The sequence below is a fragment of the Mya arenaria genome, chromosome 12, assembly GCF_026914265.1.
Source record: "Mya arenaria isolate MELC-2E11 chromosome 12, ASM2691426v1".
In the NCBI taxonomy this organism is placed as follows: Eukaryota; Metazoa; Mollusca; class Bivalvia; order Myida; family Myidae; genus Mya; species Mya arenaria.
In genome coordinates this window covers 5,190,581-5,334,759 of record NC_069133.1, presented here as the reverse complement: position 1 = coordinate 5,334,759, position 144,179 = coordinate 5,190,581, and the positions used below count along the sequence as shown (strand labels likewise).

Sequence of the window (144,179 nt, the reverse complement as noted above, 5' to 3'; positions counted from 1 at the left end):
TCCAATAGATTGGCTGAAAATTCGAACATTTACTTTCATACCTTAAGATCTATATTAACATTTAATGTCTAATTTAAACATTTAAAGGTGTTTCATCGCTGTTACAAGCGATTTTGTCACATTTTACACGAACATTTCTTTTAAAATTCTAATCTTACCAAGTTATTTTTTTACAATGAACAACGTAGAAAACTATTAATCTTAAATAACATAGTTACGTTATCTTTGGATAATAAATTTTGTATCAAAACTATATCCATTTCATTCGGCTGAATTTATATATACCACTGTCATGTTTTTCTTTCGAGCACAATATTATTATCTAAATTCACACAGTCTATCTAACAATATTTTGTCATTTAATGATTGCAGTGTTTTCGACGTGGTATAGCCTCAAGGAAATAAATCAAGATGTTTCCAGGTGCTTTCAAATGATTAATTAATCAAATTAAAAAAGGTGTACTGCCGTCATTCTATTTGATTCCAAAATCTAGTAAGCGAGGTCTTATCTTTACTACATATTGAAAGTCTTCATTAAGAAATTTCATGTGATACAGCATGCTTCATGTGTCGTCCACAGTACAGTTATTCATTATCTGGTCATATTGCGTACACCGACATTTGAGGTTTTGATAAACAATTTCCAGGCTTAGATACACCCATTAAAATACATATAAAAAGTAGCTTTTCTTGGTGATATAGTTTCTATATTTTTCCTGAAATCATTGTGTTTAATAGGAACTGGTTACATGCACGTTACCCTCCAGTCGTATGTAGTGTTGTTTGTGATTGATCCTTACATTTTTAAAATTCATGACATCACGGCGTTTGCGAACTCATACTAGAAACGTATTTGTTTTTTTCTCTTTTTTTTATTCCGTTCCTTACAATTATCCAATAACTATCAGATTCAATTAGATAATAGTTATATACTTTGAGTTAGGCGGCCTGTTCCTTAAAATTTTGTTGACTTGAAAAGTTTCAAAAATGTTGCTTCGACTGGCTGCATTCATTTCCATGTATCTTGTACTAAAATATCTGAACTAAATATATGCGTTGATTTTCTCTTTGTACGTGTAATTGCAATACTAAAGTTTAACTGGGTAAACCAAGTAGTCACAAATTCAACGGTCCAAGATGACACCGACTCCATAACAGATTCTAATAATTACATTGCTTTCAATGATGCATGTTTAATATTTATGCGAAAAACTACAAGCTCAGTAGCAAAAAGTTTAAAGATAAACCCTGTTTAATGGCACTAGGCAAACGCCAAAGACATAGAACATAAAAAACAAAAAATCAAAAACAAGAAACATGGAAGAACAGCACAAAACTCCACAAAGAGCACAGTGCATACATACTATATATATATAAAAAATAGGTATGTTTATCAAGGATTGTTAGGTACCGCCTTGGAACGGTCAGTAAAATGTAAAACCTTGGTGTGAGGTTGATGGCTCTTTAATCGATTGAACTGAAATGAATTGGGCAGCCATCTACTCTGTTGTGGCCTTTAAAATACAATACCAACATGTTTTTTCAACAAAGACGGGTAAACTGAATTGAATTATTTTGGTATTAGTTTGTAAGACGGAGCATTAAATCTGCAAGAAATACCATGCTCAACGTCTTAATGAACTGTTTTGAAAGTGTACATCTCAGTAAATGTTTAACACAACTTTCCTTTTATATTCCCACCTATGTTTCAATCAAAAACAAGAGAAGGTAAAATAGGCTAATCGATCTGTCCAATCAAGTCACATATAAACATGAAAATGCCCTTCGGATGTATTGATGAGTTTGGATTGGCCTTCTTCTTTGACAAACAAATCATTGTTATTGTAAAGAAAGCCATTTCTTTAATAAACCTAATGAGTATATGTTTGTGATTATAGTTCTCTCCCTACTTCTTGAAGACCTTTTCTCGTCGTATACGAGGGCTGAAAATATTAGCAAGGAACTATATTGGTTTCCTTATGAGGATAAGTTTGCTTTTTGTATATGGTTGGAGTAATCGTCAAATGACTGTCGTTTTAATGGTATTGAATCATGAAAAAATCTACCACATATTAAGATCTACAGTAAAACAATCACCATTTATTGATTTATCAGTTTTAAGAATGTGCTTCACAGATGCTTAAATAAGAATGCTTTCCCTCAAAATGCTATCATTAAAATAATGAAAACTTAATTGACTTATCATAATGGAATTCTCTCTGAAATTGAGACATAAGGCAGTCTAAGCTTGCGTGACAAGAACGCCGAATGAATGTCGAACACCCGAAATGTAATTTATACAGCCGATATGCAGTTAGGTAACAACCAATTATGTGATTTATCCACGTATATTGCGACTTATGTTTATGTTTCGGAAGTAGGAAAATCACAAGCAACACCACATCCAGGCAGTAGTAAGCTAGTTTCATTACCAGTTTTTAAAGAGTAGACTGACAATATTAAACCAAATATGTTGTAATTCAACACTCGTAAACATTTTTTTTAATATTACTGGTAGCAGACAATCAAAATAATATTATTCACATTTTTCCTTGCACTGTTTAGACAATGTCAGCATTATTGTCCATGCTGCAAACATATTTAGTAGTCTTAAAACTAACAGTTTAAGTTATAACTTACACAAATGCATATACCTAAAATAAATTATTACACTGTCAACGAATCCACTGTAAACGAATCGTTAACTAGTGTCAACTAGTGGAACATTGTCAACGAGTTAAACGCCGTTAACGAGTGAAACACAGCCAAAGAGTGAACATCTGTCAATGATCTAGCAACAGTAAGAAAGTGATCCAATGCAAACGATTTAAACACAGTCAACGATTGAAACTAGGAAAGGCTTTCACGATGTTCAATTTCTAAGAATGAATTACCAGAACCAGAGCATGAAATATTATATCAACGCATTGCTCATGAACTTAAAAGTTATCAACTTGAAACTACATAAGATTTGCATATAATAACCCTTTTACATTATATGTAAACACAAATATTATTCTAAGATGTACTTGAGTTATGAATCGGTAATACTCTTTCTAAACTCAAGGACATGTTTTTCTCTAGAGTTATAATTCTGTAAAATCTTCACAAAATATTTCTATCCACATAATCTACGTGATAATGCTATAAAGGTTTAGATGTACACAATTTTACTAAAATGATTATCTTGCCAGTTGCTGTTTGGTATGTGTTAATAACAAGAAGAAGCACACTTAATTGTATGAAAGTCAAAAAAGAAGAACATCGTAAATAACATATGATATGGTTATTTCAATACGGTATTTAGTAATACCGTGCAATAAACAGCGTGGGGATACATAACAACGCTATTCCAATATACGCACGTTACCTATTGCACGGTAAGGTAATCAATATGGTACAACAAGTACACCCATTCAATTCGTAATTGAAAAAATACATACAAGTATAGTGTTAAACCTTAGGAATTGGTTGCAGTAACGGTAACAAGTTACGGTATAACAATTTCCAAAATGTGTTTATATACCATACCTGTTGCAGTGAATGCGAAAACTTGTAGACATTACTTTTTTCTTAATACAGATCTTCTTAACTTTATCAATATGTATGTATCTTCTTAAGCAAAAGTCCTCGTGAAGGTAAACATTCAAAAACTTGTTTTAACCGATTTATTTCGTTCCGTGTCTAATATTGATTGATATCAGATGATGTATTAAATGTTCCAATTGTTGTAACACTCCTAGCCTCAAAAAGTTTCAGGCAATCTCTGAAATCAGCATAATTTTCTGATATCGACGTAAGTGAAAACCAGCAACTCTTTTAAACAGCAAAGTTTGGTCAAGTTTCCGTTTAACATTCCCAACAGAAGAAAACATTGGCTTATTGTGTCCATGTTCCAGGCAATTAAGAAAAGTCAATCTGGACATATTGTTATGTTTGGATTGGGAATGTTCAGCGAGAAAAAATTATATATATGAGAGAAATTTATTTGTCCGATGTTGCCATAACCAAAGTTTCTAATAACAGTTACTCGCATTATACACTTGTTTTCGCAATACATATATTTTGAAAACCTGTTCAAGACAGTAAAGTCTTTTTGAATTAAGGCTCAATGACAATTTATTGGTCTAAATTTATTTTCGTTTGTCGAACGGAAATTATCCAAATTATAATAGATCACATAGAAAAAAGCACACAAGCACGTTATGTGTTTTTAAAAGACTATATATTGAAACATGTCGGCGTTATGCCTTCATCAGTCGATAATTTACCAATCGTATAAAGGATGTGAAATCAAAGTCATACACTGTTTAATGAGTGCACGTCGTCAGACGGCAAGATTAATGACCTTGTTAGAAACAGAACTACAAAACTCACACATAATATAAACAAACACGTAGTATTGATCTCAAGTGATAAAATAGCTTTTTATGGATGATGTAATATACTTTAGTCATTTGTTTTATTTTTCTTTTTTAAAATAATTATCTACTTGCATGTAGATATATGGTGTCTATAAAGCATTTCGGTGTGTGACAATACTTCAATTGAATGAGCATGGTTTCATAACGTACAAATATAAAGGTGTGCTTATAAGGTCAAATGGTTTAACTTAACCGTACAACAAACTTCATAACAGCCAAAGTCGTATAAGTTGTGGAAATGATTGACATTTCCTAATGGAGTTCTCTAACACATTGAAAGGCATCCGCCCGATTTTGTGACATTTATCAATAATGAAGAACTTTCGATCTGCAGTTCCTACAGTCAATATTCGAATATTGTTAGTTTTGAAGACATAGTATCCAAAACAAAACGATATGCACAACTTGTTCAGGTTAGCGTATATCATTATATTTATCGGACTGTATTTGATTGTATACAATGATGTTTTTTGCATATCAGTTATCTGATGTGAGACAAGGCGATGTGTAAATATGATAGCAACTCTACAAAAGTAGAGCAAAACAAACCCGAATATGTTATAACTTTGAGTTGTACTAGCTATATTGATAATTAAGATGAACATTCTGAGTCCGAACGAAAAATGCTCACCACCGTTGGTTTATGGTGTCAGCTTGACTAGTGATCCCTCCTTAAAACACCTATGAGTGTCCATTGGATTTTCTTGATATGTCAGTCTATATAGATTAATTTTATTACTATTTAAAGAATACTACATGTGACATTTCTATGATTTTACTGTAGTCAAGCCCCAAAGGCCAAATCTCGAACACAGGATAAGCAATACCTTCGAAGAGTTTAAATAGATCCGAATGTGAAAAATAACCAAATAGTTTTTTGGTATTGTTTAAAGGAGAAAGCAGCTTTTCGATACTGTGCTGCTACTTAAGTGATAGCTGCGGTCAAGCGTAGCGGATATTTTCGGCGAACCTGTATATAAGTTTACAGTTTTATACATAACTGTATCTTTCAAGAATTTGAAAGTATTTTGAAATGTGCGTATAAAATGACTCAATATTTCGACTAACATAGCGATCGCAGATCAGTTTTGTTTGCGCATCATTTTGAGGCACTTATTATTTTGTTAATGATTAACAAATTTAAGCTGCGCGCAAACATTAGTGAGTGGTCAGAGACATTAAAATATGAAAAAAACACTTCAGTTGAAACAATGGAAGTCAAAAACACTTTAACCTTCAATTATAACATATGACAATTACCATTATCATCGAACAATATACTATTGAGCATATGCATTTCATGTGAGCATGCACAAGCTTATGTAACGCTACACCCGGCAGCATTGGAAATGTGGGCTTTTTCTCATCTCTCTCTATAAATGTATCTACATATATTTTCATGCACATGATTATTATTATACATTATGGATTTGGAATATGCAAAACAATAGCCCTAAAACGTGCAATAAAACTCCTTAAAACTGGGCTTACGAACGAACTACTGGGCACTTGTGCTTATCAAATGATATTCATTTCCTGTGTCGATGTTATTTTGATAGCATCGTTATTATCCAGATAAGCTAATTTAATGTCTGTTAAATGGATACCGGGGTCATTAAACACGTTCGAGTATCTAGCAAACAGTAAAACAAATTTCTGACATTTATTCGCAGTATATAATAGTGATCTTGATAGATAATGTCATTGTAATTTTTCATAACGATAACCTTATTTCTATGAATTCCTAATATTAGTGAAAAAGATGAGTACCATTATATTATACCTATATAATTTGGTGGAAAAAGACTTCGAGATGATTGCCGCCATCTGCTTTTGTTTACGATAATACTCAACTTCGAATCAAACCATCAATATAGTGTTGTTATGATTGTTAACGTTTTGATTTTGAAACACATGCCATGATATTTGTTTACGCATAAGACATTTCATTTCTTAACAAATGCCTTGTTTTTCAATTACTTACCGCTAGACCCATTAATCAGTCGCAGACTCAGAGATTATCGCATGTTATCGCATCAATTGCATTTCCGTGATTTATCATATACTGGGAAACTGAAATTGATAAATGTGAATTGAACAAGCTATCGTTTCGTTTGTAAATCATCAAATGACTATAATCCAGTTGCTATATGGTTTAAAAAAAAAAAAAAAAAAACTAAATTTGAGCACAATTAAAAACTTTTGATGACAACATAGAGATATGAGTGAGGTTCTTTAAAAATGAACTACTATCTCATGGGGAATTCGATATTTGACAAAAATGTTGTATTAGCAGAGGAATATCTGCATAAGATATCCACTCAATAATCGCGCAAAACATCCGTATACCATCAATCGGAATACAATCTTTTTTGGTTCTGCTATTTATATTTTTTGTATAAATGAGGAACGTTATGGTCTTTCCGACCCTTTCCGTTCGATTTTAAATTCAAGCATCAAACAACATTTTTTTCACAAACGCACTTTAATATAGTATTTTCAAAGTGATCTTTCCGTCGGTTATAAAGGATCAAGACTCAAACATTGTCTGTATGCATATATAATCGGATTACCAAAACTTCAATAGTTTAATCGATACAACTGAAGTTTACATATACATAATAGTAAATACACAAGACTTTATTCGATACGACTCAATTCTCGCGTCTAACGCCAGGCTATGATTATGATTATGTTTATTCTGTCTTTAATAGAAATCGTTTGAGTTAATAAATCGACTTCATCTTAGATTCTGTTTTAATCATTTTAAATCGTAATACCAAAGTGTATTGAATGGGCTTAGATGATTACATATCGATGCCAAAGGTGAAGGCTGTCAAAACTATATTGAGATAATAGTAGAGAATCTTAATGAAGCGGAAAGTTCAAACAAGATATTTTCTGACAAACATTGATGCATCGATTAAAATAGCTTTTACCGTTAAAAACTTCAAATGCTGTATTTTTCAAATGTAAAACATTTCAATAGCTATAACAAATTTCATGGTGAGGAGTTCAGACATAAACTTAGTTTCATAAACTAAAATAATAAAGAAGTCATTTATGAAAAAAGAATAATAAACAGGATTCAAACCCAGGTTTTCTTTTCAGCAGTTGGTGATCATATCGATGGCACTGCTCTTCACATAAAATATTATCAAAACACAATTTAAAAACACCAATATTGAAGCCAAAGTCGTTATTACCAAACGGTATCATAATTGAAGGTAATAACTTTTATCTGCATTTTTACTACTAGATAGTAAAGGCGCAAACTATAGGTTGATGCATTGTTTATTAATACGCATTTTGCGTTGTTTAAATTATTTGACTCAAATAATTTAAACCAAAAAGGCATATCATATGTATTTTTGTTTTGTTCATTTAACTCAGTCAACATGATAATGCATTAAAAATGCTCCAAACTGACAAACAAAAACACACAAGAAATTAAACAATTTAAATTATGTTTAATTTTAGTTTAATTTTATGTTTTATGTCACGGTGCTTTTTTACGTTGGTTGAAGGGTCAGTTCTCTTACGCCGAAAGGCTTCTATTACTTACAACTAGGTCAGCGGGAAAGTTGATACAAGGCTTGATGCTGCTGCTACAATCCATTAAGATTTATAGCCGTGTTTCAATAAGAATAAAAATATTGATGATATGACTTTAAATATGAAGCAAACTTTTTAACTCTATGTTAATTACAAAAGGCATCCTCTAAGCCCACCTTAATATATGTTCAGTAGTTTTGTATGACGAATGGACTTATGATGAATACCTGCCCCGAGAGTTTAATGCTTTTCGCTTATGATATATTCCCCCTACCGGAGAGAATGTTGGCGTATCAATGAGCCGTTAAATGGCGAAAGCCTATCAGCCCTGCTGTTTTATTTCACTGTCAATGTGTCAATCATTCCTGAGAGAGAATGGTTTGGAGTCGTCTTAGATAGTTTTGCGTCCGATGCGATGTTTTTATTTGCAAAACGAAATCACAAACAATGAAGTTTCGCATAAGATCGAAATGTATGTCTTTCAGAAAGGAAGAAAAAAAACAATTACAATAGAGATAGCATATTCTTGAAAAAAAACAAAATTGCACACTTTTTCTTGTATAATAAAAAAATCTCAAATTTTCGTTTTCTACTTTTTTTCAGTGATTGGAATAGTTGCTTATCTAAAATTGAAATGTTCGCATTGACTGTAGGTTTGACTTAGGCTGGACATTATACTGTATGAAGGCAAAATGTAATACCTTAGGGCTGACTAAGGTTGGAGCTGATAAAGGCGAAGTGTTTGACCGTACGTTTGACAAAGGCGAGAGAAGTAAATGTCTGATGGCAAAGTGTTATACCTCAGGGCTGCCTAGGCGGGATATAATACTGTTTAAGTTCATAATGTTATATCTTAGGGTTGCCTAAGGCGAGATATGGTACTGTATTAATGTATAGTGTTATACCATAGGGTTGACTAAGGCGTGCGATGATACTGTTTTAAGGCATAGCGATATACCTTAAGGTTGAGTAAGGCGAGGGATTATAAACTATAAAGGCATAGTATTATACCATACTCTCATTATGATACACAATAAAGGTATCATCCCCAAACAAACAGTAACTTAACACAGCAATAGACCTTCGCGGATACTGATCGAATGTAAAAAGTAAGCCTAGTATAACATCACACTTTTGAAATGGTTTTCCTATTTTTTGTTCAATTATCAAACATTCCTGCATTTTTTAATGAATTCACATGAAATATAATAATTATCTGTCCAATATCTACGAATCAGTATTTTCAATTTGAAAGAAGCTTACAAAACAGGTCACCATGTCTGCCTAATTTTCATACATATATTTTGTATAGCAAATACAATATGCGTGTTTCTATAGGATCGAATGCAAACAAGGCCCTTTACTTTAGAATCTATCTCAATGTTTACCCGGTAATGACCACCATGCCGGCCTATTTATGTATTGATAAACGTTTATAAGAAACTTTTTGCTGACAGTTTTGATAACATTTAGCGTAAATAATAGAAAACAGCTAAATGCTTCATAAATCGATATAATATCTTAATTACACTATTCAAATATCCTGATTTACTTCCGCTGGGTCGGAATTCCCGCCGTGTGATATTAATTGTTACAATACGAATGTAAGCGCTGATGACCTTCATGGAAAATGAGTGAATAGAAGCAAAAGTGCTGTTTCAATTCGAAGTATTGGCATAATAAATTTATCAGATCATTTTATAAAGCCAACATTATTTTCTATTCTTGTTTTTTCTAAATAAAAAAATAGTTTATCGCGATAATCATTAGCTCTCCGGAAATAATATCGGTCCGAGATCGTCTTTCTCTAATCATTTCTGACCTTTGGGTGTTTGGGCGTTGAAGGCAAATAAGAAAATTGTATGCACGCGCTTCTCAGACATTGTTAATATGCTTGTGTCGTTCCTCTCAGTTGTATTTCCGCGAACAAACAAATCACATTTCTCCGACGCTTGATACAATTTGTATCATCGATAAAAATAAACCCTGTCAACATCAGCTGACAGGACTCATGAAGTTTAATTGCAAATTCTGTTCAAGATGATATGCTTAACCGGCGTATAGCAAACTCTGTCGGACACTTTATTGTCCTAGATCAGATATCATACAATGACGATGTGGTGAAAAGGTCAAGTGCCGTCACTTTGCCTGCTGTAATCTCTTATCCCCCCTCTTGTTATTTATTGTTTATTTTATTGCCATGAACTGCGAAGTCTATTGCAATGCTCCTTTACAGCTATCTTAATTGAGAAGCGTCTATTTCGATAAGGACTGTTCTTCCGTCTGTCAACGCCGCTACAGTGCATAAAACACTGTTTTCAATGGATTAGAACGACGAAGAAACCATAGATGTACTAATGTAGAATTATGTAATTCAGTCCGACGTTACACTTACACCATATCCGGCAATATTTCTTGTAAGCAATACGAATTTTATGGCGCTCGTGTTGCCTAAATGTGATGTTAATGTTCAATTATCATGTTAATCGTTTATAAATTGCATACTAAATACGTAAACCAGTCTGTATCATTGGCAGTACTAATGTTCAGTTAATTTCTAGACACGTCGTTGACTAAACGAAATAGGGCCGGTCAAGTATCGCCATATAACCTAAGTTTAAAACCACCGCTGGGTTCACTGTTCTTTGATAATAAACATTTTCAATATGTGAGATGTTTTATTTGCACGCAATAAAATGTAATTAAACCCAGCCATAAATCAATTTAAAGGGAATATTATAAGGAAAAAAATATTAAAATTAAAAAACTGAACGACATTTTCAAAATAATGGTAGCAAGATTTAAGAAAATGCAATGGAAATTAGATGAATCTTAATCTTTGCATATATTTAAACAAAAAATAATTTGTTCTCATAATTTAAAAGGTCACTACATTGATAAACCAAGATAAATACATGTTATGAAAATAATCATTGTGCAAACATTTGCAATTTTTGCAATAAACTGCTATCGTAATATTTACACTATAATTCTCATGTTCATCATGTTGTTAATACATTTACAAACCTTGTGCTATTATGAAACGTTGCGGGTGTGGTAAGGGAAGTGACTCGTGATATTTATAATGTATACAGTAAAAGAGTCAATCCAAACATGATAATGGACGAAACGTAAAATTTCACTCAATAATAGTCCCTTAATATAATTATATGTATAATCACACATTACATATAATAATATGATATGTATATATAATCAATTAATTGAGAGAGATAGAGAGAGAGACAGACAGACAGAGATAGAGACAGAGAGAGAGAGAGACAGAGAGAGAGAGAGAGAGGGGGGAGAATAACTATGTTTTAAGGCAATATGCTGGTGGTTTCAAAGCAAATGTTTTTCTTTGTCATAGTTACATATCAAGAGAATAACAATAAGAAAGTAATACCGAAATCATGAATCATTTAGTCACTTCATGATGCTTTTGGCCAAAATGATTTCATTAATTTTGGTAAGATACTTTTATATGACGTAGAGTGTCATTCCCAATGAACATAAATTTTGCTAACTGAGAAGAAACTCACCCACCATCACTGGAAATGCTTAAGACTAAACTCAACTAAAATCGAACATGCCTTATTGGTTGTAACTATGCATACGGTGATCGAAATGACTGTTTTGTTGGTAAATAAAATGGAATTATAAAGACGGGTAATAAGAAATATCTCATATTAACAAACTTTTCCCGTTCAAAACAACAAATGTACACAACATGTACCCTTAACGAGGACCCCAAAGGGCCAATCAACTTAAGTTGGAATAACGAAAAATAATGTGGTGAAGAAATCGTTTTAGAACAAATAAGCACGTCTTCTCCGTATAACGATAATAACAAATCCAATCTACCTGAAAAATACGATGTTTAAAATAACAAACTCTAACATAAAGGACTCATGCGTTCATACATTGTTAAAAGAAACGGAATTTAACAAGAGCTGTTTATCTTGTGTTTCGTGTGATATTTTCAGATTATATATATGATGTTCATGTCCTGAATCGGAATCATATGCCATTATACAAATTCCATCATTTGATTCCATAAGCGAATTAAAGGAAATGAACATCAACACATCATACAGAAATTGCTTAGTGGTTATGACTGCAGAAAAGAAATACAGTTTAATAGTGACAGCTGCATCTTAGAAGTAAAAGTATAAGAAGTATAAAGAGGTATATAGAGGTAAATGTGAAGAAGTACAAAGTTAATATTTTTTCTCCTCACCAATTCAATGTTCACCATTTTACTATTTCAATAAACTAACATACTGGAATCTATCTCGAACAATCAATACATAACAATACAACGAGTTCATGTCTCATGTTTTATGTTAAGTGCACGTCGACAGTGTTCTTATATGTGCTATGAACTCGGTGGACAATTTTAACAATGTGGTATGATATAACAACAAGTAGAAATCCGAGAGTGATCAAGACTACTAAAACATTAAATGCTTATTGTCCGTACTTGTTTTTGTAGTTTTTCATGTAAATAGTGTGTGTTGGATTCAAAACAAATAACATGCCGCTTGTAATTCAAAGTCAGGTTAAATTTAGTTTCATCCGTAAAAAACATGCCTTTCGTATAAAATTATATTGCTAATATTCAAATTCCAGGACATTTTAGTTCCTGAGAGAAATAGGTTTCTGAAAGAGCATGCATTCAGATGTATAACATAAGACATAAATAAAAAAAGTAGGTACTTATTGTTGTCACTGAAATGTCCATCCAACACACAATCAATTTCCTGCTTGATTGAAATGATCAGGGTTGAATATCATCTTATAAAGAAGCATTCGGCTTTAGCGTCACAAATATTATTCTTAAGGCAAATATGACCTCTTAAGCATGTCTTAATATGTCTTTTATTTCATTTCCTATAAAGAAGAAATTCATCTTCCTTAAACTTAAGTATAATGATATAATATACATTGATTTGACACTGCGTTTCCAATCAAATTAAATGAGACTTTGCAAAGCTTTATTGTACATGAGAAGGGGGTCAATTATACAAATTACAAATATGACCTCTTGACCATGTCATAATATGTCTTTTATTTTATTTCCTATGAAAACGACATTAATCTTCCTTAAACTCAAGTATGATGATATAATATACATTGACTTGACACTCAATTTCCAATCAAATTAAATGAGGCTTAGCAAAGCTTTATTGTACATCAAAGAGGGCGTCAATCTCCTTAAAATAGACGGAATACTGAAATGAATATGTATATAAACGGAGAGATAAAGCAAAAAAGAGGATCTTTAATATAACTACGCCTTAAAACAGTCGATTCTGCAACACCTATTGAACTACATTTTGATATAAATTGATGTACTTGATGCACTGATGTGTTTGTGTTCAACTAAATGAAAGACTAGGTTAAGTTCTCTGAACAAGATAAAGTAAACGAAAGTATTTGTTTTATTGTTAGGTAGTCTTTGACAAAAAACATCAGTGCTGCAAATGTAATTGCATGTATATTAAGTTTCGTCAAGTATTCCGGATGTTCTGGTAAAATCATTACGTTTATGATCAGATGGATCATGAATACTTAATGTGTAAACAAGGTACAAGGACAACAGTCTCGCCCATGCATGATGGTAGTGAAATTTCTCGTGTTCTAAACACAAGACGATTCGATTAAAAATAATCGTCCAGATGAATGGAAGCAATTTCATGTTTGCAGAAAGATCTATCTAAATAAATGCAGAATTCTGCAACACTGATCGAAAGAGTCTATCACTTTAAATTAGATTGCAATGTTATGCATTGTACACTGGCGGACTTGAAATAACGCTTTCGTATAAAATCCGAGTGTTCACGTACAAGAATATCCTAAAAATCCGAGTGTTCACGTACAAGAATATCCTCTATTTATAACATAATCAACATAACAGGGAAAGGCTCAGTATCCAAATATGCAACGTCAACCTTTATCTTCAGGCCCAAGAGCCAAAGTGGCCCACATTGTGACACTCACATCATCATACGAGAATAAACATATTTACATGCACTTTCAGTGGACTCGCTCATGTTTGGCAGTATTTTCCTGGTTTTGCATATCAAAACATTTATAGCATAACCATTTTACTCTTTTTTACAGAAATTGCAAAAGAAAATCACCGAAAATATTTTTAAAACTTTTCTTGATTTAGTTGGTCGAGAACCCGTGTAGGTACATTCAAGGTAAGTTAGAAAACTAAAAACAAAACCGCACACCCACAAGGACTCATACGCAAACTGATGGATATCTTATCTATTTAGCCTTTTGGTGAATCGCGTTACTAACGTTATTCAAAATTGTTGACTTCAAAGTCAATATTTGAGAATAAATAAACAATGCTTGGAGGGATTCAGCCGTCAGTATATTAGTCATAAGACGCCTTTAATTTGCCCCACTATTTTGTCAACCAAAAATGTGCACTGGACCAACACAAAAGCGAGTCCCTTTAAAATTGTTGTTATAGATGTTGGGGTAAACGATTAAGTATAAGTAATAATCCACATACTTGTATCGACGTGTATCGACATCAACGTTAAATGTCTCCTATTGGTAGTGTCCCTGTGGTTCGCATTGTATCTTTAATTATAAGTATCTGTAGGATCACTATTAAAATGACTCCATCCTCTTCGTTTCCATTTGTAGTTTAAACAGATCCAGACTTTGAGCGACTGTGTATATATATGAGTTATATTGAAAAGAAAACACTCAACATGTAGTGCTACGTCTTTGTTGTTTATACAGTGTGTGTCGCTCGTTCAGTGGCCATCATAACTCATCATCATGCCCTTAAATATGGTCGTTTTGGAATGTTGACTACTAGGTTTTTCACTGTAATTACATTTTATTTAAAAAAAAAAGATAATTACATGAGACAAATTGCCCCCAGCCACGCTATATTTAACTGCCAACATGATTTTAGAAGACAGTTAATATCGTGCGTTTGTTATATCTCCGGAATCATATACCACCAAGTTAAATCAAGTTCTAATTATAAATAGTTTTAAGAGACCTCTTGATACTGGAAGTGGTGATTGTTCAGCCTATGCAGGTATGTCGACTAAACGTAATGCAAACAATGGAAATCTCTATGGGAGTGTCGTATCTTGTACGATAAAGTTGAGAACCTGGAATAACAATTCAAGTTTAATGAACTGAAAAAGCTTTAACGTATGATTAATAACCGTTACTTGCATTGGAATGTTTGAAGTAATAACACTGAACAACATGCACATTGTCTTGTAAAGTAAATTAACATTTAGTTTTGGTGAGCACATGTTATACTGATTCTTATAGTTATAATACAACTAGTTATAAACAAATTCATTGTAGTGCATTTTGTTCGGATGATTTCAAATACAGAGTAACAATTGCAGGATAAGGCATGCAGAGACAATTGTGGCTGAAACGTTAAAGTAGACCTTTCTATAAATAAATTTCCTCACAATATCGACGGTAAATAGTACTGCCTTGACGAACTTGTTTAATACAGAAGCGAAATATAACTGAGTATTCAAGGATTATAATTGATTAAACCAAAAACGTACATTTAGTCCAGTGATATTATATTGTAACATACGTTTGAAAGTAGTTTAGTATACGCGCTTTGAAGCCATTAACGACTTCGGCGTCATTGAAGTCGCGAATGGTGTTAACTTGGAACGTAAACAATGTATCCGCCGTACATATCTTTTTTAAAGAAAAAACATATATGTAAAAAGAAGTGGTGAAAAATTACCTGTTTAAAATGTAGTACATTAAAAATATTATATGGTATATACATCGTTTTCAGGAGTCTACACATTTTTATATACATCGCTCTAAATCACTCAGATTCGCGTAAGCGAATAAAATTTATGATATTGATAATGGGCGATATTGCAAACAATTCCTTAAAAAAAATTCAATATATAGATAATTAGAAATTTCAATAGGATTACGTAATCTTAGAGGATGTATGTTCAGCGAGAACATTGAATAACAATCAGAGTTTACAAAACTGCAATTGCTTCAATGTATTATCAATATCCGTTCCTTACCAAAAGCCCTTGAATTTTTCAAGAATGGGAATCGGACAACACGCATACTTTAAACGTTTCTTTCTGTTTTATGTTGCTATGATCAATTGCTGTAATAACAAAACTGCCAATAAACTATATCAATCCAATCGAGATTGCTGATCTTCATCAGTTGAATAACTATTGTCTTTCCGTGTTATTTCAGTGTTAAAATAACACGATGGAATCAATAAGGGTAGGCCAAGTAGACAAAACATAAACGAATTCACTGTTTAGAAGCGCAATGTAAAGGCCCAACAGGCACCTAGAAAAATCACAACAGGTCTCAAAACAATAGGAAAAGTATTTACAGGTCTAAATGTTGGGGTCCCGATTTCGGACTGACAGCGAAACAGAAGTTCACTGGGCCAAGTTTAACGTGATACGAGTATCATACGACACGGGTATGAGCACTGCTTAACGCATCTATACATTACATCGCAACGATGGGAGTGAGCATTTTCTCCCAAAATCACGAAGCACTCTTTTTGCATTGACAGTGATGACATCCAAACATAACTGGAAATCATATTGATTTGAAAAGAAAATAGCAAGTTTGTTCATCAAATGTCCAATGAAACAGTAGCTTGATATCTTGAAACCGTGATAGATACCGTTATACATTGGTGTCAATGTGTTAATACATACATATGCATGTTTTGCTGACGTCCAAACGAACGAAGTTTGACGTCAGTATCTTTTTCAATGTATCTCCGTCTCTCTGTCTCTCATTCTCTCTCTCTCTCTCCCTCTCTCTCCCCCTCTCTCTATCTCTTGATCCTCCCTCTCTCCTTCTTTCGATTCTTCTCTCTCCAGCACCATTACTCTCTCTTGTTTGCGTTTTGAATGTCAACAGTTTTATTCCGTGAATGAGCCCCAAAAGCTAGTTCACGACTGGCGTAGCATTGTAGAATATACATGTCTTTGAATACTCAAATAGAGAAATATCAAAGCATTTGTTTTGGATTGATCCCAAAATCTTTCATGTTTATCTGCAATAATAGTTTGAATAATTATCTCAGCTTCACTAGTAATGTGTTGACAGATTCATGAGTTATTTATAGCAGACACTTCGTATGAAATGAGACTGATTCAATCATCGTAACGCATTCGAAACTACCTTGAAAACTGCAAGGACAAGCCCAGCAGTCAAATCAATAATCAAAACCCCTATTTAGAAAATCAAGGACAGGGCCGAAAAACACTGCTTTGTGAGATAACCAGGTGAAAATGGTTAACTACCACAACATAAATATTCCATTACCGTCATTTCAACAAGCGTGGATAAATTCCTTTTTACTTCAATAACCTTTGTCGGAACCTACCAGTTAGTTAAGTGCATTTTCATTTCTGCATTATTCAATGTACTTGTCATTTTCGATTTCTATGATTGATCAATAAGATATTTGAAATGAAAGATTAAACATTAAACATTGGGTATGAACATGATTATAATAGCGAAAATTAGATTTTCAATGTCAGGATTTTTATCGTGGAAAGCCGAAATCATCACAATATGTTTCATATATGATAACGTCGAAAATTGCCTTTGAAGTGTTGTCTGACAGCACGCGAAATACAACAATGAAAGCTGACTTGGATAAACATCAATTTTTTTTTGCTCCAAGCATTTCTGCATCGTTTAAGGATGGAAAAGAGATAATAAGGTTCGATAAAAAAAACTTGCACCAGACTCTATAATATATAACGTTCAGGGCGAAATAATTGGTCAATTATTAAATATTTGCTATCATTTAGAAAAGGCTCTGGCGGTAACTTGCTTGGGTTGTTTACTAACGTTAAAAGCTCCCTGTATATTTTTGTTTCTTTAATTAACAGTTTTATCGCAATACTTTAATGCTACAACAACTTCATATAACGTGTTCTCTGTCAAATTGCGGTCTGATTATTACTCTGAAAATATATCCGGAGTAATTCTTAGAGAATGTATCATGCCCTTGGGCAGTGTTGCTTGTTGTTCTGGGTATTATCACATCTTAAGAATGAGGTCAACGGATTTGCGTTTGACAACACTTGTCACTTATTCTAAAAGCGTAAGGTTATTAATTTCAAAACATTTATAGTGCTTCAGTTTTTTTTTACTATTGAATCAAACCGTCATCATGTTTAAAGTAATCCGTTTAAAAACAAAGCAGATACTAATGTGTGTTACAATGTCATGCTGACATTTTACACTTATAGAGATGTGAAATAAAACATTTATTTAATCAATCACCATGAAAAATTTGGTTTACCTCAAATATGTATGAGGATGATTTGCAGTGAACATGATTTTTGCTCCTATGAGGCTAGTATTTCCAATTTTGTATTTTTTTTGAAATTTGGGACAAGGATGAGGTTCCGTGCATATTGCCGAATGAATACGAGTTCCATTCCGTTTCACTGTCCGTTTAAAGACGGTTATTACATCAGTTATCAAATACATATTGATGCATGTGGTCAGTTTTAGGTGTATGAACGTTGTTTTTTATATCTCGTTCAGTGCATCTTGGGCTTTGGTGGCTTGTCTTCTAGTTTTCATTATATTATTTATTTAGATTTCCAATTGGGGGCATATTCAAAATTAAAAGAAAAGGGCAAACAAAAGCGAACCAATAATAACATGGGCTATTCTACCGGCATGACATAAATTATGAGACCATTCTCAATATTTGTTCCATTCCGAGAGATAATTTTCCGAAATATAAAGAAATCTTAGTTATAACAAACGAAGTAAGCTCTTAGGCCAAACACTATGGCTAATTTTGGATAATTTGAGAGAAATCACGCGTCTCACGAGAATGAATCAATGCTGCGACAAGCCGGAAGAAAGACACGTTCTAGTCAGGCAGAATTGATCTTATCTCTGAGGTCTTAACAGACCTTTTGAATAAATTGGGCATTCTAGACCACATCCGGGCTCTTAACATTTAGTTATAGCCTTCCACAATCAATGCACCTCTATTGAAGGGTATTATTTTATCATCTCACCTGAACACCTTTGATTTGCGTTGAACACTCACATGGCATCATACAAATATCAACAAATCCTTTAGTAATGGCGTAGATTTTGTCGCCTATGATGGCACAGCGAGACAATGAGAACAATTCCGTAATGGTTAAAGCGGCCAAACATCATTCAAGTTGTGAATCCATTCAAGGTTGTTGTTTTTAATGAATCTAGATTGAAGAAAAACAAACCAGGAACAATTGACCAAATACTAGCCCATTCTTAAGTTGGAAATGGTGCAAGCAGTTCAGCGAAGTTTGACAAGACGTTTTTGTGTGACAATGATAATTAGGTAGCTTATGAAAAATTGGAATCAGAAGTAAAAAATCCGAAATGTAAATATAACAATATCGTCAGCTGCAGTGAAACATGTTTATCTTTTTACTTCTTGCCATGTAACTGTAGTCATCAATATATTAATGTTAATACACAATGAAGAACGTTTGCAGTTATGACAAATATACAGACCAATAAGGCGACGCTGAACAAAGAGTAGAAGAGAAACATACTTTGATTTACATGACGTAGGGTGACCATTAACATACCAATTTAAAGCTGACGTCTCCAACATAAGATTGATAAAATGTATTTCTGTTAAAGAAGACAGCTTGAGCATGTCTTGATGTATTTTATCTTCTGTTAACATTTCGTTCGTCTTCTTTATATCACGGTTTTTGATATACATGGACTTAATCTGGGTATTCAATCAATTTACTCGAGGCTTAACAAAGCTTTATTTTCACTTAGACAAGGGGCTTGTCAGCCGGAAAATTAGAAGGACAATTACAATTGATATATTTGCAAACTGATAGAAATGCCAATTTCTCAATAACAGTTCTCCAATGGCAGATTCTAGCACATGTTGTATTATAACAATCAAACTTGGCGTCATTAAAGAAAGTAATGAAGTTCCTCACAACATTTACGTTAAAGGCTTCTGGCATTAAAAAATGAAGATCCACAATGCAGCAAAACAACAACAAAATTGACGATTGAAAACATAAAGACATTATTATCCTGATGTTTTGGAAGCTCTAAACATTTATACATTACGTTGAACATGTTTGAAGTCACTCACGAGTATTGATACAATAATGATAAACAAGGTTACCAAGACAAACAATACACGACAATGAAAACAACAAGTTAAGCTATTCATCCACACTCAAAGGCACCGGTAAGGTTTACATACTTCCCGCCAGCCTGGATTTCATCATCACTCTGCCGTGAAAAATTGAATAATACTATTTCCAAAAAAATGAATAAAACTTTTTCTGCTGACAGTTCTCATACAATTCTTTCAAAATAAAGCAGCGCATATTTTAATTAATGGTGATATAATTGACTTTCGTTGCAATATCCCTGTTGTTCCGCGCTATTGCGAGGATCCCACTGTTTCACTCTAATTGATTGGATATTTGTGAGGGCAAAAATGCATTCATTATTGAGCATTGGACTTAAAAGAACTACTGTAATGAATAAAAAGTATATATATATTCACATAACTCATTTAAGATGCTTCTGTAAAATTGTTAGTAGATAAAATCAGTTGTTTAAATTTGTCGTCCGTTTCTCTTTCTCTGTCGTATTTGATGGCTGATCACAATGAATGTCACGAATTGTTGTTTAGTGTGTGGTTGTTATGACAACGGTATTTAAAAGAACAAGTATCTGATATTCATTATTCCGGGAAATATAACAATTACCGGAAAATGCCAAAAGTCAGATGTAGTACGCGTTAATTACAGAGGTTTTAAGTAAACCAGCTAATACCAAATTACAATAATTGTTAAATAATTGCCTATTTCATGCGAACGTTGGGCAACGTTTCCTAGTACGGCGGTTGTATATTGCGATATCGTGCATTCTTTCATGTTGCAGAAATAAACTTATCTGTTTTAATATTTATAAAAGGCATGAACAACACTGAAATACCAGACATGTATCGAAACAAGTTGGCAAGTTATAAACAACTTGCCTGAATTATTTGCAAATAAGCACACATATCTTATTGCTTTGCATGATAAACAAAAAAATAATATTCCCATAGGAAATCCATTACCGCCATTACAACAGACGTGGATAGATTCTCTGCTATTCCAAAAAAAGATTGTCAGAAACTATCTATTAGTTCCGTGCATACAAGTGTCTTGTATACGCAATTTCTCCGTTATACACTGTAATTGTCTAATTTTATTTTTGAAGGTTGTCAATGTTCAATAGTTTTATTATGTCACAACGATATTTGAAAAAAAGCACTAACACATTAACCAATTATTATCAACAGAATTAAAATACAGGAAAGAAGGGGCAATTTCAGAATTTGAAAGTCAAATTGATCGTGAAAAGCCGAAATCGTCTCGATATGTCTCATATATGATAACGTCGAATATTGTCTTTGACGTGTTTTCTGATAGCACGGGAAATACAATAATAAAAGCTAATTTGAATGAGTATCAACTGTAGTCCGTTCCAAGCATTTCAGCCTTATTTAAGATTAGAAAAGAGATAATCCAGTTGAATTAAAAGGAACTTATCTTAGCAGACTCTATAACATATTAGGTTCAGGTAAAAATAATTTGTCCATTATCTTCACATCTTTGCTATCATTTAAAAAAGGCTATGGCGGTAACTTTCTTGAGTTGTTAACTTACTTTAATAGCTCCCTGTATAGTTATACATTTGTACTTTTATAAACAGCTTTATCACAATCAAGTAATGCTATAACTTCTTCATATTAAGCCTTCTCTGTCAAAATGTGGTCTGATTATTTCTAAATAAATAAATCAGGAGTAATTCTTACGTGTGTATTATGCCCTTGGTCAGTGCTGCGCGTTCCTTTCTGGTTATTAGCACATTTTAAGAATGAGGTCAACGGATTTGCGTATAACAACGCTTGTTACTTATTCTAAAAGCATACGGTTATTGATTAAAAAACACATTTATAGTCCTTCAGATTTATTTCTTTTAAGTATTCATTGAATATAATTGTCATCATGCTTGAAGTAATCAGTTAAAAAAACAACGCAGATGCGTGTGGTCTGTTTGTTGTGTGTGGACGTTTTGTGTGTCTAGGTCCGTGCCTTTGAGTCCCTTACATTGTGTCTCTAAACTGGGTTTATTTAAAGGTATTTTTAATTTAAATTTTCCAATGGGGAATATTAAAAATTAAAAGGCCAAGGCCACATGAAAGCGCACAATACTATCACCATTCCATACATGAATCGACGATTCTCAATATATAAATACGTTCTTTTCCGATCGATGTTCATCCTAAATAGGGAATAATCGGTGTTTTAAGCAACGCCGTAAGCCCTCAGGCCAAACACTATGTTTAAATTAGGAAAAATTTAAGATATTGGTATGTTTAATTATGTTGTTAATAACATTATCATTTTACAAACGATATTAAACATGTATACATATGTATATAAAAAAAATATATATATCGCTAAACACGCTAACCTAACAATTCATAATGTAATTGTAAACTAATGCTTGATGAATCTCAACTTCAACTTTTTACGTCGAAATATGTTCGTCTTTTTTACTACTCGGCATGTAACTGTCATCAATGTTTTAATAACTTCTAGACCTGTTAACAATGGAGAACATATACAGCTATGCCAAATATACAGTCCGATAATCATGTAACGCTTGACAAAGAGTACAAGAAAAAGAAAATTGGATTTTCATGACGTAGGTTGAAACATACAAATTACAAGCTTACGTCACCAAAATAAGATGAATATAAAATATATCAGACATGAATGACAGCTTAAACATGTCTTGATGTGTCTTTTTATAAACTCCTGTTGGGATTTCGTTCATTCTTTATATATATCGGTCATTAATATACATGGACCTAATCTGCGTTATCAATCAACTTACGAGAGGCTTTTCAAAGCCTTATTGTCCGTAAGACAGGGGGTCAATCAGCCGGGAAATTAGAAAGATAATTGGAATAGATATATTTCAAGCTGATAGAAATACCAATATCTGATCCAATGACAGATGCTAGTTAAATTTGTCTTAAAGCTGCACTCCCACATATTTACCGTTTTTACAACCTTTTTACTTTTTGTCCTGGAAAGACCAAATTTTTTGCGTAAATATCTGCAAACCAATGATAAAAGATTGCTGACAAGAGATCAGACCGCAGATTTGCATATTTCCGTTCGAAAATTAATGTTTAATAGCATGTTTAACAAAACTGCATAAAACATTAATTTTTGAACTGCAATATAAAAATCTGTGATTTAATTTTTGTCAGCAGTCGTATATAACTCGTGTCCATGGATGTTTGCAAAAAATGACTCGTTTCAAGATAAAAAAAGTCAAAACGTTCAATCTGTGAGAGTGCTGCTTTAATTAGTCAAAATAAAAAAAGAAAGCTGTGGAAGTCCTTACAATACTAACGTTACAGCTTTCTTGCATTCCTAAATGATTATCAACAATACAGCAAATCAACAACACAATTTCAAACATAAACAATTTATTTTCTTACGTTTCCGAACTTTTATAAACGTCTGTGTCTTTGATATATAACATGAATGAATTGTGTAGTCGCTATCGAGTTTTATTACAATCCTGACAATTTATGTAACCAAGACAATCAATACATGATAAAAGATACGAGTTTGACTATTCACTCGCACCCCGCCAGCCTGTTTTCACCATCAATTTCGCGACACAGTGGAAAGAAAACTATTTCAAGGAAATTTAAAAATTAACTATGCTGACACTTTTTATTTAATTGAGGATTAATATTTTTTTTAAAAGAAAGAAGCGCAATGTAATGAATAAATGATTATATCATTCATCTTAATTGCAATATCCCTGATGCTTCCCGCTATTGCGGGGATCATACTGTTTCACTCTAATTGATACGATATTGTTGAGTTCATAACATTCGCCATGCACATTGGATTCAATTGAACTACTGCAGTGACTAAAAAGTATTCAAATAGTCACATTTCTTATTTCAAATTACTTTCGTTCAACACTTTGTAAATGTTTTTTGCTTTTGCGAGTTTCTATTTCACTGTCGAATTTATATACTAAATGTGACGAATTGCTATTGATTTGCTTCCGTTATGATTTATTATTTGAAAGAACAAATACTATGTTGTCTTTATTCCGAGAAATATAACAAAACAGGGAAATGGCAAAAGTCAGATTGTAAGCATATGCTGATATTTTAAGTAAACCTAAAACCAAATAACAACAGTTTTTAAATAATTTACTATTGAATTCCAAACGTTGGACAACTTTTTCTAGTTCGTTGGTTGTATGTTGCGCTATAGTGCTGCTTTAATATTGCAGAACTAAATTTAGACTGTTGTAATATTTGTTTTAAAAGGTTGAAAGACAAATTTTGTAGAGAAATAAAACCAACGTGTAAGATGTTAATTATTGTTATACGTTTATTTAATTGTAACCATTATTATACTTGTGTTTAAATCAACCTTTCGATCGGGAAAATACGCATGACTTATATTGTCCAGACATTTGTTAACAAACGGATGACATTAACGTTTTGTTTTTTCTAATGCCAATGAGGTTTAAACTACTATATTTAAATATCCAATAGATTGGCTGAAAATTCGAACATTTACTTTCATACCTTAAGATCTATATTAACATTTAAAGTCTAATATAAACATTTAAAGGTGTTTCATCGTTGTTGCAAGCGATTTTGTCAAATTTTACACGAACATTTCTTTTAAATTTTAATCTTACCAAGTTATTGTTTTACAAGGAACAACGAAGAAAACTTTTAATCTTAAATAACATAGCTACGTTATCTTGTGATAATAATTTTTATATCAAAACTCTATCCATTTCATTCGGCTGAATTTATATATACCACTGTCATGTTTTTCTTTCGAGCACAATATTAATATCTAAATTCAACAATATTTTGTCATTTAAGGATTGCAGTGTTTTCGACGTGGTATAGCCTCAAGGAAATAAATCAAGATGTTTCCAGGTGCTTTCAAATGATTAACTAATCAAATTAAAAAAGGTGTACTGCCGTCATTCTATTTGATTCCGAGGAAAATCTAGCAAGCAAGGTCTTATCTTTATTACATATTGAAAGTCTTCATTACTTCAAAGAAATTTCATGTGATACAGCATGCTTCATGTGTCGTCCACAGTACAGTTATTCATTATCTGGTCATATTGCTTACACCGACATTTGAGGTTTTGATAAACTCCCATCAGGATTTTAAAAGGTTACAATTTCCAGACTTAGATACACCCATTAAAATACATACAAAAAGGAGCGTTTCTTGGTGATATGGTTTCTATATTTTCCTGAAATCATTGTGTTTAACAGGAACTGGTAACATGCACGTTACCCTCAAGTCGTATGTAGTGTTGTTTGTGATTGATACATTTTTAGAATTCATGACATCACGGCGTTTGCGAACTCATACTAGAAACGTATTTGTTTTTTCTCCTGTTTCATTCCGTTCCTTAATTATCCAATAACTATCAGATTCAATTAGATAATAGTTATATACTTTGAGTTAGGCGGCCTGTTCCTTAAAATTTTGTTGACTTGAAAAGTTTCAAAAATGTTGCTTCGACTGGCTGCATTCATTTCTATGTATCTTGTACTAAAATATTTGAAGTAAATATATGCGTTGATTTGCTCTTTGGTCGTGTAATTGCAATACTAAAGTTTAACTGGGAACACCCAGTAGTCACAAATGTAACTGTCCAAGTTGACACCAACTCCATAACAGATTCTAATAATTACATCGCTTTCAATGATTCATGTTTAATATTTATGCGAAAAACTGCAGAAACAAGCTCAGTAGCAAAAAGTTTAAACATAAACCCGGTTAAATGGTACTTGGCAAACGCCAAAGACATAGAACATAAAAACAAAAAAATCAAAAACAAGAAATATGAAAGAACAGCACAAAACTCCACAAACAGCACAGTGCATACATACTTTATATAAACAAATTAGGTATGTTTATCAAGGATTGTTAGGTATCGCCTTGGAACAGTCAGTAAAATGTAAAACCTTGGTGTGAGGTTGATGGATCTTTAATCGATTGAACTAAAATGAATTGGGCAGCCATCATCTCTGTTGTCGCCTTTTAAATACAATACCAACATATTTTTGTAACAAAGACGGGTAAACTGAATTTAATTATATTGGTATTAGTTTTTAAGACGGAGCATTTAAACTGCAAGAAATACCATGATCAAAGTCTTAATGAACTGTTTTGAAAGTGTACATCTCAGTAAATGTTTGACACAACTTTCCTTTTCCGTCAAAGGATTGTCGTTTTAATGGTATTGAATCATGAAAAATCTACCACATATTTAGATCTACAGTGAAACAATCACCATTTATTGATTTGTCAGTTTTAAGAATGTCCATCACAGATGCTTTAAGAAGAATGCTTTCCATCAAAATGCTATCATCAAAGTTATAATGAAAACTTATTGACTTCTCATAATGGAATTCTCTCTGAAATTGAGACATTAGGCAGTCTAAGCTTGCGTGACAAGAACGACGAATGAATGTCGAACACCCGAAATTCAATTTATACAGCCGATATGCAGTTAGGTAACAACCAGTTATGTGATTTATCCACGTATATTGCGACTTATATTTATGTTTCGGAAGTAGAAAAATCACAAGCAACATCACATCCAAGCAGTAATAATCTAGTTTCATTACCAGTTTTTCAAGAGTAGACTGACAATATTAAACCCAATATGTCATAATTCAACAATCTTAAACATTTTTTAATACTACTGGTAGCAATCAAAATAATATTATTCACATTTTTCTTAGCACTGTTTTAGATAATGTCAGCATTATTGTCCATGCTGCAAACATATTTATTCCTAAAACTAACAGTTTATAAAGTCAAAACTTACACAAATGCATATACCTAAAATCAATTATTACACTGTCAGCGAATCCACTGTAAACGAATCGTTAACTAGTATCAACTAGTGGAACATTGTCAACGACTTAAACGCCGTTAACGAGTGAAACACAGCCAAAGAATGAAAATCTGTCAATGATCTAGCAACAGTAAGAAAGTGATCCAATGCAAACGAGTTAAACACAGTCAGCGATTGAAACTAGGAAAGGCTTTCGCGATGTTCAATTACTAAGTATGAATTTCCAGAACAGAGCATGAAATATTATATCTACGCAGTGCTCATGAACTTAAAAGTTTACCTAGCTTGAAACTACATACGTTTTGCATTTAATAACCCTTTTACATTATATGATAACACAAATATTATTATAAGATGAACTTGAGTTATGACTCGGTAATACTCTTTCTAAACTCAAGGACATGTTTTTTCTCTAGAATTATAATTCTATAAAATCTTCACAAAATATTTCTGTCCACATAATCTACGTGATAATGCTATAAAGGTTTAGATTTACAAAATTTTACTTAAATGATTATCTTGCCAGTTGCTGTTTGCTATGTGTTAATAACAGGAAGAAGCACACTTAATTGTATGAAAGTCAAAATAGAAGAACATCGTTAATAACATATGATATGGTTATTTCAATACGGTACTTAGTAATACCGTGCAATAAACAGCATGGGGATACATAACAACGCTATTCCAATATACGCACGTTACCTATTGCACGGTAAGGTTACCAACATGGTATAACAAGTACACCCATTCAATTCGTAATTGAAAAAATACATACAAGTATAGTGTTAAACCTTAGGAATTGGTTGCAGTAACTGTAACAAGTTACGGAATAACAACTTCCAAAAATGTGTTTATATACCAGACCTGCTGCAGTGAATGCAAAAAACAGGTAGAAATTACTTTTTTTCTTAATACAGATCTTCTTAACTTTATCAATATGTATGTATCTTCTTAAGCAAAAGCCCTCGTGAAGGTAAGCATTCGAAAACTTGTTTTACCCGATTTTTTCGTTCCGTGTCTAATATTGATTGATATCAGATGATGTATTAAATGTTCCAATTGTTGTAACACTCCTAGCCTCAAAAAGTATCAGGCAATCTCTGAAATAAGCATATGTTTCTGATATCGATGTAAGTGAAAACCAGCAACTTCCAAACAGCAAAGTTTATGTTTGGCCAAGTTTCCGTTTAGCTTTCCCAACAGAAGAGAACATTGGCTCATTGTGTCCATGTTCTAAGCAAACAAGAAAAGTCAATTTGGACATATTGGTATATTTGGATTGGGAATGTTCAGAGAGGAAAACTGATATATATGAGAGAAATTTATGAGCATCCTCCAATGCGTTTATACGGTCATTTATTATTTCAGAGAAAATATTAACCTTGCGTTATTTAATAAAATAACTCTATAATACCTGACATTATCCACGTTCCACCGCGTATACTTTTAGCGGACATGCATATAAGTTTACAGTTTGATCGGCAGCATTGTTAATATTCTTCTCTATTGTATACATAACTGTATCTTTCAAGAATTTGAAATTATTTCGAAATGTGCGTATAAAATTCTTAGACTTAATATTTCGACAAACATAGCGATCGCAGTTCAGTTTAGTTTACGCATCATTTTGAGACACTTATTACTTTGTGAAAAATTAGCAAATTTATGCTGCGCACAAACATTGGGAATTGGTCAGAGACATCGCAGATTTCAACATTAAGGTATGAAAAACATTTCTGTTAAAGAATATTGAAGTCTAAAACGCTATAACCATCGTTTATAACACATAACAATTACTATTACAATCATCGAACAATATACCATTGATCAGATGTATTTGATTTAAACATGCACAAGCTTATGAAACGCTACACCCGGCAGCATTGCAAATGTGTTTTTTTTTCTCATCTCTCTCTGTAAATATATGTACATATATTTACATGCATATGATTATTTGTTTTACATTAGGGATTCGGAAGATGCAAAACAATATCGTGCAATAAACCTCCATTAGCTTTCGAACGAACTGAGCATTTGTGCTTATCAAATGATGTTCATTTCCTGTGTCGATGTTATTTGGATTATATCTTTATTTTCCAGATAAGCTAATTTAATGTCTGTTAAATAGATAATGGGGTCATTAAACACCTTCGAGTATCTAGCAGACAATAAAGCATATTTTCTGACATTTCTTCGCAGTATAAAATGGTGATCTTGATAGATAATGTCATTGTTATTTTTCATAACGATAACCTGATTTCTATTTTTAAAAAGATGAGTACCTTTATATTATTCCTATATAATTTAGTGGAAATAGACTTCGAGGTGATCACTGCTATCAGCTTTTGTTAACGCAAATACTCAACTTTGAATCAAATCATCAATATATTTGTTGTTTTGATTATTAACGTTTTTATTTTTGATAAACACGTGCCAGAACATTTCTTTACGCATAAGACATTTCATCAATCGTAGCAAATGGCTTGTTTTGCAATTACTTACCGGGGGAACGTTTTGCTCTTTTAGACATTTTGCATTCGATATTAAATTTAATCATCACACATCTTTTTAACAAACGCATTTTTAATAATCATACAATTTTTCGCACTTTACATAATATTTTCGAAGGGGTCATCATTCCATCGTCCATTAAGGATCAAGAATCTACCATTCGCATATATAAAAGGGTTACCAACTTCAATACTTGAATCGATACGACTGAAGCATACATATACATAATAGTTAATACACAAGACTGAAATCAATACGACTCAATTTTCGGGTCAAACGCCAGGTTACGATAATGTTTATTCTTGTTTTAATAGAGATCGCTTTTGTACATAAATCGACTTCGTCTTCGTATCTGTTATATTCATTTCAAATCGTTATACCAAGGTGTATTGAATGGGCTCCGATGATAACGTATCGATGCCAAAGGTGAAGGCTGTCAAAACTATGTTATGTTGAGATGATAGTGAATATTAGAGAATAGAGAATAGTAGAGAATCTAAATGAAGCGTAAGTTCAAACACAATCACTTCTAACAAACATTAATGCATTGATTAAATGGGTCTTTACTGTTTAAAACTCCAAATGCTGTATTCAAATGTAAATCTTTCAAGAATTTAAACACATTTCAGGGTGAGAAGTTCAGACATAAGCTAAGTTTCATAAACTAAAAATATAAAAACATCAATTATGAAAAAAGAAAGATAAACAGGATTTAAACTGGGGTATTCTTTTTAGCAGTTGGTGATCATATCAATAGCACTGCTCTTCACATAGACTTTGAGATGACTACATATACTTTGATACGGTTCAATGAAATATATAAACACAATTTAAAAACATCAATATTGAAAAGAAGTCGTTATTACCTAAACGGTAAATTGTTTTATAAACTGCGCAGTCTTTTTGAAAGATTCTTTTAAAGTAATTACTTATATATGCATTTTTTTATACAAGATAGTAAAACGCGCACAATATATGTTGATGTTTTTTTATTTATACGCATTATCGTGTTTAAAATATTTGACTCAAATAATTTAAACCAAAAACGAATATGATTTACGTGTATTTTTGTTTTGTTCATTAAGTTCAAATCACTTTCTCACGATAATTCATTAAAATGCTCCAACCTGACAAACAAAAGAAATTAAGCAATTCATATTACGTTTGATTTTAGTTGAATTTTATGTTTTATGTCACGGTGCTTCTGTACGTTGATTGAAGGGTCAGCTCTTTTACACAGTAAGGCTTTCGTTACTTGCAACTAGGTCGGCGGGGAAGTTAATTCAATGCTTGGTGCAATAGTTACAATCCATAAAGATTTGTAGCCGTGTTTCAACAGAATAAAAATATTTATGATATGAACTCAAATAAGAAGCAAACTTTTGAACTCTATGTTAATTACAAAAGTCTTTCTCTAAGCCCACCTTAATATATTTTCAGTACTTTGGTATGATGAATGGACTTATGATGAATACCTGCCCCGAGATATTAATGCTTTTCGCTTATGATGTATTCCCTGTTGTAGGGGAGAATGTTGGCGTATCATTGAGCCGTAAAATGGCGAGAGCTTATCAGCCCTGCAGAGTTATTCCACTGTTAATGTGTCAATCATTCCTGAGAGAGAATGGTTTTGAGTCGTCTTAGATAGTTCTGCGTCCGTTATGATGTTTTTTATTTGCAAAATAAAACCACAATAAAACAAACGAACAAAAAGATAAAGTTTCGCATAAAATTGCTGTGAATGTCTTTCAGACGGAAAGCAAAAAGCAATTAATTATTCCAATAGAAAAAGCACATTCTTGAAAATAAACAAAACCAAAATTACACACGTTTCTTGTATAATAAGCATTTCTCAAATTTCCGTTTTCTACTCTAATTCGTTGATTAAAATAGGTGCTTATCTAAAATGGAATTGTTTGCTCAATAACAAATCCGATTGTCTAGATACAGTCGTTTTCATCACTAGTCAATGATGATAAAGGAAACTGCCTTGATTGCTATGGTCAAGTCAGGATATCTCTCGTTGCTATACACTATAGTGTTAAACTTTGGAATTGACCGTAGGTCTGACTTATGCTAGACATACTACTGAAGGCATAGTGTTATACCTTAGGGCTGACTAAGGCGGTAGCTGATTCTATAAGAAGGCAAAGTGTTTAACCGTAGGTTTGACTAGGCGAAACATAATGCTGTATGAAGTGTTATACCTCAGGGCTGGCTATGGCGAGATAAAATACGGTATAAGAGCATAACGTCATATCTGAGGGTTGACTAAGGCGAGAGATGGTACTGTATTAAGGCATATGGTTGAGTAAGGCGAGGGAGGATAAACCATAAAGGCATACCATGGAAAGTTACTTAACTGAGATACTCTAATTATGATAAACTATAAAGGTGTTATTCCCCAACTGTGTTCATGTAAACTATATCAACAGTAACATTACACAGCAATATACCTGATCAAATGTAAAGTAAGCCTAGTATAACTTTTGAAATGGTTTTCCTATTTTTCATTCGTTAATCATACATTTCTGCATTTCTTAATAAATCCACATGAACTATAATATATATTTAATATCGACAGGATCAGTAATTTGCAATATAAAAAAACCTTACAAAACAGGGTACAATGTCTGCCTAATTTCATACATATATTTTGTATAGCAATTCCAATATGCGTGTTTCTATTGGATCGAGTGCAAACAAGACCCTTTACTTTAGAATCTATCTCAATATATTCCCGTTAATGGTGATACTTAAAGACCACCATGCTGGTCCATTCATGTACTGAAAAACGTTTATAAGAATCGTTTTGCTGACAGTTTTGATAACATTGAGCGTAAAGAAAACAGCAAAATGCTTCATAAATCGTTATGATATCTTAATTACTTTATTCATATTATCCTGATTTACTTCCGCTGGGTCGGAATTCCCGTTGTGTCATTTTAGTTGTTACACTACGGAAGAAAACTCAATGACATAAATGAAAAAGGGAGTGAATAGAAGCGAAAATGCTGCATCAATTCGAAGTATTGGGCGTTATAAATTCAAAATCTTTTTTTTCAACATTCTTTCTTATCTTGATTTTACTAAAAAATCGCGATACCCATATATATAATGTAAGTTATGTTGAACGGGAACCTAAATTGTTTCAGAAAGTATAGTATACGCCCAGTTTACAAGCATTACAGCAACGAATGTATCGATGACAACAAAAAACAACAATTAAAAGTCTTTATAGGTGTAAAGATAATAATATTAATTATTTGTATAGATCACGTTTATCAGAAAATGAGTATAATCTACAAAAAAAACAATATCGTTAAAAAGGAGTTATTACCGTTTTTTGTCTGTTTTTGTTACATGTTTTGAAACCCTGAACTACTTCCTTTTTGTGTTGCTTTCTTAAATTTACTTCCATTACCTATCCTGGTTATATTATTGAACATGTATATTGTTGATTGTCTAGTATGTGAAAAGAATTTGAGTAAATCTGTCAAACCAAATGAATGACACAAACACTACTGCTTACCTTCCTGACAACAGTATTGCAATTTAACATAATACAACTTAAATAAAACGTTTTACCAAGGTAAATTCATAGAACAAAAAATAGCAAAAACATATATAACTCTATTTAATTCATTATCTCGTGTGCAAATCAAACACGACAGGATCTAAAGGGGCGATAAGATTCCCAGAAAATAATAATTGTTTGTGATCATCCTCTTATTATTGGTTACCCTTGGGTGGTTGGGAAATGAAGGCAAATCAACAAATTATTTGCCTGCGCTTCTCAGTCACTTTAGATATGCGTTTTCAAGTGCCGTTCCCCTCAATTTCATTTCCGCGAACAAACAAATCACATTTTTCTGCGACTTTTGTTTCATAGATAACAATAATCCTTATATATTAGCTGACAGGACTAATCAAATATAATTGCAAAATATGTTTAAATTGATATGTTTAACCGCTTGTATAGCAAAGGCTGTCGGACACTTTATTGTCCTAGTTTAGGTATCATAGAATAAAAATGTTGTAAAAGGGTCAAGTGCCGTCACCTCACCTGATGTAATCTACTCTCCTCCCTCTTGTCATCCATTGTTTATGTTATTTGCCGCGAGCTTCGAAGTCAGTAGCAATGCCCCATTAAAACTTATTTCTTAATGAAGCGCCTCTTTTGATAAAGACTAGTGTTCATAATAATAACGTTGTATTCAATGGATTTAACGACAAAGCATGAACATATGTACTGGTTTAGCATCTACGGATTCAGTCCATCGGTACACTTTCACCATATCCAACAAAAAAATTTTTACAACTACGAATTCTATGGCGGAAATGTTGCCTAATATGCGATGTTAATGCTTAATCAACATATTAAGCGTTGTTAAAACACATTTGGAATATATTATTCTGTAGTTTTGGCAGTATCTATGTCCAGAGGATGCCGCAACACCTCGCACGATACTTCCAGTATCAGTGACAGATGTTGAATAAACGAAAAAGTGTCGCTCAAGTACCGGCAAAATAGCCCAAGGTCAAAACCACTGCTGGGTAAATTGCTCTTAGATGATTAGCATTTATAATAAGTTATAATATCGTTTGATTTTCACACAAAACATTGGAATCGAACCATATTAAGTCAATTCAAAGGGGATATAATACGAAAAAAGGTACAAAATTTGACAATCAAATCGACCGTATAACAAATTAACGCACACTGCGTTTTTCATATTTAATTTACATACTGACTGATAAGCATTAGAAACAGAATTTAATAATGGTAGGAAGTTATTCAAAATAATAAAATATGAAATTCAATAGCATTGAGATGAATCTTTTTTCAGAGAGAGAGACAGAAAGAGAGAGACAGAGAGACAGAGACAGAGAGGGGTACTGTGATAATATGTACAATGCAACATGCCAGTGGTTTAACTGGAAAAAAAACGGTTTTCTTAGTCAAACTTACATGGCAAGAAAAACAATACTGATTTCTTAAAATACACTATAAACTTACAGCGCATATCTCAGTTTGATAATGTGTATATTCCCGAGAAAACAGGAATCATCAATATAATGAATGAGTCCTTCAATCACTTTATGATGTTTTTGGCCAAAACTATTTCTTAACTTTTGTTGAGAGCCTTTCAGAGAGTTATTCCGTCTGATTATTGATGTTTAAGCTAAGAAGAAACTACCCATAAACACTTAGGTAATGCTGAAGACTTAACACTACTTAGCAACTTAGATCCATCATAACTATGTCTGTTGCGATAGCATTTAAAGTTTTGAATGTAAATACCACTAATTTATACGGACGAAGAATATGGAATACTTCATATCACCAAATTTTACCGTTCACTATAAGACATGTATACAAGCTGTACACATGAAACAGACCCAAAAAGGCCAATCAGCTTAAGGAAAATTGTGTTAGTGAAGTAATCGTTTTAGAACAAATATACACGTATATACATGTGTTCATACATTATTAAATGGAATATTACGGGTCTGCTAAGCTTGTGTTACGGTTAATGTTTTCAGATGATAGAGCTACATGATGTTGTTCATCTTCTGAAATGGACTATACTGACTATAAAACAATCCATCATTTGATTCAATAAGTGAATTAAAAGTAAAGATCAAACAAATAAAAATATCACACAACATTTTCGTATTGCTTTAGACTCAAGAAAAGAAATAACATTTCAATAGTGACAGTCATACAAAAAAGCTAGAGCTTGGACGTATACTCGGTAAATGTGAAGTAGTTCAAAGTTAATATTTATTTCTTCGCACCATTTCCATGTTCACCATTTCCATCTTTCCATTAATTGATATTCTGAAATCTATCTCGAACAATCAATATATGTTGTTGTGCGTTAAGTGCAGGTCGGCAGTGTCCATATATATATATATATATATATATGGTTATCGCGATGAAATATTTTTTATTTAGTAAAACCAAGAATAAGAAATAATGTTTGCTTAATAAAATAAGCTGATAAATTTCTAATGCCCATTACGTCGAATTGAAGCAGCACTTTTGCTTCCATTCACTCACATTTTTATGCAGGCCATTAACGTTTTCATTCATATTGTAACACTTAAAGTGGCACAGCGGGTATTCCGACCAAGCGGAAGTTAATCAGGATATATGAATAAAGTAATTAAGATATAACGATTTATTAAACATTTAGCTGTTTTCTTTAGAAACAATTATTCACGCTAAATGTTATCAAAACCGTCAGCAGCAATATTTCTATGCACGTCTATCGATACAGGAATATGCCGACAGGATGTTATTTGAATATAAACCTGTATCCGTAATATATTGAAATAGATGCTGAGAATAGGTCTTGTTTGCACTCGGTCTCATTGAAACACGCATATAGGAATGGCTATATAAAATGTATGTATGAAAAACAGGTAGAAAGTGTGCCCTGTTTTGTATGCGTCTTTAAAATGCAAACAACTGATCCTGTCGATTTTCGAAAGAGATAATAATTTATGTGGATTTATAAATTCATACAGAAATGTGTGATAAATTAGTTAAAAATAGGACAATTATATCAAAAGTATTTGTAATTGTTTTCAGAAATCATCGTTAGTGAAATTCAAAAACTTTGTTTTAATTGTTTTTGTTTTTTTTTTGTAACGGCGGTCGTTGCGCATTATAAAATCAAAGGCAATATAATAAACTTGGATGCTATAATTTCAACAAACGTAACAAGATCAGTTTCATCTTATATTTAAAAAGGTTGTTCCGCTGACCGATACAATGTTAATCGCTTCATAATAGTAGTTTCTGTCTTGCGTTACTCTTGTTTGCTTTTTGATCATACTCCGGATTTTATTCTCTTTAATGAAAACAGGACGATAAGTGTAGCTCCAGTTAATACTAAAACGATGTATACTATTTATTTTATTACCTCTGTACGAAGATGGCATTGAATAACAAAATATGCCGAACAATAAGGGCAATAGTGAATATATTAAACATCCCTAACTTTATGAAAATAGTTGAAAAGAGATGAGGGAAATGATGAAAATTCGCTTTTACGAAAGAACATTCGTTTTTATAATGGTTACATATATTCATAATAATATTATTTCCCCAAAGTCTATTTGCCGAGTTGTTTCTATCAACAAAGTTATATGTGTTCATTTGATTGTGTATGCCGTAAATTGACATTTCGAAATATTGCGTTATATCTAAGGAAAACAGATACATGAATACTATTGTTTTGGATGTGTAGAGATGTGAAGCTATCTTAAAGGGTTGAGCTATGATTTTTAGTTTAAATGTTCTTATATTTACATTTTTATTGAGCCAAATAAATTATGTTATAATGTAATTGAGTATGTTATTTCATATTGGCCCAGTTTTTTTCCGAGGGAAGTCAATTAATGAGTATTTTATTATATTACTACAACGTATGCTACGGCATTTTTATTATAAACATTCTGATACCTCACCTTATGTAATTGGAGCCCATTTCCCTTTTTCATCGGATTCTGATGTTCTAGACTAGTCTTTGCTGAATTTGACATGCATCCCTTGTAGTGACATAGCAAAGACTTATAAATAAACCCGATTGCACTGTACAGGAAGCATTTTTTCGTGAGAATTTCATAAACCGTTTGCCATAGATCAAAATTGGTTTGCGATTTTTTTCTCCTTTGTCGTCCTTTTTGTTGGTTTTCAAAATTATAATTGGTTAAACAGGTTAAATAAAGTGTTTGAAGTATTTTAAAGGCTAGTAATGCAAAACGTGTTTTAAACTAGGCAGATAATATTTTCAAAACAGTCGGTAACACTTGAAACAAATTGACTGCCTTTTAAAATAACCTAAAGCATATTTCTGATATTAGGTCGAGTTTCGACAGCCAATGAAAATGGTCTTTTTTTTCTAATCCTGTATTTGGCTAGTTTTGTAGCCAATCAAAACGGCAGATACTCATATTTGCCGACTTTGCTCGATATTGGGCAAGATGTGGTATATATATATAACGTCAGTTGTCCGGCATTAGAACCGCCATTGCCTCATAAACGCGTCAAATACGTAATAGTTGATTAATAATATTATATACATTCCAATAATATAATTGACAAGCAGTGCACTGTGCACTGATGTTTAAAGTTAGGATAAGGGGATACATCCAATTATTTGTTATTTATTGCGTACGAAAGCGCCAGTATACGTCAATAAGATTCCTATCCAAGACTACCCAATTAGCAGAAAATACTGTGTTGCAACTCCAACCAGTATAAACTTGTTTTCTGTTCTGGCTTGACATCATGCTGACACAACTGGCTGAGAAAGAACGGATGTTGCATATAATAAAGATAAAACAAGCCGATGAAGACAGTACAGTTGCGATGTGTGACTTGTTTCTATGGAAGTTATGAATATATGTATAGCTTTTCGACCAATGTCTCTGCATTTTAGTCCCATCAATATTATCACCTAATTAGTGTTTGGGGAAATTCCTTAATTTCATTATTTTCTCATCAGTTGATGAAATGGTAATGCGAATACTACACATGTTAAAATAAAGAATGGGTGTGTATAAATGTCATACGACCTAAAGGGAGAAACGCTTTGAATATTTCATAACAAACAAGAATATTTGGACATCAAATTTTGCAAAATACGTCTTTTATGACCGATTTTGCCTCATTTCTGTTTTGACTTGGCCAAATAAGAATAGATGGTGCAGATTATATGGACAGAACTAGTTTACGGAAAATTACAAAACAAACTGTGTGATTTGTGTTGATCGTGATTTTGACGACAGTCTGTCAACGACCATTGTCTGCATCATAGCCTCATTTATCTTATCATCCGAACTGTACAATGTACAACCTAACGAATGGTTGAAATATCTTTGACATTTGAATGTCAAAAAACCTAGAGGGAAAACAGACCGGCCTCGGCTAAATAGCACTAAGGGTTCATCGTCCTGATCCAATATTCAGTTATTTCAGTGACCAATAAACACAACAAAACAGGGCTGAAATCTTTACATAAATACATCATTTTTTGGTATATAAGTTGAAGGAAGTAATGTCAAATACAAGACTGAATTTCAATGGTTTTAGGTATTTGATGTTAATATTGAATAAAGCTTTTGAATCTCAAAACGAACAAGAGATGCATCTCAAAGATTCTCAGTTTAAATAAAAATGTCAATCAGCGATTTGTTAGGCCATCTTGTCGACGACTGTAGAACCCGCCTGAAGCATCGGACAAGTCGATATTTCAGTTTAAAAGATCAACAGCTTATCAATCTGAAACATTATGAACTGTGACCCAGATAAAGTGATATTTATATGTTAAATTTTCTTTAGTATCAATGACAGGAGACATTTTGTCAACTATTTTGAAACAGATCAGAAAGGCAATACAATTTTCAAGACTGACAGAAATGGCAGGTTCAACAGTTGTAACGACTGTGGAACTGTCTAGTGGATTCTGTTTTAAAGATTGACAGCACTGACATATGGCGCACTGGCAATTTCTGTAGCACCGAGTTTATTGTTATTTCTATTTTCAAGATTAACAACAACAACAACAGGTAAAACATTGTCATCGTATTTCCGGTCGTCCTGAAAGGTGTTTCTGTCTTTACAAGAGAGCGCACTCATAGGTAAAACTTTATAAAAAACTGTACATCCGGTCGATGTTATTTTGATGTTTTCAAGTTGAGGGCAATGACAGGTGCAGCGATGACAACATTTGTAACACCGTTTTTAGCGGTGTTGTTATTTTCAACATTGACAGCAAGGTTAGGTGCAAACTGTCAACGTCTATACCACCAACAAAAGCGATATTTCTTTTTTCTTTCATTATTGACGACCGTGGCATAAGCCTTTGTGGTATTTTTATAAGGTGGACAGTAATGACAGATGTATATTGTCAGTAAAGTTACGTAACATAATCGCAAAATGTATAGCATTCAATTTGAATAATAAAATATATTAATATAAACATATTTCATGAAACGGTCAGTATTGCTCCCATCACATTAAAGAATTGACCAATTCAAAACTTTTATAATTACAAGAAAGCATTTAAGTGGTCATGTGTCAAGTGCGTTGCTAAATATCCCGCATTCATCATACACAAATCATCACGACGGATAAGCAGCCTGTCATGCACACATCGTCACACGCATAAACTGGCCCAATCAAGTACATATCATCACACGAATTAAACGGCCAAATCAAGCACACATCATCACACGAATGAACTAGCCCAATCAAGCACACAACATCACAAAAATAAACCAGCCCAATCAAGAACACACCATCACATGAATGAACCGGCCCAATCAAGCACACATCATCACACGAATAAACCGGTCCAATCAAGCACACATCATCAAACAAATGAAACGGCCCAATCATGCACACATTATCACACGAATGAACCGGCCTAATCAAGCACACATCATCACACGAATGAACTGGTCCAATCAAGTACACATTATCACACGAATGCACTGGCCCAATTAAGCACACACCATTACACGAATGACCTGGCCCAATCAAGCACACATCATCACACGAATGAACTGGTCAAATCAAGCACACATCATCACACGAATGAACTGGCCTAATCAAGCACACATCATCACACGAATGAACTGGCCCAATCAAGCACACATCATCACACGAATGAACTGGCCCAATCAAGCACACATCATCACACGAATGATCCGGCCCAATAAGGCACACACCATCACACGAATGAACTGGCCCAATCAAGCACACACCATCACACGAATGAACTGGTCCAATCAAGCACACTACATCACACGATTGAACTGACCCAATCAAGCACACATCATCACACGAATGAACTGGCCCAATCAAGCACACATCATCACACGAATGAACTGGCCCAATCAAGCACACATCATCACACGAATGATCCGGCCCAATCAGGCACACATCATCACACGAATGAACTGGCCCAATCAAGCAAACATCATCACACGAATGATCCGGCCGAATCAGGCACACATTATCACACGAATGAACTGGCCCAATCAAGTACACATCATCACACGAATGAACTGGCCCAATCAAACACACATCATCACACGAATGATCCGGCCCAATCAGGCACACATCATCACACGAATGAACTGGCCCAATCAAGCACACATCATCACACGAATGATCCGGCCCAATCAGGCACACATCATGACACGAATGAACCGGCCCAATCATGCACAATTCATCACACGAATGATCCGGCCCAATCAGGCACACATTATCACACGAATGAACTGGCCCAATCAAGTACACATCATCACACGAATGATCCGGCCCAATCAAGCACACATCATCACTATGAATGAATCGCCTTAGTCATACACACACTTTCCAGACCTTAAGCCGCCTAAATCATGCACACATCATCGATACCAATAAAGAGCTTAAATCATGCACACATCATCGATACCAAATGAGGGCCTTAATCATGTACACATCATCGATACCAATAAAGAGCTTTAATCATGCACACATCATCGATACCAATTAAGAGCCTAAATCATGCACGCATCATCGATTCCAATTAAAAGCCTAAATCATGCACACATCATCGATACCAATTAAGAGCCTTAATCAGGCACACATCATCAATACCAATTAAGAGCCTTAATCATGCACACATCATCGAAACCAATCAAGAGCCTAAATTATGCACACATCATCGATATAAATTAAGAGCCTGAATCATGCACACTTCATCGATACCAATAAAGAGCCTAAATCATGCACACATCATCGATACCAATTAAGAGCCTTAATCAGGCACACATCATCAATACCAATTAAGAGCCTGAATCATGCACACATCATCAATACCAATTAAGAGCCTCACTCATGAACACAGTTAAAAATATAAATATAAGTCTACTGTCATGAAATTTTATTGACCCAACGGCACTGGCCAGTCTATGTAAAGGAAGTGTGAATCACTTAAATGGTATCATTGACACAGGTCAGTATGTAATCCTAATTATCAGTCTACAATCTATGAATTACTTCACTTGTATTATCGGCACTGGTCAGTCTTTAATCTATAAATTACTTTACTGGTAGTATCGACCAGGGCAAGTCTATAATGCAACTTTTATATTGTAATGATTTAGCTTATCCGTCGTTAAAGGAAATCACTTATGTTTTGGCACAATGATAATTTCCCCGGTTATGCATCTGAAAACACTAACTCTTTGATACCGATATTGAAAGAAAACACACAATTCAATTAAAACCACATTGTTGTAGTGTGAAGCAAACCGTGGTCGCCGTTACAGCAAATGCAGAAAATAAAAAGCTGATACCCTAACCACTTGCCTACAGACACTCATACTTAGCTAATTGTATATTTAAATCTGTAATGAAAACATTGGTTCCATCACGCGATAATGTCAATCAACCAATCACGCTACAACCCTTCGTTGAACCGTGTTTGAAACGCATTTCGAAAGTGTGGACTTCAAAGATTAATTATAAACCATTGATTAACATTTGTTGAAGGGTTCCAGTGGTAAGTATCTTAGTTTTAATACTCCTACTGATTTGCCAAACTTTAGTTTGTTTAAAAAAAAATCCGAGTCCATTTTAAAAGTATCAACCATTTACAAAACAGACAGCCCAAAACTATCTAAATTAAATTTAATTATTGTTCAGTAAAATAAGGTTTACTACATATCAATACAAATAAGGGTATTAGCATTTAATCGATACAATTATTTCATTTTGTCGACGCCACAAGTCTGTGTTTGACAAAAGAATCCTGCTAAGAAATCTCCGTCAGTATCCTAATGTGTTTATGAGCTGTTTTAGGTAGCTGAATTAGAGGTAGTTCAAGACAAGTCATTCTATGATAAATAGGCGATAACAACAAACATGTTTATATAGCGCCAACTATGATTGTTTATCTGAAAACGCCTGATGTATGCCGTGCAGGAACTGACAGACTTTGCAATGCGCTCTTCATTCTCTGTTCGGGACAATCCTAGGAAGGCTGATACTGCCGCTCGCTTTGAAATAAAGCCAATGAACGATACATGGATTGAATAAGCCGGGATTTCCTCTTGCTAACAAATGATTCAGTGTAAGGCTGGCAACACTGGTGTTTGTTAGGACCAGGGACGGCGTATGAAGCAGGATAATTGTGTGGAAGCGAGGAAACTTTTTTTTGATAAATGAGCGTTAATCATATTCCGGGAAAGTGCCTAAGGATATCGTGGCAGTGAAAGTTATTATATATATTAAGGGAAATTTGCTTGCGGGAGGGAATAAATGTAAGATATTTCTGGATACTTAAACGGAATATCGGCTAGGTTGGTATTTATTCGATACTTAATAATAACACGCTGAAAATATCTAAACACAATATTAATTCGTTTGCATAGTTTTTTACGTATTTATCTGTTTTTTTCTAAAGATCAAAGTTACCTTAAAATTAAAATGTGTTTGTTCAAGTGATGGGAACCAAACAAAAGAAAGTAATGACATTTAAAAAAAAAACATAATTGAAAAAAAAGTCATGCATACAATGCTGATAAATATGTGCGAGCCAAACGCTTTGAATTTAATTTTCTTAGTTCCGTGAATTAATTTTCAACGTCAAGCGTAACGCAATTCAATTACTTTGGGTGATCCTTGATCCAATTTTAAAACATATGGCAAACCCATTTTTTCATGCGTAACGAATATTTTATTATAAGAATAGATTTAGTTTGTTCTCATTAACCGGTCTAACAACACCCCTACAATACCCCACCCCACCCTAGCGTCCCCGGTAAACTCTTCTTTATCTCGCTGACGGTAACCCCCCCCCCCCCCCCCCCTAAAAAACTGATAAATGAAATCAATGTTTATTTTGTGTTTAATTGCCAATGAATGCTGAACTAGAACGGATCAATTATGGACATCGGATTGCTTATTTTTTCATTAATGAATAGATATACCACTGACCGAAGAAGCGATGAAAATTTAATGTTTCTGATTCATCATTACATACTAAGACTTTGCGAGTAGCTTTAAACAGCAGAAAGTGATAATGAATACTAATGCTTTTAAAATGTCCCTCTCCCAATCTGTACAATTTTGGGCAGTGTTTCGGTTCCATAACAAGTCAAGCAAATATTAATTAATGTAATATACTGATTATCATTCACAAGTAAATCATCAAAATGGCATCATTTACGAAAAATGTGCCGCACTGTCAACAAAGTGAAAGTGTTTGAACTATAAAATACAACTTTCTTTTGAATTGGAAAATTAAACGTCAGAGAAATATTAAATCGAAAAAGCGATCGTGATTTAAAGTGACATTATTCAAAATCAATACATACACATGTATCACAAACATCAATTTTGACTGATAAACCTTAACGTACTAACTAAATAATGCATTTATGGAAAATATTTATTACTGATAACAAGATTTTAACGGTGTATTATATAACAGGAGGCACAAAAATTTAATTAAATGATTGGTGAATGCTAAAAGATATCACTGTGATTTACTATAGTCTCATAAGGTAGAAATACCGTGTTTTATGCTGATTTATTTCATATTAAACTTGGTATTCTTCTTAAGAACCATTGTTTTCGAAATCGTATTCATCTTTTTTTGGATATTAAAACATTACCATTAATTGCTGTATATCTTGTTTGGGAGTAAGGGAGCATCTTTAAGATTGAATGTAAGATGGCGCCTAAGTTCTCCCTACAGTTCGATCAAGGGACCGCTAGTCACGTATATACGATATAACAATCACAATAAAGTCTGATAACATTGGTATATCGACTATTTCTCAGAGAAATATTTAATTCAAAACAAGACTCGATTGTGCCGAACTTTGTTAAAATTCAACAGCGTTCAACAACGTTGTTAAGGTCATCATTGTTAACTTTAAATCGTAACTACTCTGTAAGTTAATTGGATACTCTTGAGATCTGGCTCCAATATCACGAAAATACTTAAGTCAATTCTCAAACTCAGTCTCAACTCATTTCACCATATAAAAGCTTAATTTTCTTCAAAAATGTTTTATACTTTTTGAAAACGTATTTTCTAATAGAATTTTTTGATAAAAAGATTTTTTCAATATTTCAAAGAAAACTAATTCTAGAGCAAAAATATACTTGAGTATTTTATAAAGAATGCAGAATTGTACTCAAATACATTTTTGGCTGTAGAATAGACTTCCCTTGGAATTTGACCAAAGACTTTTTTTCAGCATATTCTATGATAGAATGTGCTTATAAAACTGTAACAAACATATATGATTTTTAAAAAGTTTGATGCTATGTGGTATAATGTGTTGAGACTGAGTTTGAGCTTTGACTTATATTTTCGTGATATTGGGGCCTGGTGTATTTCTAACAAGATGTAGGACAACTGTGTTAGCTGTTCTTGTTTATATCTAGATATTTGAGCACATTATCAAATATGTAACGCTTAAATGGTAACAACGATGCCGTTAACAGCATTGTTAACTTTGTTAAAATTTTGAACATTCGCCAAGTTGATAAATTGCCCGGAATAAAAAGGGTGAACAAATTTATAAAAAAAACACATTGGGGTTTCTCACGGTCTTTAACTGATATTGTATCCATATATGGCGCCTTCTGTGTATAGTTATAATTTGATATAGCTTTAGACGGGTATCTAACGACTAGGCTGAGCATGGCGTGAATTCAAGCATGTCAATGAAAATACCATATGTTTGCTTGATATATGCACAAATCTTCGGTCGCATTTCCAAAGTTTTTTTACTCGCTTTGCTCGTTCGTCATCTACGTTTATGATATTCAACTCTGGCATATTTACATTCCTGCGTGAAATAAACATTAATTCTTCCTTGCATCTGATAAAGTTGAACGTAGGCATATATTACCAGAACAAAGTCTTGAAGTTCGGAATGTATAAAGTACGATTGTATATAACTCCGAGATAATGATTCCCTTGAATTCGCCGACACGACAGGTTTACGTCGTCTACAGAGGGCGGATTCGTAATGTATTGCAGTACTGCACCATAACTTCGATCTCATAATTGACAGTATGGTACAATATTAGTGCCACAAACGCTGTAAATGTTTATTTGCCTGGACCGTGGTCGGTAAAGGACCTTCAATAAAATTCAATTAATTTGTATTTACTTGATAAAACGGTGGCATTGAAAGTTCAGAGGAAAATATTTATTGGTTTTTGATAATTCCCGTCAATAACTGATCCTATAAATCTACATAAACAATTTCGTGTTCGACTCTAAAATTAATTTATGGATACTCTATATTATCTTTATGCTATGCGATAAAGGCATTTCATGATAATTATGATTTAATTTCCCGTTTCTTTATTGCAGGCCAGATTGTAAGAAGAAATAAATATGGTCCATTCGTCGAGATCAGGTAGCCGGTGTTCCAGATCTTCGGGAGGCATCATTTCTATCATCTAATTGGACAACGCACTGTTTGAAAGCAGAAGCGCAGTGTTAAATGTTATAAGAATGAGCGTTATTTGTGGATTATTTGTTAATCTGTGATTCCCCCTTTCCCAACATACAGAAATACAAGGAGATAATCAAAATTCATTCATGATTTAGTCGGAAATTGTTCATGGAGGTTTGTTGCTTGTAATAGCAATTGGATGTCCAGAGTACGATAACTCTTAAGGGAGCGATATGGATATTTGTTTTGGCAAGATGAATCAAAAGAATGATGTGAATCGACAAGCTCAAAGTAGTTAAACCGTCTGCTCTTTGGACAACAATGGAATATTACGTAATAAAGAAATAATACGAAATATCATGCAAGTGTTTGAATGACGCAGTGCTGTTTATTAAGTGAATTCAATTATGTAGAAATGGAGGGTGTTGACATGCCTTGCCTAAATGGTACTGTGTATCAAAGTGATGGAAATACACAATTCGTGGTGGCAAAAACCGTATTGTTTAGCCTTATAGATCTGGCTGTGGTTCTCGGAAACAGCCTTGTGATAGCCGCCGTGTTTACTACCCGAAAACTTCGGACGGTGACGAACATTTTTATTGTGTCGCTAGCGTGTGCGGATCTACTGATCGGGTTTGCGGTGTTACCATTCTCAATATCGTTGGAAGTGGACGAGTGGTTGTGGGGCCAGGTGTGGTGCAGCATGTGGCTCGCCATCGATGTCTGGCTGTGCACTGCCTCCATCCTCAGCCTCTGTGCGATCAGCTTTGACCGCTATATCGCCGTGACCCATCCAATCAAGTACCCGACTATTATGTCGGCGTCGCGTGGTAGATGGCTTGTCGCATCTGTTTGGATTTTATCATTTGTGATATGCTTGCCCCCTCTGCTCGGATGGAATGATAGCAGTATGCACAGAAAAACTTCCTCGACCTTTCTCAACGAGTTGCAACGCTCGTTTTCATTACAGAATCGTTCATCCCTAAATCAGGCTAATATGCAAGACATTCTCCCGGGACCGCAACAGGATATTGTCTTCAATCTTACTGGTGATGATTACCTCGATGGATTGTTTTCCAATATTAATACAACTGAAAATTGTTCCGAAGAAAAAGTAATGTGTGAATTAACAACGACTACTGGATACAGAATTTACGCCGCATTGGGGTCGTTTTTCATTCCTATGCTTGTCATGGTATTTTTCTATTTTAGAATATATTTAACCGCTATAAGAACTGCAGCTTCAATCCGCAGAGGCGTGCTTACGACGAAGATTAGCAATGATATTTCACAGCCGAATGGGTACGGAGAGGACGAAATGTATCTACGGGTTCATCGAGGGGGCAGCTCATCATCATCTCGCAAAACAGCGAAACACTGTGATTTAGGCGTTAGCTGTAGGACACTTAATAGCGATACCGCGTCACGATCTCCAAGACTTGCTGCTAAGCGAAGTCCCTGTAATACGCTAAATAACATCGAGTCAAGTGAGCGATCAGTTTTTAAGTGTAGCAGAGATGACAATTTAGTGAAAACAAATGGAGAAAATGAGAAAAGTTTAAATGGCGTTTCCGGCGTAAATAGATTTGTCATGCCTGTTGCGAGACAAATTTGCAGATCGAAAAGAAGGCCCGATAAATTGACAAGTGATATAACCGAGCTAGAAATGTTAAGCAAACACAACGACAATGGACACCCAGCTATTAACGGGCTTACACCAAACATTTCCCCTCTTACGTCCAAATCGTCCTCGCCAAATTCGCCTAGGCGCTGTAAGCTGTTAATTAGGGAAACAAAAGCTATTTCTGTAAAAGGTCATGCAAGAAAATTTAAACGAGAGGCAAAAGCTGCAAAGACATTAGCAATAATTGTAGGAGCTTTTATAATATGCTGGTGTCCTTTCTTTACAATATACCTCATGGGGGCGTTTTGTCACGAATGTGTAAGTGAATTGGTTTTTGCCGTATTCTTCTGGCTCGGATATTGTAATTCTGCTTTAAACCCGTGTATTTATGCGCTCTTTGCCAGGGATTTTCGTAGTGCATTCAAACGGTTAGTTCTTTGTCGTCGACGGAAGGGATTTACGCATGCAACGCGGGCAGACTTTGTCACCGGTATTACGAGAAATCGATATGCTGCCCCACATCACGACAAGGACAGCGGCGAGTCGGATTTTTAAAGTTTATGTATCACAAAAGATTGTTATTTAAATCGTTTGCTTTACCTTAATGTTTTTAACCATTGATAAACATGAAAAGATTCTGTGTCATTTATTATCCATCTAATGTTTGATCGAGTTGAACTTTGTCAATGCAAATTACATTACGGTACTACCCTCCCAGAACATGAGATGCTGTAGAATGGTATATATTTGTAAAGCGACCTGTAATTAAAGCTGCACTCTCACAGATATACCTTTTTTACGACTTTTGTTATTTTTTGTCTTGGAAAGAGCAATTGTTTGCGTAAATATCTGCAAACCAATTATGTACGATTGCTGACAAAAAAATCAGATCGTAGATTTTCATATTTCAAAAATTAATGTTTTATGGCTTAAACCTTTACTAGCGGTTTAAGAAAAAATCATAAAACATCAATTTTTGAATTTAAATATAAAAAATATGCGATCTAATTTTTTGTCAGCAGTCTGATATAACTGGTTTCCATGGATTTTTGCAAAAAATGGCTCGTTCCAAGACAAAAAATAAAAAAAAATGTTGACAAAACGTTCAATCTGTGAGAGTGCAGCTTTAATGCGTCTAATTTAGTGATCAAACGTCTTTATCAACGGACACCATAATCATGTACATATAATACACGTAAAAAGTTGTTCGTCAAAGATCTCCATGAAAGAAATAACGAGATGTTTACGATGCGAATAACATACTACTGATGATTTAAGTGGTAGACTAGGGGCGACTGTTTTAACAGAACTGGTTCATACACAAGGACATAGCCAGCGTTACGCACTTACGCATGTGCATCACATCAATTTGAAAATGAAAAAATAAATATAGCCAAAAATGGCATCAGAGTCGAGGGCTAAGCTAAATATTGATATCAGAATAAAGGGAAGATCAGCTATAGTAAGCATAGTTTCTCTGTGCTTGATAGCTTACTGAGCCTAAAGCAATCGCTTGGTAGCTACAAAGTCGGCGGCCTCGAACCTATAAATCTCTTTAAATACACATCAGTGCTAAAAATGTTAGTTCCATTTTCAATTTCCGCCATTGGGAGCCCCCCTACGGCTACAGGGACATTTCCCCTCCCACACCCTTCCCCTTTCGTGCGTAACATTTAGAAAAGCCTGACCACGCCCCTGGTACATATGGATTTTCATTGCTTATATATAATCCAGCAAATATCAATGTTTCCTCTGAAGTTTATATTCAATCATAAACAACACATTTACTTTATTACGTAATGCGATATACTTTACATGCTTCAACCTCATGGTATTGAAAAATGCACTTTTTATTACGAATTAAAGTATGGCAAATCATTATGAGTGTTTAAACTAAGAAACTGTCAGCTTGAACCCTTAAGCAAATTTTGGTGTTCGGTCAAAACTATATTATTGTATTTGAAGACCTCAATTTTCAATAGCGTTTAACTTACGCCTTTAAGCGATTTGTTGTTGCGCGATTGGTTGATTTTTTCTTGACTTTACCAGTTCGCACCCAACTAAAACCAAAATAATTTAATACACTTTTTATGGTCAAAACACATCAGTAAGTCCCCTGAAACTTACGTTAAAAAGGCATTTACCTTTTTAAAACTTTAGCGTAAATATACGTTACAAATGTTTAATAATTTATTTTATTAATTAGAATTACTAAACTACATTAGAATTGTGGTATGTGGATCTCATAAAAAATGAGATAGAGCTGATTTGTCATGGAGCAAAACGTTAATAATAATAATAATAATAATAATAATTATAATAATAATAATAATTATAATAATAATAATTATAATAATAATAATAATTATAATAATAATATACCATACATTGCTATTCATTTCACATGTGGTAGAATAAAACCGTTAACTAAAAAGGCCTTCCTTTCAGGACTCTTTGACAAAAACCCTTACAACTCAAAATTCCTTTATCTAATTGATTACCTTGTAGCACCCGGACGTCAAATTGTACATAGGTGTACAATACTTTTCACCATAGTTGAATAACATTCAAACATCATATCAGATAAATATTTGAGTTAATAAACGTCTAAATCGTTCTCTGGTATATATTTAATTCAACACTTATAAACACACAAAATAGGATAATCTTCTTTGCTGATCGTAATATACTATATCAAACTTTTTAAAATTATTTTCTAAATTTCGATCCATTAGGCCGAACGTTTCGAAGCTGAATGACAATTTAACGCCAGAAACCACCCATGCTACGATTAACAGGCTATCTATTGGACATTACATCGAGTTAAGTAAAGTGGATTTCTTTTTAATTGTAACTTCAAACGTAGAACATTATATTTTTCAATGGTATTTTTCAACATGAAGTTGTCCCTCTACCTTGACCGTCTTCAGCAAATAGTTTCTGGGATGTCCGCATTTCCCTTTGACCATTGTTCTATAGTGCCTTAAGGAGGTTACGTCAACAGTTATTTACAATATATGTATAAGTATCAATGTACAAGTCCCTGAACTTTGTGTTTTTAATCATGACCATCGTGAAAGAATTTGCTTTTGTGAAATATGATTTCATACATGTGTTATGACGTACAGATTAAGATTGCATTTTTTTCGAAACGTTGTGAGTTCACGAATTCCCCCTTTTCCCCAAGGTCTTCGATTTATATCATACTAATATTAGTGTTTAAAATCTAAAATATGTGTCATGTGAATATCTATTTTCTTGCATCAAGTATTATCAAATAAATGCTATGGGACTTTAGTCCTGTAGAATAAATTGGAGACATAAATTGGTGAGATAATTTGGAGACCGCAATCCATTGTGGTCGCATGAAATATGCTTGATAAAAAATACAAAAGCCGCGCGAGCGCAAACAGTTGAATGCCAGTGAAGGGTACGGCAACTATGTAAAAACCAACAAAAACGTCATAAAATGGCATAAAAGCATTTGAACGATTGCCAAGCGACTTGTCGAGCAGAGAGATCACTAATGTAAACGAGATGTTCTTGCCTCAGGGGTTATGTCCCTTGAATGGCACTCAAGAAGTTTGTCCAGTGTACATAACCAAACGCAAATGAATGACAATTGAATATATCAATTCTAATAAACGATCATAAGAAAGCAGCTAGAAAATGCACGGTGAAAAATGGAAAGAATTAAAACGATTTCCTTAATATTTATACATCTTCTCTAAATACTAACACCAAACACCAAACACAGACTCATCCAGATACCTTGTTGTTCGCTCAGAAATTATCATATATATATATATATATATATATATATATATATATATATATATATATATATATATATATTAAATGTTTGTGCGATAACTCTTAACTCCTTTTAGTCGAGGAAGCAAATCGCACATTCAATCCGGCATTTTCCGTTCTGAGCTTTCAATGAAAAAAATAGTAAGAAAATATATCATTCGCTATCAAATCAACATAGCAGAAATTGGATCTTAATAATCTCATGTAATAGATATCGAGCAAAACAGTTCTTATATTTTTTGCATCGTTCATACATTAATATGAAATGAGTGATGCCAAGAATAGAACCACACCACCGTGGGCAGTAAACAATCGGTCTAGCTTATCTGCTCTTTCTAGCGTGGTGTATCTCATTTATATAGGATTGCTGGTCTCAATTACTTGAAATCGCATAAGCGTAACAAGCTAAATAGCTGAATTCCTTACTTAATCTTGATTTTACAAAATTAAAATTAGGTTATTTCGATTATCACAAAGAAACTTTGTTTAACATTACTATTCGAGCATTCTAAACGTTTACTGTAATGGCAAGTTTGACAGTTTGACATCTCCATATATGTGTGTGATTGTGTCCCACCTACCAACTACAACCGCTCGTATGTGTGCGTGTGTGCGTGCGCGTGTGTGCGTGCGCGTGCGTGTATGTGCGTGCGTGTGCTTGTGTGCTAGCGTGTGTGCGTGCGTGCGTGCGTATGCGCGTGTGCGCGTGTGCGCGCGTGCGTGCGTGCGTGCGTGCGTGCGTACGTGCGTGCGTGCGTGCGTGTGTTAGCTGTGAAGTGTCGTGTCTCTGTGAAGTGCCGTGTCTCTGTTAAGTGCCGTGTCTCTGTGAAGTGCCGTGTCTCTTTGAAGTGTCGTGTCTCTGTGAAGTGCCGTGTCACTCTGATGTTTCGGATGACGTACATGGATATATATAAACAAAATATTTGACAACTTGAATATAGCATATATTTACCATCTGACTAGTTTTGTTCTTATATGCTGTACTGTTAGTATTGTTGCATATCATCACAAACGTTTTTAAGATATGAGTTTTGCCCGTACGTATATAAATGTTGTTTTTCCCCGCATAATATCTGGACCTTCACATCATCCCTCATGAAGTCATATCATTTTCTACGAACTAGACAATGTAGATTGAATGTCATTTTATCGTGATGGTTTTTCACTATAGAATGCTATATTGCAATTTCATATAGTCCCTCGTGTCATCCACGGAATCCTATACGCTCTCGGGGATGATTCGGGTAACGATATGAAATTTGACATATAATAAACTGATTATCATATATGCAATCTGAAATTCCAACGCCCAACTTTTCAGTTGTATGTATCAGTTTCTTATTGTTACAAAGGTATGGACTGGAACCTTTAAAAACGTGTTTTCAATGTTTTTAATTGTCTGATATAAAAGGCCAACCGACACCATATCTTACCAATAAAATAAATACATGCGTCAAGTAGTCTCCATGGCCTAGTGGTTAAGGCATTTATAATATTCTTGACCTTGAAAAGATAGAAAATAGACATATAAATAAGGAACTTTTTTATCTGTGCATTCATTTTCGTATACAATTAGGTTACAATAGCTGTTCTAATTTACCCACCGTTGAGAACAACGAGAGAAAGAAAAAAGAGGAAATGCTCTTGAATAATCAATTTATTTTAGCAGAAATGTCGATTTTAATGAATGTTAATATAAGTATTAAAATTCGACATGTTGCATTTAATTGGGGTATGGTATGCAATGGCGCAGTTCAAAATGTTGGTGGAGTCCACCCATTTTGAACAGCCCCATTATTATTAAAATATTTCAACGGATTTACCGAAACAGTATAAAGGTAAAAAATGTATAGAAATACACAACCTGTTCTATATATATATCATGTAATATATCTCACTTCGAACGCCGTAAACTTTTTTCCCAGATCCTATTCTTCATCTGTGGTCATACCATATGCTTTACTATGTACATTATGTCACTGTGTTTCATTTTTTTTTTGGTATTTGTAGGCTAACGTGTTTGTACGTTTTCACTTTTTGAAGAAGCTACATTTCAGTGAAACGTAGTGTACACATAATGGATTTTCTGGTAAAATATTATAACTTGTCTCTCGTTTGGTATTATTATTAAAATGTTTTACATAACTTTAAGTTATATAACTTGTTCGCTCTTTTAGCGAAACATTTGACTCTCCAAAATCATGCAAACAAGCTATAGAACTGTAGTTTCATGTAATTGTATTCTTAGCTTATGCTTAATTTTATATATCATGGTATAAATATTTCCTTGTTTTTTAGGTTTAGTTTTACGATTCCCGTGTATCTGGAAACAATTCAATATAATGCTTCTTAATTAATTCAAGCTGAATTTAAGTATCGTATTCAAGCACTTGGGTTTAAACTACAAAATAAACATGATTCAATTTCGGAAATACTGAAAATAAAATTATTTCAGAATTCGGTGGTACAATAAATTATATAACCATGTCGTAATTGATGAAACTGGTTTTGACTAGTTATTAATTGCAGTTAAATTAAACAAGTATGTACAGCGACATCAGGAAAATAGTTTCGTATTAATAATATTAAATAATAATATAAATGCAGTTTGTGTTCCCAGATTGGTTTTTAACCCAATAAGAATGTAAATCTTTACAAAAATGCCCAATGCTGTAATGGCATAAATTAAACTCCTGTTACTAATACAGCAGAGTTAAATAGATGTTCAAGGGAAATATGAAATCTTGGAAAGACCTAAGAGGCCACAACACAAGATGATTTTTTTTTAAAAAGTAAACGCAAACAAATTATCAAAAAAAAATCAAAAAAATCACTCAATCCAACGTGCAAGATGTAATGCTTGAAAGTTATTATAATAATTGTTTTTTAGTAAAAGAACAAACATTTTAAATGTAAAATGATCAAACCAAAAATGACAACAACAGCTGCCGTGAACGGTTTATTCATCCTGAAACATTTGAGAAGTTGCATTTCTGTGACAAATAAACTACACAGGCATACTTGTTTATGTCTTACTACGAAACGTGCTGTATTAAGTGTATCCGTTGATACAACACTGACGGCTATACATGTTTAAGCTTCACGTGCATATTGACGTGTATCTGATTATGAAAATGTGTAAAGACAAATGCACAGAATCTTCCGAACGTTCAACGAATTTCTCTAACAAGAACTGTATCAGTGTGTGTATACCACGTGATAAATTGCGTCATAAATGTTACGTCGGAAGGCAATATTTTGCCTTGAAGGAAGACTTTAAACCAAGATATAGGATATTTATTTATTTCAGTGTAAGATCGTATTTTATTTCACGAGTGTCATAGAAAAACATATTTTCACGAGTGGCGACACTAAAATAAACAAATTTTCTGTTTCTTTTATGTTTATTTTCGGAGTTTTATTAGTTTTTTTAATCTATTTCTTAATAACCACCTTTTTGGAAAGGGTGATATTTACGCCGCTACCCGTGGGGCGTCCCTCACGCAAAATTATAGCTGTCAACTGTTCTATTTCCCGTTTGTTGAGAAATAGTTATCTGCTATTCATTCTTATAGTTTATTATTTTCTCGGTTTTTAGTGCAAAGCTTTAATGAACGGTTATCAATGAAGTTTTATAAGTGCACTTATGTTCCAAAAAAATAACGAAAACACTTTTATTTTAAGTGGGGCATGCAATGAATACATAACCAAATTACTACACCGCTATTTATGAATGAAAATTTGGAAGGTCAAATATGTTAGCAAAACAAATGCGGATACTCATTGGATTTTAAACGTTCTTCTTAGTTTAAGACTGCATGTGTTTCATAGTCAATTAATATTCATTCATCTTCCTGTCAGAGACCAGTCTGTTACGCTTGACAAACAGGTTTGTTTTCCAGGTGAAGAGTGAATGCCACGCTAGTTTGTTGACAAATTTTGAGGCGTGGGTGGGGTAAAAAATATCGGATTATCTGTATTTTTTTGTGTGAATTTTCCGGGAAGCTCATTTTACGTATTACAACGGCAAACAGTTCAAAATACATTTGAACGATGATATAAAATTCTTTTTATGTTCGAACAGTTGTTTTGGTCTGTAATTTGTCTGGTATGAAAGCAAATGTTCGAACATTCAGCTTCAAGATCAAGAAAATGTTTGAAAAACGGGATTACCGGTAATAAACGGTAAGTTGTTTATTTCCAAATATATATTTATTTAAGTTTATTAAACATTTCTTTAATTTTTAAACATTTTTGTGCCAACATGTACTGGTTCAAAGTGAAGTGTTTTGATCAAGGCAAGTAACTACAAAGGAATTTAAAAGTAGTTCTGAAAGTTGATATTTCCACTCCTTATTTTGCAGTGAAAATATCAAATTGATATTTTCACTGTTGTTATTTCACTGTTAAAACCCTATATTTCATCGAAAAGCATGAAAGAAAACTTCACAATTTCTTCACCATTTTTAATGAATCATAGCGCAGTCTACGCCGCTTAGCGAAGCCCCGTTTACGGAATTTGCATGAGTTTGATTGAGAGATAAGTACCTTAAAAAACTTCGACAAACCTTTTCATAATACGGCCGTTTGACGGAGCACTGTCAAAACATTTTTTGGCAACAGGTTTGTCGAAGTGTTTGATGAAACTAATCACATTATTAAACTCCGGTAATAAAACGAAGGCTGGGCTTGTTGGGCGGCAAAGACTGCGCTATGTATCATTTAAAATGGTGAAGAAATAGAAAAGTTATCTTTGTTTAAATGCTTCATTCGAAGCAAAATATTGCCTTACGACGTAGCATATATGACGTAATTTATCACGTGGTATACACACAATGAGTATGCTTTAGAGGTTTTAATATAATACATACGGTGAATGCCAAACATGCATCTCATTTAACAAGACAGCACCATGTGCACAATGAACGCTAAACATATAAGTACCTCTGAGAATCTGATTTTATAAGTACTTTAACAAGACAAGCCCATGCGCACAATAAATACTAAACGTATAAGTAACTTAACAAGAAAACCTGATGCGTACAATGGATGCTTAGTTTATATGTAACTAAACAAAACTAACCCATGCGTACAATGCATGCAAAACATGAAATTAATTAAAAAAAAGACAACCATATACGTACAGTGAAAGTTGCTAGTTATTAAACATGGCAACCCTATACGTACAGTGAAAGTTGCTAGTTATTAAACATGGCAACCCTATACGTACAGTGAAAATTGCTAGTTATTAAACATGGCAACCTTATACGTACAGTGAAAGTTGCTAGTTATTAAACATGGCAACCTTATACGTACAGTGAAAGTTGCTAGTTATTAAACATGGCAACCTTATACGTACAGTGAAAGTTGCTAGTTATTAAACATGGCAACCCTATACGTACAGTGAAAGTTGCTAGTTATTAAACATGGCAACCTTATACGTACAGTGAAAGTTGCTAGTTATTAAACATGGCAACCATATACGTACAGTGAAAGTTGCTAGTTATTAAACATGGCAACCTTATACGTACAGTGAAAGTTGCTAGTTATTAAACATGGCAACCCTATACGTACAGTGAAAGTTGCTAGTTATTAAACATGGCAACCCTATACGTACAGTAATAATTGCTAGTTATTAAACATGGCAACCTTATACGTACAGTGAAAGTTGCTAGTTATTAAACATGGCAACCTTATACGTACAGTGAAAGTTGCTAGTTATTAAACATGGCAACCCTATACGTACAGTGAAAATTGCTAGTTATTAAACATGGCAACCTTATACGTACAGTGAAAGTTGCTAGTTATTAAACATGGCAACCTTATACGTACAGTGAACGTTGCTAGTTATGAAACATGGCAACCCTATACGTACAGTGAAAGTTGCTAGTTATTAAACATGGCAACCCTATACGTACAGTGAAAGTTGCTAGTTATTAAACATGGCAACCTTATACGTACAATGAAAGTTGCTAGTTATTAAACATGGCAACCATATACGTACAGTGAAAGTTGCTAGTTATTTAACATGGCAACCATATACGTACAGTGAAAGTTGCTAGTTATTAAACATGGCAACCCTATACGTACAGTGAAAATTGCTAGTTATTAAACATGGCAACCCTATACGTAAAGTGAAAGTTGCTAGTTATTAAACATGGCAACCTTATACGTACAGTGAAAGTTGCTAGTTATTAAACATGGCAACCCTATACGTACAGTGAAAGTTGCTAGTTATTAAACATGGCAACCCTATACGTACAGTGAAAATTGCTAGTTATTAAACATGGCAACCCTATACGTAAAGTGAAAGTTGCTAGTTATTAAACATGGCAACCTTATACGTACAGTGAAAGTTGCTAGTTATTAAACATGGCAACCCTATACGTACAGTGAAAGTTGCTAGTTATTAAACATGGCAACCTTATACGTACAATGAAAGTTGCTAGTTATTAAACATGGCAACCATATACGTACAGTGAAAGTTGCTAGTTATTAAACATGGCAACCATATACGTACAGTGAAAGTTGCTAGTTATTAAACATGGCAACCCTATACGTACAGTGAAAGTTGCTAGTTATTAAACATGGCAACCCTATACGTAAAGTGAAAGTTGCTAGTTATTAAACATGGCAACCTTATACGTACAGTGAAAGTTGCTAGTTATTAAACATGGCAACCCTATACGTACAGTGAAAGTTGCTAGTTATTAAACATGGCAACCTTATACGTACAGTGAAAGTTGCTAGTTATTAAACATGGCAACCCTATACGTACAGTGAAAGTTGCCAGTTATTAAACATGGCAACCTTATACGTACAGTGAAAGCCAAACATGTCAGTAATTTAACAGGAAAACCCCATGCGTACAGCGAAAGCCAAACATGTAAAAGTACAACAGGTCAGCCCCATGCATACATGAGTATCAAACAGTGAGTGTCATACATGTTAGTTGGTTTAAACATATTTTATTGAGCAAAATTATCAACATTTCAATACAAATACATAATAAAATTTCAGGATTGGAACAGTTGAAATAACTTATAGTTCCTTTCCCTGTTATGATAAATTACAAATAGCATTTGAGGCGGATACTAGTGATGAAGTTATAATCATATTAATATACAAGCTCATATAAAATAATGTTTAAAATTTAGGCAATTGAATGAGAGACTTTAAATGCAATAACCTTTATTATAGAAAAAAAAACTTTATTCTAAATTAATCAACTGTATTGAAGTAAAAAAAATATAGTATGAGAAAGAACGAAGAAAAAAAGAAGAAGATGCAAAGTAAAAGATGTGTGAGTTTTGGTGGTTTGAGTTGATCACTGGCTTTCAAATCTTTTTGACAAATAAAGAAAACGATGAACTGCATCAAACAGAGTACTGTTTTGCTCTTCAGTCAGTGTATCATCACCATACAATAAGCAACGGAGGGTAACCTCAGTTAGAAATTGAACAGTATTAAACATATTTTGCCTTTGTTAAGTAAAGAGAGGACAAATAAAGAGATAGTGGTATGTAGTCTCCCGACTTTCACACATACAAAATTGTGAGGGAACAATATTTTAACATAGAGATGGTGATTCAGGGAACTACAATCGTTGCGTAGGCGAGTGTGCAAGCCAGCGTTTCCCGTAATAAAATATTCTAAGTGTTTTGGGCTTATCAGAATAGAGGTATGATTTAAAACCAGCGATATTGTTTGCGTCAACTGGGAGAGAATTCCATGCAGATATTGTAGAAGGAAGGAATGAATTCATCTACAAAGATGTTCGGGCTCGGAAACTAGATAAATTGGATGAATTTCTAAGTGTTCTTGATGAAGCTTGTCCTACTGTCTGGGGAACCAAAACCGACAAGTAATCTGGCGTATAATCATTTTTCATTTTAAAGAAGAGAAGAAGTTTGTGTTTCTCGCGTCTAGTACTTAAAGTATCCCAACCAGATTCAATTTGTAGTAATTGCAGAGAATCAAGTCTAGTACAACTAGTAACTATACGTACAAATTCGTTTTGAATTGTATCCAGTTCGTCTGTTTCGTATTGTGTACATTTATCCCAGATAGCATCTGCATACTCCAAGATAGGCCTAATGAAGGAAAGAAATATTACCTCCATTGACCGCCTATCAAGTAGATAACTAAGACGTTTCATTATATTAACTCTGGACTAGGCTTTATCTTTGATGTAGTTAATATGAGCATGCCAACTGCAATCATCAAAGAGAAAAATGCCAAGAAGTTTGTGAGATTCAACAGAAGGAATAGCTGTGTCGAATATATTCACTGATGGGTGAATGGGTTTATTTTTTTACGAGATATGACCATTGATTCTGATTTTGATGGATTGAACTTAACAAGCCATTTGTCGGCCCAGAGAGATAATTTGTTAATATCAGTCTGTAGTTTTAAGGCTGTAGACTGAGGGAAGTCGACAATAACAAAGAGACCCGTATCATCCGAAAAAAGGTTTATATTTGAATCAACCTCCCTAACAATATCATTGATGTATACGAGGAACAAAATAGGACCTAGAATTGATCCCTGTGGGACTCCCGCTTTAATTTCAGATAATGAGGAAGTAGCTCCTGGAATACCAACGCACTGAGACCTATTTCCTAAGTAATTGGAAAACCAAGACAGTATACGACCAGAAAGTCCTGCTTGTTCAAGTTTGTACAATAGACCACAATGCCAAACCTAATCAAACGCTTTACTTATATCGAAAAAGACAACTCTTATTTCCATCGTCGAGAGCTTAACAAAAGTGTATTATAGAGATAAGTTAACTGGTTAACAGTAGAGTCACCGGGCATAAAACCTGATTGGAAACTGGAAAAGAAGTGTGAATCACGAAGAAAATTAAATACATGTTTAAATAAAATTCTTTCAAAGACCTTTTCCATTGTATTAAGAAGAGAGATTGGGCGATAGTTAAAGGGGTTTGAAGGATCACCTTTTTTGAAGACGGCGCAGACATTTGAACATTTCCATTCTAATGGCATAACCGAAGAATCAAGCGAAAAATTTAACAATTCACATAATGTTTGGCTAAGTTGGACAGATGCTTCACGTAGGATACGATTATTAATGCCATCTGGGTCCGATGCTTTACCTGTCTTGAGACTATTAATTGCATCCTCAACCTCAGATGGTAAAATAATTAAGGATTCTAGTTTTCCTTGTTCAGCTCTAATTTCGTGTTGGGGAACAGCTTGACTAGAGTCGTCAACGTATGTTTGGCGGACAAAAAAGACATTGAGGATATTCGCCTTATGTTGTTCATCCGTAACAAGTTCACCATCAAGTGGATTGACTAGTGACGAAATGCACCTTGATGTTGTTGGAGGATTTTAAAGTTTTCCACTCACTGGATTTGAGATTCGAAGCAAGTTTATAAAAAAAAGTGATTAAGAAAATGTTAGTTATTAAACCCAGACAAACATATACATTCAATGAATGTCATACATGTATATTATTTAACCAGACAACTCAATGCGTACAACGAATGTAATACATGGAAGTTATTTAACACCATATGCCTTGAATGAATGCCATAAATATTAATACATGTACATAAACACTAAATGTCATTTAGGTAAGTAACTATATACCCCATGCTTACAGTAAATGTCATACCTGTAAGAAACTATAAACCCCATGCCTACACTGAATGTTATTTAAGTAATTATTCCAATAACCTATTTAAGTAATTATTCCAATAACCCATGCTTACAGTAAATGTCATTTATGTAAGTAATTGAAAACCCCATTCTTACAGTAAATAAAAAACATGTAAGTATCCTAAAACCACATGCTTACAGTAAATGCAAAACAAGTAAGTATTTTAATGCCCCATGCTTACAGTAAAAGTCATTTATGTAAGTAATTCAATAACTTATGCTAACAGTAAATGACATCCTTGTAAGTAACGCAATATACCCCACGCTTACAGTCAATGCCATGTATGTAAGTAGATGAATACCCCATGCTGACAGTGATTGTTATACATGTAAGTTACTCAATAATCCGTGCCTACAGTGAATATCATACATGTAAGTAACTCAATACCCCATGCTTTCAGTGAATGACATACATGTTAGTATCTCAATACTCCATGCTTATATTAAATGTCAAACATGTAAGCATCTCAATACACACGATTACAGTAAATGTTATACATGTAAGTAACTCAATACCCTATGCTTATAGTGAATCTTCTTTATGTAAGTATCCCAATACCCAATACTTACAGTGAATGCCATACATGTAAGTATCAAAATACCTTATATTAACAGTGAATTTCATTTTTGTAAGTTACATTATTCCCGATGCTTACAGTCAACGCCACATATGTACGTAACTTAACACCCCATGCTTACAGTAAATGCAACACATGTACGTATCTTAATATCCCATGCTTATAGTGAATGTCATTTATGTATGTAATTCAACACCCCATGCTTACAGTGAATGTCATGCAAGTGAGTAACTCAATACCCCATTCTTACAGGAAATATCATACATGTAAGTTGTTCAACAATCTATGCCAACAGTGAATATCATACATCTAATTATCTCAATACCCCATGCTTACAGTTAACGCAATTAATGTAAGTAATTACCAATGCTTACCGTGATTGTCATTCATGTAAGCAACCCGATACTTCATGCTTACAGTGAATTCTATACATCTAAGTAACTCAATACCCCATGCTTACCGTGATTGTCATACATCGAAGTAACTCATTAACCCATGTTCAAAGTCAATGTCATACATGTAAGTTACTCACCACCCCGTGCTTACAGTCAATGTAAAACATGTATATAACTCAATACTTCATGCTTACAGTGAATGACATACATGTAAGTATCCTAATTTTCCCATGCTTACAGTTTATGCCACACATGTAAGGAACGCAATACCCAATGCTTTCAGTCATTATTATACAAATTAGTAGTTCAATACCACATGTGTACAGTTATTGACATACATTTAAGTACCCCAATTCCCCATGCTTACAGTAAATGCCATTCTTGTAAGTATCATATTACCCCATGCTTACAGTAAATGTCATTCCTGTAAGTAACTCAATACCCCATGTATACAACAAATGCCATACTTTTACGTATCTCAACATCCCATGTTTACAGTTAATGTCATACTTGTAAGTAACTCAATACCCCATGCTTGCAGCAAATGCCATACTAGTACTTATCTCAACACTCCATGCTTACAGTTAATGCCATACATGTAGGTAACTCAACACCCCATGCTTACAGATAATGCCATACATGCAAGAAACTCAATATCCCATGCTTACAGTAAATGCCATACTTGTAAGTATCTCAACACCCCATGCTTACAGATAATGCCACACATGTAAGTAACTCAATACCCCATGCTAACAGTAAATGTCATACAGGTAAGTATCTTATTACCCTATGCTTATTGTGAATTTTATTCTTGTAGTAGTTCAACACCCTATGCCTACACTGAATGCCAAACATGTAAGCAATTCAACACCCTTTGCCTGAATTGAATGCCATTTATGTATAAGTTCAGCAAGGCAACTCCGAACGTTACAGTGATTGCCGTACTTGTAAGTAAGTTAACAAGAACACATGAAAGCTTGATTTAATATGACGGGAAAACGCATTCTCCGACCACTTTAACTGTTTTTCCTCAAATGAAATTCAAACTATTGATTATGAGATAATACTTTTTTCAATTGTGCATAATTAAGTATTCTACTTGCATTTACTTCAACTCTAAATACATGTCGGTGTATTTGAGCTAGATAGTTACTGTCAGTGTATTTGGGCTAGATAGTCACTGTCAGTGTATTTGGGCTAGATAGTCACTGTCAGTGTATTTGGGCTAGATAGTCACTGTCAGTGTATTTGGGCTATATAGTCACTGTCAGTGTATTTGAGCTAGATAGTCACAGTCATTGTATTTGGGCTAGATAGTCACTGTCAGTGTATTTGGGCTAGATAGTCACTGTCAGTGTATTTGGGCTATATAGTCACTGTCAGTGTATTTGGGCTAGATAGTCACTGTCAGTGCATTTGGGCTATATAGTAACTGTCAGTGTGTTTGGGCTATATAGTCACTGTCAGTGTATTTGGGCTAGATAGTCACTGTCGGTGTATTTGGGCTAGATAGTCACTCTCAGTGTATTTGGGCTAGATAGTCACTGTCGGTGTATTTGGGCTAGATAGTCACTGTCAGTGTATTTGGGCTAGATAGTCACTGTCAGTGTATTTAGGCTAGATAGTCACTATCAGTGTATTTGGGCTAGATAGTCACTGTCAGTGTATTTGGGCTAGATAGTCACTGTTAGTGTATTTGGGCTAGATAGTCACTGTCAGTGTATTTGGGCTATATAGTCACTGTCAGTGTATTAGGGCTAGATAGTCACTGTCAGTGTATTTGGGCTAGATAATCACTGTCAGTGTATTTGGGCTAGATAGTCACTGTCAGTGTATTTGGGCTATATAGTCACTGTCAATGTATTTGGGCTATATAGTAACTGTCAGTGTGTTTGGGCTATATAGTCACTGTCAGTGTATTTGGGCAAGATAGTCACTGTCAGTGTATTTGGGCAAGATAGTCACTGTCAGTGTATTTGGGCTATATAGTCACTTCCAAAGTATTTGCATTTGTAGATCATTGGGTCTGCAAGAATTATAACATCATGTATTTAGTTTCAATGATCCAATGATCGTAACAGGGAGGCAGGCGCCAAGAACACCATTTAATATTCATGGAACCAATAGATCGAATATTGCCTGAAAAGTTAGTATTATAAAAGATGTATTGACATATTTTTATTTAAACAAAATATCAGTGAAATTGCATTTCTCATGTATTACAAGTGAATTTATTTACTCTTGTAAAAGTATTATATATTATTTAATGCAAAATATTTGAAGGGAACTATACTTGCGCTGTTCCGTTGTGTCATCAAGAAATTTAACTATGCTACTCACAAAAGGTACTTTATGGCAATTGTTTCCCCTGATATGGGTTTTTAGCTAAATGGTGTATACAGTGATATAGAGGTGTGCAGCAAGTTATTTATAATATTGAACATGTTGTACATGCTTTCAGGTAGGTATCATTTTCGTTGGGGGGAAAGTGAAGTAGATGTTGTAAAGTAGTGTTTGTTTTTAAATAATTCAGTGCAAAAACTTCTCAGTATTATTTGATATGCTCGGAACAATTAAACACACAAATATCATATCATCATAAGGTATGCTATTTGGTCAATGCAGCTGATAAAACAATACTGCCATTAAACAAATAAAGCTTCATTTAATTTTTTATTAAGACTGAATCATCCTGGTGACTTCTGAAATAAAAAAGCAACATTAAATATTGGCTCCTTGAGCATGTTATTAATTAGACAACCCTTTAATATTTATGCATGCATGGGGTTGTCTGATTTAACAAAAACATATTTTCAGTTTAGATGTTGTTTTGTTTACTTCATTCTTAATCAATCATATTACGTCTGCATGAGGACCGGCCATTTAAGGCAAATGATAATGTTATATTTATTTTAAGGACATTTAGTTGACGTTCATTTTGAGCTCAAAGCTACTGCCAAAAGAAAGTTATATGCTATTTGATAAATAATGGAAAATACATCAAGCTAAACCATTTTAATTTCTGTCCATTAAACGTTTGTTTTTTTTTTGCTCAATGTGTTGAACGTCGCAGAAATAACGACATTTTGCGAACGTAGCATATCTTAAATATCCATGTACTTATCAACACGGACCGTTTGTAACAGCAATGCGTTCAATTACCGCTGAATAAACGTATTTGCGACTTATGTTTGCGATGTGGTTCCCCGCATGCTGTGTGTGCGATGTGAAAGAACAGGGATACAAAACAAAACATTTAGCTTACGTGAGCGACTGAAATCAGGAGTGTGATATGATTTTTAAATCTGTACAATATAAATATTGGGGCTTTTAAATTTTCTGTTTTAAAAACTTCAAATTCAGTATAATCATTAATATTTGTTTTCGGATTCTTAATATCAAAATATTATGTTGTGTAAAAAGGTATTACTTTAAAACTGTATACATTTTCTAACTTGATAGTAGATCATATAAGTGCTTATTTCTATGTTTACTGGTTTATAAAAGAATTATTGCTTGGTATCTGACAATCGCATACACATGAAGATTTAATGTTAAACGATTGTACATGATGTATTTGCTTTTAACCGTGTTAAAAGGTTAAAACTTTACTTGCTTATAGAGCTAACTATTCGCTGGTACTGGCTCTGTATAAGGTCATATCTTTCAACAGAAACTGCAGCAAAACATTCAAGATATAAATATCACCCGTCGTATATCATCGTTTTGTCTCCCTATTTTGGACTATACTCGTAGTTTGTTTAATAAATTGCACAGTAATGATCTCAGTATAACGATGACTTCATAAAACTGTCTCTACTCTGTGAAGATGTTTTATGTCGCCCATGGGGCATGTCAAGCACATAGGAATTATTGGTCAATAGAAGAAAATGATCGTTTTTGTTTTTGACAAAAATGTGTTTGCTATTGTAACAAATATAGTTAAAATACCACTTCTTTCCTGGAATAACTCAAGAAGTGTGCAAAACATGCTTTTTGCTGCTTACATTCTGATGTAGGAATACTTGGTTACCTCCATTACATAATTTATTGTTTTGCTTCAAACAACTATTTAAATCATATAGTTATAAATATGCTAAGTTATTGATGGACCAGGCTTTCGTAAAAAAGTTGTACTCTTTAGCTTTCTATTCAATCTAGGGAAAAACGGGTAAATTTATCAGTTTAACTGCATCTTAAGCATCATTTAGTCCCAAGTTGTCAATCAAACGATCTATTGACAAGTAATATGAAAACATTTGTAATATATAATGCACGTGCTACTTTGTTAGTATGTTTCTGACGTAAATTCTACATTAAAATAACAATTTAAACGCCGACCGTCTCTCTCTCTCTCTAGGATTATAAAGACAATAGATCTTAGACTTAGTAGTAGCATACTTTATTATTTTATTATATTACAGTTGAATAAATTAAGAGGCTGTCTCATAATTGAGCGTTTGACCATTTAACACAATATAAACAATGACGTCATGTAAGGTTGAACAATTCAAATGCAACTTTAACCAAGAAATAAAATGAATAGACGATCAGCGAAACAATTGGTTTCGGATCATGTATCGTTTATACCGAAAAAGGAACATTGTTCGATATTTGTGCGGGTTGAATGCCGGCTCCTATGTATACATTAACGCAAATAAGTGCAGTCATAATATGTATCTAAAGGTCATTGACGGATTTATCGCGTCCTGTGAATGAACAATAAGGCGCCAAGCCTGTCAGAATATTCATGCTCTTATGTTTTCATGTCAAGGTCATCACCTTATGCTTTTCGGTGGTTTGTAGAGATTTATAATATCCAAAATTACGTTATATGCGCCTAAAAATTGGCGCGTTTTCCTGAAACGTGTAATTATTTAACGTGTTAAAGGCATATAATACAACGAAAAAGTGTTTGTTTCAGTGTAAAATAGCAATATATTTCACATTCGTGAACACAAAAAGTTCTTTCGTTTGTTGCTACATGACTCGTGAAATACATGATTTGATACTCACTCGGTGAAATATATTACGATCTTGCATTGAAACTAATATTAATCCTCTATACATTTAATTTCAAAATTAGCTACATCTGTGTGCAGTTAACTTACACCTACGACCGTATAAATACGGTAATTGATGATAAACATGACTCATATCAGGACATTTTAAAACAGCCGGTAATGCATAATTATCTCACTAGCGTTATCAACTATCAATGATTTTCTGAAAATCAAAATTGGAGTATGACCTTTTTAAAAAAAAGAAAGTTCGTTAGCTTTAAGTAGTTGATATTTATTTTATTAATTATCTTGCAGATATTTATGGATAAAGGTTTACACAGGTTAGTTTTAGTATTTAATAATATGTAATAATATGTATCTTTACCTAGCATGATGATTGCATCGTATAAATATCTGTGTTTTCAAAATGCATGATTCGGATGGAGTAGTTTCGATTTATATATATCTGTAAAGGGGATATCGTGATATTTCTATATATTTAAGAGTTTTAATATTTATTGCAGCTGTGATTTATCTATTCTTTAAGTGTTCACGAACTTTGTATTCATTTAACATTGTGATTCATTTACTTAAAATCAATGTACTGTAATTAACTTCCTTGTTGAAAAAAGCAAAAACATATATATGAAGAATGACTTAGTTGATGCATTATTCATACATTCATTCTTATTTGGTTTTGTGTAGATAATAATCGACAAATGGAATCGACAATAAAGGATGACAGTAGTAAAGAGAGTCATAACGCTGGTTCTACTGCTGATGAACACGTTTATGTACATTTATATCCACGTCTGGATGGAACAGGACCCCTCGGGCCACCAGACATGACGGGCTTAAATGGACGAATGCCCATGCAAAGCCATGTTCCACCGCCTGGAGGTCCTAGATTTATGTACCCACCTGTACCTCAAAATGTGTGGTACCCACAAATGCAACCACACAACATGTATGCGAACTACCCAGAAAACACGCCGTATTTAGGGCCACCTCGGCCACCAGGACCGGTTGGACAATTTCCGATGCAATATTTCAATCCAATGCCCTATCCACTGAATTATCCTACATCGAATGCTCCGTTAGCAGTTCCTTCTGAATTTAAACCACATACAAAGCCGAAACCCGATGATAAGAATGCCCATGCGGATAAGAAGCAAACCAGGCTGAATAAAAAAGCTGTAATCAATGAACCGTTTGAGGAAGAAAAAGCTGATGGATCCGACCCCTCTGCACAGCTTTTACTACGTTGTGTACCTAAAGAGGTTAGCCGAGACGTATTGGAATTGTTTCTTGAAAACAAGAATAGATCAGGTGGAGGGAGCGTGAAAGAACTGACCTTAAATAAGCGATCGGGTGTTGCCTACGTTACGTTTGAGGATTTCAGAGGTAAATCAAATTTATATGGTTTTCTATATAAGATATCTGCTGGATACAATTAGGAAATGATCTTTGTGCATCTGGATATTCGATATCAATTTATCTATTCTATACATCTTTAATATGACGCTTCGCATTCGTTAATATAACAAAGTGTAAACATGTATCAATCAAGTACCAACATAGTCCATATACTTGCAAAGCGTCATCATATATTCAAAGGTTTATATCCATAACAAAAGTGCAAACACAAATATACTGTTACTGATTTGATATAACATTTTCATTTCATCAATTTCATATTTTAGATGCAGAGAACGTCTTGCGAAAGGCAAAACAGAGTGGAACACTTTACCTTCCAACTTCAAAATGTGACTTGGAAGTCATCAGATTTGAGGAGACACAACATGCACATTACTTCCACGAAATACCACACACCAGTGTCTTTGTCAAAAATATTGCAGTTGATTCTTCCGACGAAACTCTCAAGAATTATTTCGAAGTCCGTTGCAAAGCTAAGCCTACTGATGTTATCCGAAGCCTTTCAAGAAAGACTGCTTTGTTCGAATTTGAAGACACTATAGGTATCTCCAATTTTGTTCTTGTAATTATGAAGTATGCTGAAAATATTCATTTCTTTGTCATTTTAATATGCAAAGCTGCTAGTAAATCAATCTATGTAAGCATATCATTTATTACAGACATTTCTTCGATGACAAGGGCATTTGGGCACAACCAACTTGAAGGAAATATCTTGGAAATGATAGAGGTTCAGGAAACACGTCAGGTGAAAGTTACGGGCGTGAAGGCTGGAACGTCACCACAAGTACTGAAACTCTACTTTGATAACCATGCACGGAGTAAAGGCGGAGAAGTACAGACCGTTGAAAAAGTCGACAAAGACAATTCGTTTATTGTGACGTTCGTGCATCCAGAAGGTACTGTCTGTACTGCCTAAGCTAAGTATGTTACATCAACAGTATTTTCGTTACAATTTAAGGTTTGTTTCATGTTTATTATTACACGTTTATGACAATTCCTGCCAAACGAAAACACATACAAGCGTATAAACACCGGATGTTACGTTGCTGTTTATACATTTTAGATGCAAGACAAGTTGCACATGCCCCCCACATTCTTGATGGCCTAAAACTGTCTGCTAACTTGTACAATGCCCTGCTTGATACGGACCCGGACTCGGTCGTGACTATTCCTGAGGTCGTTGATGTCAGTGGAATAGACCAAAACATCGTTAGGTACGTGCTATACTACAATGGTACTTTTTATTTGTTTGCATTCGAGTAATCTAACTTTGATCTGGTTTAAGGACTATTCAAATACATGACTAGTGGACAAGTGAAATATGAGCGAAACAATATACTAATAATAATACAGAAGTTATAGTTGACAATCAGATAAAAATAGCATGGTACATGGTAAAATATAGCAATAATACCAAGTTAAATATTAAATTAGTTCATACATATTGACTGAATGCAATATAAGAGTCAGGTCTTGACTTTAAACGAGTTTATTTCTTCTTCTTTTTATAACATCGGGATTTTGTTACAGTTGAAAGGCAGTATCTATATTATCTATATTAAATATCAAATTAAGAAAAACAAAACGTTCATTAATTTCGTCAACGAAAGTCAACTAAAAACGAAGATCAAATTTCCAAGCGCAATGGATTTCGCTGTTTGTCTTCCTTTCAACATTAAGTATCACCTGTATTATAACAGTATAATGAAATATTATTATTATTTAATATAACTACCTTAATGTTTCTCTCAATCCATATTAAATGAAATTCAAAACTGTTGAAACAAAGTAGTTATTAATGATCACAATCGATGCACAATGTTCTACTTTGATTTGGGTCATTTACAAATATGATTTGTTTTATCTATACGTCTATACCTTTTGTTACATCAAGTTTTAATATATTAGACCTTTAGTCTAAACTGAAAAACTGAAACTCAAATCATTTGATATTGAGTTGAACTTTGTCCCTTAAGTATGTCTTAACAAATTTGAAAGCAAATCCATATCCTTCGGATATAAAACTTTACGCACACGGAAGGAGACAAAATTCTCAATGAAATTAAATCGCAAGAAATTCTCAATAGTATACACTATCTTGATATTTCCTTCTTTAAGACTAACGGAAATTGTACGTTTATGTATACATATCGTGTACGGTTAGAATAACGATGAATGCAATTTGAGGGTAATATAGTATTTTTAAAGTCGTTTTGTTATCAAACAAATATTTCCGGACTAGCTTGTCAGTTAAAGGTTCATTATATATCCTAGCGTGGTGTTCTAAGGAAACTCAAAGCTGCTCACACTTCAACTTTTAATGTAGCATAATATCCAATACGAGTAGTATAATATGACGTACTCTGAAAATACAAAAATAACAATCATAAGCATAATATAAAGAATTGATACATAGTAATTCATATATATTATCAATAGAAATAAATTAATGACTTCTAAATAAAATATAAGTCATAACAACTATTCAACTCAATTGAATAGTTTAGCTGAGATAATCTAGTGACCGTGATCATTGCTAAAATACATAGAAAACTATAAAACACATAAAGCACACTACTAACACAGCAACAATACATTTTACATACCGATTGTGGATCGGGTAGTCTATTACTACAACTCACTCTCCGTTCTGTATCATCCAAACTGTGCCCTTGTTAGTCTGTCTGGTTGTAAAAATAAGAATGTGATAAGTGCACAGAAGAATGTGGTATCTTCATTCCAAGAATACAAAATATACATTTATATGCCGCCATGTTGAATTGTAAAACAATGCAATAACTACAATTTAAATACAAACAACAATTCAACTGCAATCATAAAGAACTAGAAATAATACCATGACTAACCTCTTGAAATGTCTTGAAAGTTACATCATATAAAACACATCAGCTGTGCCTACCAGTAGTGGCGACCACAGAAGTCAGGTGAACAATGACCTCAAATTCCCTCCAAAACTAAGCAAAGAACTGGTCACACCTGATGACCAGAAAAGGTCACATAGGTCATTATACTTTCAATAGTCATGAATGGTCAAAGGGAGATAACCACAATATTAAAACTTAGACCTGGTTACACACTCCCCCACAGTCAAAAATGACGTCTCGTCATTAATCATTATATGTGTGACAGTGACGTAAATGTCAAGGTATAGTCATGTCAAACTTTTGTCAAAAAATAAAAACTAAAAAAATAAAAATGAACATATCATCATTGTGCTTACTCAGTTACTACCTTTCTACTAATACACTTCTTCTATAACTAAAGTATACTACATTTTGTAGACTACTACCACTTCAACTAGGTCATTCTGCACAAAGAACAAACTCTTTGTTTTTATTAGAAATACTTCAGTATTATCTATAAACACTCCTTCCCCGTCTAAAAAAAGGAGTGCGTCTTCGCATTGCCAATGTATTCAATCACACATTTCTGCATCAAATGTTGATATGTTACATAGTAAAAGGAAATGTAGAACATTTCAATGACATTTTTTTCTAAAAAACACATGTAAAAGTACATGGTAAATAACAAATAGGTCTGTTATTTTTTTTTAAATTGCATCAAGTAGTTTGTGAGCAATACTACTATTCACTTTATTGAGTATGCCAGATTCAACTAGCACATTAACTGCTTGGACCTTGTCATCCATGGGCACCATCTGGTTTATCTGGTAGTCCGCCAATCGTGTTGGTGGTCTTCGCTCCCTGTTTGATCGTCTTGGTTGTGGTACAGGAATATCTTTATCCCTCTCAGGATTTTCTTCAAGTGAATCTCTACCCTTTTCTTGTGATGTCTTTTCTATTGGTGGTTGATCGATATCTCTTACACTATCATGTCTTTCAACAGTTCTACCTCCGTTGATGTTCTTAGCAGCATTCTCGATATCAGGGTGTTGTTGTTCTTTCACTTCATCAGGTGGTTCTCCAGCATCAGCTGCAGTGTCTTCTTCAGCTGTAGGCTTTTCCACTACTTCAATGGTAGCAGGTACACCCTGGTCTTCATCAACATCCTCATCGTCCTTGGCAACACTATCATCTGATTTAATCAACATTACTTGATCCGTGTCAGGTTCACTAACATCAGCTCCTTGTTGATTACCATAATCATTTACTATAATTCGGTCTGTGTCAGGAGGATGAGCGTCCCCATCAAGGCCCGTAATCCATACGAGTCCTTCTCCATCTTCACTATCCGAGTCCTCTTCCTTAGCGACGTCACTCTTCTCCTTATCTTCTATGATGGATCCATCCTTTTCAATACTTTCCATGCCAATACTGTCAATCTTCATCTTCATCACTATCTTGGTTGGGCAACAAGAAAAGAAGATTTCTATGAAGGGTCTTCACTTTGTCCCCTCATCTCACACGATACACCGGTATCTCATCTCGAGGTTGTTCTTCAACGAGGTAAATGTCTTCCTCATAACGGTCCACAATCTTGTGTTTCCCATCGAAAGACACTCTCTTCACAAATCTTCACTACCTTTGCTTTCCTGTTGTAAAATTTCTGCTGTTTTGCCTTTGTAGCAATCAAATGCCTGTCAACAATGGCCCGTGTCATCTCCATGCGTTCCTTGAGATCATCTACATAGTCTGACTGCTTCTTCTTGGCCTCAGGCTCTTCTCTGGCTTTATCATACACAGCATCAATGGGCAAGCGTGGTCTTCTGCCGAACATCAGCTGAAACGGAGAGAATTGTATGGATTCATGAGGTGTGCAATTATATGCAAATACAAGTGAGTTTACATACTTCTTCCAATCAGATTTCTGGCTTGTTTCAAGTGTCCCTAACATTTCAGCAAAGTTCGGTTAAATCTTTCAGGACCAGCATTACCTTGCGGATGGTATGGAGTCGTATGACTCTTCTTAATGTTCATTATGTGGCATAACTCTTTAATGAGCTCACTCTCAAAATTTGCACCTTGGTCCGAGTGAAGCCGAGTTGGTATGCCATAGTGCACAATGAACTCATTATAGAGAGCTTCTGCCACTGTCTTGGTAGTTTGATTTCTTGCTGAAATAGCAAGAGCAAACTTGGTATAGTGATCTGTAATGATCAAAATATTCCCAACCCCTTTTGCAGGCTCCAAAGTAAGGTAGTCCATACAAACCAACTCAAGGGGATATGTAGTGGTTACACTAATGAGGGGTGCTCTTTGCATGTTCTTATCTTTGCGTCTCAGACACCTGTCACACTGCTTTACCCAATGCTCTACATCAGTAGTCATTCCAGGCCAATAAAAACATTCCCGGAGAAGTCTTAATGTCCTCTCTACTCCCGGGTGTCCCACGTCGTTATGCAAACCTCTCAATATTTCTTCTCTACATACTTCAGGTATGACTAACTGTTCAATAGTTTCGTTGTCCTCTTGTATCTTCCTAAATAAGATTCCTCTTTTCATGAACAGATACTTGAACTGTTTTCTCATAATCATGTCAGGTTTTGTCAAATTCTTTGTTTGAACTACATTGTCAATTATTGCTCTCCTCCACAGTACAATTGTTGGATCTTGCCTTTGCAAAGCTCTGATCTCCCTCACCTCTTTCTGTGCTAAAACTTGACCCTGTTCTTCAAGTATGTCAACGAGGTTGATGTTGAGAGCTGTCAAAGTTTCAATGTATGGGGTCGTAATATGCATGGCAGAGCAAATAGCCTTAACAGAAGTATCCCTAATTCTCACAAGATCTGGATCTGTTTGACTGTCAAGCTTCTCATAGGGAAAACGACTCATGCCATCAGCATCTCCGTTCTTATGACCAGCCCTATACACAATATCAAAGGAATAATGACCTAGGGCAGATTCCCAGCGCTGCCCTGTGGCGTCGAGCTTTGCACATGTTAAAATATGTGTAAGGGGGTTGTTGTCTGTTAGGACCGTGAAGTGGTTGGCTGTTAAATAGTCAGCAAACTTTTCAGTGACAGCCCACTTCAAGGCTAAATACTCCAGCTTAAAAGCACTGTAATTCCTCTCAGACTTGTTAAGTGCTCTACTGGCATATGAGATAACTCGTTTCACCCCCTGGCTTTCCTGGTATAAAACAGCCCCAAGAGCCTTGGTCGATGCATCTGTGTGGAGCTCGAAAGGACGTAAAAATCTGGATATGCCAGAATAGGTGGAGAGGAGAGAATACTCTTAACCTTGCTACCTTCTTGGTACCCTTCTTCGTCGATGTAGGGGGTAATAATTCTGAAAGTGGCCTTGTGATTTTGCTGTAATCTTGAATAAATCTTCGGTAATAACCGGCAAAAGCAAGAAACGAACGCAACTCATCATGATTAGATGGAATGGGCCAACTCTTCACTTTATCAATTTTCTCAGGGTCAGCTTCAATGCCCTCACTCCCAACAATGTGGCCTAGTAAGTTTATCTTTGGCTTAAAGAAGTGACATTGTTCAGGGGCAAGCTTCAAATTGCAAGATTGAAGTCTTTGCAGAACAATGTCTAATCTTTCTAAATGTTGATCAAAATTTTCACTAAAAATGATTACATCATCAAGGTAAACAAGACATGTGGTGCCATTCAAGCTTCCTAAGCATTCCTGGATTAGACGCTGGTAGGTTGCTGGTGCATTTGTTAAACCAAACGGCATACGATTGTACTCGTAGAACCCCACTGTTCCAACAGTAAATGCTGTTCTAGGCTTATGCTCTTCTTCAATTTCAACTTGATGATATCCAGATTTCATATCCAATGTTGAAAAATATCTAGCACCATGCAAATTATCAAATATTTCCTCAATTCTAGGGAGTGCAAATGAATCCTTAATAGTGCGATCATTCAACATTCTATAGTCGACACATAACCTTAACTTACCCGTTTTCTTCCGGACTAAAACAACATTGGAAGTCCATGGTGACTTAGAAGGTCTGATGATATCACATGCCAATAATTGTTCTATATGCTGTCGAACTTCTTGCATCATGGCAGGTGGAATCCTCCTATGACGCTGTTTAAATGGTGTTGGATCTGCTAAGTCTATTCTATGTTTAATAAAATTACACATCCCTATATCAATATCACTAGTAGCAAACATTTCAACATGTGATTGTAAAAGTTTCCTTAACCTATCTCTCTGACCCTCATCTAGCATCTTATCCTCATCAATGTTCAATGTATCCAAAGGTACAGTGTTGCTTTTGGTAGTTTGCCTATCTAAAACTTCATCCGCCACAGACACAGGTTGTAATTCACAAAGTAAAGTTCTTGGCTGAATGGTAACTGTCTGTGTTGACATGTTACTTAAACTTACTTTGACTTCACCATTATGCTTGTAATTATAGCATATCAATGATGGTGTAACGTCTATGAAAGGATGCAATGTACTTTCCTTAGTTTCGTGCAACATAGCAGTTGTGGCACATTTGACCACCGCGATCCTACCCTTATTTTGCTCTAACCGCTTAGCATGGATGGCCATACTCCTGGAGCTAAGATACCATGGACTATGTAATTTAGCTCTTCGTAAATACTGTGCCCCAAAGTTTTCTTCACATTCATGTAATAACTCTTGCAAAATATTTGTACCTAATATGACTGTGGTGCTTGAGGAGTAAGAAGTGTCAGGAGTAACTAATAAAAGACAAAACTGTGGTGTTGCTTTTGGTAACCCAGCACTAATTTCCAGTTCAACCTCAATATAACCAACATATGGAAGGTTGTTGCCATCTGCACACTCAATGTGCAGTATATCACCTATAGGGTTAAATGTTAAATGTGCTAAGTTATTCTTGTCAAAAGTTTCTGCAACAACACTCACACAACTACCTTTGTCTAAAAGAGCCTTAACTTCAACACCATTAAGAAGGACTGACACTTCATTGGTTTCACCTACTAATTTGAGACCTACAGAAGACGTACCCAGGTTCGATCCCACAGTCTGAGCACTTAGGCTTTTGGGCAATCTTTACCGAAGTGGCCCTTCTTCCTGCACAGTCGACAAACCATCTGTTGCAATATAGTTGGGCAATTTCTTTGCACAAGTCCCTTCTCATTGCATATATAGCGGGTTGGTTGAAAGTTCTTTGCAGCTATAGGGGTCTTTATCTTGTAGTTTCCTCTGCCTCTGCCTCCACCATTACCCCTATATCCACCATAACCAGCACCTCTTTGGCTATAGTTTGGTTCCCATGTCCTATGGTCTTCTTCCTTCTTCTCATCCTTCTTATCTCTCTCATCCATTCTCTGGCTAAGTTTAAGGAGCAGCTGTTTCACTTCCGCCAATTCTTCAGCCTCTTTGGACCTCTTCTCAGTATATACTGCCGGCTTGAAGGGCTTTCTATGCTCAGGGCTCTTGGTTCCCCTCAATTCTGACTCCAGTTTTCTTGCTGCTTTTTTGAAGTCTTCATATGATGTCATACGTTCCCTCTGGTACACTAATAAATGTTTAATGTCCTGCTTGAGGCCAGAATACAGTAATTCTTTCAACAAGTTCTTGTCAGACCTCTTTAAAGCATTTAAATTTACAGCCTTATCAAACAAATCTTCTAAATGAGTGGCGAATGAATGAATTGTTTAACTTTCTTTCTGTTCACAAGAATATAATTTCCGTATAATACTCTCTCTAGATTCTAGAGTGCCATACTCGTTTTCTTACTATTTTAGCACAAAATGTAAATTTGCTCCTGGGCCTAACCGTCTAATTTGATCACCCGCTTCGCCCTTAAGCACGCGTATAATTCCTAAGAGTACCTGATCTTCAGTAAACCCACTTGAATTCATTAGACCTTCAACTTCATATCTAAATGTAGCCCATGTAACCTCACCCTTTCCCTCTTCTCCATAAAAGGTGGATAATTTCGGATAGTGATATGTAGATCCTTTCATTGCCCCAATTCCATCTTTCTTATCCTCTGAGTCAACCTTCCCTCCAAATGCTTGCATTAATTTCACGATATCATCCGCATCATCAACCTTGGGCTTAATGCCTAACAAATGCAATGCCTGCAACATTTTTACATCATCATCAGTTACTGTAAACCCAGTTGCCTCATTCAACTTTCCATCCTCAGGATCAACAAGTTCATCAACCTCTGACATAATTCCTAATTATCAAAATGACCCTCTTTTATTACAAATGACAATAACCAATGTATGCATCCAACACAACTCCAGTCATTAAAATGTAACAAAAATAAAATCTTGCCTGACAATTTCCCTAAACATAATAAGAGACAATAACTGCCCGTAGAAAACACAAGTTTTCAAATTACCAAATTAAATCAATAGCCCATTCATCATCTAAGTATCATCAATTAATATCCTGCATGAAATGCACAAAGTTATTTCAGGCAAAATATCACCAGAAAATTATCAGGTCAATTGGTTGCATTACATAAATATCTAGTCAAAGTGTTCCAGCAAAATTAATTCCAACAAAGTAAAAAAATAAAGATTGAACACAAATAAAAATGCAAAACTATCAAATAATTTAAATAATTTTATAATCCAATTTAAATTAGTAATTCAATCCAATTATTACTTATTGATGCCTAGTGTTTATTAAATTTTAAAAATCAAAGTTCAGAAATTAAAGAATTATAAATTAAATTATTTCTAAATTAATCCAAATTAGTTCAGTAATTTCCTCAATAATCCGAACTGTTATATATTCATACAATGATAAGGTAATCTCAGAAATTAATCCTATTTGGCAGCTGTAAGAACAGTAATTATTACTACAATTACATTTCTCAAAGCTAAATCATAAATTATCAAAGTATTTATTTATAAAACAATGAATTTCCAATAATTAAACTTAAGTTTTATTTGATGTAATTCAACTTTCAATCTAATGAAGAGAAATGTGAATGTAAACACCAGTTACATTTCCCACTGTTCAACGGTGTAATCCAACTGATTTATTTAATCTTCAGCCACTGGTATAACAGAAATTTAATTAAATAAATTTCATTTCTACCAGCTGTGTATGTATTTATTTACCACAATTATGAAATAAATATTTCTTTAAATATTATCAAATAGCTATCCTATTCTCTAAATGTATATGCTACCACTACTACGAACTACAAATAATTCAAACTATTTTTTTCATCAAAGTAATTGATGATCAAATAATTGTGTTATTCTGTTATTCAATCAACTGTCAGCCTAAATGTTCTCCACTGTCAAGTATAATGTACAAACAGAGTCTGTGTCAGAGTTCAATGTCAATGTCATAGGTTAACCAATCACAATGCAGTAAAGGAGAAACTCTGTTACGACGTAAGCAATACAAAAATTAACAGCCAATCAGAAATTAGAAATTATTCAGCAAAATATTCACCGGCCAATCAGAATGCAGGGAATATTCAGTATCAAAACAGAAACATGTGACTCTGGAATGTGACCTCAATCAGCTGAGAGATTTGTTTACATGTGTCAAATGAAACCAATACACAACCGAAATAGTAATTACACTCGATTTCAAAGAAACACACCAGTGATTAAAATTAATATTTAAGGCCTACTACCAGGTGCTCTACCAATATGAAATTAAATCATAAAATTCCGTTCAATTAGTCAAAATGTAAGCAATTCACGGATGGTAAATACCTTAAATGATTGCAGTCAAATGTTATTCGAAATGAAATAAATAGAGTAGTTTCTAATTCAAAATAGCGGCATAAGCATGTCAATGTTTTTTGAAAGAATTATCAGAGAGAAAGTTGCTGTTTAATAGATGAGAAACTTAGTAAGACAAGACCTTTACCATTAAGCCTTCACCTTTTAGATGGAAATTAATTATTTTAACATGCAAGTGACTTTCTTTTCATTCAGGCTACAATATCTCACATTAAAATATCAACAATACCAAGCATTGCAGTCAACTTCGGAATAAAGCCGTTATAATAAATGGATTTTTTTAAAAAAATAAAGAAAAGGAAACTGCAATATTTGAATACTGTTTAAACAATGGTACTCACACGCTGTTGTTTAGGAAAACTGTAAATATGGCCACTAGATAAAATGTCACTATATTGCACAATGTTCAGTGTTCACTTTTAAAACATATCCTCCTGGTTCCTATCCTGATGCACTCTAACGAACGAAAACGTCCTAGGCTCTGAAACGTTCCTGGGCTCCAACGACCGTATCGGCGAAGTTCTCACGACCAAAGCGTCCTATGTTCCAACGTCCGAAATGTCCTCCCAATATATAATATTGAGTAAATGCCCGTCACTGTTCCTCCCTAGCACTAAAATGAGTGTCCTCAACCATACATAAAGTTATTAAGTTTTCTTCTTGAAAACTATTCCTCAGCTCAAATGTCTTACTCTTTATGCGAGTTAAGTTCCCTCCTGAGGAATTTGAAACAATCCGATATGTTTTCGTTGTATAAATTTTTAAGGAAAGTTTAGAAACAGACTGATATAGATGTAACACTGGCACTTAAATGTTGCTAGAATAATCCATATGGTTGGGCGCCAATATTTCCGGACTAGCTTGTCAGTTAAAGGTTCATTATATATCCTAGCGTGGTGTTCTAAGGAAACTCAAAGCTGCTCACATTTCAACTTTAAATGTAGCATAATATCTAATACGAGTAGTATAATATGATGTACTCTGAAAATACAGAAATAACAATCATAAGCATAATATAAAGAATTAATACATAGTAATTCATATATATTATCAATAGTAATAAATTAATGACTTCTAAATAAAATATAAGTCATAACAACTATTCAACTCAATTGAATAGTTTAGCTGAGATAATCTAGTGGCCGTGATCATTGCTAAAATACATAGAAAACTATAAAACACATAAAGCACACAACTAACACAGCAACAATACATTTTACATACCGATTGTGGATCGGGTATTCTATTACTACAACTCACTCTCCGTTCTGTATCATCCAAACTGTGCCCGTGTTAGTCTGTCTGGTTGTAAAAATAAGAATGTGATAAGTGCACAGAAGAATGTGGTATCTTCATTCCAAGAATACACAATATACATTTATATGCCGCCATGTTGAATTGTAAAACAATGCAATAACTACAATTTAAATACAAACAACAATTCAACTGCAATCATAAAGAACTAGAAATAATACCATGACTAACCTCTTGAAATGTCTTGAAAGTTACATCATATAAAATACATCAGCTGTGCCTACCAGTAGTGGCGACCACAGAAGTCAGGTGAACAATGACCTCAAATTCCCTCCAAAACTAAGCAAAGAACTGGTCACACCTGATGACCAGAAAAGGTCACATAGGTCATTATACTTTCAATAGTCATGAATGGTCAAAGGGAGATAACCACAATATTAAAACTTAGACCTTGGGACACAAATACAAACAAAAATGCATAGTTTGAGCAACATTAAGGGAAACTTTCAGTATTATGGCGTTACTTATTTGTCTAAATTTTATCTCAGTTATGAGGAACATAAGTATTAATATTAGGAAACAGCGTAATTACAGTACTATTGATATGTGCAAATTGTCGGAGGTCATAGCGAATAGCAACGGACAACTGATGAGCCCCGCTTAATCTGAGCGCTAATTGGTCAGTCGGGTATCGACCGGCTGATTTGACTGACAGGCCGCGTCTTGTTAGTTATGAGGTATAATAAATCAGACATTTAATCAAGTAATAACATTTTTTACAGCTGTTACATATTACGAGGAAACCAAAGTGATATGCATTAGAATGTCGGCTTTATGAATATGCTTAATCAATGAATATGCATACTTCAATTTCACGTTCTGTCTGGGGGTTTTCCTGTTGTTTTTTCTTAAGAAAATAACATGTATGTGTTGGAATCAAATGATTCAACGTCGACTCACGTATAAGGAGCTTGGCAGAGTGAATAGACACGAAATGTTTTTGAGCTTAAGTACAAGAGTTGGTCATTTCACACTGTAGGCGTAGCCTTATCGCTATCGGCGTGATGTCAATTATTATCCGCGTCAACAGTTTTTGCATTTGCAAAAGATGTATGTGTGGATTATTCTAAGTATATATAGATGATAAAACTGCTGGTCAAGGGTTTCTTCAAAATAATATATAATTTATATTGCCTTGTCGACTTGTATTACTAATTAAACTAAACACTCGATATAGTTAAAACGTCTCTGGGGCAAATTAATCGATAGTTGTTGAATGTGTTTTAGTTACATTGATTAAAAATTGAAAACACCTTTTCAAGGTTTCTCCAGAATTCAAAAGAGTACCGCAATAAGGTAGAGAATTGCGTAAAAGACGCATTTGGACAATTAATCTGGACAAATGAAGATGGCGGCATAAGGCTACAGGTCTCTTGTGACGTTAAACCAAATGACTCAGATGTATTAGGAAAGATTACGATTTGGAAGGAGAATCATACGAAATGGCTCGACTGGGTTAGAAAAGAGGTTATAGCGATAGAAATTAATGATGCGTTTGAAGAGGTAAGAAAGTTTATATGCAATTGAAAGTTTTTAATATTCACTTGTAGCAATAATAGTAAAGATGCTTGTTTAAAAATGTGTTTTCTCTGTAGAAATATAAAGAGAATTTACAGTTTTGCTTATGATGAAATATAATACATAATCATGATATCGTGTGTACTAGATCCTTGCTGGTGTGAAAATGGACATGGAGGGCATAGTTGTGAAGAATCCTGATCGTATTGTAACATTCGTCAAGAAGGGAGGTCTTAGTATCTTAGTTATCGGAGAAAGACAAGAAGGAGAAAAGCTGGCAAAAACCATTAAGCAGATCATTTTAAAGCGTAAGCAGGACTATGAAAAAGGCACAAAGCCTGTGTCGGAGAGCATTCCATTGAAATGGTTTGAACGTATTCTATTTAGGGACAAACGAGTGTCAAAACTTCTTGGAACAACCGATGTTGAAATCACACATGTAGAATTGTCAAACGGAATAACATTTTCTGTACGTATTTTTTGTTTTGTTTTAGAATTTGTTATGTCAATCTACTTTCTTCTTAAAAACGTTGTGTCTTTATCATTGTGAATATCGATCACTCAGTATATAACAATAATAAAAGTTGTTATGTAACTTGTCATTTAAGGGCGTACACAAAGACGTTCAGAAAGCACTGGTGAAGTTGAGCGAGGCGAAGCATCGCATAAGAAAAAACAACATTCAAGGTTTGCAGCGATTTAAATTAAAGTGTATCTTTACATAATGTGTCACTGTTCGCCTTCAAACAATGCTGGATTGAATAAATGCTTTGTTGTGGTTTATCATTTATGAAAACAAACATTTTTTTTTTGCTTTAATTTTCATATCCTTTAACAGTGTTCTCAGAATAGTGTGTGTCTTTTTATCATGTTTTGCAAATGTTGTTAGAGATTAGTTAATCTTCATTGTCATATTAGTTTAATGAAGTTACTAGTTCCAAAATAAACATACTTTCAGGATTGAGTGAGCAATGCTTAGAACTTCTCGGATCAGTCGAAATGCAAGAGATAATCAGACAACGTCTGTCACAGAAGGACATTTTGGCGGTATGCAGTAGAGACAGTCGGGAAATATTTACATTCGAGCTAACCTCCGGTGACGCTGACCATGCTGTTAAAGTTGTAAAAAGATGCGTTACAGAATTTTCTCTGGATCTGACCGATGAGCAAATCCAATGTTTGGAGACTGATGAAGGTGCTCACTTCATCAAACAGATTATGGGTGAACACCAAGGATTATTGACTGTTGTTATTTTACGCACTGGAAGTGTTCAAGTGACTTGTCTGTACTCGTTATGCAGAGATATTGAAAATGAGGTTGAAACGTTTGTTGAATCAAATGCCCGGTACGAATTGTTTATTCGTGTACGCCCTGAAGTTTTTAGGTGTATCAACATGCATGCACGATATGCTCTAACATCAGCCGAAAAAGAGCACGACGTTACAATAACAAAAATCAAGGAAAGGGGAAACGATGGCTATAGGGTAGCTGGCAAAAAGACATCAGCGCAGAAAGGGGTAAACAAAGTTGAAGAAATATGCAAACATGTTATCAAACATGAAGTTTCCGTTGAATGGCCTGGATTTGATAAATACTTACAAAGCCAAAACGGGAAGTATGATTTATCACAAGTTGAACACGACGAAAAGTGTTTGATTGTTTTCCCTCATCAGCAAGAAGAAAGGCAGCGAAATATTTATGATAGAACTGGTAATATATGTTTGGCAAATATTCACATGCATTTTTATTTCTTTACCTCAGATTGTATATTGCATTTCTTCTCAAAATGATGTTTATCTATATTTATTGAACTTAGATTAATTATGAATATTTAAAGCGAATTTGCATCACGCGCGATCCATTTTTGTGATAAAAACAGTTTCCGTGTCCATTTTGAAACTACAGAACGTATCCTCAAACTTACAACCACTTGGGTAAAATGAGAAAGTCTTAAGAAGCATTAGACTACACTTAACCTCAAAATATGTGTGATATCTTTAATTATGCATCTTTTTTGCAGACAAGCCAAACATCGGAATAAAAATTGTTGCAGAAGGTTCAATAGTCTATCAAAAGGTTAGTCATTTGATTGCAATTAGGAAAGTGCGCAAATCGGTTTGGGTTATAGTATTTTTTAAAAGTTAATTACAAATGCATAAAGGCCTAAGACACATGATTATACATTAATGATTAAGATAAGTTCATTAATGCTCATAAATGATATCTAGCAAGCTAGCAAGCAATCGTTGATCACATATATATAAGTAAATACAATGTATAACAAACTAAATGCTGAAGTAACATATGAGTATATATAACAAACTAAGTGCTTTAGTTACATGTTCAGAACATATACCACGTAAGTAACATATATACAATGTTGCGTTATTTTATTCAAAACCATTATGGACATTTATCGCTATTTTCTACAAAAAGTGTTGTCGGTATTTTCTACAAGTTTTGGTACAAATGGTCTATTCCTTTAACATTAACTTACGTAAAAATTTCTTAAATCAATATGAAATACACCTCTAGCACAAATACAACTGATGAAAGTATTCGCCTACATATGTGCAATTGGTTAAGAAAGGAATATAAATCATGGTGACCCTTTGTGTGATATATGCTATACTTTATTAATGTTCTTTTGAAGGTTGATGTCATTGTCAACGCCACAAACCAGAAACTTGATATGTCAGTTGGAGTCGTCTCTCAGCAGCTACTGAAAGTTGCTGGTGCAGAACTTCAAACCGAATGCACACGTAAATATCCAAACGGAATTAAATTTGGAAAGGTTGCAAAAACTACTTCTGGAAAGATGAAACACTGCAAAGCTATCATTCATGGGACATTGCCGCGCTGGACAACTGACAATGCACAGAAGGTAAGTTAACATTTTAAAACTTTTATCTGCACGCCTATGTCTTTGGCGTTTACCCAGTGTCATTAAACTCGGTCTATGTCCAAACTACTGAGCTTGTTTCTGTAGTTTTTCACATAAGTATTGTACACGAAACATTTAACATCATAAATGGCCATTTAAAATGCCATTCGTCAAAATTACTCACTGAACCTGATATTGACAAGCAGTATTGACCATATTCAGAACTTTTTTGAAATCCATGTTGTGTTGAAAGCGAAGTTCTATTTTGAAATAGTAGATTTGATTTGATGATCAATTTAATAATACCCAGGTCTTTGAAGAGATGAATGCTTTAAATAAGCTTCATTCGTGATGTTCACCAGCGTTTGAAGATAAAGGAAGGTATTTAAAGTTGAGATGTTGATTATAGAGTTGGGATCGACAAAGGGACTAAAACTACTTTTCTGACACAGGAAACGGGACGAAGGATATTTCCTGTTTAATATCAATTTCTCATCCCATACAAATTATAGGGTGGTGTCATTTCTAAACCACCAAATAATATTTTCCTTAAACATCGTGAATTATTTCTCGATTAAGATCCTTGTTCCATAAAGGATATTTGTTTGTTTCAGTGTAAGATCGATTTATATTTTACTGAGTGAGTTCCAAAGGCTATTTATCACGAAGCCAAGAGTAAAATATTTATCTTTGGTGGTCACGATGAAACCCATATTGCGATATTACACAGAAACATTTTTTCTGTTATTATATGCTTAAATTAAAATAAAAAAAACATTTCATAATAGGGTTTTTTTACAGAAAATAGCACCAAATTGTATGCGAACGGTACGTCATTTCGGAAATGACGCTTTTGATATTCTGTTCAAGCCCTGTGCACGCTGACGCACGCTGGAACTTAGAGCAGGCTTAAATTACGTAACAATGGATCAAATAAAATGATATTTTCTCTGTTAGGGACAATGTAATACGAATTTTATTTCTCTAATAAATATCTAAAGACCAACGGAAAGCATATTCTATTTTTAACTTCTTGTATTCGGTGCTTAGACATAATCCTAGAAATGTTCTTTGAAGCAAATTGTGTCAGGGTCTCCAACCTAGACCAAGGGTGGGCCACCCTGATTTTTAATGACCACTTAGATTAATGAAATGCTTTTTGTGTACATTGTGTAACAACAAAGCTGTTTCGTGTCAATTAATTGGCTTGTATTATTATTTACCGAGTAAGGGTAACACTTTGAAGTACCCTTGTATGTAAATGTAGGTGCTGGAAAATCTGATGACGGAATGTCTGAAGACTGCAGACCAAGATGGGTACACAACAATAGCCTTTCCGGCCCTAGGAACCGGCAGATGTGAGTACCCCAGCGACGTCGTGGCGGACACCCTGATAAAAAGTGTGATGGAATACGAAAATGATCATCCTGATACGAATATTAAATGTGTCAGTTTCGTTATTTGGTCAAAGGATGTTGAGACAATAAAGGTATGCAGCCAGGGCAAACGTTCTTATATCATAAGTATAATTGTGCATTTAATTATGTTCATTTATTAAATATATCTTTTTAGTTAAACGGACATTTAAGACATTTAATGATGAAAATATTTTGATACATTTATTGAATGACTGTTTTTATTAAAATTTAAGAAATAAGAGATGATAAGGCTTTGCAATTATTTTAAAGAATCACTGTGCATTTGTATTTTTTTTATTTTAATAACTGTTTATTATTATGTTCATTCTCGACACATGCTGTTTCCAACACTGCTACATTATTGCACTATATTCGTACATGTATTTATGTCTCATACAACAATTCTATTGAATTCATCCATTGTCGGTATAACACAAAAATAAATATTTTTATTCGCACTTACAATTTACATACACTTGACATATATGAAATAATTTGATGTGTGTAAGTCTTATAAACATGTGTTATGTTCTGTTCAGTTCTGTTCTGTTCTGTTGTTTGCACGTTGTGTGTAGCTCGTTCAGTACTTGTAGGGCAGTATACTTTAAACAGGGTCTATGCATATGCTTGGTTAATGAGGTTGATGATGTTGAAGTTCCATTGCAATATAAATGTCTGTTCTTTAATTGATACTAAAGCATGACAATTCATTTTTAGGCATTTACCAAAACCAAGGAAGAAATGTCAAAGCGTCAAAAACAAAAAGACAGACGAAGAACAGAACCTGGTCTGTACATCATATACCATTTTAAAATATATTTTAATACTAAATTATGTTGATATATTACAAATAGTAGTTTAAGGAATACACATATCAGTGAGTTTCAATATATACAATATGATTAGCTTTAAAAGTTGTTAACAGCATTCCTCTTTTAAACTGCTTGGAATCCAAAGTTGTGCTTCTGACGTAGAAATCAAAGAAAACATTACCCAATATTCAATGATAAATATGGAGGTATTTGGTGTCGAAAATGTCCAATATTCTAAACACATATAACTTCTTTCTATCAGACTCTCGCCGACAAACGCAAACAACAGCTTTGACAGTTTACACAAATAAACCACAGAACATAAGACGTATTGAATCGCGCATAAAAGAATTTAGAAAAGAAGACGAAATATTTCCGCCTGCGTCGCTGTTAGAACAACTTACTGATGATCGGGTAAGCGATGTTAACGGAAGTAAATAGTGCACATTAGATAAGCTTCATCATACAATTCACGGAAACAGACATTAGTCTTTGTGAATAATGCAAATATTATATGCCTTAAGAGGATATAATTATGCAATGACAGGGTTGCGACTACAATTTCTGTTATCAAATTCTCAATCAAGACGAGACGACTGCTTTCATAAGTTTGAAGTTTTTGTGCTGTCGAAATATCCTTATATCAAAATGTATTTATGGTTCTGCGGAAAAGGTTAAAGAACAATATTGTATCGAAAGTAATATTCATATTAATTTTATATCAGACCATATCATTTAAATGATAAACTATGTATGAGTTAGTTCTTGTATTTGCAGATGGAAGTTGTGAAGAAAATTGCAAGAGAAAACAAAACCAAACTTGTTAAAACTGATAAAAGTTTGAAAATGATTGGTTATGGAAACTCAGTCAAACTAACAAAAACAAAGGTAGAATCATACATGGACAACGTTGAAAAGGACCTGAAACTAACCTTGCAGAGCTTGCAAAGCTTGAAAGCAAAGGGAGGTAAACATATTTACCACTTAAATAATATACCTGCTAGATAGGTTGTGCACTCAACTAGATTTTTTTTTATATGTATCATGGGCTTTTCCGGATAAAAAAACAAGACGATAGTTTTAGGTTAATAATAATCGTGCTATAGTGTATACAACTATATTACGCTTAAGTTTTCATTTGTTGTTAATATTCTCTTTTTAAGGAGTGTCGATAATTTTTTGGCCAAAAACAAATACGAAAATGTATTCGTTTACCACAAATTGCTGTTTTTTAAAGGCTAAACCTTTGTTGTTTATATTTATTAGCAGTGTCGTTTCCAGCGTCATGGTCGAAGACAGATATAACCGACCCATTAAAAATAGTTAACCTTGCGCCTACTGATCCTGATTACGTGACAGTGTCAGCGAAGTTCCTGGCAGAAACACGTCTTTCGCCAGCAAATATTGTAAAGGTACACATTTCCCATTAACAAATAGGTATTCTCTATTAAAAACAACCCCCTTCCATGTATATTTATTTCTTAGTTAGTAAGATTTGCTGGGATATGTTCTGATGTGGATGATTTTATTTCCCGTATTATAGAGATGACTGTTTTATCTCTTAAGCAATCATTTAGATACCATTAATTGAATAAAATAATTAACAGGTTCTTAAATATGCATAACATTATACTAGTAGTCCCTAAATACAATAACATTTTTTAACCTTCAGTAATATCCCATCCTGATGTTATGGGTGATATTCTTAAAAAAAATCAGCAAACCCACCTAGTTAAAAAATACATAGTAATGTTCCGTTGTATAACATGATTGCGATGAATTCGTCGTATATAAACACTTGGTTTATAAATAATGTAACATATGTGAGTTTGAGTAACCATAGTCTGGATTTTTTCAACAAGTGAAATCTTTGTTTTATTGACCGTTTCATTGCGGTTATTTACATATAAATCATGAGTTGTAAGCACATGTGTAACCTGTCTTTGCTGAATGGGACACTGTGTGTTCCCCTTTAATTGTCTGTTAGGTCTTGCAACTTAAGCCAGATACACATGGTCATGATTATATTTGACTACTGGTATTGTGACTGCATTGAATTGATGTGTTATTTCATACCTCCTTATAGATTGAGAGGATACAAAATCCAGCCCTTTACGGACAGTACTTCGCAAAGAAAAAGCATATGGAGAGTGCTGGAGGTGTTTCGAACGAGAAGATGCTTTGGCATGGGACTCGTACTCCCGAGGTGGCCGCAATTATACAAAAAAAGGGATTTGACAGAAACTATAACCACGGTAACTCTCTTTGAAAGTTTAGAAAATAGAACCTGTCTCATGTCATCATAATGTCAGGACAATTTATGTCACGTTTACAGTTTGGTAATGAACGACATCAGTAAACATCACACAACAATCATATTACGAGATAATGTGCTTTTGAACAGAAAAAAACAACTAAAGAATGAAGATTTTGATTTGCGTGTGGTTAAATGAGTTTAGATTCATATTGAATAATAACAAGAGTATGTTCATGCTATTGGTAGTTTTATCTACTCTCTTTAAAATTTAAACAAAAAATGCCATATACACGTATAACAAATTGTGGGATAGTTTCTTAATAAAACAACGAAATCGTGTTCGGCGTGATCCAGAATTTTCCAAAAAGCATAATTTCAAAACATTCGCTATATTCTTCGATTCACAAAAGGTGTTTTGTCCAATGATAGGGCATATATTTACTCTTTGATGTTCCATGAAATTTTGAACAAATCTGAATTTTGCTAGTGTTAGTGGAAATAAAATGTCGAAACAAATGTTTTTTCAAGCATGGATTCAATACTCAAGAATTTGACTGTGTTTGTTTAGTATGTAAAACAATTTAAACTTATTCAGGTGCAGCAATAGGAGTAGGAGTTTATTTTGCCGTCAACGCCAATATGTCAGCCAGTGGCTATTGCAGTCCAGACAAGATGGGTCATAAGTATATATTCCACGCCTGTGTTCTTACAGGCGATTCCGGTGTGGGAAGCGGTGGAATTCGTTTTCCTCCGCCTAAAGTTCCCGGAAACCCGCTCATAACCTTTGACTCGACTTGCGACAACGTCGCCAATCCTAGCATGTTCGCTGTCTTTCATGATGCACAGGCGTATCCATCCTTCATGATTACGTTCAAATAATTACAACTTTTATTTTCGAGGCGGTAATACTTACATTTATTGGCAAAGTGACTTTTATGCAGAGTGTTTTGGGTGGTGTATGTTTTTCTGCTATTTGATTGTTTGGCTTTTGCCTCTGATGTTCTATGTATTAATATTACAGTTGTTGGTCTTGTCAATGTAGGTTTTAATGTATAATTCACAACCTTCAAATATTTTGTCTAAAATGTAATCATGATTATGCATAACAGACCGTTCCATTTGACCTTTTGACCTCGAAATATACTTACTAAAACTATAAAGTCAGTTATACTTCATGGTGCAAAACTGTGGCGATACAGAAAACCAATGATTGATGGATATATTGGAACCAGACAAATTTAAAAAGATTGCAAAAACAAACACTAATTTTACATCTGACTCCTTTGTGAAATAACAATAATAATAATAATAATAATAATAATAATAATAATAATAATAATAATAATAATAATAATGATAATAATAAGAAGAATTATAATAAAAAATCATAATAAGCCTGACTTTAAATTAAACATTTACAAAAGATCAAAAGATCATGCATCGCATCAGAAAAGATACCATAGTCTACTAGCGTAAATTCTACAATTTCCGAATTACGAGGCGCAAGCCGAGTACTTAAATCAAGTCAGTATATACATATCTGATTTGTTTTACTTATAAGACACTTTATAAAATACTGAATTGTTTTTTAATGATGCACAGTTTTGCTATTCGACGTAATTTTACAATCGCGCAATCGGCAGTGTAAAGTGCAGGCCGTATTGCCCTAGAATATAGATATATGTGGTATACAGACAAGCGTACTTTGCGATGTGTATTGCTGGTAGATGTACGATGAGCATATGATAAATCATGCATCGCTATGAATAATAAATATACATATCAGTTGTTGCTTGTACATTTTATTAGTGGCCGTTAGATCGAGCATGTAAATGTTCGAAAAATTGTGAAGTTTTGTAAACCTAAACTAAATTAACGCCCAGTATTAACTAAATTAACGCCCAGTATTAATTTTAACATGGCCGACAGAAACGTACAGCTGGTATATCTATAGAAATCTAAAAATGTTTTTTTTATACAAACCAATGAATTGGCATATCTAAAGAAACCCACAACTCCGCTGTGTATAATTGTATTTTTAGGAAATATTTGTTCATTTCGATGGACAATGTTCCTAGAATTAAAGGCATCCGTTCCTTCCAACATGCTTGTAGTTAAGTATTGTCCGCGCCTCACAGCCTTTAAAAACTTAATGTGTAGTTATATAAGAAAGCTTTGAACAAAATTGCAAAATATGTGTTCCATGCTTTGATACTCTTATATATATTTGGATTATTCAAATTGCTAGTGGTGTATAAATTAATGTAATTAAGAATACACCTAATGCTGATAGTGATACCAATTGTATTATTATCAAAATAGGTACAAACTCGTGTAGCTAAATATGATATGTATTGGCCATAAAAGACACATGTTTGTATGTTTGAGAATCATGTTTTTCTCTTGAAAGCTGCTTTCAGACATAAGAAAAAAAATGGGTAAACAATGAACATTTTACAATAACAAATGAATAAGGATAAGATGTTATCTGATTGGATGACAAAGTGTTACGAACGTCTCCATGGCCAAGTGGTTAAGGCGCCCGCCAACGGAGCGGGAGGTCGGGGGTTCGATCCCTGGCCGCGTCATACTTCTTTAAAGTAGGATAAAGTAGCTCCCTTGCCTGGCGCTCGGCATTTAAAGGGTAGTGCTTGGAAAAAGTGGTATACTCATTACTGGTTTAACTCAGGTAAGTTGTACACCGTGTATCGGTGCTTTACACCGAGCACGTAAGAGAACCAAGGGGTTACTTCGTAAAAAGGCTAGGGTATCGCACACGGACTTCCTTCCGCCTACTGTCCCTTCAGCAAAAACAAAAACCGCGTTGGAAATAAGGGCTTGCACTTTCACGGGTTATTCTTGACCCAACGGTCTTAAATATACATAGTTACATAAAACAAAACTAAATGAAATTAAAATGATTTTTCGGGGAAACTCGACATACACTGTGAACTTCCTTTGTTTTTTTTGCAATGCAATTGCCTTGTTTATTTAAACTTTCGTGACAATTGAAATACACGTTTATGAATGCTAATCTGAATGGTTGAACTATTTTAATTGTTTACGATAATAAAAGTGAACTCCTTTATCAGTCATCGAGATAAGATGTTATCTGAATGGATGACAAATGGGGAAGTAATAATTTGTTAAATAAACACAGATGTATCTGATTTTAATTATTTATTATTGCAACATATACTATTGTATTCATTATGTATTTTATTTAAGAGCAACATTAAAAAACGGCCGACCCTACAATATGACATAGTCTAGAATGTAAAGCTATGATATGATCAGTTACGGTACAATGTAATTTTCAAGATTTTAATTAGAAGTTTGTCTTGTCGTAAGTAATATGATACATCAGTAAGTAGGTTTCAGTGCGTTGTACACAGCAATATCAATGTTATGTTAGTTTTTTACATTTTCCTTTTTCTGGTATCTGGTTTCTTCAATTATACCAATACTTCATGAAACGTGAGAACCCTTAATTAATGGACACCTGGCTGACCACCCAAATAACAATATTTCCTGAAACTTAAGGACAGCCAATGGACATCTGGATGAACACCAAAAAAACAATAAATCCTAAAACTTAAGGACAGCCCATGGGCATCCGGCTGAACACCAATATAACAATACTTCATGAAACGTGAGGACCCCAAATGGACACCTAGCTGAACGCCATAACAGCAATACTTCCTGGAACTTAAGGGCAGCCAATTGACCTCCGGCTTAACACCAAAACAACAATACTTCCTAAAACTTAAGGACAGCAAATTGACATCTGGCTAACCACCAATACACAAATACTTCCTAAAATATAATGGGTAAGAACCGTCTCCGTGAACTAGTGGTTTAGGCGCCTCATACCGAAAGACGTTAAAAGTTGGATCTAGTAGCTTCCTTGCCTGGCGCTCGGCATTTAAAGGGTGTTGCTTGGAAAAGAGGTATACTCGGTATTGGTTTAACCCAGGAAAGTTGGTCACCGAGCTAAAAGAGCTAGGGTATCGCACACATGCTTCCTTGTATCCAAGTACTGTCTCTTACGCGTGCTGTCCCTTCAGCAAAAGCAAAAGACCTCGTTGGAAATAAGTGCTTCTACTGACACGGGTTATCCTTAACCCCTAGGTCTAAAAGATACATACATACAAAAAAAAAACTAAATGAAACTAAAATGCTTTTCGGGGAAATTCGACATACACTGAGCAACTCCGGTTTTGTGCAATACAATTTACCTTGTGCATTAAACTTTCGTGGCAATTGAAATACACTTTTATGTACGCTAATCTGAATGGTTGAACTATTTTAATTATTTACGATAATAAAGGTGAACTTCTTTATCAGTCATCGAGATAAGATGTTATCTGATTGGATGACAAATGGGGAAGAAATAATTTGATAAATCAACACAGATGTATCTGATTTTAATCAGGCAAATATGTTGACTTTGCGCACCTAGTTATTAACCAACAGTCATTGGTTTGCACCGGACCCATTTTTATATTCATGGAGTTGATACATTGTCCCAGTATTCAGATCTAGACAAATGCTTTTTGAAAACCTAAAAACAGTGCGTCGTGAAATAGCTCAAAATTTATGAAACCTGGGGTAGAATACATTCTGAGCCAGTTTGCATTTCTGTTTTTACCAACGTTACAGTTTCCTAATACCTATCAGAACGTCGGATTTTGCTAAAATAAATAAAAATCGCACGTAAAAGTTATCCCTACTGGTTGAGTTTTAAAATCCGATCAGTTTTGACCACTTATTAACAATATCTTTGCGAGTTTTGGTTCTTATAACTTCAAACTTTGCATCAAACGTGATTGGTTCAAATCTCAACATCGCATAAAGTGCAGATTTACAAATCAATTTGATTTATGGTCGGAAATTATGTATTTAATACAGAGTTAATTAAACTTGAAGTTCATTTTTATTGCATGGAGTTAGTAAATCCCAATCGCTTAAAAAATATGTAATAATGATATGCAATTGCGTTACTTTTGTGTTATATTTTAATAAAAATATGATAGAAATGCTTGGTATTTCAATAAAAATAAATGAAAACGAAAACATCCACTCAAAAATGATATGCTGTGATCCGACGAATGTCATCCTCGGCCCCCTGCGTATCATAACCTATATGATACCCTGGGCAAATTGGCTAAGGAAACTTCGTAAATCTTGAATATTCATAAGCATTTTCCGACCAATGAAATAGCCGATAACAAAAAAGGAAAGAATCTCCCTTGTGAAGAGCCAACGGCATATTTAACAATATCTTTCAAATACGATTTGTAAGCCGTGATCTCATTGAGTTTACATCCGTAACTTCTCGGCCATTTCCGCATCGTGTCTCATGCGACCAATCAAGCGGCTGGATTTCACCTTATTAATTATTCATGAGCATGAAATTTTAACAGCTGCTTTGCCCAGGGTGTCATAAAAGTTATGACACTCTGGGGTCCCGAGGATGCCGAATGTCTATTTTGCGAGAATATATTGATATACTGGATGACTGTGTTTACTGGTTATTTGTATAGGTGAGACAATGAGAATATGTACTAAAAACTTGTCAACCCTAAATGGCCCTGAGCCTCAACAAATGCACAGGAAATGGCCCCTGCTGTGACACCAGTGCAATAAACAGGAGATGCACTGCAGGGGATTATCATGTCAAACCTTCCATAAACAAGGCCCTTAAGTCCTGTGACGTATTAGTTAATTTGTTCTTTCTAAACTGTTTATATTTACTACGTTAAAACTTTGCATTCGTTATCCCGTCACTCTGGTTAGGAGAGCGAACGGATTAGATTCGCGAATTTTGTTAAAATAAGCGCATTTTGAAAAAAAAAAGTATTGCGTAAGCACTTATTCATACATTTTACATTTAAAATACAGCACGATACTTTAAAATGATCATAAGTTATTGTGAACCTATTTAGAAGCTAAAACAATTTAATATGGGGTGGGGGTGCCACTCACATGTAATCAGCAACACTAATTCCGTGATGAAATGTACATTATATCTCGCCATCTTCATCCCGATTGTCCGGCCATTCATAATATGAACCTCATTCGTGCAACAGAGCTCTGCCAGCGCCACATCGAAATCATTCGCGACGCCATCTTACTTTGAGAATACAAAGTATCTGATGGAAAGTCTCGTTAACCGATTATGAGGTTTAAGTTATCGGATGTAATTCTATTGACAAGGTCTCCTATTCGTGCACTTATATCTCCCGCTATTAAATAGTGCGCCGATGGAAAATCAGAATGAGTTGACGTCAATTTGTCATTTATAAATGCAATGCCATTTACGTTGAAAGTCTCGTATTTAGGAGATCATGCATGTGAAACACTTGTCAAAATCAAAATAATCTCGTTTTAGATATTTCATAAGGTCTCAGACATAATGCAGTATAACTTAATCATCAAACGTGTCAAATATCCATAACTATCAACCCGCTATTTTACAAAGATTGTGACACACCCTGACCTACGCCTCCCTCGATAGTCTCCAAATTTGATATATCGTACAAAGCATTCGAGAAAATCATTAGACTCGTCTTCCTGAGTATGCCATGCTTCATTAAAACTTATATGTCAAATACTGAATGTAACCTAATAATCTGACTGCAGTTTAAATACTACTTGAAGCCATATATACTTAGTGAAGTAACGATAATTAGGCTATTAGAATCATCTATTTACAGAAATATTTTCTGGGCCTCGATCTGCTTCCTATTTCACTACCAAGACTTGCTTTCTTTCTATAAAATCATGTTGGTATTACTTTTATACCTCCAGTCTATCATATTGAAAATATGCTATCTAAGATACAGTCTTGTAAGAAGATATACAATCTTCTAAGAAAGAAGGAAATAAGAAGATAATCGTTTGAGGCTTGTATACAAGTATCAAATTGCCATGTGTTGTTATCCTATTCTTAACCCGCATTGATTTGTTCAAGATTCATAAAACACTTTCAATGATGAATGTATGATATCATTTTAGAAGTTGCTAGCTCTTCTTGGTCATCTGCTCGCCTGCCCTACTACATTCATACAGCATAAACGGAAGACAAAATGGATCAATACTTATATTTACATTTACAAAAGTAATCATTACGATTATCTTCTGAATTTAGTATTTGTTCTTAAAGAAGTGTAAACAACAACACACGTTTGTATAAATGAATAGCTCATTTTTGTGACGTCTTATATCATTGGTTTAATGACGTCGCGCTAATCCAATCGGAGCGCAATATTGAAGTAAGCAATGACGTCATAACTTCTTGCGTGTTATACAATATGAACGTCAAGTTTTATCTACAGTAGAAATAACTAGGCGAATGCAAAATTTAAAATGTATATCGAATACGGCCCGAGAATATAATTATTATACTCTGGATTAAGCAAGGGAAATAGCCTATATTTAAAATTCGTACATCGTCAAAACGAAACAAAACTAACAATATGTTGACCTTTGATTTTGATTGATGAATATAAAAAATGCAATACAATGTAGGCACATTAACTGTTTGCTTTCTGCTCAACCTGACAAAAAGAAACATACTTTAATTCGAACGATTGTGAAGAAAATTAATTGATTGAGTAGCGATAAGTTTACCCGTACTAGTAGTCATTGAAGATAAATATAGAAATGTATTTAAAGATAAACTACTACTCATTCAATATATAATTAGAAATGTACTTCATGATTAGTTATGTATAGTATCAATATTTATTAACGAATATAGACAATTTCTGCATTTTGAAGTAGTGAATTAAATTTAAATTTCCAAATTTTGAGCATTCAAAGAGTACGTATTTACGTGTTCGTATATGATGTTTTGAGTATCAGAAAACAGCACAAAAGACAGAATCTTAAACAATTAATTTACATAAGTATGCAACGCATATAAAACTATCCGAGACATACTAACGAACACATCACATTATATTCAGCCCGACTCATTGCGATAGTGAGGTCCCTTGTTCGTAGGAGGTTAAATAGCCTGAATGTGAAATAACACAACCTACCAAAAAGCCAACAACCCAACTTACCACTGGCGACGTGGTCTGCTTGCAGGTCACATAACCTTCTATGTTCTTGTGTAGGCCTCATTTTTATCACTTGGTAAAACAATAACTGTTCTACTCCCCTCAACCAGAAATATTCTCAGTTTTAGCAGACACATTTTATTGATTGAAAAACAAATTCATGTGTTTAACTCAAAGCCTTAGATCGACAATTTGTCTAACAACAACAGCGTCATGTCAAACATGTCTAAGCAGATGTTGCAGCGTCACTTCGTTGGTCGCTGGTTGTTTTTAGTTTAATCGTTTTCAAATGTATATGCACAATATATGATTATTATTGCTACATTATAATATAGTATCAATTATGCAGTTGTTTTTTGCCACACGATATGAACAACATTAAAAAACCCGGCACTTCCTACAATATGTCATAGTATAGATTGTAAAGTTATGATATGATCATTTTTGTATGTGCATGCATATAATACATTAGTAACGGTACGTACCATGTAATTTTCAAGTGTTGAATTATTTAATAACATGACCTTGACTATCAAAGATAGATAGACCAAAGAGAGGGAGAGAGGGAAAAACGGACACATTCCTTGTTCCCAAGTATGTATTGGTAAGGTTGAACTCGTTTTCTAAACATTTGTATTAAATATGTTACAAGCAACTACTTTTTTCTGTTCTTGTTGAAAAATATGTATTCGTAATATTTGTCATTTATATTACAATTACAGAAATTCGTGAGTATTAAGTGAATTGTAGTTTGTAGTTACAATTTGTAACTGTTGTCTTTGTGCATTTAACCAACTACAAGTGTTAAGCATCTTCGATATGTGAATGATAGACCGTGTGATCAGGAGTCATTGCGATAATGTGACGACGCCTGTAGAAAGGGGTACAAAGTCGGCAATTTTAATTTCGAGAAAAACGTGATTGAAGTTTTGTTTATTTATTCCACTGACTTTAATTGTTATAAGTCACCATTTCGTTGTACAAATTATTGTACAGATTGGAATTGAAGTGGCATTTTTGAATGATGGACTCTCAATCTAATCCCTTCTGTATGTATAATGAAGGGACATTCGGGGCAAAATAAATACATTTGAATTAAGATTCAATCGCGGGAACGAAACAGCGTCTTGTACTGTCCTGTCAATACCATTCCAGATCCTAAATGCAGATTGGAGAATGATTTAGAGTAGAATCTGTGTAAAAGGGACACCGAACAGATTTCGTTTAGAAGAGTATTAATTGAATGGCTAGAAACTAATCGAACAGTTCATTATTAATCTGTTTCCATTGTTTTTATTTATATTGGGAACATTAATCCCAACTAAATAATACGTATTCATGATGTAGCCGTGGGTATGACACACAGGTATAGCTAAGTGTTTTCCTGTGTAGTGTGAATTTCAACAAGATACTGATATTTATTAGCTGTTGCGATAATATTAGAAATGTGTTTGTGCTAAGACCAATTCTAACTAACTGTTAAACTAAGATGCTTGTGGTGATCAGCGAATTTGATGTTGTTATTATATAGCAGTGTTTGAATTTTTTCGTTGCCTCTGTCTTTGGTGCAATGATCCTTTTACTGTTATGACAATGTTTGGATAAAATTTAAATCATAATTTAGTGTTCTTCTATCATATTAACATCACGTGACGAAGTATATTACGAACTGTCGTGTGCACTCATGCTAGTTATAGGTAAACAAATCACTTGCTGTAACATTGTTGTAAATGAGGACAAGGAGAGGACCTAACACGAATCATTGAGGTCCAATATCAACAGGTACTCGTGAGCCTCGAGTTAAAGAGTTCTAGCTATAAAAATGACAATCCAAAACACCAAGATTATACTTCAATAACACACACACAAAATGCAACTACTTTTATATAGATAATGAAGTAAATACAACATTACAACTATTTCATTTTAAACATAGAATTATATTTTACAAAGCAACTATAAGTCTAAACAATTTACTTTTTATTATATGATATAAAATGACATTTGATTGTAAATTTTTAAAACATCACGCAAAATTGTACTGAAACGTAACGTGGGACGTCATGAAAACTGTGTCCTAGTTTGGAACAGTAAAATGGCATATTTATTTCATTGATAAATCTCTATTAACCACCGTAAAGCATACTTATAATGTACATAAAATAAATATTTCTCAGTTTCGTTAGTTTCGAAGGTAGGACTTCCCGTATTATTGCCATAGAAAAGAACACGTGAATGTATAATTATCGTTGTGATTTGAAAACAATGCCCTATATTTTACCTTATCAAATATAGGCCTGTGGCCACAAGTGTGAGGTTATGGTCATATAAACTATTTAAGCACCCAGGAGACTCGGGTTCCAGTAAACTCATGTTAAACTAACTGTGTCGAGGGCGGTAATCCAATCATTTATCGGTTAAGCTTTTTTGATGAGTGTGTGGTCTGTATGTGTTGTTTGTGTATCTAGTTCATTGTCTTTTTGTTTCTTGTCTTTGTGCCTCTAAATAGGATACATTTTTTAATTGTCGACTACCGACCTTTTCCTGTAGTTTCCACTGTATCACTGTACCCTAAATCTTCCTGACTTAAGATTGTTTGCATCGGTGTCGGTGTTTACGCCGCCTAACTTTCTTAATATATTTTCAAATATATGCCTTAAATAAACAAGATAACATAAAACGTTAACATTGCGACGAAACAAAGTTGTCTATGTTTGGTAGAAGACCTTCAGCCTTCGTGGTGGGATTCAAGTTTTTTCTCTATTTTTAGTAACAATGACCTTGATTTTGACCCAAGGGGCTCCATGTAAGTCCTTCATAAACACTTCCTGCAAACCATGTTTGGTTGCAATATTATCAATTGTTTGTCGATGTACTACGTAATACGAACTTTCCTCAAACGTCACACAGCAATGAACAGATTATCTGATGATTGTTTCCCTCTAACGCCGCCTCTAAATTTGTTTAAACCTAGCGTAGTCTTCAAGCGAATCAGACTGGTCTCTAGAAAAGCTGAATAATCATTTATTATGAAACAAACTCTAAAACTGAAACACAATGTTATTGGGGTTTTTTTCTAATTATTCTACGCAATTGTTTTGCCAACACATTCGACCTTTGAATTTTTTATTCAATAAACGACGATGAAATTATTAGTTCATATTATAATCCCCTGTTAAATTCAAATGGCTTTCGTGCATTAATTTTTTTATATTTGGACATAGATGCATTAATAAACGTTCATTCATTAATGTTCATAAAATGTTTGCATTAAAAAAATGAGTGGCTTATATATAAAAATATATCGGAAAACATTGTAGCCACGAACCGGAAATAGAAATTTGACAGCTACGTCTTCAGCTGTAAGTTTGCGTGAGGGGCGTCCCAATGCCAGCGGCTTAGAAAACACTCTTTTCAAAATAAAGAATTTAGAAAAATAAAAACAAATACATAAAAGAAAACTCGCTTCGCCAACCGTGAAAATATGTTGTTGTTTTTTTGACACTCGTGAAATAAACTCCTCTATGTATAATATACCATTTTCACATTTTCCCTTATTTTTTGAACATAAGTTGCTTGCAGCAATAACCCGTCATTAGTTCTTGTATATATTATCTAAAACGTACAAGAATCTAAGCTACTTTGAATGTTCACTGCTTGTTAGTTTGTAACTATGTCGCCAATTCATAATTATGCTGTACAAGAAATGACTTTCCCCTGCCTGTCAATCTCTCCTATCCCCGATAAACCCGTTGTGGTCTCCTCATACAAAGAAGGGCCGCTGTTTTCGTGTAATTTTAACTGGACTGGAACTATATATGTGTACATAACATCTGATGATATTTATTGTATAGTATACAAATTTTAATGCAAAACATATTCACAAATGTACGTACTAGTCTGAACATCAATACACTAATACTTCCTGAAACTTAAGGACCAGAAAGACACATCCGGCTTAAATACTTCCTAAAGATTTAGAATATAAACATCGTAAGTATACGAAAGATTGTAACAAAGGAAATCTGATATTATCAAACCGCGCTATAAAAACTACTGAAGCATTTGGTGTTTATCTTTAAAATACATTACTAACAGGTAAACAAATATAAGGCGGTGTCGAACGCATGGTATTAAATGTGCTAACTTTACTAATTAAATATAATGTACAGTGTAACAATTAAAACTGTAGGATATATAGTAGTGATGGCACTGTGTTTCTTCAGACATTTTTCAATGGGTTAGTAAGATACTTATTTTACTGATATGTCTTCAAATATGCTAGTTCTCAGAAAGCTCCATTTACCTTAATGCTAAATGTTGATGATTAATGACCCATATTATGTTGGTTGATATGAAAGGTTTTTGTGTGCTGGTTACTAATATGTGACTAAATGGCAAAATCTACGTTATACATTCATTTGTTACAGTTTGTATAAATGTTCTTTATTTCTACTGATATCGGAAGTAAATGATCTATTACCCAATGACACTTTTTACATCTTTTTGTTAACATTTATAACTTTAATTCTTGAGACATTACTTTAAATATATAAAATTGTCATATAAAAGTGTTTTTTTTACATCGAAACATTTTCTTTCAGTTAACCCAGAAGCATTTTTTCGCCTTTTATCGACCATTACCGCCCAGAATGCGATAAATGGGATCAGTTTCGAAAAGTAAAAAACAAAAAACGTAATATTTGGTAATTTTGATTAAATATAGAAGAAGAAACTGTTTATACCACACAATATATTTTTGAAATAGGCGAACACGACCCGTGATTTAATTAATGTAATACAATGGCTTATATAACAGGTTTATTCATTTCTTAGTTTTATCCAACTATATCTATATAATTTACTAATGTTTTGTTAATATATTAATATCATATTATGAAGTATATATATCTATAAACAGTATAACTAGTGTTCAATGGTTTTAATGATTTGTTAAATAGTATTTAAAGTTGCTATTATACTCATTATGTACAATCAACTTCAATAATAAATGGCTAGTTTAGACTAAGATAATACATATACGTATATAATATAGGGTTACAAAACTCAAGCTTCAATGTACAATTATGCATGGTTGTCATCGATATGATCACTTTGTAACATAATCTGTTATATACCTCTAATATAAAGAGTACATTCGTCAGTATAGTCATGACTTACACTATTTATAAATATCATAAATAATAATTGATATAAACTAAATCTATATGGAAGAGTACATTTTGGTTATTCTAAATATTTAATTTAAACCTTAATGCAAAACACTAAATCAGTAAATGATTAATCTTTCAACATTTTTCATCAAATAGAATATTAAGTACATACATTATCTAATCTTCAAGGTTATATGGTTTCGAAAGCATCTTCCTTCAGTAAAATATATGGATTGAGTAAAAATAAGGAACATTACGAGTTTAAAAAGAATTATCATTCAATGAAAGATATCGAGATCAATATTAAAAAAAAATTCAAACCGTGCAATTTCTTAACGGCTAATTTTGCAAATTAAATAACCTCGAAATTTGTCATTCCAAGAACGGTCGACATAATACAAAATTTAAAGGACGCGTATTTACGATTCTCAATGAACTGTCAATCAATAAAATTTATCAAGCGTGTAAGTTCACGAACTTCAATTTATGATCATATTATGATAAACACATCTGAGCATAATAATTTGATTTTTAAAAGTATGATGATATTGTTTCATTTTATACCAATCCGCTTTTAATTAACTGACAACGAAGGCAGAGCAACAATTCCGAGTATGTCCTACACTTCTGATTAAGTTCTGTATTACGATTATCAAATGTGGTGAATTTGAATTATCGGAAACCTTGTTTCAATAATTGACTACTTAAATTTAAGTTACCGTTGTTGAAATTATCGACTCGTTTGCATAAATCAAATTAACGGGGAAATGTCCCATTTGACGGAGTACGAGGTACATCTCCATCCATTGTGTGGAAAGTTAGCGATATCGAAATCAAACCATTTCTTTTATCTCAAATCTCGGCTATTATAATCCCATTATCGATTCTTATATGTCAGGCAAGTAATAAAGCCGCACAGTCACAAGTGTTGGCTTTATCAAGAGGCAATTCTGGAGAACAAATGCTGCCAAACAAAGGAGAGGTTTAGTCAAGAAAATAGTGTGGATAAATTTACGTAGTACTTCAGAATATTATCTCGAAGAAGTATAAGATTATATTTTTGTAAATTGAAAGTGATTTGAATATTGCTTAAAAGTCAACTTGGTAACTTCACGTACTTGAGAATTTTTAATGTGAACTTTCAGTTAACCAAATTTAATACTTTTAAATATTCATAATTTTACACAATTGGGAATTATAATGATATATGTTTCCTCACGTGTTTTTATATTTGCGCTGGTTCCTAAATGTACGAACTTAGTTTTCTTTGTTCTTTCCGTCAATATAAGCTGATGAATAATGTCAACGCAAAAAAGATTAACAAGTATTTCTTTGAAAAACTACAGAAACAAGACCTGTAGTCAAACATAATCAAATCGTGTGTAGTGTTTTAAAGGCTCATCTTGACAAGACATAACATTTTACAAAAATGCATGTCTTTGTGTTTTATGATCAGATATGTGTTGCATTCAATGAGTCAGACAGTGATATATAGAAAAACTATTTAATTATTCAGACCCGGTCTTTCGATTACATCCAATCAACGACGTAACAACTGACAATATTCTTGAAGTTTCTTTGAACGACATATGGAATGCGGTCGGAATAATCCCATTTTCTGATGCAACAGCAAAAGTCGTCTGCAACCATTTTGGATATGGGTATCTTGTTTTAATTATTTCCAATAGTATTATAGTCACAAACCTGCTATGGACGAGTTTCAAAATTTATATGAAAAACTACAGAAACAACTCCAGTATTCGTAAGCTTAAAGGTAAACCAGTGAATTTTAAAGTCTAACAATCTCACAACCTCTTTACCTATAAAAAAATAATATGCATGGCATTTTTTTTCAGAAATGGAATAATCGCTAAGCTATAAACATACGTTGTTAGTTAGCACAGTTCACATTTATAACATTTTTCATAAATGTAATAATCGCTAAGCTATAAACATACGTTGTTAGTTAGCACAGTTCACATTTATAACATTTTTCACAAATGTAATACTCGCTAAGCTATAAACATCCGTTGTTAGTTAGCACAGTCCTCATTAATGGTCAACTTTCCTGTTATTGTCTGCTCTACTTTTAACCATGAACCAAAGAATGTCAGTATATCTTATGGTGCATGCACATTTATTTTTCCCTTTTTATATAAATCTCGGCCATGTACAAATATAAAACAATATAGAACATATAAAATTCATTCAAATATCAATTACATGGTCGTTCTTTTTTAAAATTATTAGATACCGTGTGATACGTTAAACTACGACAAACGCTTTCAAATAATACATCCAATATACTTTTATGTACAAATAAAACTAAGATGCAGTGTTGCTAATCCGTTAATTTAGTTAAGTTTAGAAGAGATAAATACAACACTAAGGCCAAAAACAACAACAAAGTCATGTTACTACTCATATTACTAAATGGGAATAAAAGAGTTGCCCTTGGTTCAATTAAGGCTAACAGTTGCCTGCATTAGTTGACGTTAGCAAACTTTTTTTGTTTTTGTAAGTATGTTGCATCGCAGCGCGTAAGCTAGCCGCAACACCTTTAATGAACGCAGGTTAGGTGTCGCCGCAGAAAAATTATAGATGGTTTGATAATCAGCTAATTCTTATTAGATAAAATATAATTTATGTTTATGTTAAAAGACGGACCACCTTGCTTATAAAAATTATAAACATTTTTCTACTGGAAACAAGTTCAAAGTGTTTGACCATCACACCTATCATTATTACTATAAAAACTACTGTGGTCAGTGTTTATAAACATATATGTGGTAATGATTTAAAGCAGGTAACATATCCATACATGCTGGCTGGTTACCGATGGTATCAACACATGTTTTGAGAACAGAGTTTTCGCAGCAATTAATTAGCAGCATAGTGTATTTACATTGTATTTTGAGTTGCCTATGCAGTTCAGTATATTTCATTTGAATGTGTGTACTTCAAATTTCAAGTTAAAAAGTTCATTTAGTTGTAAATCATTTCACAATTATATAACCAGTAGTGTTCTATTTATTTGACATGAATTGAATAATTATAATAATTTAAAGTTTTCTAGTACAACATCATAAACAAATCAGTTCCATTATTTTATAAAAAAAATTGTAAATTAACGTTAGCTTAACACTCATAGCTAAAACATTTTTAAATTATGTTATGACGCTAAAACAAATTGCAAAATATAAAAGTTCAAACAAATACAAGAAATGTAAAGAGCACAATAACATGGCAGAAGAGAGACATAGTATAGGCCTCAAGGCTTTCTTCTCAATTCTGTGTACACTATTGTTTTGTGCATAATTTACATGTTTTTTTCTGTTTCAATGCATTACGTATTTGGTCTTTGTTAATTTGGATTATGCTCAAATTTGTAGAACTAAACTACTTGTAAATATTATATCGAAATAAATATTGTTTAAACCAACATGGCATACAATAAAACAAATTTGATTTTGAATCTGTGTAGTTTCTACAAACTGCACACAAATTAAACAATCACTTAAACTATACACCAATTAGCACACTATGGAATCATTATTTTGCAAACGCCCAGAGATACACAATATATAATAAAAATATAATACTCAATAATAACAATATATACAAGGGAATTTACATGGATTTTTTGTACACTTAAACAATAAGAATGACATATTTTGCGATGAAGGTCGAGCAAGCACTGAACAAGTTTCTTTTTACATGGTGTTGCTTCTATATGAATGTCTCGTTATGTTTACAAAACATTAACTAGATTTCGTTATGTACAATTTAAAGTGGTCTAACCAACATCATCTCTACAATTATTGTTGATGATTAACTTTCTGATGTGTGTGAAAATGACGTGTGTGCGTACTGGCTAATATGTTCCTTTGGTAAATATCTGACCAAGGTTGTAATATGCACACACTGTTATTTTTCCAATTACCAAAACATTATAACAACAAAACAAAAAGGGCTCCTTTTTAATTTGTTTATTATTTTGATATCATTTTTTTGTAAATTAAAGATAATATAGATATTTTTAAAATACATAATATATGTAAGTACATAGAAAAACACTTGCTTCCACTTTCTTAATTACCGAAGCCTTTTGACCAGCTCCTTATGGTCCAGTACGAAAGCATTGTAAACATCGGATGTATATATGAATTAGTTTAGTCAAAGATAGTCATCTATATTCCCTTGAAGATCTCGCAAGCGAGTTTCATGCTGCTCGGTCTTTAAACTATAAACATTGTATTTGTCTATTTATTCAAATGCTGTTTCTGGTGGTATCCAGATTTTAGGACTTCTGTACCTTGTAAACAGAAGCACCGCTAAAGGGTTATGTCAAAAGTGGTCCGATTTCATTTAATAAAAACTTTCTAAAATCAATTTTATTCGATGTGAACAGGTTCTTTAGCACAGGGAAAAGGGAATTGTTGATATAATATGCATACTTTTTGCAAACGATGTTACGAAGTTAGCTGACATCTCTATTAAATTTAAATTACAATTAAATTATGTTTTTGAATATTGTGTACAATCCGGGATTACATTTTATCAGACGGAAACGGAAATTGCTTTTAGAAACAATGGATAGCGTTGTTATACAAACATTTGTCTTATAATGGCACCCAGTAAAGGTTAAATTAGTTTACAAGTACATGAGGCTTAAAATAACGCCTAAATTATCCTTGAAGAAGGCAGAAAGAAAACTTGCTGCACGGGCCAAGAAAAAAATTATATATGATATTTCCGTGTATGTTATGTATTTCAATGATATAAAGATCATGTAATGTTAAATGGTTTTAAGGGTGTTGAATTAAATATATTCCAAAAGTATCTTTTGCTGCAGGCTGATGATTATTTTGTTTTATCAGAATCTTACAGTGAGTTACAAAATGGTTTGTTATTGTTGTAGAACTATTGCATTTAGTGGCATTTTAGTGTTCATATTAATACAACAATGTTCATGTGTTTTGAAAACAGATAATGTTAAGGCGAAATATAAGATTGATGTTTCAAGGACAAGAGCTGTATATTGTGAAAACGTACTGGTGAATCATTTAGTAAAATATTTGAAACGTTATCAGGACAAGCTTCGACGGCCGTATGCAAGCCTAATTCACAATTAACTAGATTTTCTGGTATATCAATAATAAATCACTACTAGTCTTTGACATACATAAACTGTGTGAGCTATGGCTGTGAAGTTTTGTAATGACATTTAAGGTGTTTAAACTCAAACCAAAAATAACTTGGTAGAACACCATTCCGCACTAAAAGAGTAATACATGTAATTAAACCTGATTACTTTTGAAGGAATGTATCAACTGTTTTTGTTAGAGATATAGAATTCCTGTTATAAGATATTTCCATCCATATTCAGGGCCAGTACAAACATTGGTCAACAAACCTTACTTATTTTTGCAAGCACAATCATTTAAGGAGTCACTTAAGTGCTAGTGGCACCTGACATCAGCATATTAACAACATTTATAATTACTTTTGTAAAATATGTTTTTGGTTCAATGCAAGCTCTTAAAATCAATCGTCGTCGATAAACACCTAAATCAAATTAACGGTTCTTGCTTTAAACCAATCCTTGAATTTTCAAACTGCAAACCAAATTACAGACATTGGCTTGATTTCACTTTTCTCATAGTTATGTTCCATTGCATGTGATCAAATGAAATATGGCATTTGTTCTACAGTTTATCATTTTTCTTATCGTGAGAAGTAAAGAGAAAGGCCGGTTACTGATGTTGGAACACTTCGTAGCCCAATCCGTTTGAATGTCAATTTTATACGAACGTAAAGGATGATAAAATGCACTATTTATATGATTGAATTTACCAGATAAAAACTTTCGTTATGTTCCAAAGTTGTAAAATATACTTTTTCTAAACGTACTCATGCGTGCAATAGTTATGATATACCTTTTTGCACCACCGTTTTAATCTGTTTATTTATATAAAATGTGCATGAATATACGTAAAATAAATTAATTGCGTAAAGCTTGATACATAACGCATATGAACTTTATTGGGATAATTGTACTAAATATTTTACGGACCGCACCCATGTTAATTTCAATAAAACATAGTGACATCCGATGGCGTTGCGGTTGAACGTGCTGTTATTAAACGCGGACTTAAACAGGGAAAGAGCTTTGTATATATAAGTTAACATTTAATGTATAGCTGAAGCACAAAAATACACCTAGAGACAATAAACATACCTTGTTAACTTTCTAAAAATGTTTAAATCACTATTTTAACTATTCGCTCCAAGATTTGGAAATGTAAGCATGCTGTAGCATTCTTTGTGCTTTTACAAGGCCGTAAAATTGATAAAGACATTTAAAAAAGTAAATTACATGACATGGAAGATAAGTATTGATAATGTCGACTATTAAGAGAACGTATAAAAGATATCGTATATAAATTGACGTTTACGTAATGTGTGCTTTGATGCAATTGTGTCTTTCAAATGTTAACATAATTTCACATGTGACGGCTTGATATCTTAGGAATTCTGCAAGGTATTGGTTGAATAATTACCTAGTTTTTGGATTATTTACCTTTACTCCGCTTTCAATATAAAAGTTATACGCTATTTTGGGACGACTCAATTCAACTCAATTTTTTTTTAAAAAACGTCCTGCAATGCAAACAAACTAGGTATTCACGTTGTATATTGTAATGTCTGCCCAGTTCTATATTTAAGTTTCAAACAGTCATTAAGGGGACAAATATATGGATAACACTGAAGTTTCAAAGAGTCATTGAGGGGACCAATATATCAATGAAGCTGAAGTTTCGAAAAGTCATTAAGGAAACCAATATATGGATGACATATCATGACACTGAAGTTTTAAACAGTCATTAAGGGGACCAATATATGGCAACATCAAAGGTTCAAACAGTCAATAAGGGAACCAATATATGGACGACACTGAAGTTTCAAAAAGTCATTAAGGGGACCAAGATTGGGACGACACTGAAGTTTAAAACAGTCATGAAGAGGACCAATATATGAATCACACTGCAGTTTCAAACAGTCATTAAGGGGACCAATATATGGATGACACTGCAGTTTCGAACAGTCATTTAGGGGACCAATATATTGATGACACTGACGTTTCAAACAGTCATTAAGGGAACCAATATATTGATGACACTGAAGTTTAAAACAGTATTTAAGGGGACCAATATATTGATAACACTGAAGTTTCAAACAGTCATTAAGGGGACCAATATATTGATAACACTGACGTTTCAAACAGTCATTAAGGGGACCAATATATTGATGACACTGAAGTTTCAAACAGTCATTAAGGGCACTAATATATGGATGACACTGAAGTTTCAAACAGTCATTAAGGAGACCAATATATTGATAACACTGACGTTTTAAACAGTCATTAAGGAGACCAATATAATGATAACACTGACGTTTCAAACAGTCATTAAGGGGACCAATATATTGATAACACTGACGTTTCAAACAGTCATTAAGGGGACCAATATATGGATGACACTGAAGTTTCAAACAGTCATTAAGGGGACCAATATATGGATGACACTGAAGTTTCAAACAGTCATTAAGGGGACCAATATATTGATGACACTGAAGTTTCAAACAGTCATAAAGGGGACCAATATATTGATAACACTGACGTTTTAAACAGTCATTAAGGGGACCAATATATTGATAACACTGACGTTTCAAACAGTCATTAAGGGGACCAATATATTGATAACACTGACGTTTCAAACAGTCATTAAGGGGACCAATATATGGATGACACTGACGTTTCAAACAGTCATTAAGGGGAACAATATATTGATGACACTGAAGTTTCAAACAGTCATAAAGGGGACCAATATATTGATAACACTGACGTTTCAAACAGTCATTAAGGGGACCAATATATGGATGACACTGACGTTTCAAACAGTCATTAAGGGAACCAATATATTGATAACACTGACATTTCAAACAGTCATTAAGGGGACCAATATATTGATTACACTGACGTTTCAAACAGTCATTAAGGGGACCAATATATGGATGACACTGACGTTTCAAACAGTCATTAAGGGGACCAATATATTGATGACACTGAAGTTTAAAACAATCATTAAGGAGACCAATATATTGATAACACTGAAGTTTCAAATGATCAAAAATGGGCCATTTTAATGATGACACTGAATTTACTTACAGTCATTAAGGGGACCAATATATTGATAACACTGACGTTTCAAACAGTCATTAAGGGGACCAATATATGGATGACACTGAAGTTTCAAACAGTCATTAAGGGGACCAATATATTGATGACACTGAAGTTTAAAACAATCATTTAGGAGACCAATATATTGATAACACTGAAGTTTCAAATGGTCAAAAAGGGGGCCATTTTAATGATGACACTGAATTTACTTACAGTCATTAAGGGGACCAATATATTGATAACACTGACGTTTCAAACAGTCATTAAGGGGACCAATATATGGATGACACTGAAGTTTCAAACAGTCATTAAGGGGACCAATATATTGATGACACTGAAGCTCCCAACAGTCATTAAGGAGACAAATATATTGATAACACTGAAGTTTAAAATAGTCAAAAAGGGGACCATTTTACTGATGACACTGAATTTACTTACCGTCATTAAGGGGACCAATATATTGATAACACTAAATATATCATGGATATTATTGGTTATTAAGATACCATTTCTGCAATTATTCTTTATATATGGACATCAGGATTGTTATTATTCTATCTTTTATACCTTTTTATGTAGGGATAGGAAATAATTTAAAGTGCATCAAGGTATATATTTCTGAACCATACTTTGCAAGCAGAATATTTTGTCGGCGACATAATAGCCTGATCAAACACTTTCACTCCAAAAGTCCGGGAAATCATCCGCTTCTAGAATTCGATAAATGGCAGATTTAAAACTGTGGTAATATATTGCTGAGTGCCCTTATGGAATTCTACACTTTGCTTGTCTTTACATCGTGATGTACCTAATTTTAACTTTTTTATACCTGTTTGTATTCCATAATTTGATATAGGACGATTCAAATGGTCGTTATTGTTAAGTTTAGTGTTGTGCATAACATCAAAGTTCTATATGTTCTATGGGTACTTGATTTTCCTTGTATAGTAAAGATTCAAAGTAGCTTGCCCAGTCATTTGACGAAATAGTATATCACTCTACAGTTACCGGTTTTAGGATTATCCCTTTATCGCAAAAGATTTTTTTAAATGATACTCTAGATACCAAATAATTAAGAAAATCTATATTATTATTCGTCCATCGGTAATATTATCTCCTTTTTGCATCTGTACAAGTTCAATCCCGCCACGCTGGCGGACAACCTTCGTATTCAAATTAACTCAATCAATGCATGAAAATGGGCGCAACATGTCACAGATAATAGTATTAATGTCGTTCACATATGACGTCAGTGCCACGTGGAATGTATATCTTAAGTAGCGAGCCGTGATAAACTTTTGATATTTTTAAACAGATATATAGGTTACGGATCATTTTTGACATCAAAAGAGTACAATTACACAGGAGGCGTATGATTGATGCCTTTATTTGATTGTGAAGGAAATGCCACTGAAATAGGTGCTTGTGTTGATTCAGTGTATGAAAATAGAACAACGAACGTCACGGACTTCGAATATATTCAAAGGATTAAGTGTTCAGGTACGACTGTTGTTCCTATAGTTTGATTTCTTTTCTTTAAATCGTTGGAATATAAAAAAATGATAGAAGTTAAAGATGCACTCTAAGTCCCAAATAAGACGACTACAGTTAATACAGCTGTTTTAATTTACCGAAAATGAGGAATAAATATCGAAAACAGTGGTTCTTATGAAGGATACCGTGTTTAATTTAAAAGAAAGATGCAGAAAACAAGATATTTCTACCTTATGATACAATAGATGATCACTGAAAATATTTTAGAACCCATCAGTCATTAAATATTTGTGCCTTTTTTAGCTATAAAATACACGGTTACAATGTTGTTATTAGTAATTAATACTGTTTTTTAAGATGCATTATTTAGTTTTCATTCAAGATTTATGTTTGGTATACATGTGTAACAACGATTTTAAATACGAGTGTCACTTATGAATAATCGTGGTATTTATACAACATTCAAAGATACACATTCATTTTTTTTAACTGGTTACAATTGCGTTAGAAGGCGCAGGTTTTTATGATAAAGATGAATATTAAATAGAAACTACTTTGCGTGTACAGGATGTTGTGCATTTTTATTTACTCATGATTGTTTTCAAAAGAATATACAGTCAAAACGTTCAATATTTCTCGTGCGAAAATAACTGTATAATCGTAGTCTTATATCGGTCAAATCAGACAATATTTAAGACTTTAATACATGGCGGAACAAGGATGGGGCGTTATTAGATCGAGGGTTAGTTTTCGACACTCATGAAATCTTTTAATGCGATCTTTTAATATTGGTGTTCATCACGCTGTATATGAATCAGTTTAATTTGACGTATTTTTGTGTTCTAGAATTTAAAGTATCCAACATTTGATTGACTGGAGGGGAAGTGCCCAGTAAAGGACGCTTGGAAATATTAACTAACACACAATGGGGAACTGTTTGTACATATGCAGGAGGACTCGACGGGTATCTGTTAAGCTCTGAAAATAAAGACAGAATATGCCAGATGTTAGGATACTTGTGAGTATTAAAAAAAAAGCATGGCATTGTGACAGCGATATAAATTTTCTTATGATGTATGTTTTTATTCATGCGTCGGATTTTCAGTGCATGACACGCTGGCAGTACGTGTTTACATGTCTTATATTTCATATTCAGCTTTTAAGGTGATCCAGGTTCCGAAAGATTAATTTTGTTGTCTTTAAAATATGTTTTTACCTCAAATATGTTTATTCACGATTGGCAGTTGTTATTAAGTGATTCATTGAGTATTTCCTTTTAGCTAAATGAATGTAGTATAATTGATATATATGTAGTATGATTAAATCTGCGTTTCTAATAATTGAATAGGTCTGTCAAATACATCCAATATGGTAGCATCTCGTTTCTTTGATCCTAAAATAGTGTTCTCAACCCTTTGTACTTATATATAAACATATAAATACGATATGACATTCGGCTTCAACTCTGATATCAAATGATACAATTATCTTATACTCTTATTTGCAATACAAATCACTAAAGCATACGAGCTTTTTTGCAATGTCACATTACCAGAAACATTGTATACAATATGCTTAACTCATGTGCAGTATTCTACAACCTAGCGCAGGCACACTAGGATCGTGTTGAACATGTCAGCTTTTCATAACAAAATAGTTAGTTACTGCACAGTGCCATAACATTACTGGTATGATTAAGGTATACACATATTTGATTCATTTTATAAGCATGCATTTACATTCTACAGCAACAACACGAATATACCAGTTCGTTTCAACGAAAGCCAACTTACAAACAATGCGTCTTCTCCCGTCCTGATGACACTTGAAGGCTGCTCGGATTTAAACTCACTAGACTTTGAGAAGTATTGTAATGTTATAAAAGGCGAGTTCCGGTACTGCGGTTTCCACGACCATGATGAACTCATCATGTGTGAAGGTGTGTATTAAGATAATATTTGTTAAACAAGTTATATATTATTTAATGGTGATGCATATGTAACTACATATAATTATAATTGAATATACACGTTGAGTAATTAAACAATATTATTTTGATTTATCAGTCGTGAAACCGTACCCGCCGAATATCCATTATCCCGTGTGCCAAAATTTCATAATGAGACCTTCTGGTAAGACGTGCCCTTCTACCGGTAACAGCCAAGTTTCATCACGTGCCGTCGTAGACAATAATACATAATAATATTCGTTGGAGCAATTGTTTTGTTGAACATATCTGGTGTTGAAGAAACTGTGCATACAAATTCGTTTAAAGAAATGATTATATTTAACAAAAAATGAAACAGATTATTCGTAAACCAAATTTTATTTTAAACATGACGAATACACAAATCCATGACGGAGTGATTCTCTCTTGCTTGTTTTTAATGTTGATGTAATGGTTATCATTAACTACTTTCGTATTTGATAATTCGTACGTTTCATTGAAACCTCGATCTGTCATTTAAATGTTACTTTAAATGTTCGCGGTAAGACTATTATATTGAAACTGTGTTTGCATACTGTACATGTCAGCGTCTGGTATATAGTTGCTAGAAATATTAAATCTCTTACACAGATATATGAATTGACGTACTGCTATGCAAAGGCAATTGTGATCGCGGTGTCATTGTTTTTGCTAAAACGTATACAATAGAAAAGATACAAAAATATAATCCCTACCCTCAAAATCGGACAAAATACAATAATTTAAAATTGTATGTAGATTTCTAACCACAAACGAACTAAAATGTGTAACAAACTGTTCTACATCGTTTCATGCAATATTTCTGTTATTAAAACGTGTTTAATGGTCATTCAAGCAATACGCCTGGTTGATGGTCCAAACACGTACGAAGGACGGATAGAAACCTCGATAAATGGGAGCTTGGTGACACTATGCGATCATTTCTTTGACATCAAGGCTTCAAACGTGGCCTGTATTATGCTCGGATACAGGTAAATACATGAGATGCAGAAATTAAACATGCATATAGAAACATTTCTTTTTTGCTTTCAGATATTCTGCTTTAAAAACAATGTATATGTGGCATTTATGCATGTGCGTTCATTGTTGCTTTTCAGTGGAGCAAAAGAGGTAATTTCTTCAACTCGATATGGTGTTGGTCAAATGCCTTTGTATACTGGGAGAATATCCTGCAATGGCAACGAAAAGTCATTGGAACAATGCGACCTCGAAACAAATGAAGATTCACCTTGCAACAACCAACGAATTGTCGGTGTCATATGCAAAGGTAAATATATATACCTCTTAGAAAGAAAAAAAAATAGTATCTTTTTTGTGATATCAACTTTGTGAAAAACATTGCACATCTTCCTTGAGTGAAAAGCAATCTTCACTTCAACTCATATCTTCTAAATAGAGCATAATGATATAACAATATATTTAGTTTGGTATGCCTTTTAAGTGATGTACTGATAATAACTGCTTATACATACACAGTTATACTGTGTACGTACTTTTTTCGATTGTTCGGCAAATTTGCTCGTTTTTGCCTGTATTTAAGCCTTTGAGGCCTAGTAGTTACTGTGTTCGCCTATGGAGAGGAAGTTTGAAGTATCGAGTCCCACACGGGGCTTTTACTGATATTTCCCGTTTCTGACTTAGCAATTATTTTATCAGGTATCGTTTGCCGTCCTATCGGCGACCGGTATATAGAAACGGAATGTGCGTAAAGGTGTTCAATTTAGGTGTCTCATAAGTCAAGCGGGATGGCCCTGCATTGAGAGGGGTGACACTATGATAAACAGAAGCTGTTCAACTTACTTTACACCAAAGTATCATAGTTACGTCGAGCAAAATATGTATGACTCGCCAATCGGAACATGGACGTTACGTCATTTCTGAAATAATGCCCTAACTGCGCATTTGATATTTGATTTGGTAATTGAGGGCATGCTAAATTTACACATAAATATATACAGTGAAATAGCATCTTTGTGGACATGTATTCTAGGGTTTGATCCCTATAAATCATCGAAAAGCATATAAATTACCTCATCACCAACAAAACCCATAAATCAAAGGGCGATATTTTGGACTTTGTGACGCTACATCATGTTGTTGAGCATAATACCTCCGCTGTGCATTATGTTAATAGCTTAAGTTGTTTATCCTTGAACACGAAACTGTTATTTCAGTTTAAAGGTAACAATTTATATAGATAATTTGAGATAATTTTAGGCTCGTTTATACACTGTGAAATCAAATTTAAAAAAAGCTATGCTCATCATTAATTAAAACCGTATACCGACATTTTGAGCACACTGCTTTTCTCCATGTATGAACTTTTACTTTCAAAGTGTGATTCTTGGTGTAATTTCTGTGGTCAGTTGAAAGTTTGAAGATGAACCCCTTACTCCCAAATAAGATTTACCACAATTTATACAATTGTTTTAATATACCAAAAATGAGTAATAAATATCAAACTATGGTTCTTATGAAAGATACCGAGTTAAATGTGAAAGAAAAGCGCAGAAAACACAGTATTTATACGTTATGAGACAATAATATATCACAGTAAATATTTTTGCACAAACCAATCATTTAATAATTTTGCACTTTTAACTATTAAATACATGGTTACGATCTTGTTATCAAGAATTAATATTGTCCATTAATGCATTATTAAGTAAGTAGTTAAAGGTTAATCACTCAAAATTTACGTTTGTTATACATGTGTATGTATTAATTTTAAAAAAGAGTCTCACTTTAAGATATATACACAACTGTGTTCCGGGGATTAAATTATGTCTTACTTCGATTTTTACTCTAAAGTCATATTTACAACCGAATGATCTTGTTTATATTAAACTATAATTTGGTATGTAGGTGGGCCGATGAAACTAGAGCCATTTGCAAATAAGCCATATGAAGGTGTTTTTACAACTTCACAATACGGTAAATGGTATCGCTTCACCGGAAACATCAGTGATATAACAACGAAGACACTCTGCAATATGACGGGTTTTAGGCAAGTATCTGACTACGGTAATGGTATCTCTTTTTAATTTCCATCACTGCTCTTAAAGGTAAGACTCTTTGAAATATGACTGACTTTGTGTTTGTATCTTATTACTCTAAATGGTATCATTTCACCAATCACCATCAAAGACACTGTGAAATATAACTAAGTATCTTACAATGATACATGGTATCACTTGACCGGTAACATCAGTGATATAACAGCTAAGACACTCTGTAATATCTAGTTATAAAACAGTTACGCAATTTGCAATATAACTGTCTTTGGGCAAGTATCTTAGTACGCCAAATGATATTACTTCAGTGGTTGCATCAATGATATAACAGCTAGAATACTCTGCAATATGACTAGCTTTGTGCAGTTCTCTACTCAACAACTCTAAAACAACAACAGCACCACCAACACTAACACCACCAACAACATAACCACAAACCACAACACAACTACCACAACCACTACTTCCATAAAAAAACAAAAAACAACATCATAATAGAAAAAGTATATATGTTTGACGCCTTAAAATTTTCTTGCAGGATATAAAAACACGTCTCAATCTAGATGCATTAAAGAGTAAAATAAAAGTATTTACACGCAATTCGAAGATCATTCCTGAGAAAGGTGAAGTTGAATATCTGTTTTGGGGATGTTTCGAGTCAAATATTGCACTGTAAATGTTAAACGCTAAAACAGATTTTATTTTGCATCTTTGAATTTAGTTTCAAAGGGTATGGAGTTAGTCTTCCAGAGGGTCCTCGGACTATTCAAAGACAGTCACTGCAATGCTTCGGGAATGAAACGAACGTTTTGGAATGCAAATCGGATTTATTTAAGTGTATACATTTAAACCAATACAAGGGTGGGGGATGCGCGTACGATAAACACGGTGTTCTGGGTCTCTACTGCAATGGTAAATCACATTATACATATTTCCGTTAATACCAGGACATTTGGTGTGAAATGAGTGTTAACTTTATATTTTAAGTCCTTTTTTCTAGCTAAAATTACGGACACAATTTTCAGATTACAATATTGAGGATGTAAGGTTTAAACAATTACGGGCGGCAACGCCGAATCAAGGAGTATTGGAGTTGTTTATCGACGGAGAATTGGGGACACCTTCAGTAGAACTTGGAATGGTTGAAGCGCAAATCATTTGCAAACACTTCGGATATTTGTGAGTGAGATTGTGAATAGAAAGAACAATGTATGTACTTTACTGCGATGAGAATTATCATTTCTAAAATGTATGAACATTTATTCAGAACAAGAAAATGACGTGTTTTTCTACCGATTTGAGTAATGCTATAAACACGTTTACACAGTCGGAGCACAACCTAAATTACACAATCAAATTAATTGGAGTTATCCGATGCACAGGAAATGAATCGTCTCCGTTGGAGTGTGCGTTCCAACAACAGGGTTACATGAGTTTTACTTACATAGGCTTTACGATAGTTAATTGCTCAAGAGGTAAGTTTGAAAAATAATTCCCTCAGCCTATATGTATTGAGATGGTAGATTTTATTCCTGATATATTGGAATTGTTGAGTGAAGCTAATATTGGTGCTACTGTGTATTGGTTTACACATATAGCACAAACTAATACGGAAAGACAACAGGTCATTGACAGTGTCGCATGTATAATTTAATTAAATATCATTGAATACTCTCAACATAGTCGAAACTGCTTTTTTTAATTACCGAATGTTTGAGTGCTTCCGAAAAAACCTATACTAATTCGCTATCAGAATATATTGATTATTCTTTATTCATTTAAGGAATTGGTGTCATTATCGGGGTATGGACGCCGTTGGGCTGGTTAAAGTGTGTGGGGACCAAATATAGTATTTATTATATTTGCACCAATAGTTCATTATTTCTCTCCAGAGCTAAAACATTACTTAATTTCATTAAAGAAAACCTTACAATTTTCTCACCCATTCCGTAAATAAAGCAACCCGGCCGTAGCCGGAAACAGCTTTTCATATGATGTCATAATAACGCGGAAAAAATGTAATCACTTCATATTTGATACCTTAAATCACCTTAAACTCTTAACGTAGAATTCAATCGCTTATGACAACAATTCATTTAACAAATCATAAATTAACACTTTTATCAACACGTTGATTTATGGTTTTCGTGGCTCCTTACACAATACAATGACAAGATAAACAATTTTCAATTGTTATAATACGCGATCCGAACATATTCATTGATGTTGCGTTCATCGTAAAATATTCGCAACTGCCGAATGGTCGTTTATTTATGGCATTGAAGCTGAGTTTTAAATTTAAACATTTGAATGTTAATGAATGAATGAAATGATTATATCGCCATGCATAAAAGCATCCCATCATTTGTAAAAAATGAAAATATCGACTTAATAGTCCAGGTTGTATTCACCCGTACATGCATGTTATAACTGTTTTGGCATGATTATTGGCAATAATTTAGCATACAGTAAACTGTATTTGAAGCATTTTTTTTTATCGAAGTCGACTTTTTTTGCCAAAGAATGCCGCAAAGACAGATACGGGCTTGGATTATGCGACCAAGAGTGCATGTGTATTTCGGCGAATACAGACAACTGTGATGATGTGTCGGGTGAATGTACATGTACATCAGGTTGGACTGGGGCACACTGTGAAACAGTTATCAACGAATGTCTAACTACAAACATCTGTCCTGATGGTATGGATTGCGTTAATCAAAGTGATTCCTTGTGCAGTGGAGATAACACGGAATGCAGAAACATCGATGGAGGGTTCAAGTGTGATTGTCTGGAAGGATATGCTAGAGACAACAATGACACCTGTTTAACTTGTATGCCAGCGCATTATTTCTTCATTAAGTCCTTTTAACAGGATCAAGCTAAGCTCACTAATTTTGTTTTGGTTTAATTTGTATTCTCATGGTAAAGAATTCTATGAAAAAAAATAAAGGAAATAGTTTGAGCGATAAAATATTTTTAATTTTGTAAAATATGTTTTAGTATGCATTTAGGTTAAAAAAAGAGATTAAATCTGGTTAAAATTATGTTCGAGAAATTGCGGTCTGTTATGTAGTAAAACATCAATGCACACACAAAAAATGTGTTGCGCAATTCACCTTATTATCAAATATTATTTAAGTTGATGTTTAAGTGACATCTTTTACTTCTGCTAAAATTACCTGTAGTCACAGAAAAAAAGACATGTGTTATAAAATGATAAAAAATAGTTTGACAAAAAGGAAAGGACTGTAAGACAAAACAAAATTGATGAAACCTGCAATAACAAATAAGATAAGGAAAACGTCAAAGAGGAAAAACCAGAAAGTCCAAGATCAGAATACAAACATTTACAACTTTATTAAAAACAAAACCATCTTAAAACATCTAGAATCCTTCTTTTTAGATTACTGTAGACATAGTACACCACTTGGCAAAACATCTAAGATGAAACTATTAGAAACATTAAAGTGTGTTTTGATTTGAGTTTATACAAAGCCTTATTAACTGTGCACTTATTAGTGCAAAAACATAAAATATTATGACGCGTCTACACCTTTGAAGGCCTTACTCTATTTGACATTTTCTAAAATAATCAGAAATTGCATTTTAAGGCAAAAACAACCATAAGCAGGTTTAATCGCTGAAATATGTATCGTTTATACAGCTGAATTTAGAAATGTTATCAGTTGTCTTCCGGTCATGTGGGTTATTCCATAACAGCTTACATACATATATGTACAATGTCTACCAGTATAATGTTCCACCAATGTTACACATATAAATCGTTTTCTTTATAGCATTTCGATTTAGGGTCAATCTTAAATTTCGAATAAATCAAATCCATTTTCTAAATTGAGTGATATTGATTTTATATTTCAGTTACGGCTAGCTCAAACACCTGGCTTATAGTGATACTGGCATCTGTGGTCGGTGTCCTATTGATAATCGTGTATGTTGGAATATGGTGGTGTGTAAGAAGAAACAGACAGAATGGTAGGATACCTATACAATTGCATAAATATCTCCTGTGTTTTCTGCGTAATTGATGTACAGATAAAATGTTTTTAAAAGGTGTAGTTAATAGCTTTTCGCATTACTGAGATCTAATATATTTCATAATCTGGAATTATAACAGGCATACCAAGTACGTCAGCTTCGGAATTACAGACTACACAAAGGTAAGAATTTTGAACGTAAATACAATGTTTGTCCATACCGATATACCCCATGGATCAGATACATTATTCATATTAACGTACGTTAAAACAACTCCAGTCCATACCGATGTCTCAATGGGAGGATTCGTTAATTTATTTACGTTTGTGAAAACATCTTTTGTCTATACCGACATCATAGGAAAATTAAAATCTCTGTCATTTCAACTTTAATCGATATTTCACTTCAAGGCCTACATTAATCACAACCTGTATGCCTGTTGTACAGAAAATCGATTACACTAGTTAGTAAAAAACACTTAAGATATACTCTGTACTAACAAGCATAAATTTTCATCGAGCAATTGGCAATAATATTGGCGCCTGATAATTTTGATATTCTCTCTCGTTAAACCCTTTCAAACCATACCAAAATAGTATGTGGTCACTTTGCTGTCCTTAGCCGACAGAAAGATAATCCAAACGATAATGAAGTACGTTTATTTATCGTAGCGTGGTTAAAAACTGAATATACAAATAACACAATCTTAAACCTAATGTAATTAATAAATACATATCGTACATTTTTATATTTATAACATATGCAAGTTACAATTACATCACGGTGTATTATCCATTTTAACAAGTTGAATGTTAGTCACACACATGAGATTGACAATATATTGTTATATAACTAAGCTTCCAAAACAAGGTAAACCTACGTCGTGCACACACTAGGATCAGCGCAATAGTGGAGGATCTTCTATACAATGTATTGCACTAGTATCTGTAAATAATTACAAACAAGAATAATCTAAATCATATTCAAATAAAGAGAACTCAGCCTTAGACTAACCAAGTCTTAGTACGCCTACATTGATAATTTAGTCTTATAGAATTGAGTTAAGCACCAATTAATTAATAAAGTCATAGTTAACAATCAGTACGTCCGAATTACTTTAGAATAATGTTCATCCGAATTACTACTCAAGTCTTGGTCGCAGTGTAGTGGCTTTAAATGTCAATACTGAACTCACTTACAAAAACATTATAAGATATAATAAACATAATTCTAATAGTTATATTACAATATAATTACACAATAGGTCAATAGGATTAAGTTTAGGGAGAGCGAGTGCGAGCTAATATGCAAATTACCGAAAACCAAGGTAGCACACAACCGTTTTTAAGAAGTGTAAAGGTTTAAAACCCAGTTTATAATAATTGAAACAGACAAAAGCGACTTGAGAAAACTTAAATGACTTTTAGAACAAACAAAATATGAATTATATGACAAACGTTATACTGTGTTCCAGTACACTCACCAGCCTATAAACCCCCACATAATTGTACATATGATAACAAATAGACATTACAACTTTACATCGGATGTCCAAACGGGTATCCACCTAGTGCAGTCAGTTATAAACAGACAACAGTGTAAGGTTTGATGTCTGGTGGAGATGGAGGAAGAATGGACCAGGTGTTGCAAGAAGACATGTTAACATGTCTAAAAGATTGCAAATTAATGAAAAAAGGAAACAATTGTAAGAACCAATTAATCCAAGTTTAATGCGGGAATTGAATATGGCATCAAAGTCATTCCCGAAATATCGTTTTTCACATTTTAGAAAGGTGCATATAAGATAAGCGTTGATGGGCTTTGCTGCAATGCATCAGAGTCATAAACCGTCATAGAAAATATTCATACACAACTCACCATACAGGTCATATTCAAATTAACCTCTTCGTAAATCTTAATCAAAGAATGCTATATTTCCGAATAACCGTTTTAATTCTAGTGAGTTTTAGGTATTGTTTTGTATATATTAATGAGATTGAGTGGAATAATGAAAACTAAGTATTTTATTGAAACGGTAAACCTCTTCGCACTCCAATGGCGTTATGTTTTCACTAGGAATAAAGCTAGTTATACCAAGCCTAAACGTTATCGGTTAATTGCCTAACCTATTAAAATTAAGTAGAAAAAAGGAAAAAGAACTTAACATTGCATGTTCTAGTTAAACGGACGTTATGAATACAGGCTATCATTTTTATTCGTTCTTAATGTATTTTTTTCAGTATGGAAGATGCTGTAAAAAATTCAACCGCATGTAAAAACTGCTCAGAAAATCAAGAGTCGTCTTATTGTACAATAAATGACGCAGGAAACAACGAGTTGTTGCAAAAGTTGCCAGCATCCGCCCTGGACTACAAAACACTACAGTGTAACGAGGTCGACAGTGACGGATATCTGAAGCTAAAAGAAAAGCGTTCAGTGTAAAACACATGACGAATGACAATCATGCCAAGGCGGGGTCCCTTTTGACTAATGTTTATTGTATAGGCATACACTATTGTAATTATCTATTGTTTGTTTACGTGATATAATCATTTGCCAAGCCATAGTGAGAGTGTTGAATGTTTCAATTTTAATTTTGACTTTTTTAATTTTTCTTGATTTATTCTATTTAAGAAATAGTTATTACTTACTCTTTTTTGTTGTCCAATAAGTTAAGCGTGTGGTTGTTTTATCTGAACTTGTTAGCCAAATAAAATCACACATAGCTTAACTTATTTCGTTGCTCATTTGTAAATATACAGTCTTCCTTTTTTAATCAAACAATATTATGACAACATTTAAAACGTCGACGTTCCTCGTAATATATACACGTTTACTTGAAGTTACTGCTCATCATGACGATAACGTCAGTAAACTATGCATGATATTAGTGACATACTTTAAAAACCTGAGGCGGAACGAGATTTGAATCATCGGTCACACTGCTTTGCAAGCCTTGTAAGCGCCTTTCGCATCTATCCTCGGGTCGGATATTACAATCCACCCTACATATACGAAAATATATATGCCACATAGAATGCGTCTACTGGCTAGGATGGATGGATCCATGAGTTAACACAATATGTGTACTGATTCTACGTGTCGATCAAGAACATACAATTATATATATATATATATATATAAGTATATATTTCTATACGCCTCATGTAACATTTTCTGCGTGCCCTACGCATTACATTCCCTTGAGAGAATTTTTAACACAGTCGTAAATAATCTCAAATGATCGATTGATGAAAACAAGGTTTTCCTCTTCGTTCACTAGTGGTAAGATAGATGCACCGAGGAGACTGAGTAGAACGAAAGTTTCTTCTAGATACAATACGTCTGCAAGCAATTGCGTCCCAAAAAATTAATGTCACATAAATATTTCGTGCGTTATATCGATGTCGCAACGCATTCATTTATGTTATGATGTTTTATGGTCTAGCATATCTGTCATTGGAACAAACAACAATGATTGCAAATATTTTGCAAGAGTTTGACACTGATGCACCATTGTCTTGCAATAGTGTTCACTATATATCTGTATCCATTCAGGGAACACACTTTGTATACTATACATGGACGGACGCTTTGGATAAGAACCCTAAGATATTGAAAACTGTCGTCACATAGCACACGTGTGTTCCACTCGCTCTCTTCAAACAGGTAAACTAAAGTATTTACGTGGCTCTTCCAAATAGATTTTGATGGCAGCTTCGATGGATTTACAATCACAATGTTAACAGTAATCCATCCGTAAACCATATTAACATAGAATACAACATATAACAGGTACAAAAACATACATGTGGGTTCCAACGTGTGATAAATATAATGGATAGCTACGAATAAACAGATTCTGGTAGTGCAGTGGCAATTTAAGCTTGATAGGTTGTGCAAAATCAAAATCTTTCAAATTTCAATATCCCAATTAAGTTTATGTAAGTAAGCCAACTATTGCTTCGTATATATCAGATCTAGTCATTATCGTAAACCCCAATATTTTTTTACAATAAAGTGATGACACCTTTTATATGTGTCATAGACATTTTCCCCATAGTTCACAGCAAAATAGTGTTATTGGTTTGACACGTTTCTTATATAGATCGATAGAGATTAATAGTTTGATGCCATGGGGACCAACTCCCTGCACACCCATTGAATACAATGCATTTCCCGCCATTTGTTTTTCTTTTGCGAATTGTATATTTTAAATTATAGTCCTGCCTTATTCCAAGATGGATTACGTAGCTTTATTGTTCAATGTACATGTTAACATAAAGTATTCCTACTGGTGGTGCCGTTCATCGTTTTGTAAAGACAATAGTGTTTGATTTCTTGACAGTAACTTTCCAATTTGTATAGACAATATCTACTAGGCGTTGTAGATTAAGCAGAGTGACTTATACTAGTGAGATATCATTCGCAAACGATGGATTACCTCCCTTGACTGACATAACCATACTTCCATAATTGCTTCTTTCAAAGACGACGGCTCTGATTTAAGTCCTTGCACTCTTGTCACACATTTAAGGTCATTGCACGAGTTCATTAAAAGTCTCAGAATCTTCCAGTGTATCCACATTTGCCTGACTTGAAGAAGAGTCCCTTGTGCCAAATGGAGTCAACGCTGCTTTCTGGTCCTTGCAGGCAACGTATGAATTTCTTCCACTTTTATGGTACTCGTATCTTGAAGGTTAAACGAGGTAGTTATACAACTGAGGTCCTTTTGGAAACCTTGCTGCTGAGCTAATGGAAAATTTTGACTGAGTACTTTGATGCTTGCATTTATCATGGATAGAAGTATCTTTTCAAACAATTTACAGAAATACGTTATTAATAAAATCGGCCGTTTACTGCTTGGATCCGTATTGTCGATCCACGACGATTTTTAAGATTTTTGTAGCTTCTTGAAATTCAGTTAATGTTACTTGCTTAATAAGTATATGACTATTAACGTATTCGCAAGCATAATACTCGTAAACATCGTCTATTATTGACTTGTCTTTTTGCAAAATTTTGTAGGGTTTGCTGAACACAGCCGCCTGAAAGTAATGCCGAAAACCGTTGGCTTCTTCGTTGTCTTTATATAAATTTTTGCACATTTGATTTCGTTTCATCTTTCCAAATGTTTTCCATTACGATTTTTAAGTAACTTCTAAAATTATTTATTTTCCGAGGTTCTGTTTAATTCATCCAACGAGTTATTTTCATATTCATCTTGCTTTTGTTTTTGGATGCGCCTAAAGTTTGTGTTTTCCTTTTATACAAGTATTATGACGAGATTTCATGTCCGCGTTGCTGGCCTTTCTCAATTCACAATCGCTGTAAATGTCTGGCGTGAGTATGAGCGTTCTTTACGGTTCGCACCAGTAATTTATAGGAAAAGGATTAAGAGATAAAATGGAACTTAGCATTCAAATAAATATATATATATTGAATAAATACTTCTTCTTCTGTTGTACATTTATATACATATATTCATATCACACAGTCATTATGCAGTTAGAGTATTTTAAGCGTTCTTTATTCTAGAATTAGGTCAATACTGTTTCCAATAACTATTTCATAAAGCATGATAATTATTATTATGTTCGAAGCATATATAAACCTTGTACACTTTTGGACTTAATTTACCTCCTAAGAACATAGAACACCCAGTTGATTCGCTACAAGGTGACTAGCTCACGCAAACCTGACACAATACATTTTGTTAATGTAGCATTCATTAAAACTCTCATAATCCACCATACCCCCTAATAACACAAAACAAACGGGTTTTTTGCAGCAAGGTCACCATCCCATGTAAACATAGCACAGTACGTTTGTAAACTACCGGTGCAAATTAGTGAGCATGGCTTGAATAATAGTATCTGCAAACAAAGTTTCAAATTAAAGTACATTTCAAAACACTTACATTTAAATACTATATAAAAACTACAATAATGTACTTACAGACACACTTTGTAAGTCGTTGTTAGCATGATCACATTAAGCATTAGTATGTGTATATAAGTAATAGTGAAGCGTCCCATACAAAAACAAAACCATTTGAAAATAAAATGTTTTCTTAAAAGGATAACCAAATTAAAATGCCGAAGATATTTGGGAAAAACTTGCAATTGTAATCAATTGCACACCGGCAATCTACCACATTCTCGTTAAATTGAAGCATTAAATGTAAGCAGAGGTACAGGAGGAAACTTTTTACAGGCATTATTGTGCACTCGTTCTAAATATTCTGTGCATGCAATTCTAAAATTTCGGAACCCTACAACTTTATATAGGAACAGGTTTTGCATCAACAATTTTGAAATAATTATGTTTTTTGTAAAACGTTTAAGGATTATGTCGTACAAGGAATGATATAATTAAACAAAATCCTGTTTGCCTTTAAGAGCCATTCTATCGGTCATTTCTTTCAGTGACATAGTAGAAGAAGAGTTGACCACACCATCAATACAAATATTTAGTACACCTTCATTTTTCTTAATTATGATGCCAATGTTCGTTTCAAGAAGACAACCGCTATTTCTAAAAACACTAATGTTTGCTCTGTTTAAATCAACATTTATTACAATATTCAATCAACAGTTTAAGTTGCGAATGCATGCCATTGACAGTATCATCAGCAAATAAAATCATATCAAACGAAAGCTTTGTTCTGCGAACTCCATTTTGTTCTAGAAAGTCATAATTCCGAAATTTACAAGCTTAATTCATTAGTCCACATGTTCAAAGGTTGAATATAACATTATTGAGGCAACCCTAGGGGGCAGTTAATACTCACACTGAGTTCATAACTGTTTTCATTCGACGTATATAGCTTTTATTGCATTGAAAAAAATCCCATTTATTTCGCGATTTGGCAATGATACATACAATTTACTACGGTTATCATAGTAAAACGCCTTTTTAAAAATCGACAAATTTAGAATACACTTTACCATGTTTAAGCTAAGGTAATTTGATAAAACAACAATTAAATAAAAGCATTATCGATTGTCAAGTAATTTGCACTGAATTCCGCCTGTGATTCATTTATTTCGATACAAAAAACTTTGTTCAATACGTGAATATTTCTTTCATGCTTTTCGGTGAAGTAATGAGGTTAATCAGTGAAATAACAGCTATGAAAATATCAATTGGTTTAGAGCACTGCAAAGGTCAATTTGCGTTACTTCCTTCTGATCAAAATTGAAAACGTCACTTTTGAAGTATAATACGTCAAAGTGATAATTCGATCTTGAAAAAAGACACATTGTTTACCATATAATATGAAAGTGACCATTCCTATTTTTTAAACATTTTTTTTTAAAGCTGAATGCCCGAACATTTGCTTTCGTTCCATACGTTACTAAAAAACAAATGTTTGAAATAAATTCGATGTCATAGCATATATCAATATATATTTGTTTTCTTTGTCTGACTTTGTAATACGAACTTCCCGGGAAATTCGCACAACATATAACTGAAAAAAAATGAAACACCACACGTCAATCGTCATGTCACAGACGAAGCGTGGTATTAAGCCTATTGTGGCAACAAAATGTCAACAAGCGACTAAGACTGATATATAAGGGTGATTATATATTTGTGTAGCGAGTAAATAGATATTCAATAGCGGCAAATTTCTATCTAGGTTAACCTGTTATTGTGCATTACCAATACGAGCGTTCAAGTCACCCGATATAAGTATTTTATAATCTCTTGTAGAATATATGTTAATAACTTCTTTAATGTTTTATACCCCCTTTACATTATCTTGTCTATATGAGGGCGAACTTTCTGAAGGAGTTTGTTTATTATATTCTGCCAGTGATAATATACTGCGTGTCAGAGTTGATATACAGGCCTGGGTCCTGAACATAAACGGGTGCGTTTGCTGGGATCTGTCGTTAATTGGGCCGGGGTTGAGTTCTACATCGCTACTATCACTGTTTCAGAGCGCTCCACTATGTATATACATGAAATTGACTATTTTGAAAAAAAATATATTACCACTGCTCTATTTTTCTCTACTGTTTATGAATGTTTCTTCATTAAACATATTTCTCTTATAAATGTCACACATATTTCAGGTTGGCCCTTAATCGCTCACATGCGAAAGTGTTTTTTGTCATTATTTAATTGCTCTACAATATTAAGAATAACTTTTTTAACAATTTGGTAGAGTACCAGTAGACAGTGTTACATACCAATTATCTAACATTTACGCTTTTTTGTCAAAAGATTTTTAAAGCTTACGTTCCGGTTGACATGCAAAACAAGCGACCATGGGGTGGGGTTAATTTTGACCCAAAGATAATTATTTGAATCTTTCCGGTTAACGATTACTAAACAACGTTACAAACCAAATATCTTAATTGTAGGTCGTTTCCTTTTCCTATATATATTTATGCTAAACAAGTGACCGCCGAGGCGATGACAATTTTGCATCAAACTGCTCCAAAATTTCATCAATCGCGACATCTACGAATGCATCCATTTGATTATTATTCTGGTTCTATGACTATGATAGTTGTACTTAAATGTTCATAAGCAGTTGCCTTTCAATTGGCTGGTCGTATCGTAAATGTTGTTAGAAAATGTTGCCTTAACGTGAATATAATTACACCACTTGAATAATTTAATCGTTCATTTTTTGATATTATTTTCTATATCTAGTAAGAAATTGAGCATAATTTGTATTGCCATTAATGTACACATATATTTATGTGTGTGTGTTTTTTTAAATGATTCATTGTGACTGTCACTGTCATTATATACACCCAAATTATATATATCAGCCGGTATTGCATTACAACTTGTGTCAGAGCTCAAATAAATTCAATTTTTTGTTCGATTGAATATAACAATAATTTGTATCACAAATTCAACAATTCTTCATGAAGCACAAGAACAGCCAGTATACACCAATACACCAATATATCATCATGAAGCGTAAGGACACTCGGCTGAACATCAAAACGATAATACTTCATGAAACGTAAGGACCGCCAAATTCTAAACATAAAAAAACAACAATACATCCTGAAGCGTCAAGACTGCCAATAAATATCCAGCCTAACATCAGTACAACAATGCTTCATGAAACGTGAGGACCGCAACTGACCGGCCATGACATCAATACTTCCTGAAATTTAATGACAGCTAATGGACATCCGGCTAAACACCAATACAACAATACTTCATGAAACGAACAGATGGCTAATTGACACCTTGCTGAACGCAATTCGAATACAACATAACGTCATGAAATGTTAAGACCGCCACTGACCACCCGACTAAACAACAATACACCAATACTTAATGAAGCGTTAGGACCGCAAATGAACAACCGGCCAACCACCAATACTTCATGAAGTGTAAGGACCTCAAATGGACACCTGGCTGAAAACCATTACACCAATACTTCGTAAGCGTAAGGGCAGCCAATGGACATCCAGCTGATCACCAATAAACCAATACGTCATGAAACGTGAGGACCGCAAATGGTCACCTGTTTGAACACCATTATAACAATACTTCCTGGAATGTAAGGACATCCAATGGACACCCGGCTGAATACCATTATAACAATACTTCCTGGAATCTAAGGACAGCCAATGGACACCTGGCTGAACACCATTATAACAATACTTCCTGGAATGTAAGGACAGCCAATGGACAACTGGCTGAACACCATTATAACAATACTTCCTGGAATGTAAGAACAGCCAATGGACACCTGGTTGAACACCAATACACTAATACTTAATGAAGCGTCAGGACCCGAATAAACAACCGGCTAACCACCAATACACCAATACTTCTTGAAGAGTAAGGACCTCAAATGGACATCCGGCTGATCACCAATACACCAATACATCATGAAACGTGGGGACCGCAAATTGACACCTGGCTGAACAGCATTATAACATTACTTCATGAAACGTACAGACGGCTAATTGACACCCGGCTGAACACCATTTTAACAATACTTCCTGGAATGTAAGGATAGCCAATTGACACCTGGCTGAACACCATTTTACCAATACTTCATGAAACGTACAGACGGCTAATTGACACCCGGCTGAACGCAATTACAATACAATATTAAGTCTGAAATGTAAAGACCGCAACTGACCACTCGACTAACCACAAATACACCACTACTTCATGAAGCGTAAGAACCGCCAGTGGATGGGTGAATAAAACATGTAAAATAATGTAATTCTTGTCATTCGTTACAAGCAGCGATTTGTTTGTGACTTTATAATGATACTGATTTTATCATTGAACACATAGTTTGTGATTTCAGTTAGTTCTAAATACCGGTTTGATTTTGTTATTTAAAGCATATTATTATGCAATAAACATATTTCCGTACTACATACATGTTACATGAAAAAACGTGTCAGTCTGAATCCCAATTTGAAAACACAACCATGTCTTCTGTTTCGCTCTCTATACACTATTCACGAACGAAGTTTAAGGAGCTTTTTTGTTTATTTCAATGATTTGTTTACACGTGTCTTAACAGTTTATATTTTGCTTTACAAGAGGCGCGTTAAAACTACTGAAGCATGTGATATTTATCCTTACAAATATAAAACCAACTGTTGTTCATTTATGTGCGCAAACTTTTAAAGCAGGACTTAATGAACAGTATGGCAATCAAACATGTGGGATATATCATCATGATGGCAGTGTGTACCTTCAGATACTTTTCAATGGGTAAGTAACGTACACGTTCCATACTGACTTCAGTTAAGCTATCTCTCTGGTATATCCATTAATCTTAATGATTAATGCTGATACCCTTTGACCCGTATTAAGTTGCTTGCTGGTAACAAATATGTAAAATATATAACGAATTGAACGTTTTAGATGACGGTGTTTAATGTTTATATAGCTGTCTATTGGTTCTACTACAGTAGGACGTATTTGACTTATTTCGCAATCTTCAAAGGCCAAAAGTCTTTGTTGTTTGAATGTGTGTTTTTTCAATTTCCTTTACTTTCTTAACACAATATCGAATTGTTAACGTCTAATATTTTGATTCACGAGATTGAATTTTAAACATAGAAAATTTAAATAACAAATAACATTATAACGTGTTTTACATAAAAAGCCTTTAGTATGTTAGAATGAAAAACATTTCCACACCTTTTATAAAACATTACTAATCATTATTAATGTTAGGGCTGTTTTGGTATTGATTTAGTACTAAAGAATAAAAGAAATTATATTAGTTCTTTCTTCAGAGCATTTCAGTGGAAAGAAAATAAGAAATTTTTTGACGTTGCTATGGCAATTTTGGCTTCATAAGGGTACATGAAAAATAACATGAAATTGCTTGCAAAATTAAGGTTTAAACAAATTATCAATGATGTTTCGCATTTTATAGTCACTTATTTAAAAGCACATATACAATTTTGAAAGAAAAATATATTAAAGCAGTCAAGACAACAACAAAAAAAAACATTCATCAATGAAAAAATGTTGCTGTGGCAACTGATTTATATAAACAACTAAACGTGTTTTGATTACAAAACTAGTGCATCAAAAACAGTGTTATTTTAGCGTATCATATAATCTAATGGTAAGACTTCGTCTACGACATAGTTTACGAAAAACTGTATCAAAAATGGTTTTTTACTACCTTGACTTACAACTTTTACAGCAAGATTCTTTTACAAAATCGAAAGAATTCTTATCAGAAATACAAAACTTGGAAATATGAAATTATATAATCATATGCAGCATAAATAAGAACAGTTGTTCGTTAAAAAATATTTAAATTTAAATAATTTATTGTGTGGTTCATTCTCAAATTAATTCAAAATATTAAAAATATTAAAAAAGGGTTAATACTTGTAAGTTAATGTGGTGTTACGCATTGTTTTGCTGTTCTAGCATTCAGATACTATTTAAAAATAGAGCCTACTTTTTGAATTTATGTTTCAGTAGCTATATGTGGTTAAAAAACACTTTTTTATCAAAAGGTTGTTAGGGGAAAAAGGGAAAATGTATCGGGCTATGAAAAACTTTAACATTTTGAATATAACAAGATATGTTATACCAAGAAATGGTGTTTAATTAATGGTGTGTGTGTCAAAACAATCAAGATACACTGATGCGGTCGCTAATTTATCAGATTTATTATAACCATAAAATAGGATATTATTTTTTAACTGCATTGAAATGAAGAAACTTGCTTGATTGCACCTTCACATAATTACTCTCACCACAAATATAAAATCTCAGCAAAACAGAATAACTGATTGACGATTAAACTGTTTTTGATCGCGTTTAAATTGTTTTAAGTATTTAAACATGTATTTGTTAATTAGTAAACTTATTCCTGTGCCGTTCATCAAAGTAGTTAAATAGTAAAAAAGAAACATTAAATTTGCATGTCTTGACTTGTGACCTTTGACTGAAAATTACATGTAAACAAGGTAAGTATCTGTGAATTCTCAAACCATTGTTGTCCGGCACATTACGGAAATCAGAAAAACATGTAAAAAAATTTAAAATTGATATTAAATGGGTTCGTTCTTGACACCAACATCAAATTTTATTTAACTGATTAGAGGTACTTTATGTGCTTAGTTGTAAAGAGAAATTAGATGAAGCAACTTGATTGGCGCTTAGCTATTTTTACACCAATGCAGGTGCTCGCTGCATACTATACATGTAATATGTTGTAATTCAATTTGGTCCGATCAGCGAGACACAATAGTCATGTCTCTCGGTTTATAGTCTTTTCATGTGACAAGAATAAAATTTAGCGAAAGATCATCTACATAGGTGAGCAGTTACTTTTCAGGTTATCAATAAAGTTTGTTTTCCAGGAGGTCCGATGAAAATAGAGCCTTTTGCAAATAAGCCATATGAAGGTGTTTTCACAACTTCACACAACGGTAAATGGTATCACTTCACCGGAAACATCAGTGATATAACAGCGAAGACACTCTGTAATTTGACTGGCTTTGGGCAAGTATTAAACTATGATGAATGTTATCACTTGGATATAACAGTATTATAACAGCGAAGACACCTGCAATATGACTTGCTTTGGACATGTATTTTAATACGTTATATGGTACCGGTAGTATCTTTGATAGTACAGCTAAGACGCTCTGCAATATGACTGGCTATAGACATGCATCTGACTGAGATAATCAGCATAACTTCGCTGTTAGCCTTAGTGATATAACAACTAAGATACTCTGTAATTCAACTGACGTCGGGATATAACTTACTCTGATATATAGTAACTTCAGTGTAATAACAGCAAATTACAGTAAGACTATCTTTAGCCCATAAATGCTTTCGATATATGGTATCACTTCACCGGTAGCATCAGTGATACAACAGCAAAGACACCCTGGACATTGGCAAGTATCTTACAACGATAAATGGTATCACAGGTAACATCAGTTATATAACAGCTAGGACACCTGCAATATGGCTAGTTTTGTGCAAGTTTGTTTTCGGTGCTTGAATCAGTGTTCATGTTAAATCGTGGAAATAAACTAGTGTATGTCCAATGCAGTTACTCAAAGTTTTGCTACTCAAAATAAAAAGACATGTCATAATTTTTTACTTCAGCTTCAAAGGATATGGAGTTAGTCTTCCTGAGGGATCTTCGGCTATACAAAGACAATCACTTCAATGCTTTGGAAACGAAACTAATGTTTCGGAATGCACATCGGAACCATTCGAATGTATACATCACGACTACAGTACACATGGGGGATGTGCGTACAATAAACATGGCGTTCTGGGCCTCTACTGTAATGGTAAATTACAATATACATTTGTCCAATAATACCAGAACATTCTGTCAAATGACTGGTTACATTATAGCATTAGTTCTTATTTCCAGGTATAGTTAACCATAATAATTATGCATTTCAGATTATCATATTGAGGATGTACGACTGAAAATATTATGGGCAACGTTTCATCAAATAGTATTTGAGGTGTTTGTCGACGGTGAATGGGGGATAACTTCTGCAAGACTTGGAACGATTGAAGCTCAAATCATTTGCAAACACTTCGGATATTTGTAAGTGAAAATTGTGAAGGAAGAACTGTTTATGTATTTAACCGTGATGAGAAACATCACATCAACTGTGTTTGAAACATGTTTTCAGAACAAGACAATGACGTTTTCTCCTTTTTCAGAAATGGTGAAAACACGTTTGAAGGATCATTCAAAAATTACAAATTCAAAGTAATTGGAGATCTGAAATGCACAGGAAATGAATCCTCTCCGTTTGAATGTGCGTTTAGGCACCGTGGTTACCTGGATGTGCCTGTATATACCTTTACTATGGTTAATTGTTCCAGAGGTAAGTTGGAAGGTTATTTTTTCTCAGATTGTATTTATTATAGTTTTACAGCTGGATTTACGGCAGAATGCATTTTATTTGTGTTTTTAAATCAATAATATGATCCTTTACAAGTACAATTATATCAACTCGAATATGTTGTCTTATATCATTATATGCATTAGAATGCCACAAAGACAGAAATGGACTTGGATGTGACCAATTCTGCACGTGCATATGGGCGAATACAGAACACTGTGATGTTAAGTGGGGTGGTAAATGTACATGTCTCTCAGGATGGACAGGGAGACACTGCGAAACAGATATCAACGAATGTCTTACTCAAAACATCTGTCCTGATGGTATGGATTGCGTTAATCAAAGTGGTTCCTTGTGCATTGATCATGGTTATCATTGGCGTATTAAAAAGTTTGTTAATTCTTCAAATGTATACTTGTTTTAGGCTAGTTATCGCAAAAGTATTTTGTATACATGTTTGATTATTCATGTTCAACGTATATGTATTTATCAAATATAACTGCTGCATATATATTTATAATGTTCATTGAATATTGGAAAATGTGAATATGTCATCACAATTAAAATGAATGATGTGTATTTTGGGCTTGAGGCCTTGTATAACGAAATAAATTATTCGTATTCGTATAGCTAACACGGAGTGCAGAAACATCGACGGAGGGTTTACGTGTGACTGCTTAGAAGGATATTCTCGAGGCACCAATCATACATGTTTTGCTTGTAAGCCATTCCAAAATTTTCAAACAAGTTTTTCTCATATTTAACAGAGGCAGGTTCTACACGCTAATTTTGTTTTTGGTATACTTTGTGTAATATTCTCAATTTGAAGAGTTCTAAGACTTTAAAAGGATTTTTTTTTTATAAAAATCACAATAAATAATTTATAATTTTTTAAATTGTGTTGAAGTAAGTATTTTGGCTAAATGCAATATAAATTAAGATTGATATATGCAGTAGATTGATCGAGAAATTACGGTCTCTACTTCATTTTAACATCAATTTACATTCTAAAAACCAATTAGTGGTGCGCAAATCACAAAGCTGTTTTTTGTATCATTTATATAGTTGTGAATTGATATATCATTTATAACAGCAGAGTTATAAAATATAATCAGTGTATTGTTATTATCCGATCATGGGAAGTACACTACTGCTGACATAATATGTTTATACGTCTATTTGGTATAAAGTTCCATCCAGAAGTTTTGTTGTCTGGTTTACAAGTGCAATTTTATTCTATGAAGTTTCTGTTTGACGTTTAAGCCTATAAGTTCTTTATGACCATTTGAATAGATGTTTGAGGAGAAACCGACAGAATGGTGGAATACTCTTACAGTTGCGCAAATGTCTTAAGGTGTTATTGTTTTTGATAAAATGTTTTTAGAAACATAACCTTATATCAATGCTGGAAACGAATGTATCTAAATATTCCTCAATATTTTTTACAGGAAGGCCAAGTTCGTCGGCTTCGGAATAACCAACGGCTCAACGGTATGATAATTATACCATTTAACGTTATGTACGTTAAAGTAACTCATGTCCATACTGATAGAGTATCTTTCATTTCTTCCCAAATCAATATTTATCTACAAAGCAGATATTGCTTCCGGTAAGATTTAGTTCCAAGTTTTTTTAAGTATAATATAAAGGCGCATATATTATTGTTGTGAATGGGCATCTCTGCCAATCATGGGTATTAACCCCTTTAGAAATATTGTGTACAATCATATGAATTAGAATCTTTCCGGCTGTAACTTTTATTTAAATCACCATAGGGGTCAGGGTTAAGCAAAAAACGTTGTCAATCTTTTATCCAAGAATACTAGTCGAAATAAGTTATGAGTTTAAGGTACTGATTTGTATTTGTAGATACGATTATGTAAAATGATAAAGTATGTGATGGTAAATAATACTGAAACTGTAAACCTCTCTTTATTCCCATGTGACTATGTTGGCACTAGGAACACAATTAGTCTTACGAGGTTTTATCGGAATTTGCCTAATTCATTAATTTCTTTCAAAATAAAGACATTTCTATAAATGAATTTACATTGGTTAAAATATGTAACAAGTTCATCATTGTTTAATCTGTTCTTATTGTGTTTTTGTTTCAGTATGAAAGATTTGTACGAGTACAAAGTTAATCTAGATTGACAAATCGCTTAAAACGTTACTCATCTTATCATCCAATATTTGACACAGGAAATTACTAGTTGTTGCAGAAGACGTCAACATCCGGAAGAAAACTCTACACGGTAACACTGTGGAGACTGGCGGATATCTTAAGCCAAAGCTGGAAATCGTTCTGTATAAAAACATTATGACGAGTGGCGACTTTACTTATGATTGATATACCCAGCAAAATTCAAATTTAGTTTACGACTTGATTTTGTGAATAGTTGTATTACTTCATGCCGTTTAAGTTATTTTTTATTTGATATATATCTTTAAAGGGTATTTTCTATATTATTCTAATATTTGCTTTTGGATTTGACCAACAGGAAAAAAAAACCATGTTGCTCATGTTAGTTCGAAATTGACAGTGTGTTATTTTTTAATTCTGTGCCGTAAAACCCATGCTTATTTGCGTTTTGTGTTTTAAATTTGGCATAGAAATTAAATGCTTTATGTAGTTACATTGTTTGATACTTCGTGTTTGAATATTATTCGTCGTAAGGTATGTTTATGTTTTGGCGAAACCTTTTAGCACATTATGTTTTTTATATACTTAATAATGTCCTCAAACGCATCCGCTTATGTTGTCGTCATTTAATAATTCATGTAATTCATATAATTCATTTCCAGTTCGTGGTATAAGTATATACTTTTTATACGTGCAAACACATTTTACTGTAGTTTCCAGTTTTGCACTTCATCTGGTCTTCATTCAGACATATACCTTTGGTTTAAAAGAGTCGTTTATTTAAGCTCATTTATGTACTTGGTCACCCTCATAATTTGCTAAAGCTATTTCTGTGTTTGGGTGGTTTGTGCTATGTGGTTGATAATTAATCAAGTGTGAGGATGGGTGCTTCCCGGGTTTAAACCAAAGTTGACTCTTGATAAATGACCGTGCCAAGGTGGGACCCTTTTGTCAAAACAATATTTATTTGTGAAGTATATCCTTTCATTGTTATCTACTGTTTGGTAACGTCATATAATCCTTGTAAACCTGTGCCTAGACTTTATGACGTATATCATATCATGGTTATTTACGTTTTGTGTACGTGATTTACTCCTTGTAAACATGTGCCTAAACACAGAGAGAGTGAGAGATTTGCATGGTTTAATTTAAAAGTTTGAGTTTTTTTTCGAATTTCTTCATATACTTTATACGAAATAGTTTATATTCTTCACTGAACGTGTCTACTAATTATGTAGTTAACGAGTCTTTCGATGTTAATTTAATAGCCAATATACATCAAGTGTTAAATAACCGATGGTGCTTGTATAACGTCTATGTTCATAATAATTGGAATTACTACGAAGAACTTCCTTTCTATTGCAAACCGACAGGCTATTAAATTTGCGCAATATATCATACCTAAACATTCCAATTGAATTTGGTCAAGATGGGGTAATAATTGATTACGTTAAAGTAGCATAAATGATACGTTATAACTAAATGTCAAGTGCTCGTATGATGTCCAGACTAAGAATGTTCTTTTTTCAGACTGATATTTAATTCAGACTCATTTACAAACTGTACAGTTATTATACGTTGAATTCAGTTCAAAACCTGCAATCAGAGAGAAATATTGCTGCGTTCACAAAACAGCAACAGACGGGCATTGAAGCTCACTTTGTTGTTGCATTTACTTTTGTATAACAAGTTTCATGTTCTTGTCTTTACATGCTCAAAAACAAAGTAAGACTGGTTATAGTACATTAATCACGGATGGCCTCGATTGCTCAGTTGTAGAACGTCCGCTTTGAGTGCGGAAGGCCAAGAGTTCAATCCCCGACCGCATCATACCAAAATACGTTAACAGTAGCACCATAGCATGTCATTTGTCATTCGTGGGTAGTATAGGGAAATTGAAAGTACTCAGTACTGGTTTTCTCCCAGTAAAATTCTGGTTTGCAATAACGTATAGGGATCTTCTTGTATCTCACTCCCTTTCCGTCAATTGCATGCACTTCTATTTAATGGTACATATGGCAGTACGGCATAGTGAAGCAACAATGCAGCAAATCGGCGAAGGAAGACCTTCATAAACATAACACGATTTCTCGCAGGTAACATCCATATTTTGTTACTTCCATAATTGCGATTATAGTAATACTCATTGCATACTTCAAAAAATCGATGAATATCAAGCAACGCTGTGAACGCTTTATGTTGAGATAATGTGCTCATCAGCAACGGCAAGTTATTCTCCTCGTTGTAGGAATAGAAAGAATCTCGGTTAATTATGCTACTTCTGACCCCATTTATTCAAAAGTGAATGAATAGTTAAAGAATTGCAGTTTGCGATTACACTTTCAATTAACAAGTTAGCTCCGTTAAAAGCGAACCTAGCTTATTAAACTGGTGTCAATGGCAACTTCCTTTCGTGATGTAGTGACTATCTTAGCAAACGTAGACAACGTGTAGTTCTTCCTGGCTCCAAGTCTGGTTGGGTCTTTCTTGAAGCTGGTGTACCGCAAGGCTCTATTCTAGGTCCCCTTTTTATATTTATAAATGGCATTGTTGTCAACATTGGAAGTAATGTTAGGCTATTTGCAGACGATACTAGTCTTTATATTCTCGTTGACGAGCCCTTTAGGGCCACTGAAATAATCCAGAGAGTCATTGATAGCATCAGTACAACGGCTGATAAATGGCTAGTCATCTATAAGCTATGCTTTCGTTCCAATCAATTTCAATATTATAGACAGCTTGTGGGTGTGCATATTCTGTGTAGTTTGTTTGTTTATGTTGAATAAAATATGTTTAAATCAAGTGAACTCATTATATTTTGAAGTCTGACAGCGCTATTATCACTATGCTGCATACATAGTTTTAAGCAACTTATGGGATCTAGTTTCTAACATGTGTCATGGAGTGTAATAACATCAACTTATTTTAGTGAACATGACCCCATCGTATTTGTGACATATTTTTTCTGCTAACATTTATTTGCAACAGGTTACCAAATGCCTCTATGGAATAAACTGGATAATAATATTAATCAAATTTATTCCGAGATATATCAACATTCATGACAGGCAAAGTTTGTTCCAAGCGGTATTAAGTTGGCATTTTTTCACTTAATTGCTACATATGAATTAAAGGCAAACGATGTCAAGACAAACATCTTCATCAAAATTCATAATGTTGTTTTTTTTTCAGTTTGTCTCAATCATATGATCATATCTCACATATTTTTGTCATTTACTATTCAATTAGAATTTTTTAACTGTTATACCATCCTTTTAAATACATTCCGAACATTGCTTATAATGAACACTTGAACACAATATGGACTAAATTAATTTTGTCAAAATAGCATTCATTTAAACTCTCATAACTCTCAATCTCTACGTATAAGTCATGTACATAATTAAAACGTGAATCAATGCCTTAAAGAATTTGAGGTTATTTTCTTAAATATTCAAACGAATCAAAATGTTTAAACATTTAGAAATCAGACTGTCTGTTGTGTAAACATATGCATCACATGTGGCAAATTAAATGATTCCATTCAATAATCAAGAACTTTGGACTGTGTAAATGCTGCATATTTTAAAAATAGAAACGATATGATAGTTATATTCATTCTTAATGTAAATATTTATTTCTGTCAGTTTCAGTGCTATGTCCATGGGATCCATATACAAACAGTCTGGTATTCAAAAATCTTATTTTTCTTTTGTCTTAAAAAGATCGTAATGGTTGTAACATGTGATAAAGCTGATAAGCTGTCTACGCAAATAAGTTGCATTAAATGGAAATGGAATTCATGACTATATTTCACGGAGCTAAGCGGAAAATAATTTTACGTATCTTTTTTTCTGATAAACATCTAACTAATCTAAAGTGTAATTGTGTTTGATATTTTTTTTAATTAATCCATTTTATAATCTTTCTTTTTCTGTGCCTAAAATAAAGTAACTAAGTTCTTTATAATCAGTTTTTGTTTAATTGGCTTGCATCCTGGTAAAATGCCGAAAATAAATATTGCCTTGTGTAAGATACAATTCCAGCAACGTAATATCTGCTAGTTTCCAGTGTTTAACATTTCATATTTCTTGCACGCCAAATGCATGAATTTGTATTGCATTACAACAATTGAATATGTAAGCGCTCGAATAATTCCATTTTGTTTTTGATTAAAATATACTCACGTCTTTATCTGTTCGAATTGGATTACTGATGTGTTTAATACAATTAAGACATATACATTGCTTTAATTTTTGATATTTCTATAAGTCACAGTTGAATGCAAGCTATGATCATACCGTTTCATTTTCTTAGGAAGACTGTGTTGGCTTTTTATAGTTTCAAACAGTAACTGCATCATAAGTTTTATTCCTAAGATTACTCAATTTAATGCACACTTTAATAAGATTTACCATTTAAGTTTTTGCTTAATTCGGGATTGTTGGGATACAAGTAATGTTGTGCACACACACTAGTTTAAATCCCCAGTAAATTTACATTTTACTGACCGTTCCAATGCGGTACTTAACAATCCCTGATAAACACTTTATGTAGTGTGTTGTCTGTGGAGTTTTGTGATTTTGTTCAATGTTTTTGGTTTAAACATATTTTAATGAGCAAAATTTATCATCATTTCAATACAAATACATGATCAAATTTCAGGACAGGAACGGTAGAAATAAGCTAAAAGAGTTCCTTTCCCTGTTATGATAAATTACAATTGGCATTTGAGGCGGATACTGGTGATGGAGTTATAATCATATTAATATACAAGCTCATATTATATAATGTTTAAAATTTAGGCAATTGAATTATAGACGTTAAATACAAAAACTTTTATTGTAGAAAGAACAAACTTTATTCTAAATTAATCAACTGTATTGAGGTAGAAAAAAATATAGTATGAGAAAGAACGAAGAAGAAAAAAAGGAGAGGCAAAGATGTGTGAGTGTTGGTGGTTTGAGTCGATCACTGGCTTTCAAATTTATTTGACAAATAAATAAAACGATGAACTGCATCAAACAGAGTACTGTTTTGCTCTTCAGTCAGTGTGTCATCACCATATAATAAGCAACTGAGGGTAACCTCAGTTAGAGATTGAACAGTATTAAACATATTTTGCCTTTGTTCAGTAAAGAGAGGACAAATAAAGAGATAGTGGTGTGTAGTCTCCTGTCTTCCACACATGCAAAATGGTAAGGGAACAATTTTTTTAACATAGAGATGGTGATTCAGGGAACTACAATCGTTGCGTAGGCGAGTGTGCAAGCCAGCGTTTCCCGTAATAAAATATTCTAAGTGTTTTGGGCTTATCAGAATAGAGGTATGATTTAAAACCAACGATATTGTTTATAGCCTTTGCGTCAGCTGGAAAAGAATTCCATGCAGATATTGTAGAAGGAAGGAATGAATTCATATACAAAGATGTGCGGGCTCGGAAACTTCAATATTTTTGGTTTGTTCAATGTTTTTGGTTTGTGTTTTATGTCATTGGCGTGGTACCTGTGCCATTAATCGGGGGTTGTGTTTAAACGTTCGACTTTTGGACTTGTTTCTGTATTTTCATAAAGATATTAAACACATATCTGGCAGTGTGATCGTGTACGTACATGTCTCACACGTAGGAACAACACTGCTTCACTGTCGCTAGATGTTCTTTTAAAATTGATCGCAATTCTCTTAGGGTTAAAACTGCCACTGCAACAGTCATGCCGTAGGTGCTACCAGTGTATTTGCGCTTTATCAGAACAATTGCTTGATTTCTGTTGTTTAATACGTAGTTCATGAAGTGGAAAATAAAAAAGAAGGCGAACGGAGAGCGTTTTCATATAAACCTACTTAAGAAATATGAGAAAAAATGCCAGGAGAAAAGTAGGCAACTAATTATAGCAAGCATGGCTGTAATTGACCCTGCACTTCAAAATGAGGGACGTGTGGACTCAGACATGTTGAAGTCGATCGGCTGATGGATCACGTTCGAAACATTATTTTGGAAACAGGTTTGTCGAAGTGTTTGAGGGAACTTAAATTGTGGAGACAAGTATAGTGATTTTCATCTTTACGCTAAGCCTAATATTGACTACCGACGTAGCATTTATGACGTATTTTATCACGTTGTAACCACTCACTGCTACGGGCTTGAACCAACATCATTTTTGGGGAGAGGCGGAAACCTTAACCACCATACCACAAGTCCACTCTCACTGGCAAGCTAGTTATGATTTAAAGCCAATACACTTGTAAATAAATCAACCGTAAAACTAGCAACTTTAATCGGAATAATAATATATGCCTTAATAGCAAAGGTAAAGTATCGTTAGGTACTTTA

At 33.7% G+C, this 144,179-nt stretch overlaps 4 protein-coding genes and 2 long non-coding RNA genes across 8 annotated transcripts; all 6 read left to right on the top strand.

Annotated features, from left to right (window-relative positions):
• Positions 1–42,617: 42,617 nt before the first annotated feature.
• Positions 42,618–47,292, top strand: LOC128212146 (probable G-protein coupled receptor No9). Its single transcript, XM_052917441.1, has 3 exons — positions 42,618–42,893; positions 45,932–47,065; positions 47,229–47,292. Exons 2-3 carry the CDS (start codon positions 46,390–46,392, stop codon positions 47,237–47,239), a joined length of 687 nt encoding a protein of 228 aa, XP_052773401.1. The 5' UTR covers positions 42,618–42,893; positions 45,932–46,389; the 3' UTR covers positions 47,240–47,292.
• A 20,000-nt stretch (positions 47,293–67,292) lies between these two features.
• Positions 67,293–91,114, top strand: LOC128210238 (protein mono-ADP-ribosyltransferase PARP14-like). Of its 2 annotated transcripts, none has more exons than XM_052914452.1 (18): positions 67,293–67,456; positions 67,821–68,519; positions 68,819–69,094; positions 69,212–69,448; positions 69,616–69,766; positions 81,733–81,973; positions 82,137–82,457; positions 82,597–82,675; positions 82,947–83,699; positions 84,010–84,065; positions 84,643–84,873; positions 86,141–86,362; positions 87,009–87,078; positions 87,366–87,517; positions 87,881–88,070; positions 88,373–88,515; positions 89,190–89,358; positions 89,956–91,114. In XM_052914452.1, the coding sequence occupies exons 2-18, from the start codon at positions 67,835–67,837 to the stop codon at positions 90,237–90,239; spliced, it is 4,260 nt and encodes a 1,419-aa protein (XP_052770412.1). In that variant the 5' UTR covers positions 67,293–67,456; positions 67,821–67,834; the 3' UTR covers positions 90,240–91,114. The 2 variants fall into 2 exon arrangements, with proteins under 2 accessions (XP_052770412.1, XP_052770411.1); XM_052914451.1 differs by having other exon boundaries at positions 88,370–88,515.
• A 21,141-nt stretch (positions 91,115–112,255) lies between these two features.
• Positions 112,256–114,224, top strand: LOC128211260 (uncharacterized). The gene is made up of 3 exons (XR_008257251.1): positions 112,256–112,345; positions 113,186–113,357; positions 114,088–114,224. It is a non-coding gene; the product is annotated as an uncharacterized LOC128211260 (long non-coding RNA).
• A 924-nt stretch (positions 114,225–115,148) lies between these two features.
• On the top strand, positions 115,149–118,523 carry LOC128211701 (neurotrypsin-like). Its single transcript, XM_052916721.1, has 4 exons — positions 115,149–115,297; positions 115,424–115,593; positions 117,192–117,350; positions 118,366–118,523. The coding sequence occupies exons 1-4, from the start codon at positions 115,149–115,151 to the stop codon at positions 118,521–118,523; spliced, it is 636 nt and encodes a 211-aa protein (XP_052772681.1).
• A 2,584-nt stretch (positions 118,524–121,107) lies between these two features.
• LOC128211176 (uncharacterized) lies at positions 121,108–123,972 on the top strand. The gene is made up of 3 exons (XR_008257232.1): positions 121,108–121,333; positions 121,476–121,518; positions 123,577–123,972. It is a non-coding gene; the product is annotated as an uncharacterized LOC128211176 (long non-coding RNA).
• A 7,923-nt stretch (positions 123,973–131,895) lies between these two features.
• On the top strand, positions 131,896–140,650 carry LOC128211078 (sushi, nidogen and EGF-like domain-containing protein 1). Of its 2 annotated transcripts, none has more exons than XM_052915487.1 (9): positions 131,896–132,058; positions 134,182–134,323; positions 134,942–135,132; positions 135,251–135,401; positions 135,521–135,687; positions 135,852–136,028; positions 136,336–136,425; positions 137,154–137,196; positions 137,908–140,650. In XM_052915487.1, coding segments are annotated over exons 1-8 (996 nt in total). In that variant the 5' UTR covers positions 131,896–131,982; the 3' UTR covers positions 137,156–137,196; positions 137,908–140,650. The 2 variants fall into 2 exon arrangements, with proteins under 2 accessions (XP_052771447.1, XP_052771446.1); XM_052915486.1 differs by having other exon boundaries at positions 131,897–132,058; positions 137,820–140,650.
• Positions 140,651–144,179: the final 3,529 nt, after the last annotated feature.

Excerpts from the sequence above, each read along its gene's own strand:
- LOC128212146 (XM_052917441.1), top strand. The coding sequence starts at position 46,390 with ATGACGCAGTGCTGTTTATTAAGTGAATTCAATTATGTAGAAATGGAG.
- LOC128211701 (XM_052916721.1), top strand. The coding sequence starts at position 115,149 with ATGGTCATTCAAGCAATACGCCTGGTTGATGGTCCAAACACGTACGAA. Across the intron at positions 115,298-115,423 it reads TGTATTATGCTCGGATACAG|TGGAGCAAAAGAGGTAATTT; the intron begins GTAAATACATGA and ends GTTGCTTTTCAG. Across the intron at positions 115,594-117,191 it reads TGTCGGTGTCATATGCAAAG|GTGGGCCGATGAAACTAGAG; the intron begins GTAAATATATAT and ends TTTGGTATGTAG.
- LOC128211078 (XM_052915487.1), top strand. The coding sequence starts at position 131,983 with ATGAACAGTATGGCAATCAAACATGTGGGATATATCATCATGATGGCA. Across the intron at positions 135,133-135,250 it reads TCTGGGCCTCTACTGTAATG|ATTATCATATTGAGGATGTA; the intron begins GTAAATTACAAT and ends TATGCATTTCAG. Across the intron at positions 136,029-136,335 it reads TCAAAACATCTGTCCTGATG|CTAACACGGAGTGCAGAAAC; the intron begins GTATGGATTGCG and ends GTATTCGTATAG.
- LOC128210238 (XM_052914451.1), top strand. The coding sequence starts at position 67,835 with ATGGAATCGACAATAAAGGATGACAGTAGTAAAGAGAGTCATAACGCT. Across the intron at positions 68,520-68,818 it reads TACGTTTGAGGATTTCAGAG|ATGCAGAGAACGTCTTGCGA; the intron begins GTAAATCAAATT and ends TTCATATTTTAG. Across the intron at positions 82,676-82,946 it reads AAGAAAAAACAACATTCAAG|GATTGAGTGAGCAATGCTTA; the intron begins GTTTGCAGCGAT and ends ACATACTTTCAG.